General features: G+C 43.9%; 6 protein-coding genes across 9 annotated transcripts; 3 read left to right on the top strand and 3 right to left on the bottom strand.

Annotated features, from left to right (window-relative positions):
• Positions 1–33,027: 33,027 nt before the first annotated feature.
• ADGRF5 (adhesion G protein-coupled receptor F5) lies at positions 33,028–71,396 on the top strand. 4 transcript variants are annotated; one of them, XM_082756699.1, is made up of 22 exons: positions 33,028–33,418; positions 47,899–48,045; positions 49,055–49,184; positions 50,971–51,022; positions 51,619–51,789; positions 53,052–53,219; positions 54,133–54,260; positions 54,787–54,845; positions 55,481–55,623; positions 56,120–56,332; positions 58,023–58,256; positions 58,988–59,149; positions 59,265–59,483; positions 59,784–60,002; positions 60,083–60,235; positions 61,807–61,997; positions 62,977–63,150; positions 63,988–65,352; positions 65,924–65,965; positions 66,068–66,127; positions 69,239–69,323; positions 70,463–71,396. In XM_082756699.1, exons 3-22 carry the CDS (start codon positions 49,080–49,082, stop codon positions 70,537–70,539), a joined length of 4,020 nt encoding a protein of 1,339 aa, XP_082612825.1. In that variant the 5' UTR covers positions 33,028–33,418; positions 47,899–48,045; positions 49,055–49,079; the 3' UTR covers positions 70,540–71,396. The 4 variants fall into 4 exon arrangements, with proteins under 4 accessions (XP_082612825.1, XP_082612827.1, XP_082612826.1 ...); XM_082756701.1 differs by lacking the exon at positions 49,055–49,184; XM_082756700.1 differs by lacking the exon at positions 51,619–51,789.
• A 3,885-nt stretch (positions 71,397–75,281) lies between these two features.
• MEP1A (meprin A subunit alpha) lies at positions 75,282–92,467 on the bottom strand (the record flags this gene model as incomplete). The annotated part of the gene is given in 14 exon segments (XM_082756704.1): positions 75,282–76,687; positions 77,051–77,258; positions 77,820–77,989; positions 79,411–79,873; positions 80,779–80,994; positions 83,866–84,015; positions 84,713–84,929; positions 88,621–88,798; positions 90,400–90,517; positions 90,851–90,929; positions 91,040–91,080; positions 92,141–92,194; positions 92,289–92,313; positions 92,399–92,467. Coding segments are annotated over 14 exon segments (2,136 nt in total). The 3' UTR covers positions 75,282–76,539.
• Positions 92,468–98,240: 5,773 nt separating this feature from the next.
• On the bottom strand, positions 98,241–105,432 carry LOC309876202 (meprin A subunit alpha-like; the record flags this gene model as incomplete). Its single annotated transcript, XM_082756202.1, has 9 exons — positions 105,414–105,432; positions 105,253–105,328; positions 104,240–104,357; positions 103,207–103,382; positions 102,774–102,995; positions 101,761–101,907; positions 98,862–99,077; positions 98,381–98,543; positions 98,241–98,277 (listed from the first exon to the last, which is right to left on the bottom strand). The coding sequence occupies exons 3-9, from the start codon at positions 104,317–104,319 to the stop codon at positions 98,241–98,243; spliced, it is 1,041 nt and encodes a 346-aa protein (XP_082612328.1). The 5' UTR covers positions 104,320–104,357; positions 105,253–105,328; positions 105,414–105,432.
• Positions 105,433–109,205: 3,773 nt separating this feature from the next.
• LOC309876201 (taste receptor type 2 member 9-like) lies at positions 109,206–110,309 on the top strand (the record flags this gene model as incomplete). The annotated part of the gene is made up of 1 exon (XM_082756201.1): positions 109,206–110,309. The coding sequence occupies exon 1, from the start codon at positions 109,278–109,280 to the stop codon at positions 110,307–110,309; it is 1,032 nt and encodes a 343-aa protein (XP_082612327.1). The 5' UTR covers positions 109,206–109,277.
• Positions 110,310–114,345: 4,036 nt separating this feature from the next.
• Positions 114,346–115,403, top strand: LOC309876200 (taste receptor type 2 member 2-like; the record flags this gene model as incomplete). The annotated part of the gene is made up of 1 exon (XM_082756200.1): positions 114,346–115,403. One exon carries the CDS (start codon positions 114,346–114,348, stop codon positions 115,375–115,377), a length of 1,032 nt encoding a protein of 343 aa, XP_082612326.1. The 3' UTR covers positions 115,378–115,403.
• A 3-nt stretch (positions 115,404–115,406) lies between these two features.
• ANKRD66 (ankyrin repeat domain 66) lies at positions 115,407–124,097 on the bottom strand (the record flags this gene model as incomplete). Its single annotated transcript, XM_082757891.1, has 3 exons — positions 115,407–116,167; positions 122,371–122,599; positions 123,959–124,097. The coding sequence occupies 3 exons, from the start codon at positions 124,095–124,097 to the stop codon at positions 115,987–115,989; spliced, it is 549 nt and encodes a 182-aa protein (XP_082614017.1). The 3' UTR covers positions 115,407–115,986.
• Between the last annotated feature and the right edge of the window lie 1,457 nt (positions 124,098–125,554).

Raw genomic sequence — 125,554 nt, 5'->3', positions numbered from 1 at the left:
CTGCTTTTCCCACCGTACTCAACGCCTCCATTGCAAGTGAAGTCTGGAGATTTTTTTTAAATTACCTTTTTCTTTGTGATTCGCAGGAGGTCCCCGCAGAAGATCAAGGCACCCGGTACAGCTTCCTCCTATCCCAGCCCACCTCCAGCTCGGCCTGACGGGGAATTAATTGCAACATGGACAAATTGGCGCAGCCAGGCTCTGGCACGAGGTTATTCCGCCCTGCGGCTCTCCCTCTGCATCAGCTAATTGCCAGGGACTTGCAGCACAGTCTGTGTGTAGGAGGAGGGCTCTGTGCAGCCTTTGTGTGCACAGCCGAGGTGGGCGATGCCACCCCAAGGACACCGCCACCACGGGTGGAAAGGGGACGAGGGGGCATGGGGACGGGCGCCGCTGGGTGGCCCTGGCACCCCGAGCCCTTGCCGCAGGGTTTTTTTCCTGATGGACTTTGCTCCCCTGAATAGCATGAGGAGGAAGTTTCCAGGGCAACTGGAAACGGGAAAATGAAGGAGAAATAAGTCACTGTGAGTGTTTTCATCCGGGGTGGGTGGCAGTGGTGACATCCTGGCTTGTTTACCAAGCCAGCCTTTAGGATGAGGCTTCCCGTTCACCACGCGATCATTTAAGGTTTACATTTTCCTTCTGACTGCTGTAATTTAATTTTGCCTGCACAGCCTCCTGCCTTTCCTTAATCTATAAAATCCAGGAGAAAGAAAGGAAAAAAAAAAAAAAAAAAAAAAAAAAAAAAGAAAGAAAGAAAGAAACCAGATGCCTCCAGCTAAACTGGTGATAAAGATGCTGACCAGCAGCTGGGGCAGGGATGCTGTGGGGTTTCCCAGCAGGGTTGCCCAAAGCTTTCTGCAGCTTTAGGTGCCTGGCATGGTTCCTGCTGCCTGCCTTTCACTGAATCCCAGAAGATCTGGGGTGGGAAAGGGACCTCTGGGCCACCTACAGCAGGTTGCAGCCAGTTTGGATTTGAAAATCTCCAAGGACAAGACTCCACCTCCTCTCTGGGCAACCCATGGCAGGGCTCAGGAGGTGCCTACAAACATTCGTTGAGTATCTTGGCACCAAAGCCACTTCAGCAATCTTCCTCTCTGCGCTATGTGGATTTGCTTTTGCCACATAATGAACCCCTAACAAGCATCTAACTCCAAATCAGGAGCCAGTCCTTCCTGTGGGGTGACATACTGCAGGGGGCAGTGCCCCAGCCAGAAGGGCACATGCTGTTCTCCCCATCAGAAATGATTTCCCAAGCACTTTCAGTCACGTTGAGGGGGTAAAAATATGTTTTTTATCACTATTCCTTCACTGATTCACAGTGTGGTAGAGCAGAGGGGGGGCAAGATTATCTGTGAGCAGGGAAATAATAAACTCAGGAAACTGCTTTCTGGAGATGTTTGTGTGCCCTGTAAGACAACTTTTTTTTTTTTTAAATCTTTTTGTTTGTTTGTTTGTTTTAATCAGCTCTAAATAAACTTCTCTGCAAGGTTTGTTCTACAGAAATCAGCCCTTTGCTCAATCCTTTCACCACACTGCTGAGGTTGCACGTGTTTGCCCAAGGAATTACGACAGAGCAGCTTTGCATCAGACCCCACCAAGATGCTTTCTGGGGCCTGGGAGACTCTAAGCTAGGAGGGCTGTGGCAATGCAGCCCGGGCTGAGATACCCCAAGCCATGTTTCCTCCAGGTCCTGGGAGCCCACACCAAGGATAGAGGCACTTTTCAAGCAAAAATGCTGGATAAAGCTTGCAGGAGCAAAGCCCGGTGTGTGAGTCTATGCCCAGGTGTATTTGGTGGGGAGAAGAGGTGTGAGGTTTTTTGAGGGGCACAGGGTCACTGCTAGCATCAGGATCCGCCCCTTTCTATGCTTTGCCTCGTCCTGGTGTCCCCTGCATGAAACTCCCCTCTGCCCGCACCTCCTCAGGATGCACACATGAAAACAGAAGTGTGGGCCAGCAAATATTCACCTGGTATTTGCGAGTGTCCTACAAAGAGCCAGAGCCTGGTGTAAAACCCACCACAGCTACTGCTGGCTTATTTTTCCAAAATTCAGCCCTTATTCACAGTTACTCTTTGAGTTTTAGCTCATGGCTTACCTCATCCTTCTCGGTGAAGAATAGCCTGAAGAAGACTGCCAGGGCCAGGAAAGCCCCATGAATATGTTGCTGGCCCATGATACAAGCAACACACTTCTGTGGTACCACAGCTAGTGGCCAGGGCATTTAAGTGAGGTCACAAGCAGCAGTGTGAGCTCAGGTGGAGGAAGAGGAGTGGGCAAACGCTTGATGAATGGCATCATTTCTGCACGAGGCTAAGGGAGAAAGGATGGAGGCACGAGGGTTTCTGCTGTCCTTGACCCACTTTCAGGGCCATTGACTCCTCTTTAATTTCATTGCAGTTTGCTGCTCAATTAGTGGCCTTAAGACCCACAGGTCATTCAGCAGCAGATGATTTTGCATCTGGTGGCTCTGGATTCCCTCCAGGTTGGGTTTCTCTTGGGTGAAGGAGGCTTTGTAGGGTTCAGCCCTCAGCATCTGACCTTGTTTTGTCATCCTAACTCCATTTTGGGAGGCTTTTAGAAGACCACTGGGTTTCAGTGCACAGGCTGGCTGGACAGGGAGTGACTTCCTGGTGGCCTCCAGCCAGGGCTCATCTCTTGGGAATGCCAAGCCAAAATCCCCTGCCGTGGATGCCATACCTCCAATATCACTGCACGTGGGTTTCCCCTCCTCCAGCTGCTCATCCCAACCCACAAAAGCATTTTTTGGGCCCTGGATGCTTATCAATCCCCACCCAGGGAAGAGCAGCTGAATCACCCCAACATGCCTTGGCTTCTTCCAGCCTGAGGAGCAGCCACAGGGATGGATATCTCCACGGGGATATGTTTTTGATGTTGATTTACTATTTGTGGGGCTTCAGCCTCCTGGAGCACCAGGCTGAGACTGAGCCTGTGACAAGCTCTGTATTCACCAAATAGTTGGATGTGGGTTTTGGCAAGCTGCAGAGCACCTTCATTGCCTCTTGGCCAATTTCTCAATCAGCACTGAGCATCTGGAGGGAATTGCAGGTGCAGGAGCCAGGCCAGTGTGTCCCAGGAGCCATCTGAAGGTGAAGCCAACCCGGGCTGACTCCGTCCCATGTTCTTGCCCTGCAAAAATGTCCTCTGCAGTGACTGATGCAACTAAATTTGGATCCTCCTCCATGCAGCAGATTTGCTGGGACTTTTATCACATAATCTGTTTAAAAACGTTCTCAGCAGCCCTCTTCCCAAATCTTCTCCAAAATAGAAAAGTGCAAGGCAGCCAAGCATATCTAACGGGGTCTTGTTTTAACTGGAACAAAATGCATCCAGGCAGAGGCAAAACGGTGGTGGTGGAGGTGGAGATAGGGCTGGGGTGAAGAATAAAGCTATCCCCATTATAGCTCAACCTCTAAGTTAGTAAAATTGTGTGACCTTGCAAGCTCTAATTTTTCCTTTCATTTCTATCTCTCCTAATGTTGGGAATAAATTGCCCTGCAGGAGCTCCTCGATTGGCAGCAGCAGGTCCTGGTGGGGAGCTGAGCTCCTGCCCACTTTTTGCCTGATAAGCAGTTGTTAGACCACGCTGGAGGAAGCAGGGAAGTGTACATTTAGGTCCTCCTTAGCCCGAGGGGGATGACTCCACAGGAGCCAGCCTGTTTCTTGTTCTCCTCTGGAAATCTTCCACCCTCGCAAGTCTGCAGACCTGGCTACAGTGCCAGGAGGGAAAATTCCCTTTTTATTGTTGGAAACATCATCATTCCTCAGCTCACCTCATCCCTAACCTCAAAACACCTTGGGTCCAAGATGAAAGACTTCTGTTATGCTCTAAAAATCAGGTAGGGCCTCTTGGTTTTTTCCTTTTCTCTTCAATACTGGAGGTGTTGAAGTTGTCCTCTGGGATTTTGAAGTCCTTATTCAGCTGTATGGAGTCCATAAGTTGGAACAAGAGGTGTCCCTGGTGGGTATGAGGAGAAAAATTTCCACCCTGAGCACAGTAGAGCAGGTTGCCCAGAGATTGGGCTGTCTCTGTCCTTGGAAGATTTCAAGGCATGACCACATGAAGACTTCATCTGAGCCACCTCAGCTGAGCCTTACAATCTATGGTCCTGTAAGTTTCAATGCAAACTGGTGAACCTTATTTATTTTATTTTGTTTTGTTTTGCTTTTTTTTTTTTTTTAAGATTGTTTGACTCTTATCTATTACCACGAGGCAGCAGAAAGCATTCACACCTTCTTGGAAATCAGCAGTGAGCTTGTGTTTCTTTCGAAGGACTTCACGGATGGACTGTCATCCAGAGCGCTCTGCTAAAAATCTGAAACATATTTTTCTGGAAACCCAGCAGTGCAAAAGTGCAGCCCTTTGGATTCCCCCAGAACTGTCTGGGGCCTCTGGGCTGCAAAAGGGCTGTGCACTTTGTGCAGAGTACGGGCACAAATCTCATATAAAATAAAATCAGTAAAATTTAGGAATTTTGGATTTAGGAAGAGATGAGCAGCTGTGTCTGAGAGGTGCTTCTGGAAGGCGATTTCTTAAGCAATAGTTTCACAACTTGATGTGGGTGGCAAAACCATCCTGCTCCTGGGTGCACCTCTCCACCTCCATGGTGTGGTTCACCTCCATGGGTGGGTCCCCTGGGACAACCTGGGCTAGTCCACGGGGCCGTGGGAGAAATGGGCAGCAGGGATGAAGCCAGTTTAAATCAAAAAATCAGCTCCATCTCTCAGGCCAAGGTATGGTGAACCAACACAAACAACCAGGAGAATAACTCTGTACGATCTCAGGATACTTCCAGAAATTTTCCTTTATTTTAGGATCGTTGAGTAATTCAGAAATTAACTTAAACTGGGAAAGACCTTTTAAAATCACCAGATCCAGTCCACTTTTTCATGCAAGAAGAGTTTCAAAATTAAATCTGCTCTCAGATCAGGGCTGTGTTGGGTTGTTTTGAGTATCTCCAGGGATGGAGAGCCCACATCTGCTTTGGGCATCCATCCACAGGAAAGGAAGTATTTTATCTTTCCCATTTTTTTTACTATGGGAGAACTGAGATTATGTATCACAGCACATTAAATGGTCTCAAGAAAGGGTCTGCTGCATGAAACTCGGTGTTGGAGTGGTCCCAGCCATGGTGCTGGAGCTCGCTCTGGTCATAGACTGTTCCCAACAGCAGCCTGGATGTGGCCACTCCATCCAGGGTGACTGAGAGGATCAAAAGACACATGGGCAGACCGTGCCAGTCAGCCTCAAAGTCAGGGATGGATTCTGATGCTATTTTGGGTTTCCTTTGGACCCCTTGGTGTACCATCTTGCAGAACCTCCTTGTGAAACATCAGCTTCAGCTCTGCCCCCTCCACACGAGCTCAACCTGCCTTTAACTCAGCTCAAAAGGGAAGGAGCCACTGCACAAGCGTCCTCATCTCAAAATAAATCTCAGGGCACAGGCGCTTTTGCCAGGAGGTGTCAGACTCCGCAGCAAAGTGGGATGTGTGGTCAGGGCATTAGTCTGCCCGCCTTTGGTTCTGGCAGCTCGGGTCTCTCCGGGCTAATGCTGATTTGCTGGGACTGTTATCACATTACAGGGTCTCCTTTGGGACATGTGCACTGATGGCAGTGTGCAACCGCACTGGGTCTTGTGGCAGGCAACGATTGTACTTGTGGGCCATCCTGCAGGTATTTAAACCCTTCATGCCATTCCTTCTGTTTTTTCTTTCTATCGCTGGGCTCAGGAATCCAAGTTTTCCCAGTGCTTTGACTCGTGAGCTGTAGTCATTTAGGGGTTCCCACCCCCAAGTACCCTCTGTCCCCTCCAGAAGAGGAGATATTCCTCCTTGTAGCTCTTTGCTCTCCATTTCAATGAAGTTGACTTCTGGCAGCTCCCCTTTCCCTTCCCATTGTGGAGAAGGGAGAATTACTTCAATTCTTCAGAGACTTGTTTATTCCTAAAATCCTCGAGCTGGTGAGCCATCTCGTGTGATCCAAAACGCCTTCCCTGCAAGATGTTAGCTGTTGGCAGATTCCTGATCCTTTCAACGCGTTTGACTTGAAAAGCTTTTAGGCTTCCTCTAGCAATTCGCTCCAGCAAATTCACTCATTTCTGGAAGCTACAGATAAAATCAGAGCATAATGAACTCAGCAGAGCCGGGACCAGTGGGTATGGTGTGACCCCCATCCAAAATATTAACGCTCATCCTTTTGCACTGGGTGGCCCCATCCAAATTCCCCCAGGGAAGAGACAATGGCAGGTGAAGCTCACTTGGTGAGGTTTGTCCTTGTGTCTTCAGGAGCCTCCATCGCTGAGCTACGCTTGCCTATGCTTTTATTTCACTTGCGTGGACCTCCTTCTCTGGACTAATTCAGCCTTTAGCTTGTCTGGCTCCCAACGACTGCAATAAATAATTTATGTAACAGGCTGAGTCAGGATTTGCTGCCTGGGATAAAGCATGCAGGCTTCTGCAAAACACCTCTTGGTCTTACCACTAGGCTAGAAATAGGGCCACTAATCTAATAAACACGTAATCGTCCTGGCCCTTCTCCCTCCTACAGTGACATAAATTGGGGGTGACGTGCCCATGGTACGGACCCATATGGGAGCAATTCTTGAAGATCTGTGGGCAGCTCCCACAGGATCTGTTTGGGAAGGCCGGGATCCCATGGGAGGGGCCCCATGTGGAGGGTTTTAGTTTTCTTTCAGTTCTCACTGCTCTATTCAGTTATTAGCAATAGGCAATAAATCATATTAATCTCCCTGTGCTGAGTCTGGTTTGGCCATGATGGTAATGGTTGAGTGATCTCCCTGTCCTTATCTCAACCCTTAGGATTTTTTTTTTCATTTTATTTTCTCCCTCTGTTCCTCTGAGGAGGGGAATTGAGAGAGCAGTACAGTGGAGCTGAGCTGCCCATTGGTGTGAAACCACCCCACCATTTCGCCCTGTTTTCCTCTGCTCTGTGAGAACCTCTGTGCATGAAGTTGTGTGGTATTTTCCTGGTTCCACCCCAAAGGCAGTGGAACCAGAAACCTTCGGGGCTCAGCCACCCCAGGTCCCTCTCCCTTCCTGAGGGACACCCACCACAGTCAGCACACAGCACACACCCCATGGTTTACACCCCATGAGGGCACCCTGAGCCTTTCCCAATCAGACTAATTGCTTGTTCCCTGTAAAAATCCATCACTGGAAGCCCTCATCCCCACCATGCAGATGGATGGACGTGGGAAAACCACAGGTGTGGAGCCAAGGAAGGACTCTTGGGGTCTTGGGGTGTTGGTGTCCCACCAGGTGCCAAGTCCTCCCAGCCCCACTCCCTGCAGCTGGGCCATCAAGAAAGCCTTATCCAAGTGGCAAAGGGGACTCTGCACGATGTCCGAGTCACCCGAAATAACCCCTCCGAGCAGCTCCTGGAAAACAAGTTGCACAATTAGCGCTGCAGCAGGAACGCTCGCTGACACAGCACTGCTAATAATAGATGGGGCTCAAGGAAGCGCCGCACTGTTTGCATTTCTTAGGCAAGGCTGTTCGATGTCTGGGTGTTGCTCTGCTCTGGGGGGCTTAAAACAGGTCTAAGGGATGCATGGGGATGTCCCAGATGTCCTCCAGCCTGAAAGTTGCAGCTAGATCCCCACCTGGACCTGCCCTGTGATGGCAGGGGAATGCAGTCCTACATGGATTTACATCCTGGTGCTTCGGGGATGCTGCTTGGGTGCATAGACCAGCCTGTATTTTTGGAGCACATGGTTTTGGGAGGAAGGCGAGGAACTTCCCACTGGCTGTAGTGGAATTGTCCCTGACAGCTGCAGCTCCGCCAGGAGGGAAAGAAACTGCCTGAGTGCAATCCTGAGGCTTGCATCTATTACAGGAACACCAGGTGTGATTTCCATCGCTCAGGTGCCAGCGTCTTACTATCACCTGTCCCAAAACATTCAAATATCGCTTTCCAGGGGAGAAATTTTCCTGAATATAAAAAGAAATATTTGGACAAGAGGTACCATTGATTTTCCTGTGCTTTTGGAGTGTTAGGCGAGCTCTTCCCACATTAAAATCTTTTTTAACATAATCCTCGCTGCAATGCCCCAAAGCCCTGTTGTCCTCACACTCCAAGTTCTGGGCATCCTCCACGACCAGCACCACTAAAGCACTGGAAATTCCTCATTGAAGGTCAGGACCAGTCCCCATGTCCCAACCCAGCAGCCTCCCAGGTGATTTTTTTCCATGAAATTGTCACTGAATGAAACATCCAAACAAGCCTGGATTGCCTCAGCAGGACTTTCATCATCTCTTCACTGGATGAAGGTGCTTAAGTCCACCACAAAAGGACTGCTTTTTGTTTTCAGCATCTGGGAAACACCTTCAGGTCCCACAAGGCTCTCCTTGGTCATCGTTTGAGGTTGTCCATCCCCACAGAGAGCTCCCAGACATCCTCTAGCATGCAGATTCAGGCCCCACAGATTTTGGCTGAGCCTGATGCCTGGCACGTCTCTACATCATGGCCCACAGCTGCGCATTGTCCACCACTCCTGCCCCAGCATTCAGGCTGGTTAATCAGTTGGGCCAAAAATGTTTGATGTTTAACTTGCTTCCACTGCCAGGAACAGGTAGAAGAGGTGACCTAGTAAGGTCTCACCCTATTTCAACCCAGAAAAACACATCCTGTTCTTTCCATCCAGGTGGAAAGAACTTGGCTACAAACATTGTGCACTGCAGGCATCTCACCTGGACTGGTGTTGCCACCTCTCATCCCTACAGTGACAGGCTAAAAACCGGCACTAACCTGCTGGCATAGCTTCATAAGTTAGAAATTAGAAGGCATTTCTTCTCAGAAAGAGCAGTCAGGCATTGGGACAGGTTGCCCAGGGCGGTGTTGGAGTCACTGCCCCTGGGGGTGTTCAAGGAAAGGTTGGACGTGGTGCTTAGGGACATGGTTTGGTGGGTGACATTGGTGGTAGGGGGATGGTTGGACCAGATGATCTTGGAGGGCTTTTCTAACCTTAATGTTTGTGTGATCCTATATTAATGCACATAACTGCCCAGGATGCTGGTTATTTTAAAAGGAGGACCAAGTGGTGCTTGTGACTTAAAACCAGCCCCCCTGCATCTGGGCTCAGCCTTGGCTTGGCTTTGCAGGGAGTTTGTGCCTGCCCAGGTGTGTAATTGCACGTCCCCATCACCACAGAGTTAATGAACCTGAGCAAACGAGCACAAGACATCGAGACATACTCATCATACGTTCCTTGGGTACTGGGAGTCAGGGAGACACAATACATCTGATTTTGTAGATGTCAGTGAGCTTTAAAGTTCAAGACAAAATAATTGCATCTGTATTGTTTGATCAGTACAGGCAATTTCATGAAGCTTTTGTTAAAGATGCCACTTAAGGAGGAATTTCCTAACAACAGAAGTTAATAACTTTAAAACTGCTACTCAGGCAACCTGCAAATGTGGCTTTATGCTGCAAATCTCTTTGAAACTCATAATTCAATCCTATTTAGAAACAAGTTTCTTAGATTTAGAGCAATGAATATTTAAATGCTACCAGTTGAAACATTTTCAATTTGGAGATCATTTCAAAGCCAGGGGAGTTTACAGTGTTCGGCTACTCTGCAACGCTTTAGCATCTGAATTGATCCGAACTGTAGCTGAACCTTAAGCAGCTTACATAGCTCTAAAGGGTTAGAGTAGTTTAAAGGGCTAGAGCAGTTTAAGCAGAATATCATGTTTTCAGGGCTTTGGTTAAGCGAATTTGAGTTTGCAGGCTGTCAAGCCGAGCAGCTCCAGATGAAGGACCTGACAAGCCTCACAAGCAAAACTCTCTGAAGCACTCATCATGTTCTCTGCTTTCAAACCTTGTCTGCTTTACTTTTCCTATGAAAGAGGAGAGAGAGAGGAAAGAAAAAACGAAACAAAACAAGCAAGTTGAACGTTCACATGAAACGAAGAAAAAGCCAAAGCTTTTGGGAAATGCTGTGAAGGTGAGTTTGCTCTGACAAGGCTCTTGTTGCTTCTCTCTGATATTTGTCACTCGTTTTTCTTCAGTACAAACCACTTCAAAGCACAGAAATAAGCTGAAAAGTGGCTGTAAAAAAAAAAAAAAAACAAAAAAAAAAAACAGACAGAAACTTTGTGGTGCTCGTACTTAGCTGTTTCCATGTCAGATGCAGACAAGTTGAAAGACAGAGCTTTTAAAAACCTTTTGGCAAGCCCAAGCCAGACCTGCATGAGCGTTTGGCCAGGATGGTTATTTGGGATAGGAAAGAAGGCAGGACAGAAGGAGGTCTTTTTTGTAAGATATATTTCTGCCTATCGTAGTCCTAGGAGAAAGCATCTGTGAACCAATGTAATTTATTCCTTGACTAAAAGCCATGCATATTCCAGTAAAGTTGCTCCATCTGTGCTGTTAATGCTGGACTGTGCAAAAAACAGGTCAGGATTTATCGGATGCCAGAGGCAGCTGAGGCAGAAGAAAGGCTCCTTAGCCTGGCACGAGGTACACGGATGGATGCAAGGGCTCTAATTCCGTGCGTTTCTCAAACTGAATCAGCATAAAGACATTGCCTGTGCTGGCACAAGCCACCCCCGCCTGCGGTCACCTGCGTGTCCCTCCTACCCTCTGCCCTGCTTGGCACTCAGCAGGAGCAGATGCCCTGGGAAAAGGTATGAGAAAAAGTAGTGTCATCTCCTCTGAACCCCTTCTGCCTCTAACCCCAGTGTCCTGGGCACTGCCCAACCCATCTGGGGCTCCTGCCTGGTGGCACCATCCTTGGGTTTCTCTCCCATTCCTGTTCTGACTCCTGCAGGGAGAGCAGGGCCAGCCCGTGCCACCCAAACTTTCCCCAGCAAGCAGTTTGGCAGCCAAACCAGCCCTCGCACCAAACACCGGCTGTTTTGCTCATTCTGAGCTTGGCACTTCCACTCCATGCCCTTATTTATTTGCATTGTTCTGCCCGTGGTGAGCTGTGATGCCGGGTGAGGCAGCCACGCATCCCAACCAGGAGAAAGTGCCACCACCAAACATCCCCTCTGAGGCTACACCCAGGGGCTTCACCTGGGCTGGGACACTTGGCATCATTTCGGCAGAATCCGGGCAATTATTCAAACCAAAATCATTCAACCATATTTTTCCCTCTGGGAGCCAGAAATCCCCTTTCTGTCTATGGTCTGACTTTCTCACCACCTCCCATTTTTCCGGTTCATTTGCAGACTTGCGCAAAGGACCTGTTTTTCAGAGCAGACACTCAGCATTTCCTAGGAATCGGGGCTTATCAAAGCATTTTGCAAGGAAACCGCTCACGTATCACGCTGAAAAAGGAGTATAAAGTCCACATCGGTGGGATTTAGGAATTTCCAGCATCGCACCCGAAGGTTTCTGCCTGGTGAACCGGCTCCTGGGGCAGCCTGGTGGAAAACTTCCACCTGACGTAAGGCACCAGCCGATTTCATCATCCCAGAAGCTTTCCAGGAAACCCTGACTCAGGAACTCATTTTCCCCTTCTCTTCCCAAACCCATTGCCCCCAGCTCCGAAGCGGTGCCCAAGCTTGGGGGCCGCGGACGTCAGCACAGAAATGAGCCGGAAAACGCACGATTGAGGGGAATTCTTCACTGCGGGTCTTTCTGCTGCGGTTTTGTAAGCAGATCACCGCCAGCTTCCCTGGAGCTCTCTTCGGCGTCTTTTGAAGGGTTTTCGCCCTCTGGAGGCTAAAATTAAGATAGCAGAAAAAAAAAGAGAAAATAGGAAAAACAAGAGCTGAGGGGCAGAGGCAGCCGCTGGGCCATTTGACTAGCTCAAACTTCACATTTGCAGAAGTGCAGCCCCGAAGAGAGCAAGCCTGCAAAGAATCACTGAATCATAAAATCATTCAGGTTGGAAAAGACCTCCGAGGTTATCCGCTCCAACCATCCCCCTGCCACCGATGTCACCCATTAAACCATGTCCCCAAGCACCACGTCCAACCTTTCCTTGAACACCCTTAGGAACGGTGATGCCACCACCTCCCTGGGCAACCCGTCCCAGTGCCTAACGAAGAGCTGGTGGGCTTCAAAATGCTCCTCCCGAAAATGGGCAAGGAAAACCCTCCCGTGGTGCAGAAAGCCTTGGTGGGATGCAAAAGCACTGTGCTCAGCCTCAGCTTTCCCATTGCTGCTGCAGAGGCACCAAAAAAAAGTCAACAAAGTATTGAATCATCTCACCTTGGTAGCTCCAGATAAGACCTTCTCATTTGGTTCATTACACAATGATTTTATTTGCCTTTTTTTTTTTTTTTTTCTCCTCCATCTTTGCCTTATGTGGTGCATAAGCATACACAGTGTATTAAATGGACAAGACATTTCTAAATTTTCAGGATGAAATCTTTGGAAATTGCTTGAAATCCCATAGTTTGTTCTCATCAGATGCAGCATCTTTCACTTGCTTGGAAGTAGAAGTAGGGTCAAAAATCAGTAGTTTTTTGTTGTTGTTGTTGTTGTTTGGTTGTTTTTTTTTTTTTTTTTCCTTGAAGGAAAATACTGAAGAATGATGATCCCACAATGAAAAAGTGGGATCAGGCTTGGTGTGCACTGGTTTTAGTCTAGTAACACCTCCATACCTCTCTGATTTTATTTTCTTGTGTCTTTCTGCCGTGACTTAGTGCCAGCTCCCTAGAGGCCCCAACAGCCTGCAGGGTCCTCCTGTTCCTCTGGAATTTTCTTGCCAGTCCCTAGTACATCCTCTGACTCTCTGACATCCAGCCCAGCCTCATGAGCCTCAGCAAGAACACAAAAAGTGCTGTGTTCAGAGGCACAATGCCAAGAACATGCCCGATGAAGGCCATTTTCCAGGCGTGGGTGATGTGACTCAGTGAGCAGGAGGCAGAGATGCAGAACGTCCACTGCTGCCTGCCGCTCCCCCGCAGGACTCCCTGGGTTTTGTGCTTGCTCTCTTCCAGCCAGGCCAGGTCCCCACATGCCTGTGTCCTGGTTTCAGTTAGGACAGAGTTAATTTTCCTCCCAGTAGCTGGTAGGGTGCTCTGTTTTGGATTAGGATGAGAAGAGTGCTGATAACACCCCGATGTTTTAATTGTTGCAGAGCAGTGCTTACACCAAGCCAAGGACATTTCAGCTTCTTACTCTGTCTTGCCAACGGGGAGGCTGGGGGTGCAGCAAGAGCTGGCAGGGGACAGAGCCAGGACAGGTGACCCAAAATAGCCAAAGGAGTATTCCATACCATCTGACCTCATGCTAAACAATATATAGGGGTGGCTAGCCGGGGTGGGGGGGTCAGCTGCTTGGGAATAGGCTGGGCATCGATCAGCGGGTGGTGAGCAATTGCATTGTGCATCACTTGTTTCGTACACATTATTATTAGTAGTACTATTGCCATCATTACTGTTATTATTATTTTTCTGTCTTAATAAACTGTCTTTATCTCAACCCACAGGCTTCACTTTCCTGTTTCTCTCCCCCATCCCAGAGAGGGAGGGGAGAAGGTGAGCGAACGGCTGTGTGGTGTTTAGCTGCTGGCTGGGTTTAACCACAACAGTCCTTTTTGGCACCCAACATGGGAGCTCAAACCCATAGACCCTGAGATGAAGAGTCTCATGCTCTACTGACTGAGCTAGCTGGGCACAGCAATGCTGATTCAGAATTAGAGCCCATATACAAATGATGTGCCTAAATGCCTTTGGGGATATGGACTTTGTTTGCAGAACCCAAAGTGTGTAACAGATGTGAGGGCCACCAAGGATGATTAGATTTCCATTTCCTCAGAAACCTCCCCCACTGCTTTTTACACCCACCTGCCTGCTCATCTGCATGAGGGAGTTGCCCAACTGTGACCTGCACACTTCAAGAGCTCAAAAAATTCCTGTATTGCCCCATCTGGTGGTCTACACCACCACTCGGGGCTGGACGAGGAGATACGTAGCACCCTGCAGCAGCCAACTGCCCAGCTCTTCCCTTGTCCAGCTTCATGCCCAGTCCCAATGAGGTCCCCATGTCCACCTCCATGGAATTCAGTGCTTCTGCATGGGATCAGCTCCATTTCACAGGGCTGCCAGAGGGAAATGCACACGCCTTTTCCAAGGGGAAAACAAAAGATTCTGGAATCAAAGTTCAGATGATAAGGGAAACCTCAATGAGGTTGGCCATGCTCCTGGTCCTTAACCCAAAGAAGTGACAAAGGTTTGCCCAGTGCCACCTGTCCAGTCCTACAGGCTAGTGCTGGGTTGACCTTTAGCTTCTCTGTAGGGCTGATTTGACTTCCCATCCCTAAGCTTGTTGAGGTCCCACTCTGCTTGCTGTTATCCACAGGCTGCTCCAGGCAAATAGCTCAGCAGCTGTCCAGGGCCACCACCAGTCACCATGGCTCTGCAGTGCCAACACCAAAAAATCTGTGCAGGGCAAAGCTCAACGAGGTTTGATGTTTCTTGGCCCCTGAACCCATACCTGTGACTTCAGCATCCTGAACCACCACATAGGACCCGAGGAGATGAAGCCACCTTTGAGCGAGTCTCAGTGACCAGTCTCACTGAGCAGGGTGACCCTCAGAGCCAGTAAGACTGATGTTGAGGACCTGACCTGTTGAACATGACATTCAGAGTTGGTTTATTCCTCCATAAGCAGACACACATATGGCCTCTCTCCTTCTCCATAACTTTATGTACCCATTGTTTGGCTTGACCTGTGGTGCAAATCTGGAGCCACAGAGCCAGGCTGCTGCTGTAGGACAAGGAGCAGCTGGGCTTGTGGGCTCCTTGGGATGGGCAGGACGCTTCCCCTCAAGGCAGTCACTCACCAATGCACAGACAAAGAAGTGAGCAAGGAGCAGTTCCTGAGTCAGATGGGAAGCAATCCTGATTTGTAGTTAGTATTGGATGATGTACTGCCTTTTTGTTAAACATCAGTGGGATGGCGACAGTGCAGAATTGGATCTGAGAAGCTCTGCAACTCCAATCTAAATGTCATTATGAACCCTCTCTTGTGTCATTAACTCACTAGGAGTTAAAAGCTAGCAGGATCGCTCTGCCTTCTTTTCCTGAGAAGCTCCCAAGCATTTGCTTTTACACACTTGGTCCTTTTTTTACCTCCTCATCACTCCCTTTTCCATTTACCTTCAGTGACTCTTCCCACACTTGGATAGGTTTGAATTTAGAAAAGACCCTTTTACAAAGCTAACCAAAAGCAAAAACAAACAAAAATAACAAAACAAACAAACAAGCAAAAGCACAACAAATGAGCAACTCCCTTGTGGCTCCATCTATCCCAATTAAAAATAATAATAATAACAATAATAAAAAATATATATCCAGACCATTTCCTACTGTGCACCACTGGGGAAACACGTGTGTGCATGAGACCTCAGGGGAGCTTGCAGCAACCAGAACCAGATGGTGGTGGCAGGTGGCTCCTCCAGGGCCCTCTTTTGGTGTGTGGGCAACTATTTGGTATGAGGAAAACATGCTGCTTAGCTGGGTTTGCTCCCAGTGATTCTTGATATGAAGGGCTGTGGGAAGGCACATGTGTGGTGGCAATCTGGAGGTGGGAACAGGTCAGGTTGCTCTGCCCTGATCCCCATTTGGGGATTTGGGGGTGGCGATTTTGACAGGATGGCTCCCTGCATGGCACTAGTTGTGGGTGAGGGCTGGGAAAAGAGATTTACCTCCTTTTTGTGCTGCTTAGAGAGCATCAGTGGCCACAGGCACAGGGTATGTGAGCATTACTGCAGATTTGCGGTCAGTGTTGTCAAGTGCTTTGCAGAGGGCCAGGAAAACTCTGGTAATTTTTAAATTCAGTCAGGTGTGAATGGGGCTGGGATTTGTACAGCTGACCAGGTTTTAATGTGAGGTTTTCTGAGGCAATAGATGTGGGAGCCCAAAGTGCCCTGTTACAAAAACCCAGCCCAAGCAGAGCCACATTTTAAATAAGCAATAAAAATGCAAGAACAAATCAGTACTGAACAGCAATTCCACTGAAAGACTGCAAAGCTATGACCAGGCACAACCTAATTTTTTATGCATGTTAATGTATTTGGAAACTCGCCTTGTACCTGTTACTCATCTTATTAAAAGTAATGCTGCTATGAGGACACGTGGATTCATTTCTCTGTGGTGCTAGCACTCTTTCCAATCCCTTGGCAGGGTCTCAGTGTGCCCGTAAATAGTTACCTGCATGTTTACTGGAAAAGCAAGGATTTCAGACCTCCTTTAGAAAATGATTTAATCTTATGCATCATTTTGCACTCGGATAAGCAGGTCAGCAACCAGGAACTGAACTGACAATAGGGCCTGCTCTAGCCCTACCTTCAGCCTCCACCAGCGTTGATGTGCAGGAACAAGGACACAAAGGAGTGCAAACACATGGCTGAGCCTCTGCAGCTCTAGCGTGTTTCCTCATGTCTGATGTGCACACACCATGTACCAAAACATGAAAAATTGACTCAGCCTGGCCTGTGCTGAACATGAATTGGAGCCCTAACAAGTAAACAAGCCCATAAGTCATTCTCTAGCCAGGCTGCCAAGAGGCTCTTCAATACCCAGGCGGAATTCAATAGGTGCCATTCTGCCAGACTGCGTCTGCAGCCAGCCACTAATAAGAAGAAATCATCGCAGCTGAGCTCTGCTTTGGTTCATCTCAGCCTACAGTGACGAGCTAATCCTGCAGACTAATTCTCAGTTAGCCCAGCCACAAGAGGAAGAAGGGGATGTTGTTTTAGAAGAAGCAGCACAATTTGCCTTGCTCTGCCCATGATCTGTCACGAGGCTGAGTTGCACCATCTCCTGTGATCTGAAGGGGCTATGCCAGCGATGCAGAAGTGCCACACAATGTCCAACACATTTCAGAAAGCAACTGGTAGTTCCACAGGGGTATCATTTGGGTTTACCATGGATCTAAGGATTAGTCCCCCAAACCCACTTTTGGTTTTTGGAGGAAAATGTGCTTGTCCTGAGCACTGTGTTGGGCTGGTCAAGTCATCACCCCCTGGGAGATACATAGGTATATCTGAAGTCAACCATTCCTTGTGAGTTAGTAAATCAAAACCCTGTCTTTCTAAGATGGGCAGCTCTTTCCCTGTGTGAGGAAATGGGGAATCAGGTTTGTGGAAGAAGTGAAATCCAAAACCAGGAGGAAGAAACTTTTATTTTTTTTCCCCATTTCTAAGCTGGTAATCTTCACTATTTTCCAGCTCAGTCACTACCTGTCCACTGCGAAATCTGTCAGGGTGTGAAGGCAGCTGCCTTCGCCTCTGCTGGGCACCATGGCAAACCCAGCTGCCATCCCCTCTTGGCTGGGAGCTATAACAGTCAATACAGTTATGCTGCTGTTTTTTGCAAAGGTTTCACCCTTACCTAATGTCCTGCATAGCGTTTGCACATCACATGTGCATTGTTTGCCTGTCCTGTGGACACGGGATGTGTGGTAAGTAGCATCTCTTCCAGCAAGAACAAGGAAAGGAGAAAAACAGTATAAGGACGGAAAAAAGTCTAATGGTGAAAAAAAAATAATAAAAAATACAACCTATGAACTATGAATGACAGAGAAGAAATAGAGGAGAACCCCTGTAGAAAACTACAGCAGAGCTCAGCAAGACGATGGCACATGTCCCTCTGGGCTCATTAACCACTAATAGCATTTATGAGAAGAATTTGTCACACTCTTAGGAGCATTTAGGAAAATGAAAAAGTAATCTGGAAAGAATCTTACACCCTATAAACATCTATTCTTTCTAATGAACACTTTATGCTTTTTAAGAGTGGAGGCAGTAAAAGGAGCCAAGTGGAAGTCGTGTAGGGTTCAGCCTGGGATGAAACTCCTGAGGTATGTGAGGACCTCGTGTTTAGGGCTGTACGAGATGGCCTGAGCATCTGGCCTGGCATCCAGCCACCACTCAGTGGCTGTTGGTGTCCCACATACTGCACCAGGAACCCATGTCTGTGTCTCTGAAACCAAAGTACACCTCAGTGGTGCTTGGGATTTCAGTGAAGTAAAGCAATGGAGCTTCCATGAGCTTTTTGGTGTGGGTGCTGCAAATTGTGGGTCTGTCTCAAGGGTGAGCAAGGTCACATCCAGTTTCAGGGGCAATGTCACAACTTGAAAGGACCAAAAACCTCCACAGTAGATGGGAAAGTCCATAACAGCTGCTGGGGACCCAGGTAATGTTCAGCCTTGCTTGCAGAGAGAAACACCTGAAATCAAATGTGCCACCAAAGCCAGGACCGGGACACAGAGGTCTTCTTCACAGAGGTCTTCTTTGAGGTCTTCATTTCTTCTGGGTGTCTGAAATACAAACCATTAAGTAAAGCGTTTTGAATGCCCTCAGCAAAACCACCAGATAATGCTCATCTTTCAACACAAGGTGGCAGGCTGCCCCCAAGGTGGAGAACAGCCAGGTCCTCTGAAGTGACCAGATATGGTCCTTTGTCAGGGTATAAAGGAAAAAGCTACTCCTTGTCCCCACTTAGAGGAGGAGATGAAGGGCACAAGGTTTCTGCGGGGTTTGTGGTGAAATGAGGAGAGAAGTACCATGGAGAATGAAGAGCTTGTTGCTCTGAAAGGCTTTCTCTGAGCCTGAGCTCTTGGCCAAACAACCTACCAGTATGGGTAGGTGGCCAAGTGATACCCACAGTCTGGTTGTGGTGATGATAGGGTGCTGCTGTGGCCATGTCCCCCCTTCACAGAAATTAGGTACTGGCAGGGCACTGAGCACATCCCCTCCTGGTTTGTCTACCAGGATTGGGGCCAGGTAGGAGATGGCACAGCTGAGGGCTGCTCCCCCAGACCATGGACCCATTGATTTGAGCCCTGACCCATGTGTTTACTTCCCAGCCCAACCTCGGACCTATCTCAACCATATTGTCCCATCTGGTGGCCACCAGGCTGTGTCTGAACCTGGTTACCCTTGCCAGGCCTGACCCTGACCTGCAGGCTGACTTCCCACCTTGACCACGGACCTGCCACATCCATTCAACCTGTCTGAGGACCTGGACCCTTGGTTGAACCTGGCCACTATCCCCAGACCTGTCCTGCTCCATGGCTGGGGCGGTGGGATGGGCTGTGGCCTACGAGCCCCAGTTCTGCTGCTGAGGGCTGAGTCTCAGCCAGCCTGCACCAGAGGTTTTCATAGCAAAGAAGCAAGAGCCAGGGAGGTGCCTGTGAAGGCCTCTGGCCGTGCCTTATCTCTGGAGACTCCCGGCAGTCCCGCACCACCGGGAGCTGCTCTCCCTGCTGCGATGTCCTTTGTTTTAGTTGGCAGCACCCAGAGCTCCCCGGGCCATCAGGCTGCTGTCGCTACGTCTTGTCCTAGGACATTAAAGTGGGCAGGAACTCTGCTTTGGCTCTCGAGCAAACCCTCCCACCCACCTGGGTTGCACAGGATGAACAGGCTTTGGGCCATGCTAGACCATAAACCATGCCTGGATGTTGTCATGTTGTCCCAGAAAGGGGTAGCTGATAACAGCCATGCAGGGACTTTCCAGTCTGGAAACAAAATTAAAAATAAGAAAAATGACCTCTCTGGTTTTTCGAAGCCAACCACACACATAATTTGGGTCCATATTTGATTCCCAGTGTTGTGGACTTGCCCAGGATTGCCCCAGGGCTTCACAATCCTATGGGAGACTTCTGGGAGTATCTGCCCGCTCCTCACCATCCATGGCTCACACCACCGACTGATGCATGTTTGCTGGAAGAACTCAGCACCCACAATGATTGTTAAGCTTCCTGTAAAAAAGACGCTCCTCGTGGGTAATGTGGCTCCTTGCCCTGAAGCTTATTTATCGGAAAATGTAGATTATTCTGGAAAGAGTGGCTAAGAAAGCTCTGCCCTGTAGGACAGCGGAAAGAGCAGCCAAACCCATCAAATCTCACATCTGTGTGGGTGCTGGCACTAGGTGATGTGCTACCTTAGGCACTGGTGTCAGGCACTGAACATGCTGCTATGCTGCACTAGTGACTTGATGCCCGCCTCGCCCAGCTGAGAGCATCCGCAGTTCATTAAGCTGATTTGCATACAGATCTATATGAAGTCACTAAGAAGTGCCAGACATGAGTGAAAATGGATGAAAGCTTCACCAGTGGGAACAATCAAAGGAAATCCCAGTGCTCAAGCCCCAGTTTGCTGCAACAGAGGGGAATTCAATTAGGGGCTGATTTGATTTGTGTAGTTCAGAGAAAAGTCACCTGACTGCGTGTTGGACTTCTTTTTTTCCTTTTTTTTTTTTTTTTTTTTTTTTTCTCTCTGAATCAGCTCTAAATACCAAGGGTTGTTTTAAGCACACTGGAACAAACATGCTGGACCAAGCCCTACTCCAACTGCCAGCTCGAAGCTGGAATGGGCAGCAGAGAAGCAGAATTGTCCCTCACCCATGGAGAGCTGCTGTGTACCTACTCTCAGGGGTTGTTTTCTCCACAAAACCTGACAATGAGAAGATCTTGCAGATTTTGGCTGCTCTGGATCTGTCCTTCCTCCACTGCTTCCTAACGGCCCAGCCACCACATGCTGCTATATCACTAGTCCTTCGAGACCTGCATGGTTCTTCACACTCGAAATGCACCTTCTCACTTCAGGAGCTTTTGATCTTGCAGTTCCCTCCCTGGGGACTCTAAGATAAGGACAGTCACCATTTATGATCAAGCTTTGCAGAAGTGATTAGGTATCCTGTGTTACTTATTATCTTCCTGTTATCATTTTCTCCTCTTCCTTTGAAAAATGCTGTTTGTTAAATAAAGTGATTCATCCTTTGCCAACATGCTGGGTGAGCAGTGCCCAGTTTGCTTTTCTTCCCTAAGGTTTCTGGCCAAGGGACTCTAGATGGGTGGTTTTCTTAGTGATCCCCCACATTTGAACCCACCTCCTGTGGCTACCTATTAAATCCCATTAACTGCTGGCAGGAGGGCTACCCTAAACCCTGGGAGAACTCACCCTTGTGAGTGCAAGGGGAATTTTAGCTCTGACATGCTGCCTTGCTAGGAAAATTAATGAGAAACCTGCTCCCTGAAAACAAGGCACAGCTGTGCTGCTGCATAAACACAGGCCAGCTCACACAGCTCCCACGGGGACCTTGTCTGTCCCTGGGGTCCCTCTGTGCCCGGAGGTGTACACAGACCTGCAGCACCAGCATAACTCCAGTTCTTGCTCATGTGGGGTGCAGAAATGCTGCACTGGGCTGCCCCAGGACCCCAGGAGCTATGTCCAGAGGGCAGGATGGGGCCCTAAGGCACAGCCAAAGCCACTGCTTTATTTCTGCAAATAAATAAAGGGAATGGGCAAAAGGAGCAGCTCTGGGCAGCAGGGAGCAAGCATCATCCAGGAAGAGCAAATACAGTGTTCATTAACTCCCTGAACTCTTCTCATGCACACAGGGACTTAGCAGCGTCAGGGGCTCCTTCCTGAAGGAAGACTCATTTCCAGTAGGAAGCAGTCCCTTGGAGTGGCAGCAGAGCATATTGTCATTTGCTCACGGAGAAAAATGGAAATGAACAGAACAAAAAGGGAGAAATTCACTGATTTAAATAGATTCATCTTCCACTTCTTAAGAAGGTAATTGGGTGCTATGCCATTAAACGTGCCTGTGGCAGACTTTTGCTTGTGCCTGCGGCAGCCTTTTGCTTGTGCCTGCTTGTTTGTGTGAAACATGGGCTCACTGGAAGGACTCACAAAAATTCCTCTCTAAATAAAATATTTTTGAATGGGGGGAAGTAGAAAGAATACAAATTTTCTGCTGAAACCTTTCAAGCAGGGCAATGACTTGGATTTGGGTTTGCCTGATTTTTCTCCTCCTCCTATGCCTGATACGAGTGCTTGAACAGAACTGATGGTCTCTTACTCTCCCTTTCTTGGCTGTGTCCTCTCAAGTCCTCAGCCAGTTCCTCCATGTGCCACTTCACTTCACCCCACTGTGCTGGCTGCAAACCAGCCCCACAAACAGCCACGAGGTTTTCTGCCAGTTCAGCGAGCTAAAACAGCCCTGCAGGGCTTCTGCCGGGGCCAGCCCAGGGACAAGGCGAGCTGCTAGGACGTGCCATGTGGTCCTGCTGGAGCTTTTCACTAGCTAAAATTTATTCTTCTAACTGGGGAAGGAGCCCAGGTAGCACTGAGTAGGGATTGTGCTCTTCAGAAGAGCTGTGTGCCCTAAAGATTCAGTGCAGCAGATAGCTTAGAGCTCTGTACCTCGGTTTCCCCCATTAGAAAGGGAGCCAAAAGCTGGTTGGAGTTGCCTGGGCAAATTTTGAGGCTGGTACAAAACTGTCAGGGTTCCTCTAGTAATTCTAAAATGCCAGTTGACAGACAAGCTCCAGCAAAAGCTAAACCTGTCTTTTGCAATGCTTGGCAAAGACTTCATTTAATGCTAAATAAATATTGCATTCTTGGAGCCATTTCCCTTTGAAAGGAGCAGGCTGGATGAAAGGCTTCCCTGGCTCTCACAGCCACATCATAAGCCAAGATTTATTTTCTTTCTCAGCTAAGCAAGCCTGGTGGACAACCATACCTCAGGTTTTCCTTCCTGCTTCTACCATGTCTGTTTATCAGAAATTATCACCTGTTTACCCAAGATAAGGCAAGCAGAGTTTGCTCATCTGAGGCCTCTTAGAGACACCCGACGAACATCCTTTGTAGTCGGAACCGGACAACCGGCAACCTACAGCCCCGCGAGTGCACGGCTCGGGTTTGTCAGATTTGCTGGTGTTTTGAGGCAGATCAATGTGTGTTTTTAAGCAGAACCAATGCAAAAGCTGGGCTTCACTCCACAGGGAGCATCTGGCCAACTTTAAAGCTTTGAAGCAAGAGAAAGCAAAAGCTCTTCTTCCCAGAAAGCAATGGGGAATGGCGCCTGTCCCATCTGAGCTTTTTGTGTTTTTTTTTTTTTTTTTTTTGCCATGGAAATGGACACTGTGGCTGTGCATACAGATCCGTGTTGTCCCGTGGCACCTCCCTTTTTGCTACTGGAAGTGAATAACCAGTGATCCTGCACTGCTCCCTCTGCTTGAAAACCACATCTTTGCCTGGGCAAAGGAAATGCCTGGGGCTGGGGCTGGCAGACAGCAGAGGGCCTCAATTCTGTTTGGCTCAGATGTCTCATAACAGCAGGCAAAAAAATGGAGCTTCTGGACCACATTCTTCTCATCATGTGGTGTCACCAGATGAAACCACCCCAGATGACAGTGATGGGCTTTGAGCAACCCATTCACATGGCTGGGAGGTGCAGGAGGGCTGTGGCAAGCTGGCTGCTCATATAGTACACCAAACCAGCCTACTTGAAAGGAACTTGCCTCCCAAGGTGATATCCACATGCAAGCATCCTCCATCACATACATCAGCGGTGCCACATCACGTTATCCCCTGCTGCATCATGCTGGAGCCACGAGAATGGTGGATTTGGATGAGGCAACAGCATGTTGAGCCAAGTACTGTGCTGGGGATCCAGGAAAAGGAGAGAAAAGAGATGTCACCTCCATACAACACAGCCCACCTGCACCATGTCCTGTTTCCCCACTTCCAGCAGCACTGTGTCACCCCTCAGGAGACCCCTCTGAGGTCTGTGGGGTGACAGCACTTCTCCCCCCACATTCCTTTCTGGGGTTAGGCAGGGCCAGCACTTGCAAGTGTAAACTAGTCACAAGAAATTTATCTTGCCAACTTCCCTTTCATAACAGGAAGTATACCCAGCAAATAATAATTGTAGGAAATGTACAACTGACCCAGGCAAAGGTAGAAAGTTTGCTCTGGATCAAAGTTGTGTGCAGATGGGAACAGGGAGAAAAGACAGCAGTGAAAGCCTGTGAATCTTCTACACAGATTTATTTTCTTTTTTAACTAGGAAACACTGTTTTGTCACAAAAGGAAGTCCTGTGGAGATGTGTCTGACTTCACAAAACTATGCATGAACACCCACAGGGTTATGGGTGCTAGAAGCCAGCTGGATTTCTCCCTGCCTAAGGCTTGTTCACCTGCAGTGGTGGCTCTGCCCTACAGAGTCCTCCCACATTGAGAGTCCTAGGGCATCTCAGACCAGGCATCTTAAGCCCCTGTGATCTATATCCACCAGGGATCTGGCATCCAAAGGATCCTCAGCAAGTAAAAATAACTAATTCTGAGCTCAGTGGAAGGCTCGCAACACCTGTGAAAGCCCTTAGCCCAAGGCAATTTGTTTCCAATGATCAAGTTCTGTAAAAATCAGAGCATTAACTGGTTTGGCTGGCAGCTAGCTAAGGTGGGAGAAACCACCAATAAGCATGGCCAGCCCTCTGTTTCAATCCCGGTATCATTTATCAGATAATTAACATGATGTATTTTGCTTATTTCAAAATTTTTTTTCCTATATTTCCTTCTCTTAAAAACCCATTTAGAGATTTGCCTTTGACGTCCCAGAGAAGGATATAATTTTTATAGTATGTCATGACTTTCAGCTGGAGGGAAAAAATTGCTTTTAGCTACCTCTAGTCTCAGCTAGTTTAAACTTCCATTTTCCAGACCCTCAGAAAGATTGGATTCTCCAAAAATTGGACAGAGGAAGAGCATTGGCCCTCCTGTAAGGATCAACCTGCTCAGTGATCTGGGGCTTAGGGAGGAAGAGTCCCAGAGGAGGGGGCTCCACCGCAGCACACTGCCCTGCCAGTCCACAGGTCTGGTCCTCTTCTCCATCCACCTTGTAAACTAAGGGACTATTCTGGTGCTGATGAAACCACATTGGTATAAAACTGGTGTGAGAGCACCAGCAAGTTTAGAATTTACTGTCTTTTCTGTTCAGCTGAAACCAGTGAGGATCTCAAAGCCATGCCCAACGTCAGCTGAGCATACTGAATGCTCCACCTAACCTAAGATCGGGTATTATTTTCATGTACACAGTCCACTGTTGATATTTCTTCTCCATTTTTGTTCTAGGCAAGAAGAAAGAGCCCCATCTGTGCTGCAGTAATAAAAGGTCCAAGTGTGCTGGTTAATAAACAGACAAATCTATTACATCCATAATGGCACTTTCAGGATGTGTTAATCTGATAGTTTGCTATTACCTTGTCCCATGTTCTCCTTTTTCTTTTGGAAGGCTTTTGGGATCTGCAGCAAGAATTTCTCTCCATATCTGTCCCACAGGTGGTATTTCTGTAGTGAGCCACAATCCGACAGCATTTTCAGTCATTTCTAGAGGAGAGATCTGAATGTCCAGTGGGAGAAAAAAAGTTGAGAAAAATCACAAAATGCACCTTCAGCCCAAGAGCTTCAGCTTGGCCAGGAACAGCCTGAAAAGCTCAGCCATGCCTCCATACATCGAAGTCTGGACATGGCCCAGGCCAAGCTCCTTAGGAAGGAGCTCTCAGAAACCTGCAAATGTGAACAGGGATCTACCCAAATAAGTAACAAATGGGTAAAGGTACCTACAGACTTCAGCAACGCCTGGTCAGGGCTTTCAGCATTTTCAGCAAGGGTATGGATAATGGACAGGAAACTTGGCATCTGAAAGGCAATTAAGTACTTACATCCTTGTGGGTGATAAGTTTTGGCTAGGAATTTGCATACTTTGAAAAGCAGGAGACTTTCCAGCAAAAACTTCTTGTTCGACCCAGCACTTCACACCCAGAATCCACTCTGCTGCGGATTTGGCATTTGAATCTATCCTTTTGGCTTCTGACATCAAGTTGAACGTTTTCCTTGTTTTGCCTCAGAAATACCAGTGGTATGCAGTCTCAGAACATTCAGGAAATGTTAATAAACAGTACCACTATGCTCATCTCACCCAAACCTTTTCAGGTTCAGTTCACTGTTACTCAGCAACAGCTACATCATTTATGCTTGGGTGGCAGAGATGCCAGGCTTAGCCTAAAGGATCAGACCGGTATAACTGCATACCACAGAGGTGTTTTTGGTGTTGGCAAATGAGAAAGCCCAGGGTCCAACAAAAGCCAAACTGTGGTTTCGCACTGGGGAGCTCTGCTGCAGATTTGGCATTTGAATCTATCCTTTTGGCTTCTGACATCAAGTTGAATGTTTTCCTTGTTTTATTTATTTATTTATTTATTTATTTATTTATTGCTTAGATATGTCCTTCTCTGTTAGTCCTTCCTGCTTCTCCACCCCAAAATTTCCCAAAATATTTTACCTAAGTGCCACTCTGTTCTTGTGCATTTCACTCTTGACTCTGTTGGATCTGAGCCCCAAGGTGAATAGTTGTCTTTGTATGAGACAGCAAGCCCAGACTTGAACCGAGAGCAGAGTATTATGGTAGGAGCTGATGACCGTAAGTGTTGCCTCTTCCTGTTGGTTGTAGTTGTATCTGAGTTGTAGTTGTATCTGAGTTCTGCAATACAACTGCATCTCTACGCACCTAAATACTCCCAGTAGTCACTCCCTACATATTCAGATGTCTAGGGGCAGGTGTCATGGCCCTGAGAGCACCAACAGGCTCCGCGATCTCTTTCTTCCCTTCCTTAGGTTTTCTTTGTCTCTGTCCAAGGTCATTTCCACAGTAGTGCAGCTGTGTTACCTGGAATCAGAGTGCTGGGAAAACAGCTGAGGTGCAAGAACGAGCTAGAGATGTCTCATTGGAGATACCCTGGCAGTGTGTGTCTCCTTTCCCTCTGGGTTAAACACTTGGTGAGCTGTAAGCCAAGTCCTGCTTCCCCCAAGCAGGTGCCTTTCCACTGGCTTTCCTGGGAATCTCATTCCTTGGGAACATGCTATTGCATGTAGAACAGAAGCTGTGACAGAGCCTTCCATGCCAAAGGAAAACACTTGAACTTTCAGGGTAGAATATTCTCCAGAATTTGAGATATCCAGCAGGTGGTTCCAATTTTCAAGCGAATTTGGTTTCTTATGGCCCCATGTACCTTTGGTCAAAAGCAGAACCATAGATCAGGCACAAAGTAAAGTCAACCAACAAGACTATGGTAGTGTGAGCTCCTGTCGGGTGGTGGACAAGAGGGGTGGTGGTGCTTATCAGCATCTCCCCAGTAAGCAACTAGGTTGTGCCAGATTGTTTCTACTCTACCAAGAAAAGGAACTACACACTTCCTCAGTGCTGATACCAGATAGGGGTGCCCCATTTCACAGGGCTATGAGCAAATAAGGAAACCTCTATTAGGAGATGGGAATTCCAGTCATAGCTCAAAGACACATAGCAAACAGCACGTGTAGGTAGTTCCAGTAAACCATGTCTCTCCTTCCAGTAACATTAGCAAAAGCTTGCTTAAATCCTCCTCCACAAGAGCCAGGATACCTTTCCCCATTGCTCTGGCTCCTTGGTCAGCACCATGTCTCACACCTAGCACACTGGCCTGGGCTTCTTTCTCTAGAGTCCTTAGGGTGCAAAAACATTTGAGATCCTTCAGAAACCTCCCACCTGCTTAGCACTGGACTGTTAAAAGATCAAGTTCCCATGGAAATAATGCATTTTTCCCCTTCTTTATATCCAGCAACTTCTACTGCTATATCACCAAGTCCAACCATGTTCCCTACAATACTCACCATAACAACACTCAAGCCACCACGCCTACCCTAGACTCTACTATGGTCCTTCTGTATCCTAATTATGCCTCTGCTCCCAACTTTCTCCTGTATTTCCAACAGTCCACACTGCCCCTTAATTCACTTCTTTAGTCTCCCTCCCTTCCTAATACCATCAGCCAACTCATGTATCTGTTGCCCAACTCAAACTTGGTTGTTGGCCTGACAAAAGGCTTTACCATATAGTTGGCCAAACCTTAAGTACCTGGTGTTTGACTAGCTGGACATCTTTTCCAGCTGAAGAAAACACACCTGTCCTTATGGATGGCCTGTGGGTCTTCTCTGCTCAGCCTCTGACATTTGGGAAACGTGTAGGTATTTATTACTGTTGAGAAGATGAGAAATAGCAACTTTTCTGTCCTTCAGAGAAACTGTGTGATCAGTTTAAAAGGTATTAGGGAATGAGTTAGCAAATGCTGCAACACAAAAATGTCATATACCTAAAAACAACAACAACAACAATCCTCAAATTAGTTTTCTTCTCCCAACAAATGGTGTAGTCTCTTCTGGGTAACTTTGAAAGTGCCACAGATATCTGGTCAGGAGACCTTTGAGGCAACATTATCTTCTTTTCAGCAACAGTAAGAAGAGTGTTCCTTGCCCCAGAGCCACACAACTTAGAAAAAAAAAAAAAAAAAAAAAAAAAAAAAAGTTTGATTTAATAAAAAATAGGTCTTGGTACTAGACCATTGGGTCAGAGGAAGCAGATGATGGTGAAGACATCTCATTCGTCTCTGTAAAGGAGGAAAAAGATCTAATTCACACAAAAAGTGTTTTGCACAGGGAACTGTGCCGAATGTAAAGGTTTCTCTGTATGGAGGTTTTCTGTTTTGAATAGTCATTTTCAATGCAAACGAGGAAATGGTTTGCTGAATGAGTGCCCTCTGCACGCTGGAATTAATTTGTGTTTGCCTTTCTTTGGGCTCAGTTACCTCTAGTCATCCGTGTGATGACTCTGTGGTTCCCATGGAGGGATCTGGTCTTTGCTGTCTCATGGCCACGTGGGTTTTGCAGTGAGCTGATTGACATTTAGGGTACAAGGGTGACTGGGAAGCAGCTGTACGAGCAGAATGCCCTTTGACAGTAAGGTGCACGATACATAGGCATGTTCAGGAAGGGTCAAAAGGTCTCTTTTCACTGGAAGAGATATGCAAATCCATGAACTAAATTTAGTTGTAACCTACCAAAATGTACATGTACTTCTGTACTTCGGTACATGTTAAACGTGCATCAGCACTGCATGTACAACCCAAAGTCTTTCAGCTTGGAGCCTCTTACGAATGGCAGGTTTCCATTCCCTTCCTCTTCTCCTCTGTAAGACATTCAGCATGGGAAATAACTTGGAGGACCTGCTCCAACTGTCCTACCTTAGGGTCATATGGGACATTGTCCTGTTTTTGGCTTGAGTTTTCTCCATAGTAGCTGTATAGTGCTATGTTTTGGATTAGTGACGAAAACAGTGGTGATAACACACCAATTATTTAGTTGCCGCAGAGCAGTGCTTGCACACAGCCAAGGACCTTTCAGGTCCTCGTGCTGCCCTGCCTGCAAGGGGCTGGGGGTACACTAGGAGCTGGGAGGGGACACAGCCAGCACAGCTGGCCCAGGCTGCCCAGATATCCCACACCTTGTGGCATAATGTTCAGCAATAAAAGCTGGGGGAAGGAAGGCAAAAGGGGGATGTTTGGCAGTATGGAGTTTGTCTTTCCAAGTAACCATAATGAGCACTGCTTTCCTGGAAATGGCCTGACGATGGGAAGTAGTGAATAAATTCCTGGTTTTGCTTTGCTTGCACACGTGGCTTTTGCTTTACCTAGTGAATGCCTTTATCTCAGTCCGTCAGTTCCTGCACTGTTACCTTTCTGGTTCTCTCCCCCATCCCACCTGGGGAAAGTGAGCGAGCAGCTGTGTGGGGCTCACCTGCCTGCTGGGCTAAACCACACCAGACATCTGCTGTCAGAGCAAGGTTTCTAAACCCGTGTCTTCCTAGACAAGTTTATTATCATAACACCTACATACATAAGACTTCCTCCCTCTTGTAAATAAATCAAGCACTGGATAAATAGCATAGTAAGTGAAAGGGACATGGAAACATAAGAAAAGGCAGTAGACACATAGTCTCTCTCTCCACTATTGTGCCTGTGATGGGAATGAGACAGGGAGAAACATTCTTTCCCTACACCCTCACTTCACCCCAGGAGAACACCATTTGTTTGATCGTAACCTAACATATCAACTGCCCAACCATGTTGGACTTTGTGCCAAACTTAAAAAGTCTTGGTCCTGGAAGCTCTTCCAGCTGGGTCCTTCCTGTGCATACAGTCAAAAGTCTGTGCGCCACGAGCTCTTTTACTCTTCATGAGATCCTGTTCAGGCTCTGCCTAAATCCTGCAGGTCCTGCTTGCTTCCAGATATTGGAAACATCTTTCTTCCACCCCCACCTGGGTCCTAGCTGATGGCACCACTTTCATGACAACACTATTCCACCTCCTTCTTCTTGCACATGGTGTTTGCTCTTGCACATAACATGTCTAGCCTAAGCATTGTCCTACCTTGCCCTTACTTTTGTCTTTGTCCTGTTCCATCTGTTTACCTTCAGCTACTACTTGTCCTGCTTTTCAGAGCAGAAGATCCAGGTCTGTACATCATCCCTGTGAAGGCATTCTCCTGCCTGCAGGGCTTCCCGGTGATATGATACAATTACTTCTAATAACAACATTTATTTGCTGATAATTGCAATAAAAATTGAGCATTCCACAGCACGCTGCATTGCATGGAGACCTCGAGTCCCATGGTATGCAGGATATGGCTTTGCAGAGCTTTGCACACCCACAACCCTCAGGTGACCATTTCTGTTTGAAACTGTACCATTAAAAGACATTTCCTTCATTGTCCATTGTTGGGGAAAGGATGGGAAAATAGGCAATTTTCTGGAACCGTCCATTTCAAACAGGGTCCTGCTAACCCAAAGGAAGTTGCCTGAGGTTTCAGAAAGACATGGGAAGGTTGTGCTTTGTGGATAGGGACTCAAAATTCCCTGAAGGAATTACAGTGTGCTTTCTGCTGGGGGAAATCCAACAATCTCACGAACACAAAGGCTCCCAGTTCCAGGCGTTTTTCACTTCCTCGATTGGTTTTCACAAGTGCTCAATGAGTTCTCCATCGTCCTGCAGAAGTTCCTTATTTGGCCCGTGTCTCTGCACTGGGATTTCCTATCACCGATGAAGGCCCTTGTTTGCCTATTGTCAATACTGCTTTTAGCACATGAGGCTTTATATAACCTTAGTCAAAACATGGTGTTAAAGCCACAGCCCTAATTTAATAGTTAAAGAGCTCCGGCAAGGCCAAAGGCTCAAAGAGTAAATCCTGCTTTAACTACGCCAAAGAGCTGAGCCCAGTAATGAAGACAAATGAAGCACCTCACGCAGAAAGACAGCCTGCTGTGATGCACACATGTCAAATATTAGTGAATCCCATGGCAGTTTGCATGGGTGGTTGATTGCTGGGATTATCCTAAATGTAGGCCTTTGCTTTTCAATTAAATCTGTCCAGCTTCATTTTCCCACATTTGCTCTTTCTGTGCATTTCTGTAGGAGATTAAATCGCCGTTTAGCATTTTGTGCCTTCTCAGCACGAGGATTGCATTCCACGTTAGTGTGCTTGTCATTCTCCTGTGATGAAGCATCTCAAACAAGTGTGGTTAATTAGCCTAAAGACAAACTCAGGTCATTTAAACCTCAAAGAAACCCACAGGGCTGAGCAATGGCAGCACACATCAGAGGTGCTCCAAACACCTGAATTAATTGTTCCATCCCTGCAATGAGTTCCTGGTGCTTTGGAAGAAAAGCAATCTTCAGGGGTCTTATTCATCCAGATAAATAGTTTCTGCTTACCACTGGCTGCATGGGGAGTCAGACCAGAGTACGTCAGTCCTTTTGGTATGAAACCCTGCCACCTCCAGCACACTCTCAGCTCTAAATATATTTCTCGAGTCCGATATATAATAAGACATTTCATTACTTCCTTCCTCTGCAGCAGATTAGAGCAAAGTGATTCGGGATTTGCTGTCCCCGGCATGGGCAAAGGTTAAATATTTGCTCTCTGCCAGAATCACCAGCACAACTGAAATAGCCCTTTGCTGTCCCCATGCACGTTAGGGCACTGCAGCTTACTTCACAATCATGGTACCCCTTGGGGACAGGACAGGTACATGGGATACCTGTTGGGTCATCCTAGGGAGCCGTGGCAGCTCATTATTTATGGTGTTTAGAGATGCCTATGAGATGCCCCAGCCAACTTCAGGGCTCCACAGAGCTCGGTGCTGTACCAACTGATTAAACTTTGCCATGCAATGGAAGAGTACAGGAGATAGGAAAAAAAGATAGGGTTCCCATGAGGTCCTGCAAGACTTCCCTAGCCTCTAAAGCAAATTATCCAAACCCAGGTGGAGCTTGCATTTATGCACATAGAGAGGCTGCTGTTAAATATAAGGAAATATGGAACACACTTGTTAATGGAAAGCACTTAAAGGTTGGGTGCACAGTCCAGGCTCCCTCTCCATGTCTTTTTCTCCCTTTCTATGCAAAAAAGTGATGTCACTGAGCACATGAGCAAAGTGCATTTGGCAGTGAAATGCCCTATTGTTCGTGCTTGCTCTTATAGTCACAAATAAGCAATCCAGATGAAGACAACAAAATGCAAAAATAAATTCTTGTTGTGTGCTGAAAGAAGGGTGCTGGTAGCTGTAGAGACTGGAGTCCTATGTTCAATTTTCCGTCTTGAGATGTCCTCAGAAGGGGAGGTCCAGATTCACCCCACTCAGTCCCTGAACACAAGTAAGGAGTGCAGCAGTCCTCAGCTGCTTCTGCAGTCAGGGGGGAGAAGTTGATGCCTCCAGAAAGCAATAAGGATGGGTGGCACGTGCCCCAGGCCACCCAATGGGTTGATGTGGGGCTCTGGTGCTGTGGCATGTTATATTCCAAGAATATCAGAGATGGTGCAAAGCTGGGAGAGCCAAAAGCAAAGCAGCCCTCACAGAATCTTTCATTTCATCAGCATATCCTCTGCACCAGGTCTGAGCCCTGAAGCTCCATCCCAAACCTTCCTGGGGAGCACTCCTTTGGTTAGGGCATGAAAATAGCCCCCAAAAACTAGCTTGACACCAGCTTCATGGGGCAAGGCTCTCTCATGCCAATTTGCAGGGCATCTTAGCACCTTGTAGGCAAGAAAGGCACCATAGCTGAAAGCCTAAAAACACCTACAGGGCTTAGGCTCCAAATCATTGCGTATAGCAATAACTGAGGCTCCTAGAACAGTCTCCCCTATAAGAAAAGACAATTTCTTTCACTTCCAAGCCCCTACTGGCTCCCAAAATGTTTTCCCCGTCTTGACATTACACTCTCCTGTGAGTACCCCCACCCCAGTGTCCCTTCCATCCACTTTCCCCCCTGCATCAGGAAATCACTTCGAAAATATTTCCCAGGTTCCTTCCTGGCCAGAGGTCATCTCCGTGCTTGGGGCCAGCAGGAACCGCTATGTTCCCTGACACAACAAACGGAGAAGGAAGATCTGCCCTGCCCATTTAGTGCTTTTGGGCTTCTGTTTTTCAGCCGCAACTCCACCCCACGCTGGTGGAGAAGGGATCAGATCCCACCGATCACAGGAAAGGGAGGTTGTGGTGCTTGTGGCTCACCAAGAATTTATCACAGGCTGATTTGCTGCAGAAAGAAAAATAAAAGAACAAAGAAAAAAAAAATACAAAACCAACCCTCCAGCCTGACAAGCAACAGCACACACACGAGGTGTGTTTTGAGCTCTGGGGAAAACAAAGGGCAGAGACCGGGGCGGGAGCTGACACTTGGATGGGAAGCTTCCTGCCCAGCAGAAGAGGACAAGTGTGGAAAGGACTCGGATAGGACCAGCACTCCTCGTCCTGCAGGTAGGGGTGATGTGCGTGCAGCACAGCACCTGGTCTCCCTGTGTGCTTCAGCAGCGTGGGGCTGGTGAAGGTGGCTTGGAGGGATGCTCAGGGCCAGATTCTTCGCATGCCCGGTAAACCTGCTGCAGGTGTCTGCTGGGGGAGCTGCGGTCAGAGCGTGTCTTGTTTCGTGGTGATCGGATGATAGGCACCTGTAGGATGCTTTTGGCTTTGCCGTGTAAGAATTAAATCATTCAACATTCTGATAAAGTGCTACTGTCAGTTAGCTTGGCTAGAGAAATGGTGACTGTGACTAATCTAAACTAAACTCGGGGTAAAGAGGGATGTGCATGGCAATACTGTGTTAATCTGGTCTGCATTTATGTCCTAAGGCATGCTACATGCTTTCAGGAAAAAAAAACAAACAAACAAACCAAAAAAAAATCAAACCAACAACAATAACAACAAAAAACTACTGAAATAACAGATTTTTTGGAGTTCTTTTTATGCTTGCAGTGGGCTGTGTCTTGGATTTGCAATGCAGATGGGATTTGCAATGCACGGTACTTTTGTCAGCTGTATGAAACGGTGGATTTGTTTTTTTTAGTGCAACCTTCGATCTCATATTAGATGATGCTTGCTGACAGGGAGGAGGGATTTGGGGCACCCAGGGCTACAGACCAAGACACTGCCATGTGCTGTGAATCTTGCATTTATCTTGTTCCTATTCTTTCCTGCCTGTGTTTTGAGCTGCTAAAACTAAGCCCAATTTTGTGGTGTCGTGCTGGGGTGCTGAAGTGCTGCTCCCAGTGCTCAGAGCCAGGGGGATGCAGGAGGACTTTCTGCTCCTTTCACCCTCATCAATGTGTTATAACCCCAAAAGTTCTCTTCCATCTAAATCCCTCTGGTGCAGCAGCACCTACCAGTTAAGTGATTGGGATTCAGTGAAAAGACAGACATGGTGTGACCTTCTGCAACCTTGTCTCCCTCTCCCCATCAGTGGGAAAGTGATGCTCACCTATGTGGTTAAGGAGCTTTCAGACCTGGGGGGAGAAAGGTCTGGTTTGAATGCTGTAACTCTCGCTTCCAGTGACAGTTTTATGGGAAGCAATAAGATTGTAGCAGACAAGGGAATAGCAAGGGAAAGGATGCTGGGAATCTGACAGCCTGAGGCTCCATTTCTGCTTGATCACTTGCTGCTGCATTTCTCAACCCACAGATCCTCCTTGCATCCAGAAAATTCCTCATCTACTTCTGTCACTTTACCTGTTTTGCGATGTCTGGCAAAATTGTGGAGCAAAATCTTATGCAAAGACATTTAGGGACAAATCTCTAGCATCTGGGTAGCAATGATACTTGACTGAATTCAGTAATGGCTCAGCCAGCCTAGCAGGAACCTGGTGTGAGCATTTGGCATTATTTGACTTCCCTAGAACTTCTCCTCTGAGTTTACCTCCGGTGATCCAGGTTTAAAAAACAAACAAACAGAGAACATGCGTAGGCTCTAGGAAGATATCTTTGTCCTAATCTCCTTGATTATTTTTATTTTTTTAACACCTCTTAGACAGGCTTAATAAAGCACTTTTCCAAGTCTGAATTGGAGACGTGGGAAATTCCTCAAACTAGGCAGAGCTTCCTCTCATTGTTAAAACACAAAAGGCCAGCGCAGCCTTTACTAGATTTCCTTTTTTTAACCCATTCACCCTATCAAGAAGGCCGCTGCCTTGCATGGCAGTGGTTCCTGGTTAGCCAGAAGGAATGAGGGATTACAGTAAGACAGTACAGATGTGAATTGCATCATCTGTGAGGGCATCATTAGCCTTGGGGCTATATGAATGACAACTGAAGTGATTTGCTGCTGAAATAAATCTCCATCCTGTTTGAGAATCACGGCTTTTTAAGGCAGAATGGGATCACTTTACAGCAAAACCAACCTCCTTTCAGAAGAAAACCACCTGCAGTTTTGCACGAAGCAGTCTCTTAGGACGGTCACCTCAAAGATGGGTCCAATTGCCATTCATGAGCTGATCCACAGTAACCACAGGGTTATGTGGAGTTTATTTCTCAAATGATCTTGCACATTGCTCTGTCTGCCTATGGGCAGCTACCACCCATCAGCTAATCTGATCCAGCACCTGCTGTGTGTGGGATCTGACCAGCTTGACCCCCTTATCTGTGTTCAGCAGCATCCCGCCCGGGGGCTGAGCCAGTGCTGGGTGAAGGCAGAAGCTGGAGGGCTGGGATGAGAAAAGTAGGGAGCACAGGGCCACAGTGAGCTGGAGATGTTGCATTAGGAAAGTAGGTGAGATGGAAGACACAAGGTGTACAGAGTCTGTCTGGGAAGGAGTTAACTTTCCTTATTCATCACCTTAAGGTGCTGCAGTTTGGATGTGTTGCTAAAACATGTGTTGATAGCACACCGGTGTTTCTGTGTTGTTGTTATGAGCACATCAGCAGAGTGGAGCACTGTTATTGCTCAACAGTGCTGCACAGTATCGAGACTTTTCTCAGCTGCAGGCTGGGAGGGGACAGAGCTGGGAAAGCTTCCCCAAATTGGCAAAAGGGCCAATTTCATACCATATAATGACATATTAAGTGATAAAAAACAGAGGTGGTGGTGAGCAGGGGGCAGCAGGCAGGGTTATATTGCAAAGTGGCCACTGCATGGAGCCTGACCGGGCATCAGTCTGCTTGGGGGAAGTGGTGAGTGATTGCCTTTACATCACTTACTGGTCTGTCTTTATCTTGACCAATGAGTTTTCTAACTTTTTCATCTTTCTGTTCTCTCCCCCATCCCATTAGCATGTGGGGAACAAGTGAGCTGCAGGCCAGGGTCAACACCCCACAGCAGTATATCTAGCCCACCTTTCAGAGACCTTCTAATGGACCACTTCTGAATTAGCAAGAAGGCTTTTACCAGCCCGGAACAACCCGTTTGATCCTCTGTGTGATCTCAGTCAGCTGACTTACACAAAGTCACGTTCGTTTTAGGAAGAACTCAAAGGTCACCTGAAATTGACTGCTTCTGGCATTGAAATCCTTCCTCCTGGCCTCATTTGCCTGCACGGTATTTCCACAGCTTACACTCTATCAAGCTGATAGCCTAGGGTTATTATGATTATGGTTATTACTACCCCAGCTTCTCCCTAAATGAAGCAGGGAGAGCTCAGACCGTGCTAGTTTGGCACAAGGACAGCAAGGGTCTGCATTGTTGGCTGCTGTCAGCCCAGGCTCTGCTTAACCCCACGTCAGCAGGAGAGAACATGCTGTGGCAGGCTGGGTTGGAGGATGCCTGTGAGTAGCAGAGCGGTATGGATTCCCCATTTAAATCTTATTGCGAAACATTAATTTCCAAATGACTTCCCCAAAAACATAATAGGGCTGTGATCTAGTATGCAATTTACTGTTCTCAGAAATTCTTCAAAAAAGGCAGAGCTTCCCTTCATTGTTCGTGCACAGAGGAAAAGCTGTACTAGAGTTCCTGCTTCAGCTCACTCTTGTGACCACAAACTTGGCCTTTGACAACCGTCAGGTCTAGTGTGTAAAAACCATCTTCATTCCAAAGCCACCCCTACGTGCCTTGTGACAGGCTCTTCACAGCATGGCCCTGATCCCTAAATGGCTTTGCTCTTCCTTCTGGAGGGAGAAATTCTTGCATGGGGTCTTTAAAATCTTGGTTTCCTGACCCAGTTGCTGAAATCCTGGATAAACCTGTGCATGCCTCAAGCCTGTCCAGCTGTAAAACAAGCCTGAGGACACTTCCTTCCGTTCACTGTCTGTCTTGTTTCAAGCCCACAGTTTAAAAAGTCCAGTTGCTCTTTGTAACCACAGGTCTTTAGCTAAGGACACTCAAGATGTTTTGTGCTACTAACAAAAATCTGTCCCAAAAGCTTCCTGCTCTCTTCCTGAATGTCTCATTTCCAGTGAACCTTGCAACATTGAAGTGGCTTCAGCACTGTTTCAGCACTGCATTACCAGACTTGGTGTAGACCTAATCCGTCTGACAGCAGTCAGTGGAGGGTTCCTCTGTCTCTAATGTAAATGCAGATGCTTTTGAGGGTGCTTTGACTTAGATTGCCTGTATGGTCAGTGAAGAGAAACACAGGTGCCTCTGTAGATTTGCCACAGGATATGGCAAAGCATCAGCCTCTTCCCACTGAGGGCAGAGGAGCTGAAGAACATTCCTAATCCCAAAACATCCCTATTTTGTCTTAGACCATGCTTAGACCATGCTTAGACCATGAATTTAGGAGAAACACGTGCAACAGCAACAGTGCAGCATGGGAGACTGGAGTTGTTCCCTGATCATGTTAGGACACAGCTCACCTCCAGTTGCCTGAACTCTCCCTTTCCCTCCAAAGCAAGGCACGGTAGGCGGTGCTGCTGTCTGGGAAGAGCCTCTGGTCCATGTTGTCCTTTGAATCATTCCTGTGAGTTTTGGGACAGAAAGCTGGTTGGCATTGGCTGTGCCAGGGAATAGGGTAACTATCGAACTAGAAAAACCTGACAGAAAAAGACCTCGGGAGGCCATCTACTCCAGCCCTATATTTCATAGCAGGTATTTGTTTAAGCTCTCCCAAGACATCTCCAGGGCCTGAGAAATGCCACTCATCATGATTCTACGTTGATGACATTAGGCCTTGTTCTCACACCTAATGCCAGTGATGAAGATCATTGAAACACAGAATCGCAGAATGGTTTGGCTTGGAGGGGACCTTAAAGCCCATCCTGTTCCAGACCCATGCCATGGCAGGGACACCTCCCACCAGCCCCATCCAGCCTGGCTTCAGGCACTGCCAGGGATGGGGCACCCAAAGCTTCTCGGGGCATCCTGCAACAGGGCCTCACTGCCCTCTGAGTGAAGAATTTCTTCCATATATCTAATCTAAACCTCCCCTCTTTCAGTTTAAAGCTGTTACCCTTTGTCCTACCACTACAACCCCTGTCAGAGTCCCTCTCCTGCTTTTCTGTAGGCCCACTTAGGTGTAGGCACAGGAAGGCTGCTGTGAGGTCCCCCTGGAGCCTTCCCTTCTCCAGGCTGAACAACCCCAACCCCCTCTGCCTGTCTTCACAAGAGAGGTGCTCCAGCCTCTGATCCAGATGAAAGAACTTGGATGATTCTGAAAACATCATAGATATATGTAGCCTTCACAGAATTTAAACAGCAGCACTATTTAGTATTTCTGAGTTATGCTGCTCTCTGAAAGACAGACCGGTACAAAAATAATTAGGCTGGAACTAAGATTAGTCAAACAAAATTTAATTAATTTTCTTCTGAGGGTTGATCATTAGAGAAGGGAGATACGGACAGCAGAGACCTGGCTTCCCTCATCTGGGAGATTTTCCTCCATTTACGTGATTTTGTGCCTAAAACATGGATGCTACTTTGTGCTTGTACATTTGTACAGTTGCTAGGTGTGACAGGCCAGGCCTTACACAGGAAATGCCTGCTGTCCAGAGCAGGGCTGTATAAACTCCAAATGGCTGACACCTGCACAGCTTGCAGCAGCTTCCTACACAGCGGGCTGCACTTGCAGCAAAAACAGGAAAAAAAAATCAAGAGGTTAATAAAACGAAACTAGCAGGAAGCATGCAGTCATCAGACTTTCTAGTACTTCAGTACTTTAGTACTTCTATAGAAATAACCTGTGGCTGGCCTGACTTAGGGACCTAATCCAAAACTCATTGACGGCCATCGAAATTCCACTTTGACGGATGTAGTTAGGCCTCAGTCTTTACTCTGTAAATACAGGAGTACATGGATACTCCCACCTTCCCTGTACCCACACACAGCTGAGCTCCAAATCTATTGCTTCATTAAAGCTGGCTGTGAGGTAGGCCTGCCGCTGATAACTGCAGATGCTCCGAAAAGGATGGGGAGGTGAAGGGAAAGTTAATGGCCACATCTCTTCTCCCATAGCAGCCATCAGCAGTGAGCTACTGCCTCCAGATAGGCACCTTTCAGAACATCCAGCATACAGCTACATGCAAAGAGCTACAACACAGACTTGCATTGTTTCACATTTTCTTTTTGTTGTTTTTATTTTTACTTTGTTTCTCCTATAATGCTCCAACAAGGAGCAGGAGCCTTTAGATGGAGCTGGACAAAGCCTCCTGAGCAGAGGGGAGAAAGAAATGCCAGGAATAGGTCAAGAATTGGGCAGGGCTTTCTTTTCCCAGGAAGGTGATGATTGAAATGCTTTTTCCACTTTGGTTGGAGCTACTGCTATTTTCAGCTCTGAATATCAAAGCTCGTGGAGCATTCATCTCTTCATTTGTGACTGCCATGACATCTGTTTGTGCATAACTAACTCAACAAAAATAAAAATTGCCAACACCTGAAACCTGTACCTCCATTCAAGCCCCACACATCCTTTAGCATAACCAGCTACCTCGACCCCCCGCACCATGCTAGGCACAAAACTAGAATGTCACAGATAAAGTATCTCAGCCTGTTTGAGTCCTTATCACTGAGCTGTTCGATGTGGAGTCCTTGATTAATTTGTGTTTATTTCAGTTTTGTTTTCATTCAGATGTGTTATCTAAGGTTAGCGCAATTTCCCCCACCCCCCTTTTCCCTTTTAGCCAACTCTCCCATGAAATATTGTTGTGACTGGGTGTGTGTTTCTTAAAGTCATTGTGTGCTTTATGTCTGAAACAAACATCGTCTGATCATCCAACTTATTACGCACTCCCCAAAGGTCAAATTTTAGGCATAAAATAGAAAGTTTGTGTTGTGGCTGAGGACGAACAAACAAGACAGGCACTAAAAACAAGGTTTTTAGCCCCAGAGATCAAGTCTGGGAAAAAAAAATAAATAAATCTCAGTGGCTGTTTAAAAAGGGTAAAATTCAGGGCAACTATGCAGCTAGATTATCTTATGCCAGCCCCATATCTGCTCTCTTCACACCTTCTCATCATTAGCATCTCCTGCTTCCTCTCTCCATGTGTCCTTCATCTCCACAGATCTCCTGGCATCATAAGCCTTTCATAAGAAATGCCTGAAGGGAGAAAGAGCTATTTAAGCCACAGGAAAATGATGGTGCAGGGAAATGGAGTTTAATTCAGTTGAAAAAAATATATGTATATAACACAAACGGAAAGGTGAAAAGCAGAGCAAGTGGCAAGGAGGTGGGATGACTGCTGTGCTAGAATGACATAGACAGCCTAGACAACATTTGGGGAATATAAAAGCAATATGTGCTGCTATGAGGCCATGGAGAACTTGTGTCATCCAGCTTGATAAATAAGAACCAAACCTGACCCTAAAAGGTGTGCTCACCTCTGCTTCTGCTCGGACTGCCACCAACTCCCCCCAAGAGGGACCACATTCCCAGACACAGAATACAGAAATGTTTCAGCCATCAGGAATAAAATACCACTATCTTGGATGGCTGCATCAGGATGGATAATTCTGTGTATTCTAACACAGAAATGCTTGCTTCAGCTTATACTTCTTTGCTTTCATAACCCCTTGCCAAAGAAGCCACTCCAAAATCAGTGCTTCTTCATTCCTCCCCATCAATTATTTATTTATACATATTTTCTAGCTCCCCCCAAGCCTTCTTTTCTCCAGGCTGAACAGTCCGAGCTCTCTCATCATCCCTTGGTACAACAGATGCTCCGGCCCCTTAATCATCTTCGTATGCCCATGTCTGTCATGTACTGGGGAGCCCAGAACTGGACAGTGTGCTTTAGATACACCCAAAACTGGGAAATCTCAGTGCTAACTTTGGTATCAAATGGAAGTATTGCTCAACAGGCTCTAGAAAGGAGACATGGCTGGGCAGTCTGAGAGAGGCTACCTAAAATGCCTGCCTGTTAGAGAGAAGAAGGTGGACACCTGGGAGTGGGACAAAAGGTGGAATAAGCAGGGACCTACTGAATGAATAGAGATCTGAGCTCAGGACCCTAAGCAATGCGCCATGGGGCTGTGTGTCTACAGAAGCCGCCTAGCCACCAGACATGAACCACTGAACCCTGCTGCGAGGGTCCATAAAAACCACTGAACCCTACTGCAAGGGTCCATAAAAACCACTGAACCCTACTGCAAAGTCCATAAAAACCACTGAACCCTGCTGCAAAAGTCCATGCCAAGAATATGTTGTTCCTGCCTCAGGTACTACCCAGGTGCCTCTGAATCATGCACACCATAGAAGCCATGAGCAATGTGGACACCATCTCCCTGCCAAAGATGGAGCCATCTGCTCTGGAGAAAAGTTAGTCTTCAGCAAGCCTTCCCTATTCAAACACCGTGAAATGGCTGCAAGTGCCAGTGAGGTTTGTTACCTAGCCTCATGATAGAGGAAGGCCAAAGACCACCATTAGTGGGGCAATGTCCCAGGCAGGTCAGCTAACCAGCACCCATGACGGGGCTAATGTCTTGTCAAATGTGGCAGAGTGTCTCACCTTCTTCCTTCCCTGAGCTAATATTTAGCCAAAAATTATTGCAGTTAATGCTTATTCATGTCAGAATACCCTCACTGATCCAGCAGATTGCTGTTCTGCCCTGATGAGCAGTAAGTCCAACTGCTAACCTTTCCCAGAGGGAAAGGAAGAGGCTGGTTGGTACTCTTCATTCTGTATGGAAGTGCTCATGAAAAGCTCTGTCTGCTGTTCTCAGAGCATCAGGACTGCCTGAAGGATGTGGTACTTCAGCCATTCAACTGGGCAGTTTTCTGTGCTATCTGTCTGGCTGAATGGGTCCTATTCCAGCTGCTGTGCCTTGCAAACTTGAGTCTTGGGACGTTTTCTTCTTCTTGCAGGAAGTCCTGCTTGGTCACGGTACAATTTGAGCCTGTTCTGCTGAATGCTAGGAACAAATTAATTTTCATTTTCCATTTAGACTGAGTATGTAAAAGGGTCATGAGTAACTCATAGGAAGGCTTACGGAGGAACAGAGGAATTTAAAGTTGTAGGCCAAGATGGAAAAGTGTTTTCTTTGTAAACAAGTATAGAAAATGTGACATAATGTAGACAAGGGAATGAATAAGAGCTCTTCTCTGGAAATATCTTATCATGTGGGAAAAAAACCCTTGATAAGGATGTAGATGCAGTTCAGCACCTCTGTGCTTGAACTGGGGGGAATGTTGTGTTGGAGTGATCCAGAAGGGAATTTCTGAATGTGCCTAAGGTGGAAGTAGCAGAGTCCAAACACTGCCCTGAGAACCCAGATCAGGAAGAGCATGTCTCCCCTGAATCTCTTTCAACATAAAATTAGTGCCAACTTAAACTTCATTTATTACACAGAAATTAAAGTGTTGCAGAAAAAAAAAAAAAAAAAAAAAAAAAAAAAAGGTTATTAGAAGGTAAATAAGCTGTCTACCTTATGCCCCATCCTACAGACTGAGTATTCTTTATTTAGCCTTTATTCTGAGGCAGAATAAAGGGCTCTCTCCCATGTCAGCAATTCTTTGCCTGTTCACTAAAATCTCCACTGAAGGGAAATTTGCAGCTGCCCTGGGAAGCCCAATGAAGTACTTTGAACCTTTCAGCTACATGTTCTCCATAGCCACCAACATATTTGTCTTTGCTTCAGACTGTGTGGTTTCATGTCATCCTTCACCTAGCCAACACCATGAACATTCATGTAAATCCCTTACAAAGTGACATACTGTTACTGTGTCCTCAGCTGAATGTTCTCTAAACCAAACAACCTTCTACCTGTCCTCATAGGTCATGTTCCACTCGTATCTTAGCATTCACATGGATCTCCTTTGGATGCTGTCCAATACAGCAACATCCAGACACAGCACTACAGCCAAGGCATCAACAGCACCAAGTAGTTGCAATCTTGTTACCTTCTAGATCTTAAAGTAAGAATACTCATTAATAAACCTCAGAATGAGGTTACCCTTATTTTCTATAACATCACACTGAGTAGATTTAAGTAGCAATATGCTAGGACCCCCCTCCAGATCCCTTTCTGCAATAATGAGGTGGGAAAAAAACATATAAAGTTACATGAGAGAGATAAGAAATGAAGTCCCAGACATTTCTAGATGCCCAAAACCTTTTGTCTCAAAGTAATCTGTCCATTAATTTATTTATGACTAGGATTCACTCTGGCTCTTCATTTGTAAAACACATTTTTAACCATGCAAAATTCCGACTTAAGAATAGTAAGAATGGCAAATACTGTGAGAACCTGCAGCGTTGCATTCAGCTTCTGAGAGGCTTTGCTGTCCTTTTGTGAGTTCAGGATCCAAGTGGCAATGGGATTTGATTACACAAATTGCTGAGATGCTGGTTAGACTCTAGAGATGAGACTTACTGAAGTGTCAATAGCCATGACAGGAACAGAATAAAGTTGGGTGAGTCAAGAGGGCTGTGTCTTGTTAAATTCATTTCTAGGTTGTTTCCACAGCTACTTTTGCTTTGAACTATCTCTCAAGTACCTATGTGGGAACATTACCCTGGTCTATTTTGTTCACATCAGATGAAATGTATTCATCTGCTGTTGTAACAGCACATTCCCAGTAAATTACTGCATCAGCTTAGCTCTGCCTTGTTTTGGATGAGTGCTCCTCCTTCAGAACAGATATCCTCTAACTCACCCTTTGCTTGATTTTCTCAAAGTGCAGCCTCAGATACTTAAAGTACAAGTGCTCCAGGGCTGAAACGTCAAAACTTTTAACCCCAGGAAGTTAACAGTTCCTGGCAACATGACTTTATATGACGAATGAGTACAGGAAAGAAAAAAGAAAAAAAAAAAAAGGCAGATGATTAGGGCATCCCTTTGTGGGGGGATACCATGGGCATACCATGTTGATTATGTAGCTAATGTTCTGACATTGTGCAGCTTTCATGCTCTCCTGCAAATCTTGCAAACCAAGATTTCTCATACCTTTTAAGCTGCAATTTGATGAAATACTATTTTGAGCAGAAACCCTATCTTAAGGAATCATTTCTCCTTGCTGACTGCCACCCATCCCTACGACACAAGGTGCTGTTAGTTAAAATTGTTTGAAAGCCACCGAAGGAAAACAAACAAACAAACAAACAAAACAAACAAACAAAAAAACTCATGCTGAACCGCTTCCCAGGGCAGAAGGGACAAGGTACCCATCTCACTCTCCTGGCCCCTCGTGCCCTCCTCTCTTCCTTCCTTTCCTCTCCCCTGCCTGGGAGCTGCTCCTCTCCTTACCCAAGCCTTGGCACTCACTGTGCCCTTCTCTGAGCTGATTAAACTCGCTCAGATGAAAGCAAGGTAGATGCTTTGTTTCTGGTTTGCATTTCTGCAGGGCCAGGGAGTTAAATCAGCTCAGACAAAGGCCTGGAAAGAGCGAGCACATGGTCAGCAGTAAAACCCCTCTGAAGAGGCAGAGGTGGTTGCACTTAGCACTGTAGATGTAGCCTCTGTTTTCTGTTTGTTCAGATTCCTGAACCAGTTTGGGTGGGGATTAAACTGGATCAGTGCCACTTCTCAGAGGGAATTTGCAGCCACATACCATGACAACCTCAGAACCTTCCATAAATACAAAGGCTCTATGGCAAACTTTACTAAACTCATTTTGCTTCTTGGTACCACCAAGGGCAACCCAAACTATGCCCAGTTACAGCCATCCCTCCTGTTCCCCTGCAAGAGCCAATTTCAGTTAGCAACTAGACCCTATTGAAGCCGTTGGACCAGCTCTCATGCCACAACCCTTTAATTTGGGAATAGAGAAGTGGGAAAGGGATGGCACCTCAACAGGCACCTTGCTGACTTGGTTTGTTTGCATTTCCCTTATGTGTTGTGGCAATGTGAGGCCTTTATGGCTTGACTTAATTGTCTTCCTTGGAGACTTATGCACCTTTGGGATCCCCATATACATCCTGCCTGGCCTTCAGATGCTGTATGGTGACCCTGGAGATCCTGGGCCATGTCTGCCTCCTCCATGTGGCTATTGTTCCTCCTGTGTTTCTTACTAGAAGTCAAGACCTCCACAGGGAACATTTCCAGTGTTGCGGGGAACAGGAAATCTTTCCAAGGACTTTCCAAGCTGCTGAATAAACCACTGGCTCAGAAAGTCCTCCACAACACAAGGTTGGACTGATGTCCCCTCTTTGTGCAGGGAGTTCCTGGATCTAGATTGGCTTCAAGGTAGAAACGTAGATAACACTGCAGAGCTTCCCCTGGTTTCTGGGAATTTCCTACTTCTTCCCCACCATTCACAGTGGTGGTAATTGTGCAGCTTCTCTGAGGGCATCAGTGCACATCCCTAGTGCCCGTCAGGTCCAGCCTGACACAGGGAGCATGCTGCCAGCTCAGGCAGGAAAAAAATTTAGTTTTGTTCTAGGTTGTTTAAATCAAATCCACAAATATTTTGCCATAGCTGCAAAGCACGATTTTACTGTTTTCAGTCCTCAATACCCTCTTTTTTCTTAGAACAAAGCAGGTTAATAGCAGCCCTGGAACAAGTTAGTCCACTTGACAAAGTAATCTGCAGATAAGATGCTGACAGACTGAGATCAGTGCAGGGGAAAACAATGCATGCTACCTTTTGAATGGTATCAGGAAATTTCTCCTCTTGAAATGCTTTGTGGTTTTTCATCAGCGGAACCTCTGGTCAGCCTCACACTTGAAAATCAAGCCCAGGCTCTGGAGGCAACATGCTTTCTGGGTGGCAGTTAGAAGTTCGGGTAATTATCCTTGTTCCTGTGTCTCAGTTTCCCTTTGAGGGAGGTCAGAATATCTGGACTGTAGCAGAAAGCTGAGGATGTTTAAGATGGATCTAGTTAGAAGACCACTTTGAATCACCTATAAAGGTAAACCCTTCTGTATCGCTGTCTATCATCTCTATTTTCTAAGATATTTGGGATGGTAACTGTTGTGCTGGGTGGATTTGCGAGAGAGGGTGTAATTATTTTGCAATGTTTATGAAAGAGGAACTTAGAGAAGTAAAAAGGAAGTCATACAGATCACCTGTGTCCTGGTTACAGGGAGACTTGGCTGGTCACCTCTAGAAATCTTCTGCATTTTAGAGCTAGCTTTAGACAACATTTTTCAGGCTGAATGCTACAGAAAAGGAATTTGGTAGCCAACCCAGGCTGCTTTAGCTCACCAGGGCTTTTTGAATTGAAGACAGTTGTTGCTGTCCAGGAGATAGTTTGTACGCCTCATGGTGAATCTGTCCACATAGCTGCTGTTTTTCTAACTGAATATATTATATAGATACTAGAGAAATTGATCACTGAAAAATTTATACCAATTCCCTTTTTCAGCAAGAAATTAAATGAAAAAGGGGGACATCCACACTACATGAGAAGGGCATTACTATTTTTCCCCATTTGCAATTAGAAATATCAAATTTGATAGTCTTCTGGCTTTCTAGCCATTGGTTTGGGATTTTTGGACTTTTAACTGGTGATTGAACTTTGAATAGCAGCATGGTTCTTATTTACGTAAGTTTCCATCTATATAGTTTATTGTGCACACAATTAATAGGTACTTAGTCTCAGCTACATGGTTGCACAAAGGATGTATTTGAAAATAGAGGCTGACCCACAACATTTGAATATGAATGCAAGTTTGCAAACTGTGGAAAGATACATGCAAAACTGTAGCAGATGCTGTTTAACCTCCTCATAAACTTTGTTTTTAATTACCTTTTTTCCTTGCTATTGTCTGTTTTATTGACCAGTTATCACTGAAGTACAATTTCATTGCATGCATTAAGCTAATGTACCATATGCTGTGAGTATAAGCTGCATATACAAAAGCATCGGAAATCTTGGTTTTGTTAGTACTTCTTTTATAAAGTCATGTCATAATCTCAAGGACTTGTGTCACAGCTGATAACTTGGCAGTGTTTCCCTCTTGATCCATCTTGGTCTTGAGGTCTGCTAGGGGCATGGAAGTCTTGATGTTGTCAGCAGTGGATGCTGTCTTCAAAATTGCAGAATAGCCTCTTTTGTAGAATTATGGATGCACAGATGGAGGTGCTCAGGAAACTGAGGAGACACCTATTTTTCCCAACATTTTTTTTTTTCCAGTTCTGACAGACATCCTTCCATTGAACAAAATAAGTATGTGACTATATTTTTTATGGATTTGGCAGGGAGGAGATATTCTGGACCAGTGAGATGTCTCACTTTCTGTTTTTTTCTATATATAAGCAGCCACTCTCGGTCATCTCAAATGTCTAGCATGGTTTTCTGATGTTTCCTCAGACCCCATTCTTTAGTGGTAATAGTCAATTCAGAATCTGTCACAGAATACATAATGTCAGGATCATTTCTTTCTACCTTACACTTACTAGTGCTGAATTTCACCTCCCCATTATATGATGCAGTCACTCTGCACTGTGAGGTCCCCATGCAGATCTTCATGGGCAGACTTTGCTCATGTTTGTATCATCACTTAAAGCTGTCCAGAGTGTTGTATCACTAATTGCTGCCTTTTCCACATCCCTTGAAAACAGAGTGTAAGACACACACCTTCCTGTGGAGCTCTGGTGCTCTCTCTATTGGGAAAGCAAATCCTTTCTTCATACTTTTGTCTCCTCTCTTTTAACCAGGTCTGTATCCAGGGGAAGTCTCACTAGAGATGAATCTCTCTAAGAACCATCTTTGGTGAGAAACTCTAGCAAATGCCTGCAGGAAACCCTGGTCAGTGACGTCAAGTATATTGCTGGGATCATTGCTGTCCTCTCTCCATTCACAAGGTGAGGCTGTGGATCATGTCCATATTATAACTGTATGTTATAACACAGTAGGGTTTTCTGATAAGGAAAATCACAGTGAAGCACCCTTCTACTTGGGATTACCAGCTCTGATATGTGCTGTGGCAGCAGCAGGCAGCCACTGCCAATGTTTATAATCAGCTCGGGAGGTGTTGATTTTTCTGCTTTCACCACCTTTTAAGTCCTGAGACCCTAGCTGGTTTGTATGAACAGTTTTTTCAATACAAAAACAAAACAAAACAAACAAAACCAAAACACATAATTTTACAAAAGCTCATGGTATTAATCAAGGTAATGTTATTAATCAAGTTAACATTACCCACTTGCATGTCATTCAGTACTCTTAAGAGACTTTCCTCAATGATTTCCTTTCTTGCAATGATTTTCAGCCTGCTTGGGTTCTGCCTCTTCCCACAGCTCCCCACTGGCTGTTAATCCTAGAGCTAGAAAAGTGCTTTGTCAGGGAGAGTCAGAAGGGGTATATTCATAGCAAAACACAATTTAAAAAATATTCTTCATCTCCCTTTCCCTATTCCCTCTAGTTACATAAAATGTAATTCATGTACAGCAACATTCCTGGCTATTCCCTCAAGTTCTGGCTGCGAGTTTGCCAGGTACCACTGAGAGGAATATTTGAAGAGCCAAAATCAGGTTGTCTTAGGGCAGATGTATTTCTAGCACCTCACTTGTCCCTGTGAGAAATTTGGTTAAGACTCTGCTTTTTCCAAGCCATTTCTTTCTCTCTATGTTTTGAGTAAGTATAGGTGACATCAACCAACCAACCAAACAAAAAGATATATGAGAGCAATAGTCTAGTGAAAGTGGCAGCAAAATGATTACAGATCTTATTCTGTCCTCTGTCTTAGATGGAGTAAGCAGGCAGTGTGCTGAAAATGCCCCAAAATACAATTTTTTGTAGAGCATGCTGGTACTTACTCCTGTGTGAGTCAGCTGAAAATCTCCTGATTCTTTTGCTTTGTTTTCCTCCCAGGCTGTACAGCAAAGCTGACAACAAAATGCCATCCCTGCTTGCTGCAGCTCTCCACTGCCTGTTTCTACTGGTCACAGCATATTGCCATACACCACAGACCACAAACTTTAACCCAATCAACCAATATGTAGTGAGTATCCTACCCCAGACCCATCGGTTTTCATTTGGTTTCTTCCTGTAGCTGCTATCATTCTCCTTCACAGCCACAAAACCTTAAAGGAAGTTGTTATATGGTCAGGTGGTGAAACTGATCCCAGAGAACCTCTCCAGTGCATAAAATGGATGGAAAATCCAGGAACTGTGCTCTTCTTGCTTTCAGTCTTAAAGCTGCCTCAGGATGAGCTGAGCAACACTTCTGGTCTCTCTCTTGCAAAAGGGATTTAGATTTCTGCTCCCTGGGCTAAGCCTAGGTACCAGCAATGTGAGCGCTGCTCCTGGATAGGGTTGGAGGTAGCCTGGAAGCATCACATTGACACAACTAGTTCAGGCACAGAGGTTCTTACAGGTAGATGTCATGACTTGTGTTTAGATGTTGCACTTCTCAGACTCACTTCGGTTTCCCAGGTTTTCCATAATCTTCCTCAAATACCTCTTTTGCCCCATCAATTACCTGAAATCTGGAAATCTGTTTTGTGCTTTGTCCTGTGTACACGTGTGGTAACAGTTTCTGCACAGAGTCTCTAATATAGCAGGCAAAAGAGGAACAGAAAACAAAGGGATTGACCAAATGGGAGTTAATATAGTCTGTTAAAGAAAACTAGTCTAAAAGTCAACCAGCTCTTGATCAACGATAATTGTTGTTACACCAGAAAATGCTTTGTCTTCTACATTCTAAAACCTATCAAGCCAAAACAGATTCTAACTTTAGTGTTCAGCCTCTGACTTCATAGGACCTTAGCTCTGATGGACTGACCAGAATTCAAACTGCTTTTTTGAGCAAGTTGAGGAAAGGCAAAGAGAGGTGAAGAGAAAGGTGGGAGCTGTTTATATCGTTACTATGCCCTGCCTTGGTAAAAACAAGACAAAGCTTGTTGCGGAAACCTTGTCTGCCCTACGGCAGACTAATAGTGACCAAATATCTTGTTTGCTTTGTTTCTTCTAACTGTTTCCAGCTCAGAGCACTTGGGCATTTTTATGAGAAGAGCAACACCTTTTTTTTTTTTTTTCTTTGGCATCATTGATCCGTGCTATACCCTGCAAATGAGTCATTATTTACCAGTGTGAAACATGTGAAGTATCTAACAACAGGGTGCCTAACAGCCCTGCAGTTGTTTGGGAGAGTAATTAAAAAAGAAAACCACCGAGCCCAAACATGGAGGAAGACACGGATCACAGTGGGCTTTCTGTAAGGTCTGAGTGTGGTGAAAGGCAGTGCCCCTAGCATCATGAAATTGCCAGAACACCTTGGGATCTTCGCTGCCAGCAAAGCTGCGATATGAAGCCCTGCTCTAATCACACACCAGATGGTTCCTTGATGTGAAAGGATGACTCAAGATTTGCCAAGCTATTCACCTTTTCTGTAAATAAAGATTTTATTAGGGCTTAAGAAACTGGGGAAGCTGCAAATCTCCTGTGTACATCTCAGCTTGTTCTTTAGCTTTTCTTGATAACAGCAGTGCCAAGTATTTTCAAGTCATGATTAAAAAAATAAGTAGGTCCGCATCTCACTTGGCCACACCCTGCGTGAACCCAGTCATACTGTAATGACACCACCTCCCTGTTCAACTGTGTGCTACCCATGGCTGTTTGACCTGACACCTGAGCTGGAGCAGGGACATTTCTAAATGCTAAAGCTTCACTTCAGCAATATATATATTTTTATATATTATTATTATTATTATTATTATTATTATTATTATTATTATTATTATTATTATTATTATTATTTTCAAAGAGCTTTACTGTTTTTTTCCTAGGAGCTAGGAGAAGAAAGCACCCACCCAAAGCCACAATGGCAGAAGACAAATGGTATGTGCATATTGGTGTGGTAATGGAGCATGTTTCTGGTAAGCCAAGGGTGAAATCACTGCTGGGGACAGCACTTTTCAAGGTGCTGAACTGCAGTCAGTAAGGGGAAGTAGTAAAGACACAAACCAAAGTGGAAAATTCTGTCTGGTCATAACCTGAAATACATGAGCCCAAGTTCTATGCAAGATGAAATTCATGGCATAGAAAAAACAAACAAACAAACAAACAAAATAAATACATAAATATGCCTCTTAGCAGGACAGGTCACAAGACAGTCCTTTGTGGCTTCAGTTCATCAGTGACAACCTATCTGCCTGCTGACTCAAGGGAGAGGAGGGATGAGACAGCTTTTCTCTGTATATATTATACCATTTATATTGGCTTCCTATTGCTGTGAGACCAAAGAAATCTGACTTTTGTCAGACAAGTAGGAGATAAAACTCATGCAGGATATCTGTTGAGTAGGAAGTTTCCCCAAACAGAATGCCATGCTACGCTGCTATTGCAACAAAGAGCCCAAATGCCAAACTAGAAGCCACTGATTTATGATTTGCCCTCACACACAGCTTTGCAGTGTCATGCTATTTCTTTTTCAGTGCTGCTTTTCCACCTTCTGCCTCCGGAGTATACCATTGAGATCGAAATAACTCTTAGGAATCCAGATTTGTTCTCGCTAGTCACACAGTACTACAAATGCCATAATCTTCAAATTTCAACAAATATTTCAGGTGTAGAAATGAACATTTCAAGCATCAACGTTACAGCAGGTGGGTTGGTTGTTTGTTTTTCTATTCTGGCTGACATGCTTGTTTGCCAGTATGTGGTCTCTCCCAGTTTTAATATCCATCACACTTAGAAATCAGCAAAACTGACTCTGCTGCCTACTGAAACACCCAGCGAGCCCGAAACTCTAGCACACGACATCATGTTTTGTTATCTGCACCCCACCACTCCTCTTTACATAATGTTGGCATTAGGAGTAGCCCTGAATGCTTTTCTTTTCCTAAGGAAGGGACAGAGCCAAAGGAAGCCTAAGCCAAAGAATTTTGCTCCAGTTTGTATAACAAGCAGTCTGATTTACTTTCAAGTTTCAGGAAGCTGCGACAAAGGTTATCAGACTGTTTACTTCCCTCTGACTTGCATTCGGAGTGTAAATCACTGTAAGAGGCTCCTCTGACCCTGACAGAGGCAGGCTGTGTGAGCCTCAGTCTTTTACAGATATAACTCACTAAACGTACTCTTACAGGGCAAAATATCAGACAGATTTTATTACCTGAGTTGTAGCTGTAAAACGTCATGTCCAAGTGACTAACACAGCAGAGAATATACGAACACACCAAGCATTTACAACAGCGGAGGAGGAGGTTTTTTATCTTCTTTTCACTGGCACAAGAAGCAGTGAAAGGAAGCATTCTCAAAGCAACAGAGAAACTGATCTTTCGAAGGCCTTGAGGGTCGCATGCAATGTGTGAAAATCGCTTTGTTAATAACTTGCTTTGCTTTGGCAATAATGTCGCCCTCTCTTATGCAGCATCTGTCAGGGCACAGTCAGAATGACACAGCATCTCACTAGCCACCAGGCCTATGAACAGCCATTACATAGATTTGAAAGATGCTTTAAAATATTTAAATTAGGTTTAAATGTCTATACATTTGCTTTAAGTCCAGGTAATATAGAAACATCCAGTCTTAAGACTACCGTAGGACCTTGGACAATATGCCAGCTCAATTTTTTGGATCAGGTCTCACACTTCTATTCAATTACTTAAAAATAATTTATCAGACTCATTGTTGTACCAGTCTGGTTCCCATTTCTGGTTATTCAGCTTAGATTGTTATAGTAAGATTTGCAAGGCCTCAGATCATCATCCTTACATCATTCAACTGAACTCTCAAGAAAGGCAATATTTATTTGAGACCACTAGCATAAAGATACAGAAGGGTAAATATATATCGTGCAATGCTTTATGTCATTACATGTTGATACATTTACCACTCTTATGGTATTTCTCTGTCTGTCTGATACTAGTTTGTCCACCCAGTGATGAGAACGTGAGCTGTTGTTATTGTGAAACCGGAGCGTACAATGACTCAAAAGCCTGCACTCAACTCAGCCTACCATCCAATCAGTCCTGTGGCTATATCAAGGATATGCCCTTCTATAGGTTTCACTGTGATCCTGAGCCTTATATTGGAGGTAAGGAGAAATAGTGCTGAACCTCAGCATTGTACAATCCATGTGGTGCTTAGAAGCTGGTATAGTGTTAATGGTTTGATAAATCAGCACCTCATCTGGCTAATGCATGGCTTATGCACGTGGAAAGTCTGTAGAGATGCTCTGGATATCACTTTTCTCTGTGATGTGGGTCCATCCTGATGCAAATATTTGAAGATGCTTAGTGCCATGCTGGAGCCCCAGCTCCTGCAGTCCTTCACATGCCTTTTGGGGAACTTCAGTTTCCACTGAGCAAAGACAGTTTCATCTCCTCAGATTTTCAATAGAGGAACTCACAAATGTGACCAACATGTTTCATATATCCTCCTCCACTGCATGGTATGGGCATGTCCTTAAGCAGACCCAGCTTAGAAAATTGCAGTAGTTTTATAAGCATTTTTATTTTCACTTCTTCATGTTCCTGGGTCTTCACTCTGAATATCACCTTTCCACAGTCATCAAGGATTTTTTCCATTAATTTCAGTGAAGCAAAGGAGGAGACTCGTCAAAGTGTAATCTTTGCTATGTATAAGTTGAGTATCTAGTCATAATCATTCATCTAAACTCCCTCTATAACTGGAGCAATGTAGTGATTCAATCAATGTAGGAAAACTATCACCTGCTGAATATATCACCTTCTGGTGATAGTCTACAGACTAATTGAATCTACAGCTTTGCATTAACTGGAGAGGGGCTCTAGATATTCAGCAGATCCCGAACATCTAAATGAGATATAGAAAGTTAAGATAATCTTAAATTTCCTATCATACAGACAAATCTTGGCAAGTAGTAAGATTTAAGCTTAGTGTTCAGTTAAAACACAAAGCTAAGAAAATACTTTGTAATTGTTGCTTTTGATTATTTTCTATATTTATTCTTATGCTTTTCCTTACAGACCCACATCGTACGGGAGAGCCTGTCATCATTCATATGTCAGTCACACTTGACCAAGAATTTTCTGATGATCTCAGGAATTCTTCTTCAGTATTATACAAAAAATACAAAGATGACTTTGAAAATGCGGTAATGACTTTAGTTTTATATCCATGAGGGTACAAAGTCCTCTAAGAAATACAGTATTTACCCTAAGCCTCAGCATCTTAATTGTTGCTATCACTGCCTCAGTGCAGAGCTGTGAAGTAAGCTGGACTGGTAGCTACAACGGGGGCCAAAGCTCACCTCCACTGTAAAGCAATGAGAAAATTCCCTCTCGTTTAATATGCAGGAAGACAGAGAAGTATTTATAAACCATTTGCATCAAAAGTGTGAAAAAAAAAAAAAAAATCACATTGTTGGTCCCTGCTTAAATCCACACAAGTGCATACAAAGTGAAACCATCAACACAAATTTATCCCAGTGACAGTAATAAGAGCACCAGGCCCATTCTGTCAGATATGCTGTACACTATTCCTCATACCAATGTTGAAAGGAGAGCTCCTTATTTTAAGCATGACTGATATAAGTATGACTGATAGGATAAGCATGACTATTTAAGATTGATATACTGAAGGCTCATGCCATATAATTTTTCAAATGTTTTTCTTTACAGTTTCTTCAGAGCTACACATGCGTATCAGGCTTCCTATCAGTAACAATAATTGGTTTTAGGTAAGTAAGCAATTTAATTTTTTCCTGGAAGATAAAAAAACTTTCTGTCTGATCTCCATGAGGAGATACAGGTCAGCAAAAGCTACATTCACTTCAATTAGAACTCATGTGCAGTATGCACATATTAAATAGTACTGTAATAGCTGCACAGGAAAAAACAACTATTAACATGAAAATAGGACTGTGGGTAAACTTCAGTATCATGCAAAAGTCCAAGAATCATAGTAATTCTCAAGCTGGGTCAAATCCTTTTTGAATTCCACCCAAAAGGGGGAAAATGTTCAAATAAACCTATCGGCATCTCCCAAACCATCAGGAAAATGAATTAGTAAGTTGATTCTGGATTGGATCTGGATAAAAGAGATACTACTTAAGTCCACACAAATTTAAATGCCTTTTAGATTTTCCAATTGAAATTAGAACAGCAGACCAAGGAGATGTCACATAAATGTGTTTTTGCTTTGGGAAGAGATGTCAAACAACCTTCTTGTATGCCAGAGCAAATCACGAGTCATAACAGGAGTCTTCATTGGTTTCACACCTTCTAAGCCACACAAGATGGGTCCCACAACATGGAAATATACTAGTATGCAAGCTGATAATTTATGATGCTTCTCTCATTCTGCTTTGTTCAGGCCTGGAAGTATTTCTGTGGACTACGACGTAAAAGCAAGAGCAGTAACCTTCAGTGAGATACTCTATTCCAACTTACGTGTACCAAAATTCCTAAATCAATCTTACTATCTAATACCCAGCTCCTTCACAACAGAAATAACTAGTAAGTTTAAAGCTCTCTCAGTATTTCATTTCAACCTTTTTTTTTTTAGTATTGCTAGCCTGAACCGTGTAGCCACCTTATATTGTTGATTTTTCAGTACCAGACCTTCAAAAACTATATATTTATCTGTCTGTTTCTTTTCCTCCTGTGCCACCAAAGCTTAGGACTTCCATGAGATGGCCTTGCACACAGTACAGGGACTACTCAGAGGGCTACTTTAACCTGGTTGCTTCTCCTCCCAGTTTTTCTACACAGAAAGAAGAAGTGGTGATAACACTTCTGGCTGTCTGCATAAAACCTTCTGGGGTCTTTGGCTGACAAAGACATTAGAAGAATATGTTGTGGGAAAATGTCATATCTTGTATGAGAGATGGTGCCCTGCAACTGACACTGAGTGTGTAATGGTTGCAAAGTGCCTAGGATTCTCACAAGATGAAAGACACCATATAGATGCTGACATGACAATAATGCAGAACATTGCTCTCTGTCTTCCCAGATCAGACAAACTTCACTGTGAATCCTGTGGACATTTTTGAAGGGGATACAGTAACACTGATGTGCGAGATAAATGCAGAGTCTGGGAACGCGACCTGGTATCACTCCAATCAGACCATCTCACACAGCTCCCAGCATCTGCTGAAGACAGAATTTACAGCTGGAATATCAAGATCAACTCTTACGATTATCAATGTTACAACGAAGGATTCTGGTATGATTTTCTATCATTAAAACAGCAAATGCAAATCTCTAGTGTGGCTAATTCTACAAAACTCAGAAGAACGCAGTGAATGCATTTCCCTAGAGTGAAACTGAAAAATACACTGTCCCTCATAATTTTCCTATTTTGGTTTTGGTTTGGTTTTCCGTAACTACCTACCTACTGACTGGCAGTGCCAGTAAGGTATAAAAAGGCTGAGGTGACTGTATAGGCATGGATATTCCCAGTGTCAGGCTTCACTGTCACATCACAGGAGTGGTTACACAGATGTGAAGCCTTCTTCTCCTTTGCATGTGGTAACTGAGGTTGTGGTTGAATTTTTTTCCTTGAAGGTCCTTGTCCTCTTTGCAAACATAAGCTAACTAATAAGAGCTTGGAGTTACAGTTTTTCTTGTGTTCATGTTTAGAGCTTTTTGAAAATTAAAAAAAAAAAAAAAAATAAAAAAAAAAAGGTTAAGTCGGTGGCATTGTACTTGGGAGAGTTGCTGGGGAAATTTTCATGTATTATCAGAGATTTGACTCAAGCTCCCACTCAGTTCATCTTTTTGGGTCATAAATTCTACTTTCAACTTCAGAAAGGGTAGACTTTGGCCACGTCTTTGGGTATACATATGGGAGATAGGAGCTGTGGGCTCCAAATGGTCTTGGACTAAGGATGTCCTGAACCTTGGCATCTCCATTCCTTTGAAAGTGGCCTACTCAGTAGCCTATCCCAATGGGAAGGGGTACCTATATACCTAAAACACAGAGGAAATCTGGGGCTGTGACTGCCCATTTCAAAAGGAAACCTGGATGCATCCAAGGGACCAGCTCCTAAGAAAGAGGTGATTCTCCCACTATATTTAGCATTGGTGTGGCCTCACCTTGACTACTGCATGCAGTTCTGGGCTCCACAATATAAAAAGTATGTTAAGGTCCTTGAATGCGTCCAGAGGAGGACAGTGAAGCTGGTAAAAGGGCTGGAAGGCATGTCCTGTGATGAAAGGCTGAGGACACGTGGTGTGTCCAGTGTGGAGAAGAGGAGGCTGAGAGGTGGCCTCAGTGCTCTCTGCAGCCTCCTGAGGAGGGTGGTGCTGGCCTCTGCTCCCTGGATGGGCATTAGGAAAAATTTCTTTACTGTGAGGGAGGTCAGGCAGTTGGACTCGATGGTCTTCGTAGGCCCCTGCCACAAGAACTATTCCATTCTAGCCTAGTCTGGTCCAAAATGGCCAATAAATAGCTCTATTTGGCAATACCTTCTGAGAAGCATAGGTGCCCACACTCAGATTACCAGATGCTGTAGAGTCCACCTTGGAAACCAAAGTCTTGCCGATTCTGTGTACGAACATTCTGCAGTCAATCTGTGTTCTTACCATGATGTATTGCTGATAGCTGGACTCCGGGCAATACTCAGATCACCATGCACCAACTCAGTCCCAGAGCCTTGTCCTCTTCTCAAGTGCCATCAGTACTGAAGCTGCGTAGTCTGAATACTTTTGGCACCTGGAGACTGCAGAGAACCTCTTACAGAGAGACTGTAGATGACCTTAGAGCACATTTTGATCAGCAAAGAAAAGAGCCACTGCAGAGCTGAGACATGTGAAAACTAGATGCAAAGTAGCTTGCAGTTCGTAACTCCAAAAGTAGTGGAAACAACTGCAAAATGTGTTCTCAATGCTAAAATATTGTTGATGATTTGCAGGTTCCTATACGTGCGTTTTCTCAAAAATCAGTGACTATTACAGGCTGATATACAAAGACATACGAAACATAACAGTATCTTCACTAAGCATCACTTCATACTCAAACGACACGAAAATTAGCTGCAACAGTCCTGACATTCAAGCAACAAGTAACTTGCTGTTCTGTTGTTTAAACGTATACTCCCGATCAATTACGAGTGGCTGGAAGTTAAATGGAACAAACACTACTACAGGTAAGATTAACAAAAGACTGTCTTTCACCGGCTAGGTTTGTTTGTTCTTCAGAGAACTCCCCCTGCTGGCAGCAGATACCCCAAAGGCCAAGTCCAACATGAATACAGGGTATGCTCCGAAGCGGGGGCCAGGTAACAAACTGTGGGATTCTGGGTGACTTCATGCAGTGCGCAGACATTGATGCTCAAAACTGTGACATCCTAGTTGGAAACAGCTGCCTAGACCAGCATCACACTGACTTTTTCCAAAAAGCTTACTTTTGCATTCTCCATCAGCTGTGCTTTCAAAGACAGTGGTGAAATCCTCTCCTGCTGCAAGGAACTGTTTTGCCTTTGATTCCCCATGGTTAGGCTTTCCCAAAGTAACCTTCTCCCTGATTTACTTACCATATTTCCTAAATATCGCGGATAATGAGGCCAGGCTGAACCAGGATAGCCTTCATTTTGGTTTATCCTGAGGTTTCCAAGCAATGTTGTTGCTCTTCGTTAGATAACTGTTGGTGTAGGTGCCCAGTACAGTATTGAGAGCATGGCTTCAGGCCTTTGGAAACCACGGTGAGTGTTGCCAGAGTAAAGGATGTGAGTGGACTTTAGCATTGATGAGTTAAAAGTTCCACACTGTGAAAGGTTACATACAAATCTACAAGGTTTTCCTTAGCTAGTGTGACTGCTTATGATTTTGAGAGCCTTGGACATCCACAGCCCTTCAAAGAACATTTATTTGTCTCTAGGAGCCTCCACTGACAAAAAAAAATGCACTGAATATGAGCTCAACATCACTGAATCACTATGCCTACATGAGTTGGCTACAGTGATGACATATACGTGCGAGTTCCAGACCGGACATGGTGCCAGGGCAAGTCAAAACATCATAGTGACATACTCACGAACAGGTAAGAGTCAGCACGTAAGAGACCATCAGTGGCCTGTGTGGCACATACCATTTGCAAACAAATGATTGTAATAAGAGACCCTCAGTAATACAATATTTATCTTGTGTTGTTTCAGACTATGTAAGAATATCTTCGAGTGTAAACACATCAGTTTCTGAGGGAAAGGAATTCAAGCTAACGTGCAAAGGTGATGTGAGAAATTATGACAGCATTATTTGGGAAATCCAGTCTGGAGATAAAATACAAACAGTAGAATGTGCTTCATGCATCACAACCAACAAATCCATAGCCACATCTGTGCTCTCAGTGAATCTTGCCACTCAGGACTGGAATGGTGAGTGAACATGGTTTGTACTGGCTACAAAGGCAATGAAATCTCTGCACCAGACCATTTACAGCATCTCTAGCCCAGCAAATCACTGAGATGCTTGACCATGGGTAATTAACTATATATGTGTGTGTGTATATATTTATATATATATAAATGTAAAAGAGTTAAAATTAAAGCTGCTGGAGGACAGCAAGACACAATGCTGCCAACACTGTGAGTGTTCATTAACAGGGCTCAGGATCATGTAATAGCTGAGGAGCACTTCTGTTGACCCAAAAATGTTTTTTGTGTTACTGCTTTCAGGCACCTACATCTGTACTTTCTCCAATAAGTCTTCGAACACTTCTGCCAATGTGACTGTCAATGTTATTCCCTTACCTCTGACAACGAACATCTGGCTATACCCCATTAAAACATCTATAAAATGCAACATTAAACAACACTTCAACTGCTGCATAAGTGCTAACACCATAGAAGATTTTCATGTTACATTTGTGGTTGGAAAAAAAGAATTTCAACTTGGTAAGAATAAGATAAGCTTGCAGAATCACTAGCTGATTGGCCTAAAATCTGTGTTAACTTATCTTAAACTTTCCATGCAGTAAGACAGAAATACGGAAATTTCTTGTGCTACCCATACGATTATGAAGAAAAAGAATGTGAAAAACAGCAAAATCTCGAGGTATATTACAGGTTTGTTAACAGCATGAAACAGGAGGTCAAGAGTCAAAACATACAACTGAAGCTGATACCTGGTAAGAAAAAAGTCACTGTTTAAAGCTGCTAAAAGGAAAGCCCGGTATCCTTGTTAAACCAGATGCCATGAGTTTTATCACTGGTGACTCCTAACAGGAACAGATTTTGTTAGCCAAGAATTTTTTTCTCCTTTTTGACAGGAAATTTTGGAATGCAGAGGAAAATACAAATTTTGCTGGTATTTTAGACACACAAAAAAATATTCAAATTGTTTTGTCTTCACTGTATTTGACAGTGGTCCCAGCATGTTCCCAGGCAGTTATAGTTCAGCCATCTTCTGTCCCTACCTCCCTCTGATGTAGCCTGCACCACCAAGCTTCATCTCCTGTGCTGCAGTGCAGTCATGCAGCTCCCAACTGGCACCAGCAATTTAGCAAGGGTAAAAGATCGCAGTGCCTCAGGAAGAAGTCATTTAACTCAGGAGGTCAGCTTGGGGGATAGCAAGAATGACAAGAATTACAGCCTCCTTGAGGTATTACAGAGACCAGGGCACACCAAGCTTCCAAGTCAGCTCTGCGGGAAGTACTGCATGATTAGAATTCAACATGGCTAAATCCAGTTTTGATGTTTTGGTCTGTCCAGAGTATGGCTATTTCAGCTCCTTAATCATGAACTGGTAAGAAAGAAACATTAGAAACCCCCTACTACAGAAATTCTGTTTCTTCCATGGTAGTGGTGCCTAGCGTGGATCAGCCTATCTGGCCAGATTTCACTCTTAGGCAATAAACATGTAGATGCTCTATTTGCTTTCATTGGCAGCTACTGTGCCCAGTCAAAGCCAATTAGCAGACACGTTCATCAAAAATGTGCTAAGGCCACACTATCAAAGTTTTAATGAATTCATTGTTAGTGCTACAGCAGAACTCAGTCCCTTAGCAGAATAAACTCACCCTCAGGCTAGAGATGGTCACAGATGTACAGAGAATTTAGAAAGTGGTCAATATAGTCCCAAGTCCAACGCTATTACACAATGCAATCTAATGGACAAATACTAAAACTTTAGGCATTGGTCTGGTGATTGGATTCAGTACTCAAAAACAAGGGGCTTTATCTAATTTTATTTTTCATTTCATGAATCCAAACCCCTGGTTTGAGAATTTAAAATCTGGTGTTCTTTTCACCAGGTTTTGCCTCCTGTTTTTATTTGAGTTGTAAAAGCTTTTGAGTTTGAAGCATCTTGTCATTAGTCCCAGACAGAATCAGCAAGCACTAAGGTACCTATAAATGAGGAACCGGTGTACAAGGTTCCTATAAAAGTTTTCTAACTCTCAGAAAGATTCTGCTTAGGCCTTGGAAGAATATTTGAAGATATAAATTAATTTTCTGTACTATTCTTATTACAGAGGACAGTAAAGTCTTGGAATTTGTTGGGGGGAAAAACAAACAAACAAACAAACTAAAAAAAAAAAAACCTTTCCAAGACATATACCCAATGAAAGGTTATAATTAATGCAGAGAGCAAGCTGAAATCCTAACTAATATAAACAATTTGGAACTTCAGTAGGTCACAGGTCTGATGAGAGATAAATTATTCATCTCCATGCTTCTCAATGTCTTTTTCTTGATACAGAAAGCAAAAATTCCTGCTCAGAAAACAATTTTTATGGAGCGGAAGAGGACACATTAATAAAGCCATGTCGTTTGTTAAGTAATAATTTTATCCGAGGCAATGAAATTTACAAGTGCTACAAGAAATCATGGAAACTGGAAAGGAATAACTGTGTGTCTGAACAAATAAACAACCTGTTGATTAGAGCAGAGGTAATGTGAATGAGTTTTTATGAGGCTGGGGAGAGGGGCTAGCTCTAGAGAACAGATATTTTTTGTTATTACTTAACATCATCTAAAATGCCGGAAGTTGTCAAAATACAAGTATTTAATTAAAACTATCTTTTAGAAGGTATAAAGAATGATTGGCTAAATCTACACAGGCCCGGCCCCCTTCTCTGGCCCAGCAGGCATATGGCACTGCATGGCCAACAGCCACACACATGAACACAATCCTCAGACACAGGTGGTCTTATCCACAGCGTCCTGCCCTGTCCTTGGATGTTTCCTGACCCATGTTCAGGCACGGCCACGGTGGACGCTGGTGGGCACAAGCCCCAAAATTGCCACAGAGCACACTGAGGTCATATGGGCAACTGTGGGCTGCTACCCCGTCCCCAGCCCAGTCCCAGTTTACTACATCACAGTATCGCAGAACAGTTTGGGTTGGAAGGGACCTTAAAGATCATCTAATTCCAGCCCCCAGACATGGGAAGGGACACTTCCCATTAGGCCACAGCCCCTCAGCCACCACACTTCTCAGATAGGTGCTGGGTCCTGGTTTTCAAGCTAGGTGTCCTATCATAGTGCTCTTTGCTTCTACAGACCATCCAGAGTCACCCTTCTCTCAGTGAGGTTAGATAAGAACTTTTATCTTTCTTTTTAATAAATTAAAGCAGAGGTACAGTGACTCAATAATAACATATTTTCTTAACCTGCTAGATTATTCCCTCACGGAGCTTGGGTCCAGGCCAACTATTTTCTCCCAGAAATTTCTAGGAGCAGTCTGTGAGTCAGTACAGACAATAGATCATGCTCACTAGGCAGTTAGGATACCCTAGCAGAGTTTAACACTATGACCAGAATGACTCTGGTTCTGTTTATCTTATTAGTACAGGTGTAGCCATTATGAAGGAGGATCAAGCTCCAGGCAAATTGCATACATGTGATGCACTGTTATCTTCTGTTCCAGTCTTTGGTCAACAGTCCTGTGGCAAAAACAGAGCTACCCATCTTTCTTCAGCAACTCCAGAGTGTGACAGAACTCCAGCAAAATGTCAATTCTTCCGCAGACGTAGCTGCAATTGTTAACATCCTGCATAATATCTCTGCTATCCCAGCAAATGCAAGCAAGTCCATTATCACGGTAAGGTTTTATTTTAAGGCTTACCAATACTTAACAAGCCCTTCAGTCTCTTTTGTCAAAGAAGGTGATATTCTCCCTGAAGAACTTTCATAGTTAGTTTCAGGAACAGGAAGGAAATGGAGGAGGTGAAATGACCTCAAATATGAAATGGCAGCAAAGATACAGATGAGTTTATGAAGAGTCACAGTGATGAAGACTAGGAGCTCATGGATGAAAGAGAGTGCTCTGTGTTTAGCAACTAGAAATGTTCTAGGGACCCTTAAATGTCTCTACTATTCAAAGTTAGAGGAAAGGCCAAGGAATGATGGAGCAGAAGCAGGAACAGAAAAAAATAAAGGGTTGAAATAAGGATAGGGAGAGTAAATTACAGGTGCCATGATGAAGCAAGGAATATCAGTTGGATGTTACAGCAAATGAATGGCAAAACATTGTAGGACTGCTTGGAAGCCTTGGTTGTCAGGTATAGAAGAACAGCATTGCTCTTCTGAGAGCAGAAATGTACAAAGGGACTTGATGTTTTCTAGCTGCAGAACAATAAGTGAGACAGAGAGACAAAAAAAAATAGGACAAAGGTTGAGGCCTGGCAAAAAGGCTGGAAAAGAAAATATATTGATATGTAAAGAAAAGCCAAGACAAGTAAAATCTACTTTGGAAGTCTTGACTTGAAAGCAGGATATGCAGAGGAGTAATAACTGTACATGTAGGTTTCATATGGACTGAGCAAAAGAAGAAAAGGTTTGGCCTTTTCAAAAGGCAATTCTAGAATGATGCAGAAATCATCTGAACTAACAATTTGTATGGGATTTCAGTTACAACATTTTTCTTCTGTTTTTGCAGGCCTTCTTCTCTACAGTGGACAATATAGTTAATGATTCCAACATGGAATTTTGGACAGAGCTGAATAATAAGAATGCATCCAGCAGTTCTCTTTTACTGTATTCAGTAGAAAGATTTTCTGAGAATCTCCAGCCAGTTAATAATACCTTTCCTGATGTCAGCACCAAAACTCTTGAGCTACAAGGTATGGTTGTCACAGAAAACAGGAGCACAGACTATAATAAGGACTTCAACAAAGTAGGAAACCTCAGTGCTAATGTGCTAATTGAGAAATCTGTGACTCTACCCCCAAACTCAACCATTGTCAGTGTGGCCTGCTCAGCAATTGGACAGATTTTGCCTAGGAATTATAACAAATATGTGAATAGCTTAGTAGTAATAACAACTCTGAGCAGCGAGAGACCCCAGAACTTCTATATTAATATGACCTTTCAAAAAGCAAACATGTCTCTAAAGTCACCCCAGTGTGTCTTTTGGAACTTCAGCTTCAATGGAAACAGAGGAAAGTGGGATAATTATAGTTGCATATCAACAGATAAAGAAGGTAATGTTACTTGCTCCTGCAATCACTTGACACCATTCTCCATTTTGATGTCACTTGGAAAACCGTCTTACAATTCTGCTTCAGTGTTTATTACCTACAGTGGCCTGGCCATTTCAATCGTGAGTTTAGTGGTCTGCATTATAATTGAATCCTTAGTTTGGAAAAATGTAACAAACAACACAACCTCCTACATGCGTCACATCTGTATACTCAACATATCTACGTCACTCCTAGTTGCTGACATTTGGTTCATTGTCACTGCTGTCATCAATGAGCAAAACTTACAGAAAAATAGAGAGATTTGTATTGCGGCCACCTTCTTCATCCATCTATTCTACCTGTGTGGCTTATTCTGGATGTTCAGCCTTGGCCTCATTCTTTTCTACAGATTGGTCTTCATCTTCCATAACACAAGTAAGACCATCCAGAAAGTATTGGCATTCTGTCTAGGATATGGGTGCCCCTTTGTCTTTGCAGTTATTACCATTGCTGTCACACTGCCACAGAAGAATTACACCAGAAAGGATGTCTGCTGGCTCAACTGGGATGACAGCAAAGCTCTCTTAGCCTTCATCATACCTGCCCTGGCTATTGTGGCCATGAATTTGTTTATAACTGGAGTTGTTATAATAAAAATACTAAGGCCAAACATTGGGGACAAGACCAACAAGCAGGAGAGAAAGACGTTGTTTCAAATCGGCAAAAGTCTGGCCATCTTGACACCACTGTTAGGCCTCACCTGGGGATTTGGTCTTGCCACCATCATCGAAAACAAAAACAACGCTTTCCACATCCTCTTCGCTCTGCTCAATACTTTGCAGGTGAGTTACACATATGCATGGTTTTGTTTCGTCAATGACCATTTAACATGTAGTGACATTCTTGCAGTGCTGTGTTATGAGAAATAAAAACAGTTTGTGAAAGCTCAGGTTTGCATTATATGTCCTTAATCCCAAAGGGCTCTTTGGGAAACCCATTGCAGGAATTCAGAAGAATCTCTTATTCTAAGTTGCCTTAAGATGTGCCTTATGAATAAATCTTGCATAGACATAAATTCTGATTTTGGCAGTAGCTTTGGGGAAAACTTCTATCCTGAAGATTAGGAAAATAGCCCTCTTATTTTCAAGTGGGCAAGCTTCAGCATGTCTGTTGTCATTTATAGTGCAACTGGGAGCATCACATCATGCTCTTGCAGGTTCAAGTAACGAGGGAGTATAAACTGCCTGTAAGTCAACAGAACCAGCTGAGCAGTGCTAATATGAGAGGAACTGACTAAAATCCATGACTGAGAATTTTTAGTCAGAGTTCAGAGTTTAAATAGTCAATATGAACAATGTATGTGATACTGCAATTGAAAGGTTGGTGTTAAACATATAATTTTCTGTCTCCCAGGGATTATTCATTTTGGTGTTTGGGACTCTCTGGGACAAGAAGGTAAGAATTCAAACTATTTTTTTATATTGTGTGATAGATATTGTTGTAATTTGAACACAATTGCTGTATTTAGTAATGGATTTTTCTTTCTTGAACAAATAGATAACAGAAGCCCTGCTGAAGAGGAATTCTCTGTCCAGATGGAGTTCACAGCAAACAAAGGTTAGATGCTTGATCTAAGAGCATATTTCAACATTACTGTTGAATAGGCTAACATTCTCCAAGTGTCTTTTAAGTCTAATGCACTTTATATTCTGAATTTACTAGAATTGGTCAGAGAGAGAGAAGAAATTAACAACACAAATATGAATATAACCCTTTTTTCAAAATTCATTATTTCACCTGTAATAATTGATCAAAAATCAGAAGGAGCTTGGTGAAGATTTGATCTAGAGCAGCATATAAAAACATACTGAATTCCATAATAAATAAACCACAAAATGTACTAAAACTTTAAGTTATAAAACAGGAAGATTCATTGGCATCACTATTTATTCACAACCTAAGATAAACACAAAAGGAACTTCCTGAGGCAAGTGCCCTTCAGCTGTAAGTAGGAATGGATGCAGATGTTGCCACCTGAACTTTTAAGAGAGGTGATAGGTAAACCCACAGTTTATGCTGAGAACAGAAAATGAGAGGAAGAAACAATCTTTTGTCAAATTCATGTCAAAGTGCAATAAACAATCAGATTTCAATGAGCTAAAGATTGCACAGAAATGAACAGGATTCTGTAACCAAGTGGCCTGGACACTCTCCTAGAAGAGGAGAGACTTGGGTCCCAAACCCGGCAAATTTCTGCATTGAATCCAAAACATTCACTGACTAAAAAGAGAAATGGTGTTACAAATAGGGGCTGGATCCTTAAGGAAGTTCCTGTAAGGCTGCTCTTGTCTCTGCAGATATTTTCTCTGGCCCCACTGTCTCTCATATTCCTCCCTGCATAGAAGCAGAGCTCAAATGGAGGGACTGGAAATGCCTCTGCTCAGGATAGGCATTTATATTAAAGGGGGAGACCAGTTTCACCCCTATCTTTAAAAATAAATGCTTGCACACAAATGGAAAATGGCTGCTGAGTAAGCAGCCTTCAGATTATTACCCTCTCCTGCTCTGTCATGTGGATATCAATGAAGTCACATCAAGAAGTCTGAGGTCTATCAAAAGATGGGAAGATAGCTAAAGGATACAGGATCACAGACTGTGTTTTCCTCAATCCTTCTAGTATTGGGAAGAGATGTAGAAAGTAATAGGTGAGTCCAGGCCTTCAGTGGCTCCAAGACTGGTGCCTCTGACAGAGTTTTGAGTTTTATAACCATGGAGGAGTCTTCAAGACAAGAGGTCTACTGCAGCCTGATGGAATCCAACCGTCTTGATGGGGAAAACATTTCTTGTCTCACAACCTGGCAAGACAGATTGAAAGAGCCATAAACCAGGATCAGTGGGGAAGGGGATAGGATTAGAAACACTCAGATTAAGCCAAGGGATGCTATGTCATCATTTGAGGGTGGCAAGGCAAATGGGAGCAGATACATCTGAAATGCTTTTATATCAACACACACAGTATGAGGAACAAAAAGGACGAACTGGGAGCTTTGGTCCTTTCCCAGAGTTATAATATCATCAGTATTAGTGAGACTTGGTGGAATGAGTCCTACGACTGGAGTGCTGGGATGGAGGGCTATCAGCTCTTCAAGAGGGTTCAGCAGGGCAGGCGAGGTGCTGTTGCATTGCATGTAACGGAGAAATTAGATTGTACAGTTCTTGCTTTTAGTGATGATGGAGTAAAGAGCCTATGGGTGAGGATTAAGGGGCAAATCAGATGTCTTTGTGGGTGTCTACTATTGACCGCCCACCTAGGACAACAGCACCGATGACTAATTCTGTAGGCAGCTAGGGGAAATCGTGGAATCGGTTGCTCTCCTTATGGGTGAATGTACATAAAATGAGAATATAATATTGCCATGACATCTGGCACATCAAGGCATCTTGTCATGTCAAGATAAGACATGAAAGATGCAGTTTCTGCCCAGTATTTTTTCATATAGGATCCCCAGAATAATCCACTTTTTTTTTTTTTTTTTTTTTTTTTTTTAACTAGTACTCCAAGTTTTCCAGTGTTTTCTGCAGGATTATCTCAGGGAATTCATAGCTAGCAACATCTCCTAATGCATTTTTAAAGTGTTATTCCTTGTCTCTGCCTTGAAAACGACATCTGCTGGATGTAGTGCTATTCCAATTGTGGGAAAACAATTCCTTTTTCCCAGGAAGCTGGTAGGAAAGAAGGAATAACTTGTACAACTACCATTAGGGATGGCAATTTCTTCATTCCCTAATGGACATATCCAACAGAATAAAGTAGAAAGAACAAGTTGTTAAGCCTTAAGTTGTTAAACCTCAGTTCATGAATTCATTTGAAACAAAATCTCTCAGGGCAGACACTTCAAACTCAAGCTGACACTGTAGAAGCTGCCCCAGGCAGTGGGAGCTGACCTATTCCCTTGGCAGTTCTGCTGAAAATGAATAAATAAAGCACGATCAAAGCCTTTGATCAAATGTTTTAGATGTGATTAATTTACCTTCTTTCTCTACCATTTTATTATGTAGGTGACGATGCACAAAATTGCCTAATTTCCCCCACCATAAACGGAGAAAAATGTGTTTTCTGTTTTGTTTGTTTGTTTTGTTTGTTTTGTTTTGTTTTTATTTTGTTTTGTTTTGTTTTAACATACCTCTTGCAGGAACCCCATTAAATTCTCCAGCTATGCAAGATCTGAAAAAGAAACTGCTTTCAGCAGCAAAATCTCCCTTCCTTCCTTCCCAACTGGATTGTACAGAGTTGTATTCCAACGCCCTCTAGTGTGCAGAATTAAATTTGCCTTTGATTATCTCAGCAGCTTTCAATGGCCATCCCCAAGTACATGTATATAAATTTTAGCTTTACTGGGTACCTTAAGGTATATGCTCCCTAGGGTAAGGGACTGGTACGCTGTACTGTTTGACATGGACAGACTCTGGAGATTAAGCCATGTTCCCTGGCCAATTGTTAAAGACAGCCTGTTACTTTTTGTGTTGTTTATTTTTTTAAAGTTCCTATAAATCTCCTTCACTGCCATCATAAACATGCAAATGGGTGAACTCAATGCCAAACAGACATCTAACCTGCCCCCTGCCTGTACTACTGAACAGCTTTTAATTGTGGCCTTTTTCTTCCCTCGTTACAGCTACAAAGAGTGTTCTAGGCTTTTAACAAAAAAATCAATTTCTTTCTCACAGTCAACCTCCCTGATCTTGGTGTCACCAATGTTCTCTATGGGCTACCCACTTTCAAGAACCTTCAACAACTTATGTGGCAAAACAGGTATGTGACAATAGCTCTCTCCTACTGAACTACTAGCAAGGTTTTGTCTGAGTTCCCATTCCCAGGGTCTGTCTGTCCCAATATCTATCAGTCCGTCCATCCATCCATAGACGGTATTTCATCTTCTAGTGCAAAGGAACTGTAATTACACAAGTCATTGGCATCACTAGCATAATTGTTCATGATTGTAGCGTAATGTTAGCAGTGTAACTGTCTAACACGAAAATATGAATTAGATGTTTCACCAAGTCTAAAAGCCACTAACTGGGCTGTATTTTGAGCTTAATGATGTCATGATGCAGTGCTCCTCAGTTAAGTATTCACACAATCCTCACCACCCTGGAGCTTGGAATTTTATCTCTTCAAAGATTCCCTGGAAGTCATTCTGTGGATGTTACCATTTCAGTTATGATTTTATTTTGCAAGAAGCATTGCTGAAAATACACATAATTTTGTTCCTGAATGGGTGACCTTTGTATCCAGTCATTGCTCAGAGGAGATGGTGGCATTTGGTCAAAGTGGGTTTTAAAGGAAGTTATTGTAAGCAAGCAGCTGTTTTTTAAGGGTCTGGTAATAGTCAGGTACAGGAACAAGAAGTTAATCTCCAGCTCTGCTACAGTGCAGTAAATTTACATCCTCACACTAACCAGATACAGAAGTCTCCCACCACAAAAACGGCATGTGTCTACAGCTGCCTTCCATGCTGCCACCACCTACAGCTTCAGTATTATTAGCACTGTGCCATGACCTCTCTTCCATGCTCTCCTTCAGGGCTCTCTGCACCTGGGGCACCTGGGTCTTACTTTAAAGCCTTTTGGACACAGGAGGGAGGGAGCTGGGATTCATTTCGGGAACATATGTCCTAGATGTACCCCGATGCTCAAGGAGGACTACTAAGTCCCTCCACGTGTGTGAGCAGTAGCAATTTTACTGCTGTGTGGCACAATGCTCAATTCAGGCTGACATATCGTGGACGTGTCACCAAGCACGCTGACTTCTGTGGTCACCAGCATTGCTGTCATCCAGAAACAGAAGCCAGTATCAGGTCATCAGGAAAGGTCTAACTGTCCTTACTATGCAATGCCGATGTATCTCATACCGTCTGTCCTTCTGTCTAATCGCTGCACTTTGTTTTGCAGGAAAATACACAGTATCTTCTTCAGAGCCATCCAGCTCTTCTGAAAACACTTCCAAGTCATATTCTTTGCTTAACTGAGGCACTGCAAATGCTAAAATATTTAACTGTGAAAGGAACTCTGCCTTTTCCAAGACACACACAAAACGTGTCTGTGAGTCGTCAAGCAGTGGACTGCTTCCCATTGACTATACTGTGCCTTGGTGCATTCTTCTGGAATAATCCTTTCTGGTTAACATGTAAGGCAGGGAAGCTTTGTGAGGTGGAATTTTAGAGGGACTGCCAATAACAGAAGAAATGACAAGACGTTTGAAGCTTGGAAGGATGAGAAGGCCCTCAAGTGCTGGTAAAGACATTGAAGAATCCTTGGCCTTAAAGAGGGTGCTTAGCACTGTGCAGTACTGAGCCATGAATTGCAGTGCTACTCACAGCTGTTGTCCAGCGTTTTTTGTATTTCTCCTACCAAATCTCTGAATGATTCCAAAACCCTGTGAATATAAACAAGTACCCCATAGCTTCTCACCTACCCTCCTATTAGAGTCTGGAAAGCTATCGGGTATAATGCTCTCTGATTTCTATTGAAGACTTCCTGGAGCCAGACTTACAATTGAGAAGGCCTATTTCATATTCCCACTTCTGGCTCATAAAAAAAAAAAAAAAAAAAAAAAAAAAAAAAAAAAAATGAAGACTGTGATGATTCCTGTGTGATTTTCTTTCAGATGGGATGTACTCAAAGCTCTATGTGGCACTTTTTAAAGGAAAGAAAGCTTTATATCTGTAATTATAATTGACCTTCCCTAGATGTAATGTGGCAAGAAAGAGGGGGTTGCTGCCCTCTGCCACAGAGGGTGATGCAATTATTAAGTGTTTTGTATGCAAGGAGTCTCTTTTATAAAGTCTGTATTTTTGGGTCTCCTTCCAGAGGAGAATCAAACTCAGAGGGCTCAGAGAGTCAATTCTGCAACGAATATAAACCAGCATGTGCCAGGTAGAATGAAAGGTTTTATATAAATTATTGCTTTAACACTACATTTGTGGAATCAGTTATTTCCAAGCCTGTATGCCTTTAAAGGCAGGAGTCTTATTTCAAGCAGAGGACTGTGAAATAGCCTGCAAATTATTTGTAGCACACATAAATGTTACAAAACTTACTGTAAAATATGACAGTCATGAAGATATAATTTTGAGGCCAATATCAAGTACAACAGTCAGGTGGTACAGCCCCATATGCCCCTTTGGCTCCTATGTTTACTGGTGGTGAACTCATTCCCAGGCCATTGGTATTGACCAGGATGCGAAACTTTTTGCTTACTGTTACAGATGTGTGATGGGTTGGTATGGGCAGGTGGTGAGGAATGAAGACAACAAACAAGCATCAATCAAGTGTATTATTTATACCAAAAGCAGTTTTCCATTTGAAGATGTAGTTATTAATACTAAAACTAGAATGCAGTTAGAGACTAAGAAATATTTGAAAATCCAGAATCTCCTTGAAATATATAGCCAATGGAAACTTGAAAGTCAGACCTTTGCACAGAATTCCAAGCAAAATTTGCCTTTGGACAGCCATTCAGTCTAAGTCACTCTGGAAGGAGCTTGTACAGTTCTGATCTGCTGCAGAAGTCATCCTCTCTCAGTGAGTCAATTGTATCATCATAAATGGCAATGCACAAGTCTCTGTAGACAGTACAGTCCCACCACACCTTATTTCCGCTGATGTTTCACCCCTGAGATTTCATCACACATCCCAAATTGGGCAAGCCTGGGTCTAGACTGTATGTGAATGAAAAATCAGGATGTGATGCTGAGCTGTCTGGCACTGATGGGCCATCTTTCAAAGGTAAGATCCTTGCCAGCATTACAAAAAGCACAACAGTTTGTGAAAGAGAAATGACTAAATTATCTGTGCCAGTTTTAAAGACAAGGGGCCAAGGTTTCACTTGTTTCTATGCATGTATCATGGAAAATGGGAAGGAAATAAAGGACAGGAGTTCTGAATGGAGGAAAATAAAAAGGAAAAGAAAGGCAAACTCATGGCAGCAACCACACTGTCCCCTTCCTACCCTCTCTCAGTAGCAAGAACCAGGTCTCTGGCAAGGACAAGGTGGTTCACCAACAGCTTGCTCACCTCAGGAATCTGGTATTTTGGTCAGCTGGCTATTTTTGGTCAGCCAGCCCCATCTTTCATCCTGAGTCCCCTTTGTCCTGATCAAAATTCAACCTTCTCCATACACACCACCTTCTGAAGTGAGGGCTGCCATGGCACTTGTTTCCTGACAATTGCCATCACTCTTACCTCCTCTTGCTTAACCACAAGGCACTAAGATAAAGTGCATTGTAACAAAAACCTACCAGGGTTATCTCATCTCTGGAAAACATGGGGTCTCTCCCCTACCTTCTTTAGCAATGGATCAGGACAAGGCACTACCTTGGCACCTTCTTCTGATTTATTCTATCTCAGGAAAAATCGTAAAGGATGGAATTGTGACACACAGGTTTCTGAGGAATAGACCTGCCTTCTCCCATACTCCCTGCTCAGAGTTTTGGACTGTGACACTTGTCGAACAATTATTACTTATGCCTCAAGCTCAGACTTCACCCTTAATTCCTTAAAGACTTTATGATCCCTCACAGAAGCACATAATGGTTATGGCTGGAAGGACTGATAGAGGTCATCGGGTCCACCACCGTGCTCAAACTGGGACACCCAGAGCAGGTTGTCCAGCACCATGTCCAGGTGGCTTTTGAAGATCTCCAAGGAAGAAACTCCACAACCTGTCTGGGCAGCCCATGCGAGTTCTCCATCACCTGCCTGGCACAGTATTGCTTCCTGATGCTTAGACAGAACCTGTTGTGTTCCAGTTTGTGCCCATTGCATCTTGCACTGGGCACCACTGAAAATAGCACTGCTACACCTTCACTGCCCTCCAGATACTCACCTTCCTTCACCTCCTTTCAAAGATTTATATACAGTGATAAGATCCCTTCTTGAACCTCCTCTTCTTCAGTTCTCTCAGCCTCTCCTCGTAGGAGGTGTGCTCTTATCCCTTGAACACCTCAGTGGCCCTCCCCTGGACTCCCTCCAGTATGCCCAGGTCTCTCTTGTACTCGGGAGCCCAGAATGGGACACAGCACTCCAGCTGCAGCCTCACTAGTGCTGAGTGGAGGGAAGGATCACTTCTTCTGACCTGCTGACAACACCTTGCCTAATGCAACCCAGGATACCATTAGCCTTCTTAGCAGCAAGGGCACGTTGCAGGTTTCAGGTCATCTTGGTGCCTACCAGGGCTCCTAGGTCTTTTTCTGCAGAGCTGCTTTTCCAGCTGGGTGGTCCCCAGATAGTGCCCAGTGCCATACCCTTAATATGAAAAAAAAAAAAAAAAAAAAAAAAAAAAAAAAAAAAAAAAAAAAAAACAGAGTCCAGTATGACTATAAACACTACAGCACTTCATGAAAATCAAAGTAGTTCAAAACTGGGGTTTAGTTTTTAGGTGTGCAGTTATGAAACCTTATTTATTTATTTATTTATTTTTATTGGACCATGAACTCTGGTGCTGTCATGGCTCAGTGGTCTGACCAGAGCATTTGCTTCTTACACTGCCCCAGGAAACATGTTCAGGAAACATCTGTGCTTGCCCACCGTGCTGGCCAGCAGCTGGTAGGAAACTGGGTGTGCTGTGGGTGGGCAGAGCTGAAGAGCAGAACAACTAATGGTCCTGCTCTGCCCATCCCACCTCAGTGGCACCTCCAGCAAGCTCCACTGCTTGTAAACTTGCAATAAGAGCCTCCTTGAGGTTTTGGTCCTCAACACCTAACAGGATTCAATGCTGTTGAAAAGCCATGGTGTTGACAGGCAGATTCACCCCTAGACCATGTGATTCCTTGAGTACTTTCCTGTTAGAAAACCATGGTATGGAATATGACATACTCTACACAAACTTTAGAATCATTGCTTCTAAATTACACCCTCTTCAAATTTTATTCAGCTTTTTCTTCGGGATAAGTGCTGCTAATCCCTCCACAGCCTCTTCCTGGATTTTTTATTTTATTTTTTTTTTCCCTCTGAGGGACAAGGTACAGTGCAAATCAGAGCACAACAGTTTGTGGCAGACCCACAGAGCCCACGGCCTGTGCCACCATGGTGCTGCCTCTCCTCACACCACCAACCACCAACCCCTGAGGCAGGAGGGAGGCAGTGGCCTGTCATGGTGTCCCTAGGCCCTGCATGGTGTGACAGAAAAGCAGTCGAGAAGTGGCATGGCCTGTGTCTGCCTGCGCTCCCCTTGACACACCTCACATATTTTTGTCTCCGTGTCACTTTTTGGTCCCCAAGTTCAGAAAAACCGGGTGCCCCCAGCCATCGCCACACATTTCACCTCACCCTCTTACCCCATGCAGCTTGTCCTGCCCTGGCTAAGTGAATGAGGCAGGTTCAGATCCACAAGTGATGCCATTGCTGATTTAAAAAAAAAAAAACACACACACACACACACACAGAATTAAAAATAAAAACCACCACAAAAGATAGGACAAGCTCCTCTTCTTGAATATAATAGCCATGACATCCCTTCCTGGGGGGACATAAGCTTGGGGCTGGGAATCTGCAAAGCTACACCTGCTTGCTTCCCTGCTCAGGAGGCCTGAGCTATGCCTTTCTCTCCTCTTCCTGGTTGACGAGGGGTGGCAAGCAACAATGCTGACAACAGGGACAGAAGGTACATGAGTTAATTGCAATGCAGGCACACTGGGGAGAGGAACTACCAGAAAAAAAAAAAATGCACTTAGCGGCTTGCTTTTTGTAAAGTTTGTATCCTACAGACTAAGTCCAGCATTTGCACTTGAACTGCAGGAGTTCCAGAAAGCTGCACTTTGCTTTTGACTGTGGTGCTTTTATCCATTCCTGTGCTGCTTTCCTGAATCCACTGAGAAGCAGCAGCAACCAAACATATGAACTGCAAGCTTACATTAAAAATGTTTTAATAACTCCGAAATCCCCAGATTGATAATCTTACACCTTATATATAATAATAATGCCTTAATTTAATACACAATGATTTAGATGGTTTGTTATGCCACACAGGACTGGTGTGAGCATCAAGAAAAAGCCAAGTGTAAATACAAGCAGCAACCAGCTCCCTGACTACAACCTACTGCCATGAGAGTGTATTTTTCTGTTAGCTGCCATCCCTTATGACAGGTATCTGACAAATGAAAGGATAGATTCATCCTCTGTGATTACTTACCTTTTGTACTCTGAACATCTTTTGTTCTGCTTTTTGAGAAAACCTGAGTAATAAAGTTTCAAGTGCAGAGTCCTACAAAGCAGAGATCTTGGGGCATATTGGATCACTGGCTTCCTGCCATCTGCAGTAAGGTGTTAACACATTATCCAGAAATCTCCAGTGTCACAGACCTAGTCTTCATTTTCATACACCCCAACCCTTCTCCTTGACTTGTGAGGCAATTATTTCTAGAGGGCTGTGAATTTAGTGGCAACCACAATAGATCCTGTCCTATGATAACTCCTGCTGTGCTCCAGTTTCATCCAGTGCCTGCATGAGAATTTTATAGATGTTTAAAATAACTTTAAGATTATGACCAGAGAATAGACTTACACTTGAACAATTGAAAAACTTATGTTGCAAGATTTTCTAGAAAGACAACTAGCTTTAATATGAAATTATTTCCCTGGTAGAGAACTAGCCAAAAATGCATAATAGTAATTTACTGTGAATTTTATACAATAGCTACTCAGCTTTTGTAAATCACCATAGCTTCATGGCAAATGAGTGTTGATGTACTGATTTACCTATGAATTTTTACCCTTTAGATATCTTGGGTAGCTCTTAAAGGAACATTTCTAGATTCAGTGTATGAACTTTTATTAGACAACTGTTCAACATGATCTTCTTTAATTGCCAAGTCTCATGAAGTAAACAGCTGGCAAAATGCTGACAGAGCATTTCAACATCTCTACGCTGGCTGGTCTTCTACAAGTTGTATTCATCATTTTTCACTGAAAACTGATGTTTGATGAACTATGGAAAAACACCAGGCTTAGCTTTATCCCTCTGCAGATCTTTATCTTCTAGCCATCATGGAAATGAGGACGATAGTTAAGACAATGGTTCCAGCAATTCCACCAATTGTCATTCCCAGGATGCTCCCATGGACCTGCATTGACTGACACCTCTCACCTGTAAAGAAGAAGGTTTGTCCTGATGGGCACCTGGGAAAATAAAGCACAGATTTATGTAAATTAGAAGTTTTGTCCTCCTCCGTAGGCCCACCTTGAGATCCCCACACTCACTCTTCTGGATTGGCAGTTCCCATTAGATGGGTTCACATCAAAATATCCCCACCTTGTTTGGAGGCTATGGACATCCTCTAAAATCACCACAGAAGCAGATTCCTTTGGGTGTCCTTTCTGGTCGCTAACAGAAACTAGTCTCTGCAATCAAATATTTTGTTCCCACTGTTCTTTGAAAACATAGCGACACAGACCTTTGAGATCTGTAGCTCTGAATACTTAGTAGCTGCACCATTTGGTTCAGAGGTAAGTCAGGGCAACCAGGGAGGAGGTCTGTGATACCTGCAGCTTGGTCTCCCTTTCACATTCACACAGACTCCATCATTCTGGCAAGGGTTTGGAACACACGGGTCTTGCTGATAAGGCAGCCAGTCTTGAACAGGTTCCATATCCTGGAGAGCTCTCTTCTGCCTTTCAAAAGGGAAGCCTTCCATGACAGCAAATTGTTCTGATTGAACAGGGACTTCAGTATTATTGAGGTGAGTTAGATCTTTAAAAAATGGAAAGAGGTGAAAGATATCAGATAACCATGACTATTACTATACATAACATTCTTCACCCGAGAGGCTAGACTGGAGAGTACTGCTTGTCCATTTGTTCTTTACTGAGCTGCTGCCCTACCATGGCAAGTTCTGTATATTTAAAGCACAAGGTAGAAAATAATACTAAAATTATAGCAACTAGTTAGCTAAATCAGTAACAGTCTGTGCTTTGGAAAATTGTGCCAAGTGTGGCTGTTCTGTTTGAAAATAAACAAAACAGGAACAGCCTTTTAGGATGGTTCAAAGCTTAGAATTAACATAGCTACTGGTTAGGGTGCTAAGAAGTAAATCTTCAATAAATCCATGCCATTTAGATTCCTCTGAGCTTAAACACTTCAGCCAACATTACCCACTTGAAACTAAAACACAAAAATGCTTTTCATAGTTGATCCCCATTAGAAAAGAAGATGGCTCAGGGACAGGTGGCAATAGTAATGTGAATGAGTGAAAAGGGATAGAAAGGATCAACAATTTGCATTTGCAAGGAGAATCAAGAAAATGGTTGTTACCATTAAATTCTGCAAAAATAATCAGGTCATCATTTTTCAGAAAGCTTCTACGTCTCAGCTGGCTGTGGGAGATGAAGCTGTTCCACCCCCAGCTTACAGTTCTATAGCAATTGCATGAGCTATCAAATTTTCCAGTTGTAGATGGTTTCTCCCATATTATGGTTCCGTTACTATCTGCAAAGAGAATATGAGTGGCAAATAAGAACTGCGAAGTTCTGCAGCCTAGAGCTATGACAACTTTTTTTTTTTTTTCTGTGTTACAACATTAAACAGGATTTATGCTGCAAAATCAAGTTCAGGGCTCAGATATGCAAACAAATCACGGGGGACTGACAAATGATGCCAGCAGATGCTTAGAAATGGTCTGCGTGAGGTCTCTAAATCTATGTGAGGGAATTTAAATTCACAGCTCCCCTTTAATTGAGGACTGACCAAACACAAATTACCTCCTTGCTTTCATCAGCTAAGAGCTCCCACCTGCATGAGGACACCCCCTTATCATCTTTTAAGTACCTATGGTTGAGAGTCTGGCAGATTTTGTTCATGGCTGTGGTTCTGTTAAACATATTCATACCCAAGGTTTAAAATGTCCTGCTGAAAAAACATGTACCAAATTTCCACTGAAAAATCTGAGGAGGGAAGGAGACTTATATCTGGTATTTCACACTGTAGCAAATTCAATATTGTCCCATACTTATTTCTTTGAATGACCACATCCATGAGGAGTTCTAGGGCTGGACGTGGAACTGTGATACAACATGCTATATAAATCTGGAGCTAAAAGGTAGCCTGTGTCTGAAAGAGACAGTCTGCATCAAGCCAAGCAAAATTGGTGTCAGATGCTGCAGACTGATCTCATAGGTGTTGTCAGGTATGTTGTTTTATCTTACAGCTACAGTGTGGACCTTATATATTCAGACTGTGTATGTTCAAGTTATATCAAGCCCCAAAAATATAGTTGTAGCTTAAATTATTGTTGGATGCAATGGAATAAAACACTCTACTGGCATTATGTTGTCCTGTGGTGACAAGTCACAGGCAGAATGGGAATTGCCAACTCCTTGGCACAGGAGAACTCTCTACAAGTCTGTTATAAGGGGTGATGGTTTTAAAATAAAAAAGGGTGGATTTTGATTAAATACTAGGAAGAATTCTTTATTATGAGGGTGGCAAAGCTCTGGCTGCCCAGAGAAGCTGTAGATGTCCCATCCCTGGCAGTGCTCAAGGCCAGGCTGTATGGGATTTGGGCAGCCTGGGCTGGTGGAGGTGTCCCTGCACATGGCAGAGGTTGAGACTTTAAGTCCCTTCCAGCTCAAACAGCTTTATGATTCTATGATACTATGATTCTATGATACTATGATATAGTCAAACTCAGATATCCCAGTGATTAATTGTGGTAACAACCTTCTATGTATTGTTTGTTTTTTTTTTTACATCAGATGATCTTTTGAGATAGGAACTATGAGTCATAAACAAGAAAATACCCCAAACTGGAAAATGAAGTCAAAGTTGCCCAGCTCTGGCTCCTGCATTGTCCTGTGACTCAGATTCTTTGGCTTTCATTTCCACCATTCCTCCAGGCAAATAACACTTACCTGATATAACCTGGTCTTTATTTGTGGTGAAACTTCTGCTTGAAGACATCCTTTTCAAGATGTCAGGGTCCTGGTCCAGCACTGTGAGCATGGCTTGGCGATTCAGAGCTGGCCACTCTAGAACAGCATCATTCTCTCCACTGCACAAATGAAAGGCAATGCGAGTGTAGCCACTGGTGCTGGATTGGGGATACAAACTTATGCCATAAGCATAACCCTCAGGACTGTAAAACCGGGGGCTTTGAATTACGTCTCTTGATGCGTTTTCGAGGATTTGACTGAAATTCCGAATGACCCACACAGCTGTGGGACAGGGGGTCTCCGTCAGTGTGACATCGTCAATAATGATCCCACCAGATGAATCGTTGGGGTTTCCCTTTAGTCCTTGAAAGAGGTATCGGAACTTCTTCTGAGCACTGAGGGTTACATGGGCGATTTTCCAGTTATGGTCATTATCCGCTTTTGTGAAAGGAAGGCAAAACATTGACATCAGCAAGATTAGTGATATTCTGAAGCAGCTTATTCCTAGGTAGCTATTCCAGCTGTATTTTTAGACAACTGGACCTCTCACAGAGTCATGAAGACTGGAAGTCCTAAGTGGGTATTATGATTATTTTATGCTTACATTGCATTATCATCAAATTGCTTTGGACACATTGTATTAGGAACTCTTCACACATTAGTGAATGCAAGTCTTTAGTATAAAGAGCAGCATGCTAAATACCAAGACATAGGAAGTGGATGGGGATCAGTGACCCAACGTGTTAGAATGAACTGTTGTGGCCACTTTTTCATGGACTTGTCCTTCCCTGCAAAATGCAGTAGCTTGATAAAGGCCGTTGATCACAGGTCTTGGGTTTTGACAGCAAAAATGTTTAGTGATGCAGTGGCTGAATTTGTGCTATTTAGCAAAATCATCCAAAGTGGGAACTCAGTTCACACTTCCAGAGTTACACATACTTTTCTATTTGCAGGCGTATAAAAAAATCAGCTGGGGTTTCTAATGTCTAAAGAAGAGCACAGGTATTCCTAATCTTTAAAGATGAGCAGCTCACTGTCAGATCATACTATAGCCAATGAAGATCTAGCCAATGATCTCCAGCAGTTTGGGGTCCCTCCCTTCACTGAGCATAACATAACATTGTTAGATTAGGAACATCGTGACTTCTGCTGTGGAACACTTAAATTACATAATCACAACCCATGGTTTCACTGCTAAATGTGAATAATAAATATTGCATAATACCAAAATCCTTAGGTGGACTGCAACATACTCTCCTGGTAGCTTAAGAAAAATGCTTTGATTTCTAAGCCAACTTTTTCTTCCCAAAAGTTCTATATATTCCTCTCATTTCTAGAATTACCCTGAAAGGTTTGAATTTTCCTCATCTTTCGAACATCTCCAGTCCCATCATCTTCCTTAAGCCAGATGATCAGCTTGTCAGAAGGGCTTCCTGTGATCTTATAGAAGAACTGGAGGCACTGCTGAGTTCTCTTGGGATAAAGGATTCGAGACTCCAGGACTGCTGCCTCCTCTGCATTTCCAGAGCTGGTGTCGAAGTACATGAAGTAGCCAGCATCTGTGAAAAAAAGTGTACAGTGTCAACATCTCTTTCCATCTTTCCTGCTAGCTGCATGGTATATATTTATCATTTCAACTCCACTCTTTCAGTAGGCATAAGTGTAGTAGCTAACATAAATAGTAGAGGAAACAGTGCATAATAACCATGTAGACTGGGGTACAAAGTAGTTTAGGACTAGTAGGGCTAATAGTTTAGCATATATATGGAACTCATTGCCAGCAAAACTACTGCCAGTTTTGCATTAGTTGGTCTAGCTGGAAGTTGGATGCCTCAGGAGTGTCAGAGATGAGACAGAAGATTCAATACTGACAGCAAGTAACTAGCAGATTTATTATTACTTGATTTATACTGAAGATAATCCAAAGATGAGATCTTGGAGATCGTATACTTTATTACCTTATAAAGAGTAAAATAATTTCTTATCAGTGATAAAGATAATAAAAAAGGTTTTGGCACTGAATTAGCACTTTCTTGACCTTGAACAGAGATAAGGTCTATAAGTAACTTGTCCAAAGACCTTTGAAAACTCAGCTTCTCGGATTGAGCAAGTTGGGCAAAAAAGAACTTCTGTCCCTCTAGTTTAATTTCCTACTAAGTTTCTCTAAAGTTATCTTTAGATTTGAAGAATCTACTTTTTTTTTTTTTTTGAAGAATCTATTTTTTTTTATGTGTACCAGGAATTAAGCATCTCCACAAATGTCTTGGTATCACATGAACTTGTCACATCTTATCTGTATTGCATTGCTCTTCAGTTACCCATTACAGTCTGTGATTAGATTAAACAGTGAAATTCTTTCAGCTGCTATGGGAAAGCCTCCTCTGCTGGGGGCAGGTTCCTTGGATTCTTGTGGTTTTAGCTAACAGTTGGCTTATCATCAGTTAAACCTGTGGCTGCATAAATGCAGTACAGCCACCTGCATCATCAGTGAAGCTACTAGAGCTGTTCTGTCTATTGCATTTGCTCTAACCATGTCAAGGCAACATTTTCCTTTACCATTAGGACATGGTAACAATGTTTTGAAATCATACCCATAGACACTTTGCCAAAGATACTGAATTGCTTTATGCACACATAAAACAATTTGCCATTAAGTTAAATTTATGTTAAATTGAAGTACAGTTGCTGCTGCTCCAGGTGGGAAACAAGTCTGTGAGCCTTATTCAGGTGCCTGACTTTGTTGTTGAGCTTATTGTGGTATCAAAGCCAGATGATCCCGACTCTACCTCCTTCTTGATAAGAAAGTGAAATAAAAGCAACAGAAAGCATCTATGGCAGTTAGGATATGGCCTCAGTAGACTTCAGCAACAGGATACATGGATCAAACACACAGCCAGACTGCCAGTTCCTGTCTACATTTTAGGTTGTACTTTCCCTCCTTCATTTTAACCAGTAATAAGTGAATGCAAGAAGTCACACTGTTTGGGCAAAATACAATCCATCTCTGTTAGGAAACCAAAATTAGGTCCCACCTGAGATGGCTGCAGAAGCAATTCTCCAAAAGTGTCTACATTCCTGATGGAGTCAAAGAGCCTTTGAAGGCCTCTGAAAAGAGAGGCACTCCCTACTCAAGCAATTCATTTTGGCACTCTGGAGATCCTCATAGGCACCCAACCCTTTCCTTTAACTCTTCAGGAAACATCAGTGCTCATTTTACACAAAGTCACAAGATGTTAAAGCATAAGTGCAAGCTAAGTGCATACTTTGGACAGATTGGATTTTACCCAACAATATCAAAAAACTCAGCTGAATTCTTCTTTTTCATTTACAATTATACAATGGGGAAAAAAAATAAAAAGAGCAAAAGACTGAAAAAAGACAGATGAGGGTTAGAAGCATGTACTTATAGACACTGTCAGATGGTTTTCTTGAGTTATATTGCATTCTCAGACCTGACTGACAACCACCAGCTTTACAAGTGCTTAATGATCTCTTCAGTGGCAGGGTCACATCACGGGACAGCCTCCTCCTGTTTACAGCAAGTCAAGCTTTGCCTTTTTTGAAAAGCAACAAAGCACAACTGAATGCGCTTTAGGCCAGGATTCCTTCACCCTGAACTTAGGCAAAATATACCAAAGTCACTTTTTTTTTTTTTAAAGTCTGTTGTAGGTTTCCACATCTAAATAACAACAAATCAGGCTCTTGCTTTTCAGAACTGTCTGTTGGGACTTAATCTTTATTCTCATTTGTAAACTAGCAAACTGTAACCCTCGCTGGGGCTCACTCTACCCTGCTTGGGATTTTCTTCCTGTGAAAAATGGCAAAAATAGCATGTTAAAAACAAAATTATCCCCAGACTCCTATCATAAAAAAAGCACTGTAACTTTCTTCCTTCTCCAAAGCCAGCACTCCTCAAGCTTAACTTATCATTCACTTTCCAAACATGTTTATGAGTAGCTTATGAGTGCTATTCCATTCTTATCGTGGAGCAACATAATTCTTACTCAGACTTTGGAAGCTGCAGTAAATCCCTTTCCAGGTTATATCAATAGTCCTCCAGTTAATATTGTTCTTTGTCCCCTTTTATATTGCTGGAGTGGAGAACATTCCACTATGCTTTAAAAGCTTAATGAAAGCAGTGGTGCAACCATAAGCTCAGACCCACAGTGCCAAGACAAGTGCAAAGAAAAACAGTGCTTTGCTTAATGTGAAACATTACAAACAGGTGTTTTCTGTGTAGTCTTCTAAATATGATCATTTAATAATGTGTTTTCCGAGTAGCCAGTGCTGGGTTTTCTGAACAGTTGAGCACAACGCCAGGTTCAGAGAAGTTGTTAAAGGTGCTGTATTTAAAGCACATAGCCCAGCACAGATATGCACAAGAGACAATTGCTAACTCCTTCTCCATAGGAAAGTGTTTGTTACTTTACCACTGCAGCGCCCAGAAACTGTGTGGTCTTCCTGTCCTGCAGCACTGCTCTGCTGATGGACCCAGTCTAGGTCATCTCTGGTGCTCTGAATCATGCCACAGATATTTTCAAGCTCAAAAGAACACTGATCCAAAAACGTGTGAGTTGAAGCTGAAAAAAAAAAAATGCACACATGGTTATCTCCATGTATTGTATCATTTAAAAGAAAACTGGAGTATTTCTGCTCTAATTTTAGTGTTTGTTTTGGTTTATTTATACTAGTATAGACATCATGTATTGACGGCCCAAACCCCAGCAATCACAATCTGCTTGATGAGCATCCACTTGAAGCAAAGTCCAGCCAGCCACCTTAGGCAGGTTCAGCAGAGTTTGCCTGCACGTGGATGCTTCTAATGGCAGATCCACAGGGACAATAACTTGTTGCTAACAATCACACCTGGTGATAACATCTTCAACCAGATCAGCAACCAGCTGATGGAGCGTCAGACTCTAGAATCAGCCAATACCAGGTGCAAAATGATCTAATTAAGACTGAACATCAGTAAAAGAGGACAAAGTACATTGCCTTCACCTCATAGCAGAGGCGTAATGAAATTGCTCACATACCAGCAAACAACCACATGTCTAAGCCCCTAGGAGCATCATGGAAGAAAATGTGCATAACCTGACTTTTGTTGAGTAACTGTTAAGTAACTTTTATAAATGCAAGCAGTTAGCAGAGCCAAAGAGAGGGACGAGGAGGGAGTAAACAGTTTGGGTCTCTGCACCACAGTCCCCCTTCAATACTGCTTCAAGAGCAGCTGAGAAGTATAAACAAATAATTTGTCATGGTTAAATTATGACTTACTGCAGTTATACATGCGATTAAGTCTTTCCAGGTCGATGGCACTGAGATCTAAACGTTGTCCAATTATGTCATTGAATGCTGGTATCTTCGTTGTGATTGTGGGGATACTGTCATTTTTGTTAAAGGAGTACGGTGCATAGTGCATCACTGATTCGTAGTCATAGGGTGTGTTCAGGTCAGTGATGAAGCTGTCATCATACTTCAGAAAGTTGTGTTCTCTGTCTGGTAAAAGAACAGAAAAGTTTTTCATCTCACAGATCAATTGGAAAGGAAATGGTTTTAGCATGGCCCCTTGAATGCAGTTTTATGAGGCAGAATTGATCTACCTGATAGCAATTACTTTAGGATAAAATACTCAAATGTAGCAAGATTGGTTTATGAAGTAATTTTGACAACAAAGCATTGTCTTTAGATTGCAGTTTTGCATCCTCATATGACTTCAGTATCTTCAAAGTCAAATATCAATGAGCTGTAAAGAACAATGTAAAGGAGATCAGATTAGATGGTCTAATGGTAAGCATCCTGAAGGACTAAACTTAAGGATTAATGTACTTCATTCCAGAGCCTGTGAATATTGATGCAAAAGTTTCCCAGAATATTAGATCACATAAGAACAAGGAGGAGTCCTGGAGCTTTTTACTTCCTAAGGAGCCAGGTGTGGCAGTCCTGGATTGCCCCCAGGCTCTGGTCTCCTTTGTAGCAAAGGGCACGTTAGGAATCTGTGAAAAAAAAAATAGTTTGTTTTACCCTAGATTGATTATATTGCTCTGGTATTGGTATGGAGATGTCTCTTGGAAACACGTGTCTCAAAGTCTCTTGGTGAAATCATTTGTTCTTAGAAAAAAAAATTCATTATGAAGGTGTCTAATGGGACAGGAAGAGGGAGCCATTTCACATACTTTGGCATGGAAGTAAATAAATAAAGATTCCTAGCCTTTCCAATCACAAATAATGTTTTCAATATATCTGGCATTCTCCCTCTGAGAAGAAACAGCACATGACTGCACTCAGTGGATAATTACAGCTTCTCTGTGTAACAGCTGCCCTTCCTTGCAGCTGCATTCTCGGCACAAAGGTCTTCAGTCCAAGGCTTGAGATTTTATAAGGGCTTGAGTTTATTTTCTTGCAGGTATCTGAATTGCACCTTTAATCAAAAATAGTAAGAATCTTGATAATTACATGCTATTGCTTTTTATAGCTGGAGACAAAACCTTGGCAGTACACAGGCATGTGTAACGTTTTTCAGATCATTACCAGGCAAAGGGTAACTTCTATTTGTTTTTAGAAGATACAAACCATACAGTGAGGAGGCAGTCTCATTTCTTAGTCTCTCCTGTGTGTTTTCTCTGAAATCTTATAGGTTTATTATCTTTTCTATCAATAGCAGCCTGAACAGGGGATCTCTTCTCTAGCCAGCAGCTATCTGCATTGAAGTCTGTGAAAATGCATTATGGCCAAAATTGTTACCATGCCATTAAATTTGGGTTTACAGATCACTAATGCAGGAATAGATGGACACACATATATACATGGCACAATCATATCAGCCTTATTTCCTTTTAGAGGAGCAGATATTACTGCAAATTGAGGTGAACTAAACCAAAACCCCAGACTGAAGGGCACTGCACAAATCCAGCCTTGATAGATATTTTTTTTTACGGTCTAGAATTTTGTGCCTTTCTCTGTAACATGTGGTAAATCCTGTCCGTGCTGACCCCAACAACACAGAGGAATTCATACTTATACAAACTCATACTGATGCAACCATCTAAAAAGGGTTAGATGGAGTATGGCCCAAAACTGTATATTTTGGCAAAAAATGCCTGTTTGACTTTTAAGGGCAGTCTCTGTTCAAGGTGGATGGTCCTAGTTGCAGGCTAGCATAGTGTTTATGTTTCTGACATATAACATGGCTAAATCCAACACAAGGTCAGCAAATAAACCTTCCTATTCTGTCTCTAATCATTTAGTTCTTTCAAACGGCTTCAGTAGAAGTTTTCTACTTAAGAAATTTGCCTAACTGGAAAATGAAAGCTTAGAGTATGGATAGAAATGTACACAGTATATAGGAATTGACTGTAATGGTATCAGCCCAGCTCCAGAGCTTCATTCAGAGTAATAATAAAAAAACATAATCTGTATTGTTTTTCTGTTGTTCCACATTTGTGGCCACTTAATACACCACAAACAATCTCTCAATTCATCTTCGTAGCCCTCCTCTGGATTTACTCCAGCAGCTCCATATCCCTCTTGTACTGGGGAGCCCAGAACTGGACACAGTATGCCAGGTGAGGCCCCACCAGGACTGAGTAGAGGGGCAGGATCACCTCCCTCGAGCTGCTGGCAACACTCCTCTGCATGCACCCCTGGATCCTGTTGGCCTTCTTGGCCACAAGGGCACACTGCTGGCTCATGGTCAGCCTGCTGTCCACCAGGACCCTCAGGTCCCATTCTGCAGAGCTGCTCTCCAGCAGGTCAGCCCCCAGCCTGTGCTGTTGCTTGGGGTTATTCCTCCCTAGGTGCAGGACCCAGCACTTGCCCTTGTTGAACTTCATGAGGTTCCTCTTGGCTCGTCTCTCCAGCCTGTCAAGGTCGCTCTGAATGGCAGCACAGCTCTCTGGGGTATCAACCTCCGAGCTTTGTGTTGTCAGCAAACTTGCTGAGGATGCACTCCATAAAAGTCAGAATCTAGATACTATCATCATCAACTTCATCACCTTGACTTGAGCTGAGACCTAATTAGTAGTAAGGTGATTTGTTTTCAGGGCTGCAGATAGCAATAAAAATCATGGTCTGCAAGATCAACAGACACATTCCTGCTCAGCCACCACAAGAGACAGCATGTAGAGGGCAGAGACAAGTAGGAATGCACATGGCCATTCAGCTGGGAGCAATTCAAAATATCATATAATGCACTTGGAGGTCAGCAGAAACTGCTTGTACCAGCAGTTTTTATCTATCCAAAAGATAACACAATGTTCCCTGAATCCTGTTACTTTCTGAGAAACCTTTTGCATGTATTTTTAACTTATATGCAAAAATATTGAGTGCATTACTCTGGAAACTCAAGTAATCTGGCTTCCACATAGAGCATGAGTGATGGCAGGGCAACTTTGCTGCACTGGCATCTCAAAGCATCACTGTTGGGAACCAGAGTTTATACTTAATGTCTTTGCTAGCATGCCTTTTGGAACTTGATATAGACTCCCATTCACCCTTTTTCAGAAAAATATTTGATCATAAAGTAGTACAGAACCAGCCCTCACAGAAGACAGAAGCAGAGACTGCCAAGGGGGACTGTGGAGACTCAGAAAGCCACTGAATCTGATGGAGTTAAACCTGAAAGCAAGTATCTGCCAGAGACATTGGGCAGTGGAGAGCAAGGTAGAACCCTATTTTATGTGTCCTATCTGATCTGATCACTTTGAGGCTTCTTTATGTACAAAGTAGATCTTTCCAGTCCCTGGAAAATCTCAAGCTCCGAGTATAAAAACTTTTTAGATTTTGGAGAACCCTTCATTAAAGAGCTACCTCGAAACTCAGAACATGTTGGGGGTCCCAAAACACCCTCCCAGTAAGCTTACAATTTGTAATTATGTGGCAAGAGAAAATAGATCCTTAGAGAGGGGAAGTGATGTGCTCAAAATCAGGGAGCAGACCAGTTGTGGAGCCAAGGGGTAATGGTCTTCAGACTTCCAAGCAGATTCTCTCTCCTACAGCCTTAGACAGTCTCTGCTCTTTCCCCAGTGAATTTGTATCAAAATCTATTTACAGACTGATTTACAGGGTCCTCCGGGGTGACCTAGTGTCCCTAAGTCGTATCTTTAAGCAAGTTTTCAAATCTGTTGTGGGAAGAAAGATACTGATAAGTCTGCACTTTAGAAAATCTGACTTGACGTTCAAAACCAACCTGCAAGAATTTCATCCCACCAGATTGTCACGTAGTCATCTCGGTCCATCCTTGACTGCTCATGGTAAAATCCCAAAGCGTGCAGGATCTCATGTTCTACAATTGCTTTGTAGTCACACCCTGCCCCAATGGAGAGGTTCTGTCCAGTCTGCAGGTCCCCCACCATGGACCAACACCTGAGAAAGAGAGAGATCTTACTGTCAGATAGCGTTCTCTTCTTTGCATTTAAGTTCTGTCTGCTCACTTTAAATGCAAACTGTATTATAGTACTATAAATATTTCTTTAAGTACTGACCAAGTACCTAAATATCTATAGGTACTCTACCCTGAAGGCAAACTAAGCTTCAAAAACCATACTCAGTGGGTACTGAAAACAGAGCTTGAGCCTGTGGTGTCTTCAATAGCTGCTGCCAAGGGGTTTCTGGTACTAGGCTCTTCAGCACCAACTTGCCAAAAATCATGCCTTACATTATTTTAGGACACATATCTGAATCTCAGGGCAGAGCAGAGGGCAGAAATAAAAGTGTCTACATGCTTTATGGAGGTTGGGAGAACATGAAACATTCACAGCTGATATAATGAGATTTTTGTCCTTTTCTAGGTCTCTTTAAAAGTATGTTTAGATATAGGAAATAATAGCAATAGTACAATAAATTGTCTTCCCACAGTTTTTTGTTGTTTGTTTGTTTTTTACCTTTCTTACACAGATTTCAAAATCTAAATTCTGGTTATTCACATTCTTGGTAAGTTAAGATGGTGTGCTTTGGGGTCACTTCATCCACTATGGATATAAAACAACCCTAGGTTGGAAAGTGAGAGCAGTTGAAGAAAACCCAGCAATAATAGGATTCCCCTTATCAAAGAGTAGCCATCCAAACATTAAATGCCCATTTCAAGTTCCTCATCTGAATGTCGCAGAATCACACAATCACAGAACTGTAGGGGTTGGAATGGACCTCGAGAGATCATCGGGTCCAACCCCCCTGCCAAACCAGGTTCCCTAGAGCAGGTTGCCCAGGGAGGTGTCCAGATGGGCCTTGAATATCTCCAGAGAAGGAGACTCCACAACCTCCCTGGGCAGCCTGTCCCAGTGCTCCGTCACCCTCACCGTGAAGAAGTTCTTTCGCATGTTGGTGCCGAACTTCCTGTGCTCACTTTTGTGGCCATTGCCCCTTGTCCTGTCCCCACAAATCACTGAAAAGAGGTTGGCCAAATCCCTCTGTCTTCCACACCTCAGGTACTTATACACATTGATGAGATCCCCTCTCAGTCTTCTGTTCTCCAGGCGGAACAGCCCCAGGTCTCTCAGCCTTTCCTCACAGGGGAGATGCTCCAGGCCCTGTATCATCTTTGTGGCCCTCTGCTGGACTCTTTCCAGGAGATCCCTGTCTTTTTTGTACCAGGGAGCCCAGAACTGGACACAGTACTGCAGGTGATGCCTGACCAGGGCAGAGTAGAGGGGGAGGATCACCTCTCTTGACCTGCTGGCCACACTCCTTTTAATGCACACCAGGATCCCATTGGCCCCCTTGGCCACCAGGGCACACTGCTGGCTCATGGTCAACCTGTCGTCTACAGGTTGTCCTCTGTCCTCTGCAGTCAGCAGAGGGAGGCAGATGCTTCCAAGCTGGATCTAAGGTGGGTTACTTTTGTGATGGCCTCTTTTTCTCTACTGACAACAAACTTAGACTAAGCTTTCAGACTACTGAAGTCAGATTAAATGAATTTTCATTTGATTCTACACAGCAGAGCTACACAGAAATTGATATAACCTTACCCACTTCCTTTTATAAAGAATACGTAGGTTCTCTCTCCTTCATATGGCTTGAAGTCAATGCAAGACTTAAGACGGAACATCTCAAATGCCTGGAGAATAACTCCTTTGGCATTCAGATCTGGAAAACAGATGTCAACAACAAAGCACCTCTAAGACACAGCATATCATTCACCCCAGAGAGGTAATACACACAGATTTGTGCATGGGACCAAAAGAAAAAACGATTTAAAACAAAAGTAATTGTATTTGATTAAAATATGTTTTGTTATGATAGGTGTAGGGAAAAAATTAAATTGGTGTAAAGGAACAATCTGGTTATTTGTGAATTTTACTGTGAAAGAACCAGATTGGGAAAAAAAAATAAAAAAATAAAAAAAGGAAAATTTTTATCATGGTGACTCCAGTGCAAACAAGGATTGGAGTTAAAATTTGAATAAAATATTTGCATTACCTAGGTCATTGCCCAGAATATAGGGAATGGGGAAGTTCCATCTGTAGCTCTCATTTCTTATGGCATTTCGCTGCTGTTTCTGAAAAGGGAATTAACAGCTGGTGATACAGCTGCTGTGCAGAGATGGGCTGATTTGTACCAAAAATACAATTAGGACAAATGCTAGCTATAAAGTTTTTAATTACTTACAGGGAGCATGATATCACCCTGAAAGAGATCCAGTCCAGCAGCTGAAAAGAAATTTAGTGAAAGGTAATGTAAATGGACTATAAAATACATCAAAGAAATATTTTAACTCAAAAGCCATAGTGAGCTTACTCACACAAAGTTACATCCACAGGCACTTATAGAAAATAAAGACGGTCTAGCCTTAGCTTCAACTCAATATTTACTACTCAGCAATATCTATATTTTTGATGGCAGAAATCTGGTGACATTGATTATCTGTGTCTAGTTTTATAACCTCTTGCTTGCTGCCAGGCAGTGGCAACAGTCACACAATGAGACAGTTCTCTAAATAACATAGTAATATTGAGGAATGCATCAGGAAAAACATTTTTCAGTGCACCATCTAGAAGGATATATGGAAATTTGCACTACAGGACATTAAAAAAAGTAGAGGAAGACTGTACAATGGGTTGTGTCTTTTTCCCAGAGACTTTTCCCTAAGACTAAGTTATCTTAGGGAAAAGATACTTTACAAAAAGATACTTTATAAAAGGTACTTTGCAAAAGATACTTTACAAAAAACATATATAGATGGGGGGAGACTCTGGAGCCTTTCAGTTCATAAGATGTGTTACTTTCTTAACACCAGGCCAAACTTCAGAAGTAAAATGTGCCTGCATTCTTTGCTTATATAAAGTTGCAGTCTGTCTAGACCACAATTTCACCCACAAGAGACCTGAAACTTCAGCATTTTGCTCACAATATAGAACAGAACAGAACAGAACAGAACAGAATAGAGTAGAGTAGTTCAGTTGGAAGAGACTTTCAAAGGTCATCAAGTCCAACTGCCTGACCACTTCACAGGTAAGCAAAATTTAAAGTCTGTTATTAAGGGCATTTTGCAAATGCCTTTTGAACACTGGCAGCCATGCGGCATCAACCACCTCTCTAGGAAGCCTGTTCCAGTCTTCGACCACCCTCACAATAAAGAAATTTTTCCTAATACCTAGTCTGATCCTCCCTGGAGCAGCTTGGTGCCATTCCCATGCAACCTATCATTGGTCACCAGGGAGAAGGTACTGCTAGATTCAGGACTGGATGAGAATTTAGACATGAACTTACCCAAGTTTATGTCTGGAATATCTTTGGTTATATCACCAGCATCAGCATCTGCAGCTGCAAGACAGACAAAACACATGTTCAGATGTGGTGGTACACAGCAGGCAAAAGAAAATGCTACAAAACTCAAAACAGCCCACAGAGCACTTACTAGCTCCACCAGAGAGATGCTCGACCTGAAAGAAAACAAAATACAGCCAGTATAAGCTATGGGATGTCTCTGGACTGACGGGAGCCTGTAGAAATCAGGTTTCTACTTACAGAGACTGGAGTACCATATGCATAACATAACAGAAGCGCTAGGCAGAGCAGGAAGCTGCTGGAACCCATTTTTGCAGTGGAAATGGAAGCTGGTCCCCCTCATCTCTTGCATTATATAGGGCATGCTGCTGAGCTTCCCACAGAAATCAGCCAACCAGCGTGGAACTTCCCACCTTTGTAACGTTATAAAAGCAAAACTTCCCTCCTAATGGCAGGTGATGGCGTTGTTGTTATCATTTACCCAAGTCCACTTTGGAGGACTGCTAGAGAGGAATGTGCTAACTTCCTGTGTTAAGGGCAGGTGGTGAAAGGCTCACACAGACTTTGTGTGAGAAGATCTCGATCTGGCCCAAGTCCCTGACTCCTTCCACTGTGTTTGTTATCTGTCAGCATTACAATCTCAGCAGCACTGGAATCAAAGCCACGTGCTTAAGGAGAATTATTGAGTTTATTGCTCTCTAGCGATATTAGAATAAATTAATAATTAACATGGCATTGTAAAGATTAGAGATAGAAGAGATATGATTATGTATGTCCTAAGAGCACTTTCCCATGGCTGAACTAGTCCCAGGACAGATGGCACAGTGTAAAACATGCTAACCCTGCCCTCCGGAGCTTCAAATCACGTTTGAGACTAAAAACAAAATATCAGAGTGTTGTTTTCTGACCTAGAAAGTGCATGTACAAGGTCAAGATTTCACATGCAATACCTTCACATACATCAGTAGATTCCTGGTCTTCCAGCTTGATGCTCCTTTCTTTTCTAGTGTGTTTCAGAGAGGGAAAACTTCTGCCTCACACTTTGCTGTCTTCCAGAGGGGACATGGGTCAGGGAGGACTTACAGGCTAACTGAGAAAGGCTCCAGAAAGTTGCAGATTTCACATAGGCTCTGCATTAGTATTTCCCCAATGTATTGGGTTTACATGGCAATCTTTTGGTAGCGGGGGAATGCAGGGGTGGCCTCTGTGAGAAGAATCCAGAATCCATGTTAGATACAGGCCAGGTTCAGCTGGCTCCAAAGGGACCCACTGCTGGCTTGAGCTGAGCCAGGGACCAATGTTGTTTGCACCTCTGGGAGAGCAGATTAAACAAAGGTGAAACAAACAAACCAAAAAAAAAAAAAAAAAAAACAGTAGCTGGGAGAGAAAAGTGAGAAGCAGCTCTGCAGCCCCCAGGTCTGTGCAGCAGGAGGGTGGGAGGTGCTCCAGGCATTCAGCAGTTCCCCTGTGGCCTGTGAAGAGGCCCCTGGTGGAGCAGGCTGTCCCCCTGCAGCCCAGGGGTCCCACATGGAGCAGATCTCCATGCTGCAGCCCGTGGAGGAGCCCCCGGTGGAGCAGGTGGATGTGGCCTGGAGGAGGCTGTGGCCCATGGAGAGCCCCCGCAGGAGCAGGCCCTGGGCTGGAGCTGCAGCCCGTGGAGAGGAGCTCCTGGGGGAAGCTGCCGCCCACCCGTGGGGGACCCATGCTGGAGCAGTTTGCTCCTGGGGGATGGACCCTGTGGGATGGAGCCATGTGGGAGCAGTTCTTGAAGAGCTGCTGCTTGTGGGCAGCCCCCACAGGCTCAATTTGGTAAGGCCGGCATCCCGTGGGAGGGACCCCACGTGGAGCAGGGGCAGGGAGGGACCCCGAAGTAATGGTGGAGAAGCATCAGGGACTGACTGAAGCCCCCATTCCCCATTCCCCTGCACCACTCGAGGGGGAGAATGGAGAAGAGGGTGGATAGGGGGGAAGGTGTTTTTAGTTTGTTTCTCACTTTTCTATCTTGTTACCAATAGGCAATAAATTTCTTTAATCTCCCTATGCTGGGTCTGTTTTGCCTGTGACGATAATTGCTGAATGACTTTGCTGTCCTTTTCTCAGTCCTTGAGCCTTTTGAGTCGTATTTTGTCCCCATTTCCCTTTGAGGAAGGGAAGCGAGAGAGCAGTTGTGGTGGAGCTCAGCTGCCCAGCTTCTCTGGGTGACCTGTTCTAGTGCCTCCCCACCTTCACAGTAAAGAATTTCCTCCTTATATCTAATCTAAACCTACCCTCTTTTAGTTTAAAGCCATTCCCCCTTGTCCTATCCCCACGTCCCTTGACAAAGGATCCCTCCCCAGCTTTTCTATAGCCCTCTTTAGGCACTGGAAGGCCACTGTAAGGTCTCCTTGGAGCCTTCTCTTCCCCAGGCTGAACAACCCCAACTCCCTCAGCCCATCTTCACAGCAGAGGTGCTCCAGCCTCTGATCCTCCATGAGGTCCTCCTCTGGACCCTCTCCAACAGGTCCATGTCCTGCTTGTGCTGGGGCCCCAAAGCTCAATGCAGGGCTCCAGGTGGGGTCTCACAAGAGCAGAGCAGAGGGAATCTGCTCCCTCGCCCTGCTGGCTATGCTGCTTTTTGTGCAGCCCGGGATATAGCTGACCTTTCACCTAAGGTACATGGCTCTTCTTCAGTACTTACAGGGCACATGGCAAGTAAATGAGAAGCATGTCTCAAGATACATCGTGTAAAACTTTTCACAGATGAGCAAAGAGAGACAACACGGAGCGCAACAGCTGTGATTTGTAGATATGTGGCAAGGCATGAGAAAAGAACAAAAGCCTGAAGCAAAATCAAAGTACTCTAAAAAAGCAATCAGTTTTGAGTCTCCTTAACTTCAACTCCATCCAAGAAACTAAGGAGTATGTCTAAAGATAAGTCATTCTACAGTCATGTTCTTCAGTTTGTAGAGGACGAGGGTTATGCGGACATCTCAGGATATACTAATGCAATATAATCTTGTATGCCCAACATATGCATCACCCCAAGACCCAACCAAATTCCCATTCTGCTTTCATGAAAACTTCTCAATAATGTTGAATTGGGTCCAGACACAGATGAGGTAAGGGAAGCATGCTGTTCTTTAGGCAGTAAACAAGCTTGTGAATACTTGTGAGTGAGCATTATCAAAAGCTGGACAAGAGGAAGTCAAAATGGCCAAGGGGAATGAAGGAAACTGTGGAAAAGAATCTTGGAAAATTAAGCACTGGTGGTTTTGGTTAGGCAAGGCTGAACAGAGAGACTTCAGACTCAAGAATTGGGAATAAAAAACATTGCTAACAGTGAAGATAAACAGAAAGAATGAAACCTAGGAAGAAAAAGACTGGATACAACTGAGAAGCAATTTTCTGCTTGGGCCACATTAATCTGCAGGGAGTGTATGGGTTTATTCTCTTAAAACTAGCAGAGATGCTTAGTTCAAATTCTTAAAATACAGAAGCCACAGAATATAGGTGTTTGTTGAAGTAATATGTTTTATCTGTCTTGAATGACTGCTTGTGCTTGTGAAGAGGTTGAGAGCACTTCAAGGATGGACTGGGACTTCAGTTGTAATCAGAGGAGTGAGATCTGCAATAAAAAAAAAAAAAAAGACAATAAAAGATATGAATTCGATGCATGGCATATATAGTACAGTTCTATCAGCTGTATTGGGCTGACTTCCAGGCTAATTCTGGGGGCAAATAAAGAAAAAATAATGTTTCATCCAAATAGCTCCAGAGGCCACAGTAGCACCCAGTGAGGCAGCTGGGAGGGGAAACTCCCAGCATGCGTGGAGCTCCAGTCCGTGCGCTTCTCAAGGGGATTCTGGGACTGCTGATCTGGAGGAGACTGGGGTGAGAGGGTAGAGGGCTTTGGCAATGTGAAACAGGGTTGGAGGGCGAGGAGAGAGGGAGAAAGGCCTGTTGTGAATTGGGAGGCATGGGGTAGACCCTCAATGGTTATGCAGAGACTACCTCCAACTTTCATCAGAGGGCACTGTAACACTGCCCCTCAGCTTCCAGGCCCCCTGGTGTCAAAACGAGTGTTGAAAAGCAGACTGCACGCTTACGCTGCAGCATAATAGTTTTAATGCTTAGAAATTAAGCCGAACCAGTTTGTAATTGGAGACTAAACAGTCTCCTAACAAGGTTTTCAATTTCTTAACTACAATTTCACCTAGCAGCTGCAAATGCTTCTGGGCACATTGGCACCCGTATCACGCAGAGGGACTGAACAACCCTCAGTGAATTGCTCCTGGTACAAAATGCTGTCAGGGAACATACAATGAGGCCTCGGCTGTCCTTTTGTTGTTGTTGCTAACAGCGACTTGGAAGAGTTGCTGGGTGCCCTACATAACCTGCAGGCAGGCTGGACCCTCCTGCATGCTGCTTTATGCTGTAGCCTGCCCTTTGCATTTTTATTCGGCAGCACATGCTCCTGATTAAAGATTCACGGGAAGCTGCTTTCCCATTCTGCCAAAGCCTTTGTAGTTTCAAAAGTGTTTCCATTCTCTGCTGGAATGAAAACAAGAACTGTGCGGTTTTCTTGTTTGTTTGTTTGTTTGTTTTTGTGAAGAGCCAGGGAGAATCCTTCCAGAAAAGCCTGGTTTTCACAGCCTTTGGCCATCTGGAGTGATTCTGGATCATCACAGTGTACTCCCAGCTGTCTTCTCCTATCCAAGACAAGTGCTACAACCAGTGTACCAGGGTCACATAAGATTTAATGATCGTTTACTTATACACCATTTCCACTTTCCAGGCACTGATATTTTCTGAAGGAAACTCTTCAGAAGAGTGTTGTCAGCACGGGATCCCTTTGTATCCAGTGGAGATCAATGTATCAGGAGAGTGGTTAATCACAACTATCTTGGGATGAGCTTAACTGCTCTCCAGAAGTACCCATTATTCTCAAATGACCCACCAGAGAGTGCAGAAAGTTCATTTTAGACACCTAGAGTGAGGCAAGATGAACACAGCCATCTGAGGTGTGGCTGTGTCACAGAGGATGGGCATGCACTGTCCCTCTGGCCTTCTCAGAGGGGTACCTGCCCACCAGGCTGCTGCCTGCACTAGAGAGCTCTTTTCCTTCTTCTACCCTTTCCTGCCTCCTTTGGCAGAGCAGATCAGCTGCACACATTCCTGGCAAAAAACTGGAGCCTCAGGAGAAAAACTTTGGATCAAAACTCCTTCTGCCAATTTGTCATGGTCCAAAAAGAACAGCTTCATTTTTCAAACCACAATTTTCTTAAATAGAAAGGGATACAGGAGTGTTTGCAAATAGCAACACCATGAAGAAAGATGATCTTCAAGACATGCAAGTATAATCTGGCCTGAAAATCTTGATCTTTTGGGTTAAGAGAATCAAAATTATCCAAAGAGGTTTATACTGGGTATTCAAAAATCCAGGCACCTCAAATCACTAGACATATAAAAGTCTTGTTCCTGAAATAGATGGCTCTAGAGATTTGCTTATCACCCTCATCGTTCGTGCTTTCCTTATAAACAGAAGAGTATTTACTTACTCTGTTCCAGTTGGGATTCTAATAATATGATACTGTACCTTCAAAATCAGCAAAAATAAAAAGATCGTCATTTTTGAGGAATTTTTTCCAGTGCAGCTCCCTGTGTGTCAGGAATGTATTCCAGCCAACACCTGGGCTCATGTAACAGTTGCAGGCAGAAGAAAAACTCCCCGTGATAGATGGCTTGTCCCACTGCAGGGTATCATTTCTGCCTGTTGTGCAAAAATATACAAATAATTAAAACCGATCTCCAGTGAAACCAGTAGCGTCACATGCAGGACAAATCTGTCTCAGTCTCTCAGCTTTCAGCACTTTTCTCCAGCTTGACAAAACTTCCATGTCTGCACGTTTCTCCCTGAAGCACTCTGACTTACCGTACACGAGCTGCTTTGGGTCTGTAGTAAAGCTAAGGCTGAGGGACATCCTGTGGATTACATCAGGGTCTTGATCCAGAGCAGACAAGATGACCTGTCTGTGGCCGGCTGGCCATTCCAGAAGGCCATCATTCTGACTGCTGCAGAGATGGAAAGTGATCCCCATGTAGTTCACGTAAGGCGATGAATTTCTCCCATGAGGATACAGCTGCAAAGCAAAGGCATAGCCTTCTGAACTGTAAAACACGGGGCTCGTGATGTAGTCGCCTTTTGATGTCCTGTTAAAAAGGGATGTAAAGTTCCTGATGTGCCAGATGTTGGTGGGGCAGTTCGTCTCCGTCAGGCTGGTGTCGTCGATGGCAATCCCACCTGCAGAGGTGGCTGGATCTCCTCTGATGCCCTGAAACCCGTAGCGGAATTTGGTTTGGACACTGAAGGGAATGTTGGCCAATTTCCAGTGATGTTCTCCATCGGCTGGAGGGGAAAATAAATACATGTGAGAAAGGAAAGTCCAGGGCATGGCCCTAAATCAAACTGTGTCTTCCTCAAGCTCCCCGTGATCTGTTTGGATGGTAAGTGATGCCCGGCACCCACACTAATGCAGGAATTGTCTTAAGGACTCTGCCTCTGGGCTACATTTTGTGTTCATGGGCACTAAATCTGGAGTTACTCAACTGAAGCAAATAAAAGTTGGATTTACATTGGGCACTTGAGCAAGCTTTCATATGATAAACCGTGCCAGCATTGTCTTGCATCAATGTTTGCCAGCACACAACAAGCACTTCCACTTACCTGTAATAGTGTATAGCTTTTCCATCCTCCTAACATTTCCAGTTCCATCATCTTTCTTCACCCAGATAACTAGTTTATCCTGTGGGCTTCCATTTAACCTGTAGAAAAACTGAAGGCATTTTTCTTTCCTCCTGGGATAAAGGATGCGCGATTCCAGAAGAGCTGCCTGACCAGCGTGTCCCAGTTTTGTATCGAAGCGCATGAAATATCCTCTATCTGGTAAGCATAAAAAAGTGTTGTGAAAAAACTTTTTGATCCATTCAGTAATGAAATGAGTGTTAAATAAACTTTAGTGCAGTTTCCAATCGCCAGAGCTAGAAAGTTATTTTCAAAGAAAAAAAAAAAAAAATCTAAAAGAATTCTCCCTACATTGCAAATCAGTATTAAAATGAAAATGCGTTGAAATATGACTTGCAAAGTAGTTTGGTTGATTAGATAGGGTGCAAGTTTGGTTCTGCTCTTTAGAAATTAAGTGCTAACCATACATACGCAAGTCCTGTCAACGTGCAAATGTAAGTGAATGCACTCGGCCAGGGATTTTTTGGAAGACAAACTAGGAATGCATTGGAAGGGTCCTGTCAGGCCAAGGGCTTCATTCTGTGGCTTTCCTGGAACCCATGCCTGGTTAGCCCTCTATTGATAGATCAGACTCCCCCATAAAAGTATCTAAAGCCTTATTTGCCTTCTATGGGTAAAGAACTGATAGTAATTATTTCCTCTCTTTCATATTTAGTCTGCTGTTCTGTATGTGGGCCAGAGCAGCACCTCGTCCGACTCACTGATCTGTCTGGTTACAAAGTTTGGCCGCCTCTGGATCAGTCCTAGTCCATATATTGCAATTTTAATCAGCTTCTTGAACGTGCCTGAGCAGCTCTGGGCATCAGCTTCACCTAACAGCCTCTACACGTTCCCTCCCTACAGGGGATGCATTTTCCAGCTGCATCACTCTGGGCATTTCCAAGTACCCTGGGGCTGCATGTGTGGGTTTGCAGTTTTCCATCCAGGAGCCGAGCGATGCAAGCAGCAGAGACCACATAGAGAAAACTCCGGAGTTGCTGCCTGATGCTGCTGTGAGCTCCAGTGCTGATCCCAGCTGTGTGCCTGTGCCTAGATCAGATCCCACCAGCACTGCTGGCCTTCTGCACTCAGTTCCCCTACAAATACCCAAGCAAGCTCCCCCTTTCTCACCAACTGTGACCCGTCTATTCTCAGGAAACTTGTGAGGCAGACCACTTAGGCTCTAAACCTTCTTTCTTTTGCCTTCCCCCTGCTCGAAGCCAGGCAGTTAGCTGTCTGTCAGCAGCCACGAGCGGCAGGAAGCTGCTGTCAGCTCCTCTGCCACATGCTCCATCACACAGCCCGCACACTGTCAGCAAACCGCAAGCAGCAGCCCAGCGAGCAACAGCCAGCCAGACTCGTTTCTCTAGAAAGAAGAAATTTCTCTTTCCTTGCCAGCAAGCTGATTCATTTTGCACAGTGGGTCTTCCAAGTGCTGGTTTTTGCATTCAGCCTTACAGCAGCTGCACGTCTGCCCTCTCGCCCACGCTGACACAAACCCACACGTGGGATGAGAGCAGCTGCATCCCTTCACCCAGCCTGCTACCCACCTGCTTTCTCTCTCACTGAGCAAAATTTCCTATAGCCACCAAACCTACAGGCTGTAGCCAAACACAGCATTTGGCAACAAAAATGATCCGTGACCTCCCAGAGCCATCTCTCGCTGTCTTCTTCCTTGGAACAAGTCCCACAGAAATGACTTTCACTTCTTTCCGTTTTTTTTTTCCTCTTGAACCATGAGGGACTTTTGTGAGCAACCACAACTTGCATTTTGGGAAGCAGATGTGCCTAACTGTGACCGCTTGTACCCAGACCAGCTAGGCTCATGCCTGTGACTTTCATAAGAAGCTTTTTTGCTAGAGGATTTTGGGGACTGTCTATGTGTTACATCTCTGCAGTGTCTAATTTTTCCCCCTCTGCCTTTGAAAACAACAGACCCCTGCACAATTCCTGTATCCTGACAGCAAGCAGAGCTCAATACGCTCATCTTTGTTCAATATATGTTTAAGTGAGTGCAGTCAGAGCCAAAGCCCTGATCAAAAGGACCCCATACAACACTGTCCTCGGAAGAGGGGTAATCACTTCTGGGTTGTTTCTCAGGTAATTCTTCGGCCTCTCCGTGTGGTGCAGCTTGAGCAGGCTTGGAGCAAGCAGCAGCTCCACCTTCCTGATGCAGCGCTGCATCACACAGCACACCTCCCTTGGAGAAGTCTCCTGGGGATGTTTTTTCCTGCTCCGCGACACACTGCTGAAAGTCAGCTTCCTACTTTGACCATCCTGGACTGGTTTCAATATCGGAATTTGTTTATAAACAAGGTCTGTGTTTTGTGATATTTGCCTATGCACAGACTTCTGCAAAGATGCCTGAAGTGAACTCCTGTACAAAGGGGAAGTGTTTCTTAGCTTCAGTTTAAAAATAATAATAATAATCTCAAAATACTGTAATATATGCATAAAAGGAGGAGAGTCTCATCTGACTTAATTCTGTGGAGTTTCACCGAAGTCAGCTGTAGCAAACTGGTGAGAATCCCTGAGTTTCTATAGAACTGCTACGAATTTGCAGCAGCTAAATCTCAAACTCTCATTTCTTCATGATGTTACAATGTAGAGAAAAGATTTAAGGAAGGGTTAAACATATCATATGAAAATTATTAGTCTTCCTATCTGAAAATTCAGGGGTCATGTTTAGTATCATACATATAGTGATTAACATTAATAGTATGGTATTTCTAAACACTTAATTACCTCTGTCCATCTCACATCTTATTTTCACATCTTACCTTTTCACATCTTTTAAAAGCATGGTGAATTCTAATGACAATCTAAAATATACATTTGTTACCTGCACAGTTTCCCAACAAAGTATGGTCTTCTTCTCCTGATTTGCCCAATGTGTGATCCCAATCAGCGTCATCTTTTCCACTTTGCACCATCCCACAGATATTGATGTATTCAAAGGAGCACTGGTCCAAGAAGGTGAGGCTTGAAGCTGCCAGGAACAGAGAAACATATGTTTTGTTCATTAATACCAAAAAAGCCTTGTCCTGTTAGCTCCATTCCAGAGTGCTTATGTGCTGCACTTAAATTCATGAAATATGTTGTTAATACAACTGAAAACTACACAGACTTTCACATCTACCACTCTGTTACCACAAGTAAATTATGCTTTCCCCTAAAACAAGCATGTTATCTCTTTTTCCCACTCTAAGCTGGATATTTCCTTGCATGAACCACCTTGACCTCTGCATGCCAGTTCTTCCTTTCAGATATTTATCATTTTCTCTAAGCCTGTTGGGACTAGGTTCTCTGTCCTGTTTCTCACTTCAGGGTGTAAATCAGAAGTAGTTCTGCTGAAGCTAGTGGAAATGTTCAGGTATATGTTAACAGTGAGTCAGTACAAAATCTGGAATGCTTACTTTCATGCTTTGCCAGTGAAGCTGGAGACATGATTAACCCAATTCATGCTTCTGAACATCACACAGGGAGAAAAAGGAACTTGAAGTACCCTGATTTCAGAAGCCCTAATTCCAGACTCTCATTGCTTGAAGATTTTATCATCAACAACAAGAGATCATCGTCCATGTTACTATTACAGGTAATCTTACGGGAATGCCTGGTTGAACAAAATCTATTAAAAGACTCTTGATTCACTCAAATGGTGTTCTGTAATGAAATTTTGAAATAATTTTGAAATAATGAAATTTTCATTATGCTGCATAAGAACTATAGCTTCTTTTAGCACTGTGAAAGGATCCCAAGAGGGAAGTGTTCTTGTTCCTCTCCTGCGACTCCATCCACATTATCATGAATCTTGAGAAAGGGTTTTCAAGTCTATGTGTGAGAAGATGAACTTACTGCAGTTGTACATGCGATTCAGCTTCAGTAAGTCAATCCTGCTCAGGTCCAACCTCTGCCCAATAATCTCATTAAACTCAGGAATTTTTGTTGTAATGGAAGGGACGTTGCTGTTGATGTTGAAAGAATATGGTCCATAGTGCAGGACTGACTCATAATCATACGGGGTATTGAGATCATCAAGGAAACTATCATTGTGTTTGTCAAAGGCATATGCAAAACCTAGACAAAAACATATGCACATGATTAGGCAAGACCAGAAATAAAACTTACCACATAACACCATTTCAAAATGCTTTACCCACGGCTAAATAATGGTCCAGTTGTCAGCAATTGGGCGGTCATTCTCAACCAGAGACGTCTGAAATCAGCATTTTGAAAAAGGGGCATGCATCTACAGATAATTCTCGAGCGTGTCAGACCTGCATAGTACCTTCAATAATTTCGTCCCACCATATCTGAACATAGTCGTCACGATCCGTCCGGGATTGCTCATGGTAGAATCCCAAGGCATGCAGGAGCTCATGTTCCACTATAGCTTTATAATCACACCTCTCCCCTATAGACACCGTCTGACCCCTCTGAAGATCCCCCACATAAGACCAGCACCTGTAAGGCAAAGACTGAGATACTGCACCCATTTTGCATAATACCTTCTATGATTTGTATTTATATTGAATAGAGCTGTTAAACTACATGGGATTTCTAGACAGTAGCTGTTGGCCCCAGCTTCCTGATGTCCCACCCAGTGAGCGGGGAGATCCCCCACCTAACTTCAGACTCTCACAGTGCTGGCAGGTGCTGCTGAGTTAGCTTCCCTGGCACCTTTACAGTCCCTGGCTGGTTACAGGCATTTGGGATGGAAGCTGTCACACCTATTTTAGACTTCTATTTTAGGCGAGAAGGTTTATGGCTTGGAACAGTCGCCTCCTCCCCAACGAGTGCCAAGACAGCCTGCAGTGAGCTGCAGAGCCTGGGAGGTGCTGGGTTCAATGTTTGGTCAAGTTCAGCCCCTGAAAGAAAGGAGACATCCCCTGCCCCTGCCCCTAACAAACACCAGGAGAAACTTCATTGTTTTCCTGAAAGAATTCCAAGAAAGGGGTTCACTTCAGTAGCCAGGATGTGAATGGAAATAAAATATTACTATAAAATAATAAATTAAATATATATTAGATATATCATTATATAATATATATTTAATACATATAATTTATATATTATTTATATATATTTGTATTGTATATATACATATATATTATCAAATATTATATTAAGAGAACATCAAATGCAGATAGCACCTTTGCCTGGTTAGTCTGTCTGCATTGGCTTCAGCATACCACAAATAAGCTCTGGGCCAGAAATGTGATTCAGGTATTTATGCCCTGTGTAATAGCCAGAATGAAAGGAAAGTCTCCTCATTGGAAGAAAATCAGATGGTACGAGCCAGGCCGTTAATACAAAATTACCCGTCCAGCTTCTCAAATTTCAAGTAAGTCTGCTCCCCTTCATAGGGCTTGAAATCAATGCAGGACTTCAGCCTGAACATGTCTAATGCCTGCAGGACAACACCTTTAGCATTCAGATCTGAAAGATATAGCAGAGGATAACAGTAGAAGTTGTACTTCTTTTATAAAAGTATAAATAGCTATAATTCTAAATACGAACAAGCATGCATTAGAAATCTGAACATGTATAAAAATATCTACTAAAAATATAAAAATATCAAAGAGCAGGAGGCTGTTAGCAGAATTCCCCAATTAGCGTAATTTTGTAAGATCCCATAGGGAAATATAATAATTTTATTATCTTTATTAGATAAACTCAGAGAGCTGGAAAACAAACAAACAAAAAATATGCAGGCTTTTGGACATCTGAGGCATTGCTTGGGTTTTTCTAGGTACTTCTAATGCACATCATTGTATTATCTGAGCTGTCAGGTATTGTAAACTTCGAACTTGGGACTGGCAAACACAGGAGAGATCCATAGGATTTTAACACTGTTTTACTATTAGTTTTATACCTGAAGTGTTCAAACTTTTAAATAATACCTAAAATTAGATGAAAACAAAAAGGGAAAATTCTCTGAATGTTTTCATTTATAAAATATCTGCATTTCCCTGGACTGGGACTGGAGCTGGGACTGCTACAAAGAGATAAGGCATGAAGGGTACAGTAGATCGAGACACGTGTCCTTGTGATTAGGATTTCCTGACTCCATTATCTGGAGACCCCAGCCAGATACACCGATATTAGTTAAATTGGCTGCTCAATTAGCATCAGGCTCATTACTGGGACTGTCACATCAACAACAAGATGTGCTGGAGCAGAGTTACATTGCTCAGTCTGGCCAAGAGTAACATAACATTAACAGGGCATAATTCAGTAGCAAATGAAACAAAAGCAGCCCAGAGAGCTGTACAAAACCAGAGTACATATAATGGAAGCCATACAACCCTACCACAATAAAAAGACTTATTACCCAGGCTGTCAGCCAGGATGTAGGGGATGGGAAATTTCCATCTGTAGGAGTTGTTTCTTAGAGCATTCCTCTCCAGCTGTGGATGATATTAACACACTGGTGTTAACATTTCAGCCCAGCTCACACTCTTACTGGAGATAGTTTAGATCAGCAATGCTTACCGGTAAGATAATATCACCCTCAAAAAGCTGCCTTCCTGTTTCTGAAAGGAGATAAACAAGCATTTTGGTTAAAGCAACATATCAAGGACTGCAGTATGTTGTGTTCTTTTTCAAAGACCACACAATTTATCATGAGGCTGCCTCATCAGCCAACCCATCTCTCCATAAACAGCAACCACCCAGAAACAGGCAACAAAGAGCCAACGCCACCCTACAGCATGCTCATCCGCCACCTGCAATGAAGGAGGATTTGGGGTTGAATGAAGATTTCCATAACAATTTCGTATCACCTGCCCAGAGAAGATTTTTGCTCTTTTTCCTTGGCTTGTATCCTGAACCCATCATGGACTTCAGAACATTGTGGATATTTAGGTAAAATGGGATTTGTCCAGAAGTTAGGCATCTAGTCGCCTGATGACTTGGCTAACCTAGACTAATCATCTGGGATCCTCCTATGATCACAGGAGAAAGACAAGGATTCTGGAGAGGGAAGGGGTTCATCCTCGTTTTTCAAAGCCCTGAGCCTGAACTAAGCTCAGATTCAAGCAATTCAATCTAAATGCCTACCCTGGGTATGTGCTATATGTCTCAGACCCACATGCAGCTATCCACATGCAGAAGGAGACTTCCCCTTCTAGAGGTGCCACAGGAGATGGATTTGAACTGGCATCAGGCACCTGTGATTTAAGCAGCTTATCCACATCTGCAGCTTATCCACATCTTCCATGCTTTAAAAGCACAGCACTTGTGACTCTTATTTTATACTTTGGGTTTTTTTAAGGTGCCAAATTCCCTGTCCAAACATGGGTCCAAGCTGCAGCCACTGTATGGTCCTGTGAGTGTAAAATTAATTAATGTCCTTGTATAGGCACAATCCCAGCACAGACAGTTCATCCATAACCTATTTCTATAACCTTTTGTTACAGAAATTTCTATAACCTTTAGTTACAGAATTATCCTATTTTCTTCACATATATAAAAAGAGAAGAAAAAAATAATCTAGTCCCATGTGCTTTGTTCTACCAGCAAAATCAGAGGAAAGCTACCCCAGAGCATAAAGCAGATAACAATCCATGGCAGGAAATGAAAACTCTCTCAAGGCAACAGTGCTGAAGCCCTGTGGCAGGGCTGAAGGTACTTTAGATTTGTATCTTGGCCATTGGTGGTGTGAAACCCAGCAGCTCACTTAGGATGAGTACACATCAACAAAACAGAGGTGGAATTAGAGCCACTGCCAAGGTTTTTCTGGTGGTGGTATTGCAGAAGAGTGCAGGGGTTGATGCAGGTTTGGTACAGCAGAGGCTGCTGAGCCTTGCCCAAGAGCTGTTGAGTGTATTTCCAAATTTGAGAGTAAGGTATTGGGCTTCCTACAAAATTAGCCTTATGGACATTTCCCAGCCTTAGTGATATGGTTTAGTAGAGGGGTTTAGCTAGTGTTAGGTTGGAGGTTGGACTAGGTGATCTTGGAGGTCTCTTCCAACCTACATGTAGATGATTCTGTGATTCCCTTTCCTATACCAACCTTTCTGGACATTTCTGTCCTCTGCCCCATGCCCTGCTCCTGCCTTGCCAGCTTCTCCTACTGCTATCAGACTACACAAGGGAGGTCTCCCCCCGTCTCCCCAAAAAGAGCTGGGGGTCATCCCACACATTTTTAACCGCCCTGCAGCACTTACACCTTGGGGACTTTGCTCACATAAGAGGGGTCTTTCAGATCCCTGACATCTGCCAGACTTGTAGTCACACAAAGGCTAGCTCAGATCTCTGTAAAAATTCAGCACTCTGCTTACTTACTCTCCTCACTTACCTGAGTTTATTTCTGGGATGTCCTTTCTAAGCTTCCCTCCGTCACCAACATACACTGTCAAAAATAAAATAAAATAAAATAAATCCCTAAATTAGTCACTAAATGACATGAATTGGTGTAAATCCCCACTTGATGACTGATAATTTTCCACTAACATAAAAATATTGTGTCCTTACCTCTGTCATCAACAGAGTTTTGGATCTGAAACATAGAAAGCACAGCTTCAAAACCACAGACAAATGCAGTGAAATCTCACCCTGATCACGAGCCAGAAAACAGAGAAGATGGGAATACCGTAAAGGCAAAGGAGCAGGTAGCCAGTGCTGTGAAACAACATAACCTCCAGGGATCCATTTCAGAAGACAATCTGGTGCTGCTGGCCCATGTAGATATAGTGTCCTGGGGAGGATTAACCTTCAGAAGAACTGATAAGCCATCAGAAAAGATGAACTTTGAAAGGAAGAGCAGATTTTTATCTTATATATAGCCATAAGCAAAAACTGATAAGCAATCTGCTTCCCCATAACAATTACTCTTAGCACATTAACCCTTGTGGCATTCAGGAGATACCAAACTCTTTAGTATTTCTGTGACTTCTTCAGAAACAATCTCACTTTTTTTTTTCTTTTTTTTTTTCTGCTTTACAAACTATCCTGGCCCCATCCTGACATGAGGCCAACAAAGCAGCTGAGAACAGAAGCAACCCTAAGAGGCTTAGGGTTTGCATTTTGAATGAATAATTCACTTTAACAAAATGGTTTGGTTGTTGGTGGTTTGTTGTTTTTTTTTTTTTTTATTTTCCTGAAAACATCTTGATGCAAACACTAACATAAACACACATAGCACTAATATACATAATTTTAGGGGTAAAACATCATCTTTAATTTAAAAAAAAAAATGTGTTATTTTTGTAATCAACAGAACATTGGCCATAGAGTTCAAACAAAGCATCCTAGTTTGGGTTTCCTCAGGAGACCTCAAAGGCTTTCTCCTTCAGGACAGAGGTGCCACGAGGGATCCTGGCTTGGTCCCACTGACATGCCTATGAAGCTAACTGCTCCCAGTGCTTTGCGTGGGGATCCCACCCAGGGATCCCACCAAGTGCTTTCCCTGTGGACACAAGCCACACAAGCCATGGTAAAGCAGGACAGGATATGGATTTATTCATGCAAAAACATTTCAACAGGTTAATACTGTAGCTAGGTCTTAGTGAAAAAAATAAATGCAAATAGAAGCATGTGATAGTAATACTTGGTGAGCGGTACTTGCATTTATATCCCCCAGAAGACAGGGGTTTCATTCTGACAAGAGCAGATGCCGGTGGCTTATTCCTTGTAGTTTTAGAGCTATTTGTTGAGAATTAACTTTATTCTACTTCCATCACAGCATCAGTCGTGATCTGGTTGGTTACTGTGGTCTCAACGGGGAAGGCTCTTTACAAACCCAAAGTCTATAGGAAGTCTGTGCTCTACAGAGCTTTACACAACTTGCTTGTTAGAAAAACAAAAACAAAAACAAATAAATAAATAAAAATACAAAACAAAGCAGGTTTTCAGGACCTAAAGACTTCTGGGAGCTTGAGAGAAGTTCAGGGTAAAGGGAGCACAGCATGGTCCCATCCCCTAAACTCCTCACATCACTCCCAGAGACTCTACTTGGCATATGGATTTTGGACCCTGGCACAGGGACTCGTCCTTATGTTTACCCCTTTCCTTCATATGCTTTAGTTTAAGCTTTTAAAAGAAATACCTCCTTATCCTGAACTGCCTTCCCCCTACCACGTGCCTGTTCACTTATGATTAAAGCTATACCACGGAGAAAATGAAGATGGGTTTCAGTGTCCTCTGAGAGTAAAATGTCAGAACAGCACCTACACTGTTTGTGTCACCAAACACAGCTCCTCTGGGCCAAAATTCAAATACTGAAGACTGGTACTGATGCCAGGTAAGGGAATATCTGCCACATTTACATTCCTGCACCTGTGCTGCTCTGAAGAGGAGCAGCACCAAGATCTGCCCCCCGCCACCAGCTCTATAAAACTCCTCTTCACAGACGTGATGCTCAGGGAACAGCATCTGCCATCCTATGCTGAGCATCGGCACAGCAGCCTGCGTGTCCACCACCCGTCGTGCAGGATGGAAGCTTCCCACTCTCAGCAGCAATTTAATGCCACTTCATATGATATCGCCGTTACGCTCGTCATCACACTTCAGGCTTTTGCTGGCATGTGGATCAATGCTTTCATTGTGGCTGTGTCTTGCCTTACCTGGGTTAAAAAGAAAAGCTTTAACTCCAGTGAGAAGATCTTGCTGTTTCTGGGATGTTCCAGGTTTTGGTTTTTGTGTGTGACATGGGCATATACCATTACTTCCATGATTTTTCACTGGCAAATTTATATCAGTGGGGTAACCCCAATATTTTCACCTCTTCTGTGCTTTTCTAATTCTTCCAACTTGTGGGCTTCTGCCTGCCTGTATGCTTTTTATTGTGTAAAAATTGCAAACTTCAGACACATCTTCTTCATCTACCTGAAAGTAAAAATTGACAGGATTGTGCCATGGCTGCTCTTGGGTTCAGTGGTTTTGTCCCTGGTCATGTGTGGCCCCATCTTAAACATCACCGATGAACTCACGGGTAGCAACCTCAGTTCCACCTCCCCAGGATATGTCACAAAAGTGAATGAGGAAATAAGCAAACAATATTCCCCTATTTTGTATATCTGCGGCTTTGGGTTTTCTGTAGCATTCATAATAGTCATCTTCTCTGCCTTTCTCCTCCTCTTTTCTCTCTGGAGACACAAGCACAAGATGCAGACAAGCTCAGCAAAGGACCTCAGCATGGACGCCCACATCAAAGCCATGAAATCTCTGCTGTCCTTCTTCATCATCTACGGCATCAACTTCACATCTTTGATCTTGACAATGATTTATACCAGTCGGGAGAAAAATCCTATGACGTTTCTCTTTTTAGTACTCCAGTACGCTTTTCCGTCTGTTCATTCCCTTATCCTGATTTTCAGCAGCCCCAAACTGGAAAAGATAGTGCTGAGGATTCTGCCCTGTGTGAAGCACAAGCTTTGCATATGCTAGGAAGTGTAATAAAGGATGGAGCCGGGGAAAAATTCTCACTTTTTCTGCTTAAAACCAAGTCCCTCAATCTTTAATGCAGTTCTCCAGCCAGTGCAGGTGATGCTGATGTGCTATCTTCTCTAACTAAATTAAAAACATTTCATTGAAATTCTTTGAATTAAATCATTACGAGGTAAATAAATTATTGTTGTCATTTCATTTAACTAATTCTTTTAGTTAAATTACTGTCAAAAAAAATAATTTAGATTTGGTCTATGGACTAGCTGTGAAAGGGGGACAACAGTATAAGAGTACTGTGTACCTAAAAATGCTTCTGTATTTGCTGACTGAAACTACTTAGCTACACTTATTCGTACGCATTTTGTTTTACCAATCATTTCTGCTGTGGCTGTGAACTCTGTAATATTATCAGTTGTACAATTATCATGCACTGTGTGTGAATATGCAAATCGCTCTTATTTAGAAGAGCTGCGAGGGAAAAACAGTGGCAGCGAGAGGTGAGGAGTGATGAGAGAGGAGCAGCCCTGGGACTCCAGGTCAGTGCAGCAGGAGGGCAAGAGGTGCTGCAGTCATGGGGCAGAAGTTCCCCTGTAGTCTGTAGAGGACCAAATAGGAGCAGATCTCCGCGCTGTGGCCCCTGGAGGGCTAGGAGGAGGAAGAAGTGGCAGAGATGATCTGTTATGGGCTGAGCACAACCGTCATGCCCCATCCTCTCTGCCACTTGGAGGGGAGAGGTCTGAAGATTTGGGACTGAAGGAGTAAAGATGAGCCTGGGAAAAAGGGCAATGTGGGGGAAGATGTTTTAGTTTTGTCCGTTTCTCACTATCCTGTTCTACTTTTAATAAATTAAGCTAATTTTCCCAAGGTCTTTTTTTTTTTTTTTTTTTTTTTTTTTTTTTTTTTTTTTTTTGTCCTTGATGGTGATTGGTAAGCGATCTCCCTGCCATCCATGAGCTTTTCCATCTCATTTTCTTCCCCCAGCCTGTTGAGAAGGGGGAGTGGGAGAGCAGCTAAGGGGGGTCTACCAGCCAGTGAAGGCCAACCCATCACAGCAGATTAGCTCAATGCGGAATAGGTGCAGCACAAGCAGAATGCTTTTCATGATGTTACACCTCAGGTGTTACACCTCAGGTGTAACATTATCCCAGCCGGACATGGATTCACTCAATAAGTAATCAAGCTTTCCCTCTGCTATATTTGCAAGGAGAACCTTTCATGTATTCCTACTAGCAGAAAGCTTTTCAAACATCTTCCTCAGATAAAGGAGGTGTGGTCATCCTGCAGGACAGCAGTGTGAAGAGCTCACTGATTTCTATGAGCTCTCTATTAGAAATTGGTCCAGAGGAGATGCTCTCGTCAGAGAACACAAGTGGTCTCAAGACAATAATATGAAAACATGAAATGAAGGACAAAAGCTTTGTTTGTAAGCTCTTTATTTTAAGAGTTGCTTCTTCTATGGGCAAAGAACATTCCCGTCCCTCTTAATCTCCACCCCCACAACAAGGAAAGGAGAAGACATTAATAAGAAAGGGTTTTTTTTGTTTGTTTGCTTTATTTTGTTTTACCAACCATTAGCTTTCACTCTTTTCTGGCTTCTCCTGAACTAGTAAGGCAAAAATTACATTGATCTTGTTCTGCTACAAACAAAGAAAGGGCCTGAGGCATCTGATCCAAATTAGCCAGTCAGAGCTCATGGCCTTTAGCTGTTTGCCTTTAGCTGCAATTGAACTTCTCAAATCAGATGCCAAACCCCACTGAGTCCAGTTCCACAACAGGACACACTGCACCACCCACATCCCCCAAGACAGGTGGGCCTTAAATGTCATCTGGACACATCTCCCCACCTAAAGGCCTTTCAAGGACAGGCATCACCATACCTCCCTTCTTTCCCTCATGTTGCTCACAAAGATGATCCTTTAACATGAAGTCCCAATCACTTTCACAAAAAGGCCACAGAGTGGCCTTCCTCCCTACAACCCATGGCACATTGCCCCTCAAAAGCTTGCATACCACAAGGCTCAGCTCCAGCAAGCCACGCTGAAGATACCTCCTTCCATCCTTAAAAGTCTCAAAAGGGGAGGGAATGCAGACACACAGGTGTCAGAGGTCAGTATGAATGGCTGCCCAGTGCTAACATGAAAAACTGCCTTGGAGCAAATTCCAAATATTTTTTTCTCAATCGAGAAGTGAAACAATTAAAAAATGCTTTTACCACTTTTTGATAAGAGTAAGGGATGAAAGAGGGATAGCTCAGGAGTGGTTCCATGGATTCCTGTGAACATAGATATAAAAATGGCTGGGGGCACTGCTAAAAATAAGGCAGTGCTCTAACTGTCTTGGCAGTCACAAATGGCTGAAACCAGTAACGAGGGAGCACGTATTCCCTCCTGCTGGACTAAGGATGGTAGATATAGGCTGTTAAGTTCATGTCTACTGAAAGGTCAACACCAGAGTTCCCTGCAACCAGAAGAAGCAACTAGGTCCCACTGCCAAAGAAAAGAGAGAGGCAACACGAGAGACTATGAGCCCCTGAAAGAACCTCAGGCTGACTCAGGAACAGAAGCAAACAAGCAAAGGGCATGGACATCACTACAGTGAGCAGAACCACAGTCTCAGGTGCTTTCCTCAGTCAAATAGGAACAAAAAGATTTCCCTCCCAGGCAATATGGGTAGATACTGCCATTTCTATGACTATATCTCTATTTCAGTGAATTACAGTATTAGTCTATCATACACCTTCTGTAGTTTTCTGGTATTTGAGGTCTGATACATATAGACACACACATGGACAGAAGCTCTCATTCCTGCTTCCTAAGAACATCTTGATGGAAACACTTAGATAAACACTTAGATTTTATATATGTGATTTTTGGGGTAAAACATCATCTTTAATTTAAAAAGTTGTGTTATTTTTGTAATCAACAGAACATTGGCCATAGAGTTCAAACAAAGCATCCTAGTTTGGGTTTCCTCAGGAGACCTCAAAGGCTTTGTCCGTCAGGACAGGGGTACCATGAGAGGTCCAGGCTTGGTCCCACTGTCGTGCCTATGAAGCTAACTGCTCCCAGTGCTTTGAGTGGGGATCCCACCCAGAACTTTCCCTGTGGACACAAGCCACACAGGCCAGGGAGAAGCAGGACAGGATATGGATTTACTCATGCAAAAACATTTCAACAGGTTAAAAATGTAGCTAGGTCTTAGTGAAAAAAATATAATGCAAATAGAAGCATGTGATAGCGATACTCGGTGAGCGGTACTTGCATTTATATCCCCCAGAAGACAGGGGGTTCGTTCTGAAAAGTGAAGATGCTGGTGGTTTATTCCTCGCAGTTTTAGAGCTATTTGTTGAGAATTAACTTTATTCTACTTCCATCACAGCATCAGTCGTGATCTGGTTGGTCACTGTGGTCTCAACGGGGAAGGCTCTTTACAAACCCAAAGTCTATAGGAAGTCTGTGCTCTACAGAGCTTTACACAACTTGCTTGTTAGAAAACAAAATAAAGGAAAGCAAAACAAAATGAAGCAGGTTTTCAGGACCTAAAGCTATATGGAAGCTTCGTTAAGTTCAGGGTAAAGGGAGCACAGCATGGTCCCATCCCCTAAACTCCTCACATCACTCCCAGAGACTCTACTTGGCATATGGATTTTGGACCCTGGCACAGGGACTCGTCCTTATGTTTACCCCTTTCCTTCATATGCTTTAGTTTAAGCCTTTGAAAGAAATTCCTCCTTATCCTGAACTGCCTTCCCCCTACCACATGCCTGTTCACTTATGATTAAAGCTCTACCACGGGGAAAATGAAGATGGGTTTTTCGTGCCCTCCGAGAGTAAAATGTCAGAGCAGCATATACGCTGTTTGTGTCACCAAACACAGCTCCTCTGGGCCAAAATTCAAATATTGAAGACTGGTACTGATGCCAGGTAAGGGAATATCTGCCACATTTACATTCCTGCACCTGTGCTGCTCTGAAGAGGAGCAGCACCAAGATCTGCCCCCCGCCACCAGCTCTATAAAACTCCTCTTCACAGACGTGATGCTCAGGGAACAGCATCTGCCATCCTATGCTGAGCATCAGCACAGCAGCCTGCGTGTCCACCACCCGTCGTACAGGATGGATGATTCCCACTCTCAGCAGCAATTTAATGCCACTTCATACGATATCGCCATTACGCTCGTCATCACACTTCAGGCTTTTGCTGGCATGTGGATCAATGCTTTCATTGTGGCTGTGTCTTGCCTTACCTGGGTTAAAAAGAAAAGCTTTAACTCCAGTGAGAAGATCTTGCTGTTTCTGGGATGTTCCAGGTTTTGGTTTTTGTGTGTGACATGGGCATATACCATTACTTCAATGCTTTTTCACTGGCAAACTTATATCCGCAGGGTACCACGAATATTTGCACCTCTTCTCTGTATTTCAAATTCTTTCAACTTGTGGTTTTCTACCTGCTTGTATGTTTTTTATTGTATAAAAATCGCAAATTTCAGATATATCTTCTTCATCTACCTGAAAGTGAAAATTGACAGGATTGTGCCATGGCTGCTCTTGGGTTCAGTGGTTTTGTCCCTGGTCATGTGTAGCCCTGTTTTTGACAGTACCAATCAAGTGAGCTGTTGCAACCTCAATTCCACCTCCCTAGAATATTTCAGAAAACTGAATGAGAAAATAAACAAACAATATTCCTCTATTTTTTACATTTGCGGCTTTGGATTTTCTGTAGCATTCATAATAGTCATCTTCTCTGCCTTTCTCCTCCTCTTTTCTCTCTGGAGACACAAGTGCAAGATGCAGACAAGCTCAGCAAAGGACCTCAGCATGGACGCCCACATCAAAGCCATGAAATCTCTGCTGTCCTTCTTCATCATCTATGGCATCAACTTCATATGTTTGATCTTGACAATGATTTATCCCAGTCGGGAGAAAAATCCTATGACGTTTCTCTTTTTAGTACTCCAGTACGCTTTTCCGTCTGTTCATTCCCTTATCCTGATTTTCAGCAGCCCCAAGCTGGAAAAGATAGTGCTGAGGATTCTGCCCTGTGTGAAGCGCAAGCTTTGCATGTGCTAGGAAGTGTAATAAGGGATGGAGCCCGGGAAAAATTCTGACTTTTTCTGGGAATAATTCTGACTTTTTCTTCTCAAAACCAAGTCACTCAATCTTTAGTGCATTTCCCCAGCCAGTGCAGGTGATGTCGATGTGCTATCTTCTCTAACTAAATTAAGAACATTTCATTAAAATTCTTTGAATTAAATTATTGTGAGTTAAATAAATTATTGTTGTCATTTCTTTTAACTAATTCTTTTAGTTAAATTACTGTCAATAAAATAATTTAGATCTGGTCTATGGACTAGCTGTGAAAGGGGGACAACAGTATAAGAGCACTGTGTACCTAAAAATGCTTCTGTATTTGCTGACTGAAACTACTTAGCTAAACATATTCATACCAATTTTGTTTTAGAAATCATTTCTGCTGTGGCTGTGCATATATACACAGATATGGACAGAAAGTCTCCTACCTACTCCCTAAGACCAACAAAATTTACAGTACATTATAAAGATGCATTGTCGTGGCCAGCTGCTTCTGTTGTTCATCCATATTTCACCCTGCATCTGAGGTCTGCCAGTGTTTTTGCTCTGCACTGCAAGTTCTCAGTGGTACCAAACAGGCAGGGCACACTACCGCTTTCCCATTTTCTTTCGATTCTTCTTTTGAACAGAGGTTTTGTAGTTCTGCCGAGCACATGATGAGTTTCTCTTAAACTCTTCTTTCTTGAGTTCCCAGTCTTCATCTCTCTGGTCCACAGGAATTCCTTTCATTGCAGCTGTCCTGAGGTAGTTTCTGCTCTCCACCTCTGCTCTGGGGAAGAAAGCAAGAGTTTATCTTCAAAAACAGAGCATGACATAGTCACACCACCACTCATGAGCAGCCCATCCAAAGTAACAGATCATGGTCAAAACACTATTGCCAGCAATCCATGAGAAAACCCTCAGGGTCACCCCAAATCCAACGGGATTCATCACCCCAAGTGACCAGGTATTCATATGGATTGAGGTGGAAAAACTTTGGTAAGGATCTATGGTGAAATTCATGCTGTAATCATTGGAAAAACAATTGTAGCACAATTTTTACACAACTAATGCAAAGCTCTCAGACTGATCTAAGAGCACAAATTTTTGTGCTGTTAAAAAGACTTAAGCACATTGCAATGCAAATGCACACAGCAATTTAATTCACAACAACCACAACATTTCAAATTTTTTAAAATGTTTTGTACTGCTCATTCATGAGTACTAGATTTTTTTTGTGCCAAAACATCAGATCTGAAAACCACTGGAATCTCGGAGAATTTGGACACAGTTATTCTTTACAGATGATCTTTTAACTTCACAAATACTTTATGCAATTCAGTCCTAAAATTTTCCTAAAATTTGCATTCAAAAGCAGATTTAAACTTAATAATTCATGCCTATATCTGTTTTTAAAATAATGACTAACATCAAGCAATGTCATAGAACTAAGGCTGTCTGTAGAGGTTCAAATTTTGCATGGAAAAACCTTAAGTTATGCGAAAGATACCACTTTCTCTAGCCCTGTATCTCCATATACAGATAATTCACAACTTTATTCTGGTTGCTGGGGGTCTCACACATGTCTTTCAAGTTATTGCCATGATTTCAAGTGTGTGAAATACGGATTTCAGAAAGTGAGCCATCATCCACCCAAGCCCTGGTATTTCCAGCTCAGCAGTGAGCTGGAAATTGTCCTCTGTAATTTTTGTCCTCTGTAAAAAGCTCTCATTTTTTCATGATACTCGTATATTTTCTGTCAAACAAACATAGTCCCAGATCTTCAGACTGGGAAACTGAAAAAAACTGAAAAAGTCCCAGTTCTTTCAGACTAGAAGCCTGAAAATAAGCATACTTCACTGTGGTTTTTCCTACAGTCTTGAAACAGCAGCTGATTTCATTACACTTTCCATTGCAAACAAGCAAAGCAAATTTAAAAACACTTTAATCAAGACCAAAATGAATATGTTTATCTGGGCAGAAAAAATATGGAATATGGTGGTTATTATCATCATCATCATCATCATCATCTTAGTTATGGTTTTGTTAATCACAGCTTTCAAATATTTTTCCTATTAAGTGTTAACTTTACAATCTTGATACATGCCTGGCACTGACACAGTCAATTACCTCAGGAAAAAGTGACCCCAGCTATAAAACAGACAGCTACTTTCTGCATTTTGTAGGCAGTGAGGAATTTTAGAAAAATGAATATGCCTATCCTTCATGTCCAAGTTACTGAAAGGTAAAACATCTATCTTTCAAAAGTAGCAAAAGAAGCAAAAGAAGCAAATCAGACCTTTTCTTTCTCACGGTAGTGGTTAGCATGAGACAGTACTGGAAAAAACAGGAGCCGCTGTGGTGGGCTGACCTTGGGCAGCTGCCAGACACCCACCCAGATGCTCTTTTACACCTCTTCCTCTCCATGGGCTGCAGCGTGGAGATCTGCTCCATGTGGGACCCCTGGGCTGCAGGGGGACAGCCTGCTCCACCAGGGGCCTCTCCACAGGCCGCAGGGGAACTGCTGCATGCCTGGAGCAGCTGACACACTGACAGCTCACCCAGGTGTAAGAACAGAGTGGTTCTGGTGGCAGGGACCTACTCATACCATCAAGTCCAACTGCCTGACTGCTTCAGGGCTGCCCCAAAGTTAAAGCCTATTACTGAGGGCGTTGTCCAAATGCCTGTTGAGCACTGACAGCCATGGGGCATCAACCACCTCTCTAGGAAGCCTATTCCAGTCCTTGACCACCCTCACAGGAATTTTTTTTTTCCTAAATCTCAGACAGGGAGCAGAGGCCAGCACCTCCCTCTCCATCCCCCTCCTCAGGAGGCTGCAGAGAGTGCTGAGGCCACCTCTCAGCCTCCTCTGCTCCAGGCTGGACAACCCAAGTATCCTCAGCCTTCCAGCCCTTACATGCCTTCCAGCCCTTACACCAACTTAATTGCCCTCCTCTGGATGCATTCAAGGACATTAATATCCTTTTTATCTTGTGAAGCCCAGAACTGCATGCAATAGTCAAGGTGAGGCCACAGTGAACGCTAAATATAGCTGTGAGGCCTGTCTTAGAGCTGGCAAACCATTTTGTCTCCCTGCAGAGTTCTGGTTTTGTAACGGTTTGTGGAGCCCTAATGAAAATATTGCCAAATATCTGCAAAAACTTGTTTTTCTGCCATCTAGCAACACCCTCACATCTGTGCTGGGGTGTCCCAACTGAGAGCACAGGGCAAAGCCAGCAGCTCTGCACAGAGATGCGTTGCACAGCATAGGTTTAGTACATATGTTTGTGCATATATATATGTATATATATTTGCCCTGGGTTCATCTAGAGGGAGCCTCTGCTGCAGTTTGGACTCTTGGCTCTTTGCAGGCAGGATGGCAGCAGGCATGGGCCACAGGTCTCGGAGCTGCCCTGGCGCTGCTCCCAGCAGCTCCGAAAGCATCCAAGGTAAAGCTGTGGTGCAGAAAAAAAAAATAAACCTGATGCAAATTGTTATTCATAGGCAGCTGTGCATTTGAAGGCTGGTTTCAATGCTTTGCATGTCCATGCAAACCTCGGTGAGTGGTGCAGAGACGCTGTAGCAGAACATTCCTAATATTTATGTGTTATTAATAGTAATGTGTTGATACGTGTAGTATTTACATGTGGATGCAAACAGCCCTCAGCACGGAGCAGTCACTCTGGCTGCATGTGGAAGCGTGTGTTCATGCAGCCAGCAGCACCACAGGCAGGCACACAGCATGTAAGGTGCATGGTGGTGGAGGCAGGAAAGGCTGAAATGGGATCTAGGAAGGATTTGGGTGCTCCTCTCACTGTTTAGACACACACTCCAGCCCTGCATTTTGCACAGCCCTCAGGCTGTTATTCTATAAATTGCCTTTTCTCTCTTCATACTATTTTGCATGACAGGCAAATATTCAAGACTGACAGTGCTGCTGTGTAACAAAATATTCCTCACATTTACATCCCAATGCAGCCAGCAGGGTGACCAGATCTACTCTGCACTGTGCAGCATTAGCATGCACACACAAACTTCATTTTGTGTCTGCAGCCACAGCAGTACTGCCCAGCTCCTGCCAGAGCCTCAGCGATCCCTGAAGATGGACATAACTGCTGGACCTTCTGCACATCTGCAGAAGCAGAAGGTAATTTAAAAATACCAGTGATTCCTCCTAGTTAATTCTATCTGCTGATGTGAGGAGGTGAAACTGTTGCATGAGGGTGGACACTTCCACCGTGGCTGTAAATTACACAGGTTGGGCTTTTAAAAATGGCTCCCAAGCTCCACTGACAAAGTTTTGGCTGCTCGGGCTGCCTGCAGGCTGCATTGTTCCTGTGCAGTGACCATACATTACAACCTGTCCAAGGCACGGGCATTTAAAGAGTCTTTCTGGTTTGTAAATTGTCACAGCCCTTAATCCTGCACCTCTCTCAGGTCTCTATGGTGGGAGATTTGCAGCCCTGCTTGGTCTGGATTCCTGAGCCCACCAAGGGACAGACACTGGGTCCATCTCGCTTCACTGCACTGTCACCTCCTTTGTGTCACGGTCACCAAACCTTTTGCAGCTTTGCTGTAGCTCAGCACAATGAGCACTCACACCCTTTCCTCCTGTGAGCCACACTTCTGCCTGAGCAGAGCATGGCCACAGGGTGACTCAGACCAGCATGTGGCTCTGAAAGGCAACTATTCACTTTTTCTGCCCTAAATTAGTCATTCACCTCAGAAAACCAGTCACAAGCTACATGAGTCGCCTTAGGCTGTCACCTCTCCGCTCATCTGGTGCCTCAGACTGGATGTCAATCATCCCATCAGTCTTCCTGTCAATCATCCCATCAATCATCCTGTCAATCATCCCATCAATCTTCCTGTCAATCATTCTTCCAGCTGCCTCCACCGCCCATCCCAGCCATGCAGGCACCTCCGCCTGCCATGGGCATTGTGTGATCCAGGCAACCTCCCCCTTGCTGTCACCTCACCACCTTTGCTCTCAGGCACAGCCAAGTGTGGAGCAAATTCTACACCCTTGGCAGAACTCGATAAACAGGAGTTTGTGCTGAGATCCATGTAAACACGACAGCAGCTGAACTGGGAGTCAGCTGCTATAAATGATTCATCGAGGGGAACAAGTCTGAAGACTTTTCACTCTCTAGGGAAGAAAGTTACCTGTTCAGAAATTTACCTGTTCGGATACAGAAACTATGCAAGCAAAGACCCAAGGACAGTATAAAGAGAAAATCCTCATTATGATGAAAGCATTAGGATGGGTGTGGGATGGGCAGGTAACATGCAAAGGTTGCATCCACTTCCACAATAACCAGAGCTTAGAAACATGAATGTGTGGCTCTCCTAGAAAGTTGTTTGCATGACAGTTTGGCACAGTTCAGGTGTCTGTACCTATGGGAGGACACTGATGTTGTGTCAAGAAAAAAGAGGGTAAGGAGCACTTCAGCAGGAACCAACAAGCTGCAGAAGTACAGCAGAAAGCTAACAGGTTTATGGGGTTCATGAAAAGCAATGCTTGGAGGAGACTGGCCACCACAGACGTTTGCACAGCCTCATTTTGAACGTGGCAGCACCTGTGCTGAATTCCTCGATGATGGGGACGTGGCAACCAGTAGCCCTGAGCCTGGGAGGTGGAGAAGAGGGGAGAGGCCTTGCAGAAAGGAGAGTCAGCACCAAATCTGCACCATGGACCTGTACATGTAGTTTGTACGTGGTCTTCAAGGCAAGCTGGAGACGTTGGGTTGGATATGTGCATATAGGTGATTTGTACGGTGCCAAAGCAGTCTTGATAACATCACAACAGTAAGAAAGATTCCAGTTACAAACTACAGCAGGGCTGCAAAATCACAGAAATCTTCAGGGGCGGAAAAAGCCTTTGGGTGCTCTCAGCCTTGGGACTCTCAGGGAAACATGAACAGGATCTCTTGCTCAGGGGCCCCTGTTGGGCATGTTGTGGAGTCCTGTAAAAGGCTCTGAAATCAAGCTTATCAGAAAAACAAATAAACAATCAAACAAATAGACTTGTTCCAATAACTGAAGTTACATAAGCCTGAGACTTGAGATCTATTTCAATACAGATTCACAATTCACACAGAGGAAAATAATTTTGAGCCAGATCAGTGGGGATATGTCAGCTGAAAAACACAGCTGGTTATTTGGAACTATTAAAAGCTTAATACTAATTGTATATAATGCCACAATGATAACTGTAAGGGTTAAGACAATCAGGACTTTTCCAGAATTGGAAAGCAATACCTGCTAATAATGTGGCCACCTTACTAACAGATCAAATGGTAAAATTTTCAATAGTTATGTAAAAAAAACAAATAAATGTATGTCAGTTTTTACCACAAATCCTGTACATACACTATCATTACCTGCTAAAGGGCTGTTCTTACACAATTTAACCTGTGCAGTCAGCATTCACCACTCTAAGAGGTTAATATTCGTGGCATTGTTAGTTCTTCCTTTCACTTCTATTGCTCAATAATCGCTTTGTAACATCCTTACAAAAACAATGATGTCATGAAGTTGTAATGTTTTTGAAAACATACCAAGGCAAACCATAGAAGGAAGTGCAATAAGAAAAGACTTCCCAATGGCTTCCCTGTGACAAAGAACTGCATTTGCTTATCTCTTATGCATTCAGAGAATCACAGAACCATTAGGGTTGGAAAAGCCCTCCAAGATCACGTGCTCAAACCATCCCCCTACCACCAATGTCACCCGTATGTCCCTAAGCACCACGTCCAAGCTCTCCTTGAACACCCCCAGGGATGGTGACTCCACCACCTCCCTGGGGAACCCATCCCAACGCCTGACTGCTCTTCCTGAGAAGAAATGTCTCCTCGTTTCCAACCTAATTCTCAACAGCTTTGACAGGTTTAGGCAGAAAGATGAATAATGCACTCATATTCATTCTGGCCCTATATACGCCACTCAGGATCATTGTCGCCTATCGTGCTGGGAACAGCTATTGCTACTCACGTTTCTAAGAACTTGACACACTCCTTGTGTCCGTAGATTTCTGCGAGCCTCCTGGGAGTGTCGCCAAAGAGGTCTTCTGCATCCATGGCCACGTGCAGGGAGTGAAGGGTGCGAAGCACACCCAGTCTGCCTGACTCGGCCGCAAAGTGAGCCGGGGTCCAGCCCGCGTCGCTCCTCAGACAGGGGCGGGCACCGTGAGCCACGAGGAGCTTAATCATCTCCGATTGCCCTGGCGTGGAGAGAAGAATGGGGAGAAAAGCACCAAAATGAGGCTTTATGCTTTCAGGCTGAAGGAGACAGTCACCGCACACTTGGTCATGATTCCCTCCAATCATGTTTTACCTGTGGCCTAGCCATTTTATTTATCATATAAGGAATACTCGTTGGAAAATGCTGATTCCTTTTTTTTCCAAAGTAAATAGCTTCCAGAAGCATTTTACAAAAAGAACAGCAACAAAATCAAAAAGCTTTCTGCTGCTTTCTGAGCAGTACATCCCAAGTGGTAGGCTTGGCAGTGCTAGGCTAGTGGTCTTAGAGGTCTTTTCCAACTTAAATGATTCTGTAACTGCAAGTAGTCCTTGACTAATTGTCCGTTTACTGTTCCATTTTTTCATTATTTTTTTTTAGTTCAAGCCAAAATAAAATTTAACATTAAAAAGTTGTGAGCAGCTTTAATTAAAAAAAAAAAAAAAAAAAAAGTTTGATATGAGAGAGAGAAATAACTTGTTTTATTTCAGCTTCACATTTTTCTAACTTGTGGAGTTGCCAAAGAAGCAAAAATAAAGTTATTTCTACCCTGCTGACCATGGCCTTTGCTGAGTGAGGCTGTTCCCAGTGGCATGCAGACCACACCAACATCTCACCATCATCCCACAGTAACCCACCACTGTGTACATGTGGTTTTCCTTGGGGAAACAGATTTCACTACTTGTTGTTTTGGATTTATCAGAGGACAATCACAGCATTTATAAGTCCTCATTCCCTGATTTCACGTTTTTACAGTTTACATTTTACAGTTTACATTTTTACAGTTTGCATTTTAGCCACATTAATATTTTATATATAACGGTTATGTAAATTTTTATATAGATGAAACAGCTTTATGAAAATCATTCGGTTCCCTATTTTGTTGCCCAAATGAGAAATCCATCAGGTGTAAAACTTGGTACCAGCTGTAAAGCAGCAAACTGATTTCTGAGCAAAGGCAGGCATCAGGATCTGAGATCCCAGCATATACCAAACACTGCAGCACATGTTTTACGCTGTGTACAATTATACAGCATCTGTATTGTTGTGTTCACATCTTTCCAGGGCTGTAAAGGGATATTTGACTTTTACTTTTTTTAACTTTAATTTGACTCTGGTCCTGTGTTAAAGATCTCTTTGATGATAATCCCATAAATTATCTTGTGGGCACAGATCCTGTTCGAAATTATATTGTCTTTCTCTTTTTCCTCATTAAGGACAAAGGGATCTGATACAAACTGTGATGATTGCCAGTATTAATTGCTATCATAGCAAGAAAACTGCAGTCGTGATGCCTTTTAGGACACGGTTTGCAGAGGTGACAGAGCAGGGACACGCTTACCCTTCGCAGCAGCCCAATGCAGCGGGGTCCTGTCGTTCCAGTCCACATCCTTGTGATTTGGGTCGCAGCGCCCCTTCCTCAAAATCTCTTTCACCAGGTCGTAGTCGCCCACAGCCACAGCTTCGTGGAGCTCCGTCATGCTGCACACGTCAGAAAAAATCTGGTAAAGGGCAACGTCGTTTAGTGCATGCTCATTGATGCATCAGCTCCTCTCATCTTCAAGCAGTTTTACTGGGTCAGGCAGTGTCTGGATTGAAAACAAGACATGCACTGTGAGAAGCCAGGATTTATCCAGAAAAAAAAAGGAAAGAGAAATGAGAGAGGAAGAAAAAAAAAAGTATTTATTATCAAACCAGTGATCAAAGACTGATGGTGATGTTTCGTTTACGGTCGTGGAAATCTGGAGCAAAGTGCAGCCCTTTTTTTCAAGACTCGTAGGCAAAACCACGTTGCACTTCTCAAGAATGTTGCTAAAGAGCTGCCAGCTCAGGCCAAACATTGCCATCGATCTGTTGTCACGCATTTACCCTGGAAACTGGCTCCTCCCTTGCCAGTGCTGCAGATTTGTTATTGGCAGCATTTTAGTGTAAGGAAAGAAATGTCTGGTGAGTATCTTCTGTGCTCTTTTGTGCAGAAAGCCTAGCTGTGCCATGTCGCTTAAAATGCTCATCTCCATAGCTGTGATTTGCACTTTCCAATCCCATGAAACAGATCCAAATCAAGACATGCAAGCAGATCTTCAACCCCTACAAGGCTGTGGGCTTCAATGAAAAGGGGAGACCTTTTCTAGCTGCTTTGCTGGCAGGGCACTGAAGCAGCTTGCAAAGATCCCTACAGGATCCCATCATCCTGCGGATGGAACTACTGCGATATTTTCTCCAGTCTGGCCAAATCAACAGGGACAAAGCTTTTATATTCCCGTACCAACACCTAGTCTTGAGCCAATTAGTCCAGTCCCCTTCAGAAACTGGAAGAGTTTTAGGACTTTATCCAGTTTCTGCTTCACTGACATTTGCTTCATGGAGCACCATTCACAGCTTGCAACTTGGAAGAGTGTAATTTCCATGCTGAGCACATTATAAAGGACTAGCATCAGGGCTCGCAGAGGCTGATGCAGGGAGGTTCCCAACCCTAGGGGCTGCATCCTGGGAGCCAGAGGTAGATGAGGAGGATGCATACATGACAGGGGAACATGTGAACACAATAAAAAATATAATGGGTTTTGGTGCTCCTCAGTGGGTCACAGAAGTAATATTGGCTCGAACATATCTGTTACTTCAATCATTCATTCACCTCCTCCTCCTTGCCTCTCACTTGCCTTGAAAAACCTGTTCCATGATTAATCAGAGGTCTTCACATTAGTCCTCCGACACCTCTCATTGGCATTAAACCTACACTGAAAACGATACTGAAGCGTGCATCCAGCACTTCACTGAAATGAGCATTGGACAAAAACACAGACTTAAAAAAGTATTGTATTTTCACATACTTTTCTTGTTCCTTTCCAAGGAAATGCCAACAAAATTCAGCAAAATGTAACTGGAACTTCAAGCACCCTTCTTTGCTAACTTCAGATCATGCTCATACACACACGAA

This window comes from Aythya marila, assembly GCF_965140915.1.
Source record: "Aythya marila genome assembly, chromosome: 3".
NCBI lineage: Eukaryota > Metazoa > Chordata > Aves > Anseriformes > Anatidae > Aythya > Aythya marila.
This window is presented reverse-complemented; position numbering and strand designations above follow the sequence as displayed.

Bases quoted from the DNA above. Each gene is read 5' to 3' on its own strand.
- ADGRF5 (XM_082756699.1), top strand. From the start codon at position 49,080: ATGCCATCCCTGCTTGCTGCAGCTCTCCACTGCCTGTTTCTACTGGTC. The intron at 49,185-50,970 runs GTGAGTATCCTA...TTTTTTTCCTAG, and splicing joins ACCCAATCAACCAATATGTA to GAGCTAGGAGAAGAAAGCAC. The intron at 58,257-58,987 runs GTAAGATTAACA...ATTTGTCTCTAG, and splicing joins TGGAACAAACACTACTACAG to GAGCCTCCACTGACAAAAAA.